This window comes from Bos mutus, chromosome X (assembly GCF_027580195.1).
Source record: "Bos mutus isolate GX-2022 chromosome X, NWIPB_WYAK_1.1, whole genome shotgun sequence".
Taxonomy (NCBI): Eukaryota; Metazoa; Chordata; class Mammalia; order Artiodactyla; family Bovidae; genus Bos; species Bos mutus.
This window is the reverse complement of record NC_091646.1, coordinates 104,179,957-104,324,135: the sequence shown is the minus strand read 5'-3', so window position 1 is coordinate 104,324,135 and position 144,179 is coordinate 104,179,957.

Sequence of the window (144,179 nt, the reverse complement as noted above, 5' to 3'; positions counted from 1 at the left end):
GTTTTGTTTGTTTGTTTGTTGTTCTTGAGACACCAAGTTATTAGAAGATAAGATGGGCACTGTTATCTCAAAGTGATACTAACTGAATTGCAGCTCATCACCCTACCTCACAATCCAGTGCCTCTTCCCACTCACTCCCTTTTCATTAGGCTGAAGTCATACTGACTCTCATTTGACCTCTTGAACACACTTTACATTCCAAGATAAGTTGCCCTTTTGAGACTTTACATTTGTTCTTCCTCCCACTGGCTATTTCTACCCAGATCTTTAATATCTCAGTCACCTGAAGGATTAACAGAGCTGAAAGGTTGGCTTCCTATGGGCTCCCTTATATGGCCACCAATTTGGTGCTAGCTATCAGCAGGGGAAGTTTCCCAGGTGGCTCAGTGGTGAAGAATCCACCTGCCAGTGTAGGAGACATGCGTTCAATTCCTGGGTGGGGAAGAGCCCCTGGAGGAGGAAATGGCAACCCAATCCAGTATTCTTGCCTGGAGGATCCCATAAACAGAGGAGCCTGTTGGGCTACAGTCCATGGGGTTGCAGAGTCAGACACAACTGAGAGACTGAGTGCGTGTGCGTGCACACACACACACACACTTATTTGCTCTTCACAGAGGCCTCTCCACAGTGCTGTGTGAGTATTCTCAAAACATGGAGACTGGCTTCTCTCAGAGTGAGCCATCCAAGAAAAGGAAAGCCACACAGAAGCTGTGTGACTTTTCATGACCTAGCCTTGAACATCACATGATATCACTTCCACTACATTCTATATTTTTGACATGATCCTTTATACCATCTTACATTAAAAGGGATTAGAGTTAGATACCACCTTTTGATGGGAACACTGTCAGAGAATTTGCATCACATTTTAAAACCACCACACTAAAACTCATGAGTTTTGTTAATCTAAACAGTTACACCTCAGTTAACATAACAGGTATGAGTGTACTGCTCATAAAATTAATATAGTAACAGTAACAGTAGTGTGAAATGAAGTATCTCTGGCCATATCAACAAACAAGGATATAACAGCCATCAGTGATTTCAAACCTCCAAATGTGAGTGAGGGCTCCCCAAAAGGGGACACAATGCCTGTGATCCAGCAGATGGCCAGCCTCCACAGTGATTGCTGAAGGGCTGGGGGGAGGAGGAGGATGCAAGAAATCCAAAAAAGGGATTTGGCCCCAGATAACTGAGGTGCACATGAAAGGAATGAATTCAGGGAGCCCAGAGGCTTGCATCTTCCCATACATAGAAGAACCCTAAATTCCTTACTTGCTATCTAGGTTTCCTTACTTAACAATAATGTTTGATATTCAGACTGCCTGCTCACATTCTTTGCAAACTTGTATATAGTCTGACTCCTTCTCCCACCTTCTTGGAGTGGTTTTGTCTGAGCTGCTGCCTTCCAGGCTGAGAGTCCTTAACATTCCCATAAAATAAAATAATTCTACTTTCAGGTTGTGACAAATTTTTAGTTGACAGTGGCAATAAGTAATAAATAATAATATTTATTTGAATATTATCAACTTTCTTTTAAATATGTGGCTTTTCTATATTCCCCTGAATTTAAAATTTAGGTTAATTGTATCTACTGTTTTAAGTCTTTTCAAGAGAAGGTTTTCTCTAATTTTATAAAGGAAGTATATAGAAAACCATAATTCACTTACAAACTGATTTATACCAGATAGTGATAGAACACAAATATTCTATTAAGTCCTATAATAATAGCTATAAAATATATATGAATTTTGATTAGTAGTGAGATGTTAAAATTTCCTTCCAAGGAGTAAGCCTTATGACCAACCTAGACAACATATTAAAAAGCAGAGACATTACTTTGCCAACAAAGGTCCGTCTAGTCAAGTCTGTGGTTTTTCCAGTGGTCATGTATGGATGTTGGAAAAGGCAATGGCACCCCACTCCAGTACTCTTGCCTGGAAAATCCCATGGATGGAGGAGCCTGGAAAGCTGCAGTCCATGGGGTCGCTGAGGATCGGACACGACTGAGAGACTTCACTTCCACTTTTCACTTTCATGCATTGTAGAGGGAAATGGCAACCCACTCCAGTGTTCTTGCCTGGAGAATCCCAGGGACGGGGGAGCCTGATGGACTGCCGTCTATGGGGTCACACAGAGTCAGACACGACAGAAGTGACTCAACAACATGTATGGATGTGACAGTTGGACTATATAGAAAGCTGAGCACCAAAGAATTGATGCTTTTGAACTGTGGTGTTGGAGAAGACTCTTGAGAGTCCCTTGGACTGCAAGGAGATCCAACCAGTCCATCCTAAAGGAGATCAGTCCTGGCTGTTCATTGGAAGGACTGATGTTGAAGCTGAAACTCCAATACTTTGGCCATCTGATGCAAAGAGCTGACTCATTTGAAAATACCCTGATGCTGGGAAAGATTGAGGGCAGGAGGAGAAGGGGACGACAGAGGATGAGATGGTTGGATAGCATCACCGACTCGATGGACATGGGTTTGGGTGGACTCAGGGAGTTGGTGATGGACAGGGAGGCCTGATCACAAAGAATCGGACACGACTGAACTGAACTGAAGATGTTAAACTGTATTACATATGATTCATGGAACTACATTTCATTTTATCCAATTAATTAAAGTAGAAATTTTATTCAGATTCTAGGACCTGCTTTAATTATCCAAAGATTTGTATAAAACAGTAAAAAGAATAGAGATGCTATAACATATAAAAGTATATATTCTTTGTGTATTTAAATGAGTTAATAATGGCAATTCAAATTAATGCCTTAATTGAATGTTTTTGCACTTACTCTAAACTTAGTCTTTCTTAAGTTTTAGTTTTATTCAGTCAACTTAGTATTATAACCTGAGAAACAGCCTCTCAGATATTCCTGAGGAACTGCTCTGAAGAGGTAGGAAAGGAGTCCATATCTATGTGAATTTTTTGGCTAGAAAATACAGGTAGTCAAGGCTATATCTAGGTTAAAGATTACTGCTAATTAAAAAGAGCAGATATCTCATCATGTTAATGATTTTAGTGCCTTTCTGTGTATGGGTAGATGGAAGAATCTGGAGTCATTGGTATTCATCCTAAGATATGCATCTTAACTATCTAGGGGCTGGTTTAAAGGAAGCACAGCATTTCCTTGGGGCACACAGGCACTGTTGGTGGCTGTGGGTGATTGCTGTGAGTTGCAATTTAACCCTTGTATAGCTGAATGACCTGTCAACAAAGGTCCCTCTAGTTAAAGCTATGGTTTTTCCAGTAGTCATGTATGGATGGGAGAGTTGGACTATAAAAAATGCTAAGCGCAGAAGAATTGATGCTTTTGAAATGTGGTGTTGGAGAAGACTCTTGAGAGTTCCTTGGACTGCAAGGAGATCAAATCAGTCCATCCTAAAGGAAATCAGTCCTGAATGTTCATTGGAAGGACTGATGCTGAAGCTGAAGCTCCAATACTTTGGCCACCTGATGCGAAGAACTGACTCATTTGAAAAGACCCTGATGCTGGGAAAGATTGAAGGCAGGAGAAGAAGGGGACGACAGAGGATGAGATGGTTGGATGGCATCACCAACTCTATGGACATGAGTTTGAGCAAGCTCTGGGAGTTGGTGATGGACAGGGAAGCCTGGCATGCTACAGTCCATGGGGTTGCAGAGAGTGGAACCCTGCTGAGTGACTGAGTTGACTGAAACTGATAGCTGAATAATGAGTGACACTCTGTTCTTTTTTCATTCACAGTGGACACAAAATATCTAACTCCATGGCAACAACTTTCAGAAGGTTCAGTTGCTTTAGAGGTTTTACAGGAACCTGCTTAGCGAAGTAACTGAACACAATTCTAGATAAACTCAGATAAACTAATTTGATATGTAATTTTTTTTAAGTAGAAGGTAAAACTCATCATAGCCTTCTTATATTCAAGTGAGACGAATGTTTACCAGTACCCCTTAATTCCTTATAATTAATCAGGTCTTAAAATAGCAGAGGCCATTTTTCAAGCAAATGTATGAAGCCATAGAGAGATTAAAGGCATTATCATCATCCACTATATTTTAAATATCCATACTATGGATAGATATATTTCCTGGAGATGTATTCAGTTATAGGCAAGAGTGAAATATTTCCTAAAATTATTTCTGTTCTTAAGCTGGAAAAAAATTCAGTAATACCACCATCTGGAATTTTAACACAATGCATGGCCTAATGTTGAGAGGAAATAGCCTCTTAAAAATCTCTTTTGATAATAGCCAGTAATTGTGACCACTTTATTAGCCAATTTTTAAAGTGTTGTTTTTATAGTAATTGTCTTCTTGTAATTTTATTTCAAAATTCTGGAAGATGTCTTCATTACGAATTTGCTTTGTAATTTGGGCAGTAGCATGATATGTTTGCAAAAAAAACAGGTTTTAGAGTCAGTTGACAACACTATGTTTGAATTCCACACTTATGCCTTTCATTTGCTGATGCCTTTGAGAAGTCACTGATCTTTTCTTGGTTTCAGTGTTCTTATCTATAAAAAGGGATTAACACCCAGTAATATGTAGTGATGTTCTGATGATTCAACTAGACACCATATATGCTTGGCATATAACAGAAGATCAATAAATGTTAGTGCTTTATGCTTTTCCAAAAGATCCTGACTTCTGGGGCCATTTCTGTTAAACAAAAAAATAAAAACAAAATCCTTGTAAATCTTTCTTGAAAATGAATTCAGTGTGGTTATAACCTGTGATCTGGTTTTGCCAAAATGAGTGGAACAACAGAAACAAACCTGTTTTGTTCTGAATCTGCTTTAGGATTGTTGTTGTTTAGTTGCTAAGTCGTGTCCAATTCTTTTGCAATCCCATAGACTGTATGTAGCCTGCTAGGCTCCTCTGTCAATGGGATTCTCCAGGCAAGAATACTGGAGTGGGTTGTCATTTCCTTCTCCAAGGGATCTTCCCAACCCCGGGATCAAATCCAAGTCTCCTGCCTTGGTTGGTGGGTTCTTTTATCACTGAACCACTTGGGAAGCCCCTACTTTAGGATACCCTCTTCCTTTCTTGCCATCACCTGGTAGGTGCCACCACTTACCTGCTGTGACCTTGAACAAGTTACTTAATATCCCTGTGCCTGCTCCTCATCTGTAAATTACAGATAATAATAGTGTTTACATCATATGGTTGTTTGGAAGATCAATTGAATTAATTCAAATAAACATTATTTTATAGTAGTGCCTATAAAATAATAAATAGTCTCTATGCATTAGCCATCAATATTATTTGGAAAGGTTTTGTAATTCTTTTTCCTAATGCTCAAGGACCACCTCCCAACCCCTGTAGCCAGGCTTGAATTTAGTTTTCAAATTTTCATATATTCCCACTACTAACAACATCCAATATAATTGTGCTAAACTCAAGTGCAGATGGTGCAGTTAATTTCAGGAGGTTCCCACAACCCTTGAAGTCCATTCTTAGGTCTCTTAACATACTTTAAGAAATTTAATTTGGGAACTATGTAAGGAATGTATAATATTTTTGAGTGCAGGAGTATAACAGAGCTCCAAATTCATAGCCTAACATTTGGAGTTTATATAAAATGATTTATATTGTATTTAAACATCTTTAATATGCATTTATTTCTACATCTTCCATGCCAAGTCTCTTAAACTTCCATGGATGCCTTTTTCTGGCTTTTCCATCCAAGTTCATAGCACATATTTTACTACAAAACTATTTTAATGTATGTGTCCACATTTTGCTGTTTCTAGCTCAGATGGAAAGTTTCCATTATGTTGAACATGGCAATTATCCTACTAGCTTTTTAAAAAAGCACTCATTTTCCTCCGTTCAAAATATGCAAAACAGAAATCTTTCATAATTCTATTTACATAATAGTGTCCTATTGTGTGAGTCAGCATAAACAAGACATAGCCCTCTGTGAATCACTATTTTTCTTCTTTAAGAAAGGTATTAAGTCCTTGACTTTTATTGATAGGTCCAAATTTCATCTCCCAAGTAATTGATTAAGGATGAATCATTGGAATTTGTAATAATTCAAATAGACAAAGAATGTAAATAATAGGTAGATCTGTGTGATGAACTCTGATAAGAAAGGAAGGAGAATGGAAATAGCATCAGAGCTGTACACCTTCTCATTGTTAAATACTTTGTTCAGTTTATTTCAGATCTGTGCTCACTGTCAGGGATGACAAGGAAGCAGAAACATCACTAAATGGGAGAGATCAGCCCTGATGATTTGTTTTACAAAAGTTTTTTTTTTTTTTAATATATAATGTTAGTCTCAATTTTGTAAATGATGATCAGGACAGTGCTTAAAACAGCAATTTCATGTAGCAGTAATAGAGGCCCCCAACCCCGCAAATACACCAATCTAGCCTTTTCCTCACTGCTGTAGAAATGGGAAGAGAAAGAGGACTGGATTGTTACTCGAAAAAGTAAGGAAATGGGTTTTGGTGAAATAAAAAAATGGTTCCATTTTCTATAATTAAAAATTAGTGGAATCCAAGGGAAAAAAATGGGTTACTCCAGGGGCATACAATTCCAAATCAGGAAATGTAGCTGTCATAATGCCCAGGACCTGAAATGCCTGAACAAAAATGTCTTTTATTGTTTGAGTAATTTCAAGAACTGATAAGGTGCTTGGCATCATATTTCATTCCTTATGCCAACTCTGACCTCAGTAGTGGTAGAAGATATATCTTCTTTATTTGAATATTTTTTGTTGTTCAGTCACTCAGTTGTGTCTGGCTCTTTGCGACCCCATGGACTGCAGCATGCCAGGCTCCCCTGTCCTTCACCATCTCCCAGGGCTTGCTCAAACTCATGTCCATCGAGTCGGTGATGCCATCCAACCATCTCATCCTCCATTGTCCCCTTTCCTGCCCTCAGTCTGTCCCAGCATCAGGGTCTTTTCCAATGAGTCAGCTCTTCGCATCAGGTAGCCAAAGTTTTGGAGCTTCAGCATCAGTCCTTCCAGTGAATATTCAGGACTGATTTCCTTTAGGATTAACTGGTTCAATCTCCTTGCAGTCCAGGGGACTCTGAAGAGTCTTCTCTAGCACCGCAGATCAAAAAAATCAATTCTTCAGTACTCAGCCTCCTTTATGGTCCAACTCTCACATCCATACATGACTACTGGAAAAACCATAGCTTTGACTAGATGGGCCTTTGTTGGCAAAGTGATGTCTCTGCTTTTTAATATGCTGTCTAGGTTGGTCATAGCTTTTCTTCCAAGAGCAAGCGTCCTTTAATTTCATGGCTGCAGTCACTGTCCACAGTGATTTTGGAGCCCAAGAAAATAAATACTTGCCTGACATATAGCAGACACTTGTTCATTTTTAAATTAAATGAGGAAGCCAGTAAATGAAATATGCTAAACAGTATGCTAAACTTCAGACTTCATTGACACTAAGTTTAATTTGAATCTATATGGTGGGGAGTGTGGGTATGAGTGAGTGAATTTGAGTTTGTATGTGAATATTTATTTATAAATATATACAGCTACATATAAGTGCATCTACATTATTTATATAAGTGAAGAGAGAAAGTTGATGTGTTTAGTTATTACATTGTTATATCCACGAAGACAGGGCTTCTACTTTCTACTTCCTATATAGGTCTATCTACATTTTCGAAAGTAATACTCTACACAGGTGAAAGCATACTTTATATAGATTGAAGAAAGTAAATTACTTATAAGATCAGTTCAGTTCAGTCTCTCAGTCATGTCCGACTCTTTGCAACCCCATGAACCGCAACACGCCAGGCCTCCCTGTCCATCACCAACTCCCGGAGTCTACCCAAACCCATGTCCATTGAGTCAGTGATGCCATAAAACCATCTCATCCTCTGTTGTCCCCTTCTCCTCCTGCCCTCAATCTTTCCCAGAATCAGGGTCTTTTCTAATGAGTCAGTTCTTCCCATCAGGTGGCCAAAGAATTGGAGTTTCAGCTTCAACATCAGTCCTTCCAGTGAACACCCAGGACTGATCTCCTTTAGGGTGGACTGGTTGGATCTCCTTGCAGTCCAAGGGACTCTCAAGAGTCTTCTCCAACACCACAGTTCAAAAGCATCAATTCTTTGGTGCTTAGCTTTCTATATACTCCAACTCTGACATCCATACATGACCACTGGAAAAACCATAGCCTTGACTAGACGAACCTTTGTTGGCAAAAGTAATGTCTCTGCTTTTGAATATGCTGTCTAGGTTGGTCATAACTTTCCTTCCAAGGAATAAGCGTCTTTTAATTTCATGGCTACAGTCACCATCTGCAGTGATTTTGGAGCCCAGAAAAATAAAGGCAGCCACTGTTTCCACTGTTTCCCCATCTATTTGCCATGAAGTGATGGGACCGGATGCCATGATCTTCATTTTCTGAATGTTGAGCTTTAAGCCAACTTTTTCACTCTCTTCTTTCACTTTCATCAAGAGGCTCTTTAGTTCTTCTTCACTTTCTGCCATAAGGGTGGTGTCATCTGCATATGTGAGGTTATTGATATTTCTCCTGGCAATCTTGATTCCAGCTTGTGCTTCCTCCAGCCCAGCGTTTCTCATGATGTACTCTGCATATAAGTTAAATAAGCAGGGTGACAATATACAGCCTTGATGTACTCCTTTTCCTATTTGGAACCAGTCTGTTGTTCCATGTCCAGTTCTAACTGTTGCTTCATGACCTGCATACAGGTTTCTCAAGAGGCAGGTCAGGTGGTCTGGTATTTCCATCTCTTTCAGAATTTTCCACAGTTTATTGTGATCCACACAGTCAAAGGCTTTGGCATAGTCAATAAAGCAGAAATAGATGTTTTTCTGGAACTCTCTTGCTTTTTGATGATCCAGCGGATGTTGGTAATTTGATCTCTGGTTCCTCTGTCTTTTCTAAAACCAGCTTGAACATCTGGAAGTTCACGGTTCATGTACTGCTGAAGCCTGGCTTGGAGAATTTTGAGCATTACTTTACTAGCATGTGAGATGAGTGCAATTGTGCGGTAGTTTGAGCATTCTTTGGCATTGCCTTTCTTTGGGGTTGGAATGAAAACTGACCTTTTCCAGTCCTGTGGCCACTGCTGAGTTTTCCAAATTTGCTGGCATATTGAGTGCAGCACTTTCACAGCATCATATTTCAGGATTTCAAATAGCTCAACTGAAATTCCATCACCTCCACTACCTTTGTTCATAGTGATGCTTTCTAAGGCCCACTTGACTTCACAGTCCAGGACATCTGGCTCTAGGTGAGTGATCACAGCATAGTGATTATCTGGGTTGTGAAGATCTTTTTTGTACAGTTCTTCTGTGTATTCTTGCCAACTCTTCTTCATATCTTCTGCTTCTGTTAGGTCCCTACCATTTCTGTCCTTTATTGAGCCCATCTTTTCATAAAATGTTCCCTTGGTCTCTCTAATTTTCTTGAAGAGATTTCTAGTCTTTCCCATTCTATTGTTTTCCTCTATTTCTTTGCACTGCTCGCTGAGGAAGGCTTTCTTATCTCTCCTTGTTATTCTTTGGAACTCTACATTCAACTGGGTTTATCTTTCCTTTGCTCCTTTGCTTTTCCATTGCCTTCTTTTTACTTATAAGATATTAACTTAAAAATTTTTTCTCCTTTATAAATAGCAATGAAATAAAAATAGAATTTGTAATATTTCCCACCATTATATATATAATTTTACTTCTTTAAAAAAAATCACTGCTTTCTTCCCATTCCTAACATTATGTGCCATATCTTTTTTTTTTTTGAAGTAAATTATATTAATTTAAATGTATTTCCACATTAACAGTTTTGGCTTCCCTTTACCTTGTATCTTCCAAGTTGACTATTTTACTTATTATAAAATGGCTTTTATCCTTTTAATATGGTTGGGAAGAAAGTAGAATAACTATATTCTTATATAGGATAACAGATAACTAGTTCAATATTTGTTGATAAAGCAAAATACACACACACTATCAATACACATACAGGATTTATGTACCATTTCCCCTTGGTTTCACACTCAATTGTTGCATTTTTGATTGGAAAAGAAAACTTTTGAGTTTAATAAAATATGAATGTATGTCCAGTATGTCCCAGGTGGTTCAGTGGGTAAAGAATCTGCCTGCAATGCAGGAGATGCAGGTTCGATCCCTGGGTCGAGAAGATCCCCTGGAGAAGGAAATGGCAACGCCCTCTAGTATTCTTGCCTGGAGAATCTCATGGACAGAGGAGCCTGGCAGGCCACAGTACATGAGGTTGCAAAGAGTCAGACACAACTGAAGTGACTGAGCATGCACACATGCACATGTCATTCATAGCTAAGAAAATTTTTGGTGCTTTTGGTGGTTAAAAAACAAATAATGTGTAAGCATTTTGATTGTGGTTTGAAGTTTAGAAACAGAAATGATTGCTCTTAAGGCCTACAATGGCTGCCAGCCTGATGCAGAAAGGGAGGTGGTAAGCACTGCTGCGTTCTGCAGGTCAACAAATTTCATGCAAGTCTCTCTATTACTGTAATCAGGGCTGCTGTCAGTTGTCATGGCCAACTGCCCACTGTTGGAGTCAATGGTTGTATTTTATCTTCCTGAGGAAAACTCATTCAGCAAGCTATAGAACATAACTGCTGGCCTGTGACTTATTTTTAAAATAAACGTGTAGTCTAAGGAGGGCATCACCATTCTGTGCCTATTATTTACTTTTGAGTCAGAGAGACATAATCTTTCAGTTGCAGTGTATTTGGAAAGAGAATATTGGGAAAGCATAATAGCAGCAGTATCTAGCTTGTATAATATTTACGGCTTTTCTTCTCTGAGATGAAAACAAGTTCTGTATTTTTTTGAGTTTTGAATTTCAAACATCAAAAGGTAGAGAATCATTGGTACTGAATTTTAAGGAGAAATTGTGCCTAAATGGGAGAAAATGTAGAAAGGACCTTCAAGGATTCTACTTCCTGATCTTCAGCATTATCCGTTATCTGTAGAGTTATGTTTCCAAGTATACATAAACTGCTGACCAGTTAAGACTATTGGACATCTCTGAAAATATGAAAGCCATACATTATTGTACATGTGGTGATAACTTGAGTGTACTTTGAAGGATGTTAAACAGTGTTTTATTCCAACTCTTAACCAGGTTATACTTGAACATATAAACTAATGATTCGCCAAGTTAAAAGTGAATATATAAAAGAAACACAACATGTTAATTGATTGCTCATGGAAGAAAAAGCCATCTGATTCAGATTCCCTTCTTAAATGGCAACCTTAAGAGCAGAGGTTTAGTCTTTCTGGCTTCGTGGCCAAACTTTAAGAGGTGATAAGCCATCCTCAGAATCTCTGTAAATCTGTATGACAGTTTCATGATACTGTACTGCCATGGTTGAAGCTGGTCCATTACTCAAATGAAGAATCCTAAATGAATTTGATATTCTTTCTTTTATCCATGTTTTCTTCATTGATTCTGGCTTATAATTCAGGACAGAAGATTTAAGGTGGTAAATGTCAAAATACTGCATCATGTTGGCATGCAAGAAAGGACAGAAGGGAAACAAATAACCTGTGACCTTTAGCCAGTAAGTGTTGTCAGCGAGGAATAACCAGACTCAAGAAACAATAATCCTCAGTGAGCTAAGTCAGACTTTCTATGACTTCATCAAAATTACCTTCATTAATTTAGGTTCTTTAGGTATTTGAGTGCAAGATATGTGCCATATGTAAGTGATTCACCATCTTGTGCAGCGTGTACTTGTTAAACTTTCCAAGAGCAGCAACAGATTTACCTAACTCAGCTGTACTCTCTTACAGACTTATAGCCAAAGGTCTGTATTGTGAGAAATTCATTAGTAGAGGCAGTGGAATATGTCAGCAAATAAGTCCGCAAAAATATTTCTAGAACATGACTTTAGATTTACCAATACTGCTTTCATGCTCTGATATCTCACTTTCTCTGTTTAACTATCTGTTTTTCTATGTTTAACTATCATCTTCTCTATATAGTCTTATGACTTTTACTGGGTCCTTCCTGTTGGCTAGTAGAAATGAGTTTTGTTTTGCTTCTTTGTGGTTGCTGAATTTACTTCCTTACCTACCATTCATATTTCAATAACTTGCCTGCCCCTACAATTTCAGTGAAATTTTCTTGATAAAGTCAATGAAAATCTTCATTTGGATAAATCCGGTGGAAATGTTTCAGTCCCCATCTTAGATTTTCTCTTGGGAGTATTAAACAATAAAACTTGCAGGATCATGGAAAATAGCCATTGGAACTATGAATGAAGGATGTGGGGACCATCAAATGTGTATAGTGAAGGAAAGTAAGAGAGATGACACAAAGATTTTAGCTTTGGTTACTCAGGGTATTGTAATGCCTTAAATAAAATTAGAATATACATGGAGAAGAGCAGGAATTGTTTAAAAGAATAATTAACTTGTTTTTAGGTATGTTGAATGAATTGGAAACATAGACTTTTCTATCAAATACAAATATCTACTTGGGAATGGGGTGTAAGGAATAAATGAAAGAGAGAACTGAGGCCAAGGGATACAATGAAAAGAAGGGTAAATGATGGGACAATGGGAGGATAATGAGGTGGAGATCAGAGGAGTAAGCAGTGAAAAAAATTGTAGTGGTGACATCAATAGGAAAATGAAGAAACAGAAGTGCTCTAAGTCAAAGAAACAGAACTTTGAATAATGAGAAAATGTGCAGATAAATACCAAGTAATTTGAAGGCTCTCTGGGGACTTTTGGGTACAGTGATTAGACCTTAACTGTAGACTTTGTAAGAGCAGTTTCTTTAGAAATTAGAGAGTAAGCCATTAAGTAAGTAAGAAAAGATATGGATGGTCCTTTTAATAATATTTAAAAGTGAAGTACATGGGAAATGGGTGGAGCCATGGGCTTAGGGGAAGTCAGAATGAAGAGAAGTTTGGTTTGTTAATGCTTTTTATTTGAGTAGTAAAATCATACAGTAAAAATTAATCAAATAATAATTCCCTACTTTTAATCTTTTAAGTATCACTCACTTAAAAGTTAAGCTGATTTTAGTATTTTTGCTCTTCTAATGAAAATCTAAATATTCAGATAATATACTTCTGTATCTGTTGTTTAATTGTGACCATAACATAAAAGAGATGTGTTTTTTAATTCATAATTCATTTATTCTACAACATTTTCTTCATTTCAGCCAAATTGCTAATGATGTTCTTTTAAAAAATATTTATTTTATATTGGAGTATAGTTGACTACAGAGAAGGCAATGGCAACTCACTCCAGTACTCTTGCCTGCAAAATCCCATGGACCGAGGAGCCTGGTAGGCTGCAGTCCATGGGGTCGCGAAGAGTCGGACACGACTGAGCGACTTCACTTTCACTTTTCACTTTCATGCACTGGAGAAGGAAATGGCAACCCACTCCAGTGTTCTTGCCTGGAGAATCCCAGGGACGGGAGAGCCTGGTGGGCTGCTGTCTATGGGGTTGCACAGAGTCGGACACGACTGAAGCGACTTAGCAGTAGCAGCAGCAGATAACTGATTGGCTGAACTCTATCCTATTCTTTGCTCTGATTGGCTGAGTCCGAGTCTTTACTTTGCATTGATCAGCTGAGTCCTAGCCTGTACATTTCTCTGGCTGAACTCTAGCGTACATTTTGCCCTGATTGGCTGACTGCTATCTTGTATTTTTCTCTGACTGGCTAACTCCCATCAGGTACTTTGCTCTGATTTGCTGTCTCCTAGCCAGTTCCTTATACTGATTGGCTGAACTCTAGCCTATACATTTCTCTGATTGGCTGACTCCTAACTTGTCCTTAGCTCTGATTGGCTGAGTTCAAACCTGTACTTTGCCATGACTGGCTGAGTCCTAACCTGAACATTTCTCTAACTGGCTGAACTCTAGCCAGTCTTTTGCCCTGACTGGCTGACTCCTAACCTGTTCTTTACTCTTAATGGCTGAGTCTGAGCCTGTACTTTGCCCTGATTGGCTGACTGCTATCTTGTATTTTTCTCTTGACTGGCTAACTCCCATCAGGTACTTTGCTCTGATTGGCTGTCTCCTAGCCAGCTCCTTATACTGATTGGCTGAACGCTAGCCTATACATTTCTCTGATTGGCTGACTCCTAACTTGTCCTTAGCTCTGATTGGCTGAGTTCAAACCTGTACTTTGCCATGATTGGCTGAGTCCTAACATGAACATTTCTGTAACTGGCTGAACTTTAGCCTGTCTTTGCCTGACTGGCTGACTCCTAACCTGTTCTTTACTCTTATTGCCTGAGACTGAGCCTGTAGTTTGCCCTGATTGGCTGAGTCCTAGCCTTTACATTTCTCTGATTGGCTAAACTCTAGCAGGTACTTTGCTCTGATTGGCTGACTCCTAGCCACTACCTTGTTCTGATTGGCTGAAGTCGAAACAACACTTATCTTTGATTGGCTGACTCCTAACCTGTCCTTGGCTCTGATTGGCGTAGCCAGAGTCTGTACTTTGCCATGATTGGCCGAGTCCTAACCTGAATATTCCTCTGATTGGCTGAACTCTAGCCTGTCTTTTACCCTGATTGGCTGGCTCCTAGCCAGTACCTTGTTCTGATTGGCTGACTGTAGGCTCTAGTTTGCCCTTATTACCTGACTCCTAACTTGTATATTGCTCTGATTGGCTGATCCTTAGCCTGTGCATTGCTCTGATTTTCTGACTCCTATTCTGTACTTTGCTCTGAGTGGCTAAGTCCTATCTGGTAGTTTTCTCTGATTGGCTGAGTCCTGGCCTTGCCTTGCACTGATTGGCTGACTTGAAATTGCTCTCTGCTCTGATTGTCTGACTTGAGCCTCTACATTGGTCTGATTTACCGACTCCTAGTCCAAACCTTGCTCTGATTGGCTGGCTCGAGCCTCTACTTTGCCCTGATTGGCTGACTCGTAGCCCCTACTTTGCTCGATTGGCTAACTCCTTGCCTGTACATTGCTCTGGTTGGCTGGCTCCTAGCCTGCACTTTGCAGTGATTGGCTGACTCAAAGCTTGCATGCTGTCCTGATTGGTTAAGCCAGGCTTTATATTGGTCTGGTTTGCTGGTTTATAACCAGTACTTTACTTTGACTGGCTGACTCCTACCCGGTTGTTTGTTCTGATTGGCTGACTCCTAGCCTTTTTCTTCACTGATTGGCTGACTCCTTGCCTTTATTTTGTCCTGATTGGCTGATTTTAGCCTGTGCATTTCTCTGATTGGCTGATTTCTAGCATGTACTTTGCTCTGATTGGCTAACTCCTTTTTGTTAATTTTCTCTGATTGGCTGACTCCTGAATTGTATTTGCTCTGATTGGCGAACTCCTAGCATGTACGTTGCTCTGATTGGCATACTCCAAGTTTGTACTTTGCACTGATTGGCTGACTTGAAACTGGTATTCCGCTCCCATTGTCTGACTCCATCCTTTGCTTTGGTCTATTTGCTGACTCCTAGACTGTACCTCAGAGAAGGCAATGACACCCCACTCCAGTAGTGTTGCCTGGAAAATCCCATGGATGGAGGAGCCTGGTAGGCTGCAGTCCATGGGGTCGCTAAGAGTCAGACACGACTGACCAACTTCACTTTTCACTTTCATGCACTGGAGAAGGAAATGGCAACCCACTCCAGTGTTCTTGCCTGGAGAATCCCAGGGACAGGGCAGCCTGGTGGGCTGCTGTCTATGGGGTCGCACAGAGTCAGACACGACTGAAGCGACTTAGCGGCAGCAGCAGACTGTACCTACTGTGATTGGCTTCCTTGAGCCTGCACTTTACGTTGGTTGGCTGACTCCTATCCCCCCCCCCCCTACTTGCTCTGATTGGCTGACTCCTGGCCTGTAATTGATCTGACTGGCTGATTTATAGCCTATAGTTTGCTCTGATTGGCTGACTCCTAGTCTGTACTTTGCTCTGACTGGCTGACTCCTAGCACCTCATTGCACTGTTTGCCTGCTTCTTAGCCTGTTCTTTGCTCTGATTGGTTGACTCCTAGCCTGTGCTTTAGTTACCGAAATATATGTGGCTTCCTGCGGCTTGCTGCTCAAAAGCCAAAAAACAAGCAAGGTTAGTGGCTAGGAAAGATTGCTTAATTTCAGACGCTGGCAGCCGTGGTGGCAAGATGAATGTCTGGCCTAAGGCCAACTCCCCACCACTGGCAACTATTGTGGTAAGAGCTTTCATAGACAGCAGTGGGCTACGAGCAGAAACAGCATATTCAGCTCTGACATTCATCTTCCCGATTGCTCATTGGTGATCTGAGCAGTCATATTGGTTGTTTTAGGTACTTAATCTTCAGTTCTAAGGTCCATTTGTTCCCATTTATTTGAGGTAAGTTCTTGGAATTGTGGCAGCATATGTCGTTCGGTACAGCCTGGTCATCATGAAGCTAACTTTTTCACCCTAGTTTTTGATATCTGTATTCGTCACAGGATGTACCTCAGAATATTATCTGTAGGACTAAAGGTCCTTGACTATGCTTAATGAGTACATTATTATTTGGTTTCCTTTACTGTTTTCCTTTGTTTTCACATTTTCTGATGTTTCTGATTAAACTTATTCTTTGACTAAAGTTTTCTACACACAAAAAGCTGACAGAGGACATGGTGGGTGCAGGAAGGCAAGGATCATAGGGTTCTACTCTGTTTCAAACCTCCCTTTTCTTGATTACTCTGCAGTCATGAATAGGGACAGGTTCAGAAGGAAAAAAGGAATATTACTTTGTCATAGTACCTGGACAAGCATTTGAAAATTATTAGACATTACAATGAGAATAATAATCAAAATGCATCTTTGTATTTTTTTCTGAATGTATTTTTCCTTAATGGTTAAAGCAGATGTACAGTGTATGTTTAATAGACCACAAACAGGCTGTGCTTGTTAGCCTAAAATTCAAGATAAATCATGTGTAGGCCAGAATTATTTCCCCATACCTCAGTATGTGAAAATTTCTTCCATCATTTGCCTCTTTTAATTGTAACTCCTTTCAAAGAAAGCATTGATCATCAATTATTTCTCTGACGCTGGCAGAGTGGCTCTTTTCCCTGCTCTGGGTCCATCCATTTCTCTGGGTGCTTGGCCTTGTTTTTGTTTATATATTTGCCTAGTTGTTCATGTTGGGGGAAAACTAATCAGATATCATGAACAGGCTCAGAGATATGTTCACAGGGAAATGCTTTCTAGGCCACACATTTTATCATTTGTATCCAGTTGTCATACAGATATTGTACATGTGCTTTAAGTCATAAACTTAAAGCCAGCAGTGCTACATATCACAAGTAGTTATACTCTGTGACCACGTTATTGGACAATATTTCCATCCTGAACACTGGGGTCAAAATATGATTAGAAACAAGACAATTACTTTCCTTTAGAAGTCTGTTACCAAATTCAGATCAATATTCCACTAGAACTTTGCTCTCTTCATAGATAGAAGGAAAAAAAAATTAGATCGAGAATCAGTTTATTATCAATAAAATTCATTTACCTAATTAAATTTAGTGTAATCTTAATCCTGCCAAGATACAAAATTCGTTTTCAAAGTTCCTTTTTTCAGAAAACTTTTTTTTATCATCTCCTAAATCCCCACAAATTTGTCCTGCATTTCCCTATGCAGAAACCAAGACCTGTAGGACAGAAGTGTTATCATCATTCTTTCTCAACAAAAATATTTCCATTCTTTATACCGTCTGCTTGCTGACAACACATATCCTACTTGCTTTACACACTGCAATGGTTTCCTTATCACTTTTTACATCACAAGTTTTAACCCTGGAAAGCATAACAAATCCAAGACACAAGTGACTGAAATGTTATAGAAACATTTTCAGATTGGCAAATAAAAGAATATATTCCATGAACTTCAAAAACATTCATTTTATCACACCACAATTTTTCTTCAGTGATACAACATGCATGTTTAGAAACCCAAACATTTTTATTTTCTTTCTTGTTTTTACAAGAAGACAAAAGTAGATATATTTAGATTTGTTTTATGTGTAAGTGCTTATATTTTTTAAGGCCAATTCAATAGAACTCCTTTAAAAGTTAACCTCAACAATATTATCCAAAGTCAAAAGCCCATATTGAGACATGCAGACCTCCAGACAAATGGATATCTCATGGTTTCATCGTTTTACATTTCATGAATTAGACTTTGCAGTTAAATGTATCCATTTATGAATAACAGAATAGCCAATTTTACACACGCAATTTTAAGCCTTCTCTTTTCTTCCCTTTGGCTTGATGTTTTACTTATTAATACAAAGATGAAGGCTCAGGCAAAGTGGACATGTTTGTAATTCAAGGACATGATGAGAATCAACTTCCAACTTTCTTCTAGGCATATTTTTGTTTTAGCGTGGTCTGAAAAAATTGTTTCTTCAAGCTAGCCTTCTCTAACTGCACATGCAAAGAGAAACGGTTTTTAGAATTGTGAGAGTTTCATCTTAACCAATTTTATTAGGAATCTAAAGAATACTTTGCTATATATTGTCCCAAAAAAAATGTTTCTTTTTTGTTAGTCATGATTCCATGGCTAAAATTTTTCTTAATGAATTGAACCTGAATTTCCCGTTTTGCATAAGGCAACACAATGCCACTGACACAAATGGAATACACACACATGCACCAAACAACAGGTCAGTCACAAACCCTCTCCGAGGGAGACTGGTACAGATTCCCAGACAAACCCCTCCCCAACATGAAGCATTCCCAGTGGTAGCTGACATCAGAACCAATTGGCAAAATGCCCAAATGACACTCATCAACGTGAGTGCCATGGTGCTCACCAACGGTCCTCAATGGTAGGTAGATGTCAGAACCAATTGTCAATGCACCAATAGCACTGTTCACAAACAATCAACATCAGACACACATTAGAACCAACTTGCAAAATGCTGAAATAGCACCTCAAGCCCCAAACAGTTCTCAACATCAGAACCAACTGGCAAGAATGCCTAAATAGCACTAGCACTCACAAATGAGAAGATCGCCCATGTGCACACTGGTGGACTAACCAAGATTTGGAGCTCGTCAGCTCATCTCAAGTCTAAGTTTCCATTCCACCAAGGAAAAGCATAAGTTGGCAGCCAGTGCCAAGCAAGGGAGAAACAGGGAGGATTCCCAAAACAGATGGTTTTGGCAGCTGCTAGGAACGTCCCCAAAATCCCCTACTCTGAGCTAGCTAGCCACAAGCAGCAAGCTCCTCATACGTTGTCATGGCCACAGGTCTCCCCTGGAAAACCCAGGAGAACCAGGTGCCATGAAAGCTCAAGAGCCAGCAGTAGGCAGCCCCAAGATGGGCACCAAAATCTGTTACCAAAAGGTGTGTGGGGTCTGGCTGCTCTCCTCTCAAAAGCCAGTAAACTGGCCAGGTTGTTGTAAAGAAAAGTTTACTTTATTTCAGAGGCCTGCAACTGAGTGGTAGGAGGGCGGATGTCTGTCCAAAGATGGACCACCCCCACCACTGGCAACCATTGAAGCAAGAACTTTTTTAGATAGAAGGAGGGTACTATATGCAGAAAAGGCACAGTCAACGTTGAATCATCTTGGTTGTCTCGAGTGCAGTTAATCTTCAGTTCCAGGGTCCATTTGTCCCCATTTCTTTGAAGCCATTTCTCAGAATTGTGGCAGCTTTTGTCATAAGAACAGTCTGGTCATCATGAAGTTAACTTCTTCACCCTAGTGTTTTAGTATCTATATGACAGCTTACAGGATGTGGCTCAGAATATTATCTATAGCCCTCGAGAAAGATTTAAAGATCCTTGACTATGCTTAATCAATACATTATTGTTATTCGGTCTCCTTTGACTGCTTTCCTTGGTTTTCACGTTTTCATTTTGCTGATTAAGCTTATTGTCTAAAGTTTTCCACAGACCAAGGGCAGGCAGAGGACATGGTGTGTGGAGGTAAGGACCTCAAGGTTCCTCTCTATATCACTTTGCTCTGATTGACTGACTCTGATTGCCTGTACTATGCCCTGATGGTCTGACTCCCAGCCTATAAATTTCTCTAGTTGGCAGACCTCTAGCCTGTACATTGCTCTTATTGGCTGTCTCATAGCCTGTACCTAACGTGGATTGGCTAATTCTAGTCTGTACTTTGCCCTGATTGGCTAACTGCTAGCCTGCACATAGCTCTTTTTGACTGATGCCTAGCCTGTACTTTGCTCTCATGGTTAACTGCTAGCCTGTACTTTGCTCTGATTGGCTGACTTCAGACCTGTACTTTGCTCTCATTGGCTGACTGCTAGCCTGTGCATTGCTCTCACTGGCTGACTGTTTGCTTGTAATTTCCCAAATGAAAGTGAAACTGTTAGTCACTCAGTCCTGTCCGACTCTTTGCCACCCCAGGGACTGTAGCCTGCCAGGCTCCTCCATCCATGGGATTATCCAGGCAAGAATACTGGAGTGGGTTGCCATTTCCATCTCCAGGGGACCTTCCTGACCCAGGAATCAAACCTGGGTTTCCCTCATTGCAGGCAGACCCTTTACCATCTGAGCCACCAGGAGGGATTAATTATAGAATCCCTGTCACAGAGTTACTGTGGGAATTAAATGAGATCATATAGTTAAAACATTTAATGGTTGCTAGCACTAGAAGGTGGAGAGGCAATGGCACCCCACTCCAGTACTCTTGCCTAGAAAATCCCATGGACGGAAGGGCCTGGTGGGCTGTAGTCGTGGGGTCGCTAAGAGTCGGACACGACTGAACGACTTCACTTTATTTTTTCACTTTCATGCATTGTAGACGGAAATGGCAACCCACTCCAGTGTTCTTGCCTGGAGAATCCCAGGGACGGGGGAGCCTGGTGGGCTGCCGTCTATGGGGTCGCACAGAGTCGGACACGACTGAAGCGACTTAGCAGCAGCAGCAGCAGCCTCACTAGAAGGCAATGGCACCCCACTCCAGTACTTTTGCCTGGAAAATCCCATGGACGGAGGAGCCTGGTGGGCTGTAGTCCATGAGGTCGCTAAGAGTCGGACAAGACTGAACGACTTCACTTTCACTTTTCACTTTCATTCATTGGAGAAGGAAATGGCAACCCACTGCAGTGTTCTTGCCTGGAGAATCCCAGGGACGGGGGAGCCTGGTGGGCTACCGTCTATGGGGTCGCACAGAGTCGGACACTACTGAAGCGACTTAGCAGCAGCAGCAGCAGATGACTGATTGGCTGAACTCTATCCTATTCTTTGCTCTGATTGGCTGAGTCTGAGTCTTTACTTTGCGTTAATCAGCTGAGTCCTAGCCTGTATATTTCTCTGATTGGCTGAACTCTAACATACATTGTGCCCTGATTGGCTGACTCCTATCTTGTACTTTTCTCTGACTGGCTAACTCCCATCAGGTAGTTTGCTCTGATTGTCTGACTACTGGCCTGTACATTGCTCTGATTGGCTGACTTCTAGCCAATACATTGTTCTGATTGGCTAAACTGTAGGATATTCTTTGCTATAATTGGCTGACTCCTAACGTGTTCTTTTCTCTTATTGGCTGAGTCCAAGCCTGTACTTTGCCCTAATTGGCTGAGCTATAGCCTTAACATTTATTTTCTGATTGGCTAAACCCCTAGCCTGTTCCTTGCTCTGATTGGCTGAGTTCAACCCTTTACTTTGCCCTTAGTGGCTGAGTCCTATCCTGTGTTTTTCTCTGATTGGCTAACTACCATGAGGTAGTTTGCTATGATTGGCTGTCTCCTAGCCAGGTCCTTATAGTGATTGGCTAAACGCTAGCCTATACATTTCTCTGATTGGCTGACTCCTAACGTCCTTAGCTCTGATTGGCTGAGTTCAAACCTGTACTTTGCCATGACTGGCTGAGTCCTAACCTGAACATTTGTCTAACTGGCTGAACTCTAGCCATTCTTTTGCCCTGACTGGCTGACTCCTAACCTGTTCTTTACTCTTATTGGATGAATCCGAGCCTGAACTTTGCACGGATTGGCTGAGTCCTAGCCTGTAATTTATCTGATTGGCTAAAGTCTAGACTGTACTTTGCTCTGATTGGCTGACTCCTAGCCACTACATTGTTCTGATTGGCTGAAGTCGAACCAACCCTTTGCTTTGATTGGCTGACTTCTAACCTGTCCTTGGCTCTGATTGGCCTAGCCGGAGACTGTACTTTGCCATGACTGGCTGAGTCCTAACCTGAACATTTCTCTCACTGGCTGAACTCTAGCCAGTCTTTTGCCCTGACTGGCTGACTCCTAACCTGTTCTTTACTCTTATTGGCTGAGTCTGAGCCTGTACTTTGCTCTGATTGGCTGAGTTCTAGCCTGAACATTTCTCTGACTGGCTAAACTGTAACCTGTACTTTGCTCTGATTGGCTGACTCCTAGCCACTACATTGTTCTGATTGGCTGAACTCTAGCCTATTCATTTCTCTGATTGGCTGACTCCTAACTTGTCCTTAGCTCTGATTGGCTGAGTTCAAACCTGTACTTTGCCATGATTGGCTGAGTCCTAACCTGACCATTTCTCTAACTGGCTGAACTCTAGCCAGTCTTTGCCTGACGGGCTGACTCCTAACCTGTTCTTTACTCTTATTGGCTGAGTCCGAGCCTGTACTTTGGCCTGATTCGCTGAGTCCTAGCCTGTACATTTCTCTGACTGGCTAAACTCTAGCCTGTACTTTGCTTTAATTGGCTGACTCCCAAACTGTCCTTGGCTCTGATTGGCCTAGCTGGAGCCTGTACTTTGCCCTGATTGGCTGAGGCCTAGCCTGTACATTTCTCTGACTGGCTAAACTCTAGCCTGTACTTTGCTCTGATTGGCTGACTCCTAGCCACTACTTTGTTCTGATTGGCTGAAGTCGAACCAAAACTTTGCTTTGATTGGCTGACTCCTAACCTGTCCTTGGCTCTGATTGGCTTAGCCGGAGCCTGTACTTTGCCATGACTGGCTGAGTCCTAACCTGAACATTTCTCTAACTGGCTGAACTCTAGCCAGTCTTTTGCCCTGACTGGCTGACTCATAATCTGTTCTTTACTCTTATTGGCTGAGTCTGAGCCTGCACTTTGCCCTGATTGGCTGAGTCCTAGCCGGTACATTTCTCTGACTGGCTAAACTGTAGCCTGTACTTTGCTTTGATTGGCTAACTCCTACCCACTACATTGTTCTGATTGGCTGAAGTCGAACCAACAGTTTGCTTTGATTGGCTGACTCCTAACCTGTCCCTGGCTCTGATTGGCCTAGCTGGAGCCTATACTTTGCCCTGATTGGCTGAGGCCTAGCCTGTACATTTCTCTGACTGGCTAAACTCTAGCCTGTACTTTGCTCTGATTAGCTGACTCCTAGCCACTACTTTGTTCTGATTGGCTGAAGTCGAACCAACACTTTGCTTTGATTGGCTGACTCCTAACCTGTCCTTGGCTCTGATTGGCCTAGCTGGAGCCTGTACTTTGCCCTGATTGGCTGAGTCCTGGCCTGTATATTTCTCTGACTGGCCAAACTCTAGCCTGTACTTTGCTCTGATTGGCTGACTCCTAGCCACTACATTGTTCTGATTGGCTGAAGTCGAAACAACACTTTGCTTTGATTGGCTGACTCCTAACCTATCCTTGGCTCTGATTGGCCTAGCTGGAGCCTGTACTTTGCCATGACTGGCTGAGTCCTAACCTGAACATTTCTCTAACTGGCTGAACTCTAGCCAGTCTTTTGCCCTGACTGGCTGACTCCTAACCTGTTCTTTACTCTTATTGGCTGAGTCTCAGCCTGTACTTTGCCCTGATTGTCTGAGTCCTAGCCTGTACATTTCTCTGATTGGCTAAACTGTAGCCTGTACTTTGCTTTGATTGGCTAAGTCCTACCCACTACATTGTTCTGATTGGCTGAAGTCGAACCAACACTTTTCTTTGATTGGCTGACTCCTAACCTGTCCTTGGCTCTGATTGGTGTAGCCGGAGTCTGTACTTTGCCATGATTGGCTGAGTCCTAACCTGACTAGTCCTCTGATTGGCTAACCTCTAGCCTGTCATTTTCCCTGATTGGCTGGCTACTGGCGTGTACATTGCTCTGATTGGCTGGCTCCTTGCCTTTTTCTTCCATGATTGTCTGACTCCTTGCCTTTATTTTGTCCTGATTGGCTGATTTTAGCCTGTGCATTTCTCTGACTGGCTGATTTCTAGCATGTACTTTGCTCTGATTGGCTAACTCTTACCTTTTAATTTTCCCTGATTGGCTGACTCCTGAATTGTATTTGCTCTGAAGTCTGTACTTTGCACTGATTGGCTGACTTGAAACTGGTATTCTGTTCCGACTGTCTGACTTGATCCTTTGCTTTGGTCTGTTTGCTGATTCCTAGACTGTACTTCGGAGAAGGCAATGACACCCCACTTCAGTATCTTGCCTGGAAAATCTCATGGATGGAGGAGCCTGGTAGGCTGCAGTCAATGGGGTCACTAAGATTCAGATAAGACTGAGTGTCGTCACTTTCACTTTTCACTTTCATGCATTGGAGAAGGAAATGGCAACCCACTCCAGTGTTCTTGCCTGGAGAATCCCAGGGACGCACGAGCCTAGTGGGCTGCCGTCTGTGGGGTCGCACAGAGTCGGACACGACTGAAGTGATTTAGCAGCAGCATAGTTGATTAACAATTTATTAGTTTCAAGTGCACAGCACAGTGATTCAGTTATATATGTATCTTTTTTTTTCAAATTCTTTTCTCATTTAGATTATTAGAGAATATTGAGCAAAGTTCTTTGTGCTATATAGTCGGTCCTTGTTGGTTACCTATTTTAAATATTAGAGTGTATATATGTCAATCTCAACCTCTCAATCTACCCCTCCCCCCAATACATCCCCCCCGTAGCCGTTAAGTTGTACTCTGTCTGTTTTATAAATAAATTCATTTTTATCATTTTTATAGATTCTGCATATAACAATATCATATGAAATTTGTCTTTTTCGTGCTTACTTCACTTATGGTAATCTCCAGGTGCATTCATGTTGCTGCAAATGGCATTAGTTCATTCTTTTTTTTAATTTATTTTTTTATTGAAGGATAATTGCTTTACAGAATTTTGTTGTTTTCTGTCAAACTATTTCATTCTTTTTTATGGCTGAGTAATATTCTACTGTATATGTATACCATATCTTCTTTATCCATTCATCTGTTGATGGACATTTAGGTTGCTTCCATCCAGTATCATGCATTGAACCTGGACTGGCAACTCATTTCCCACATGATATTTTACATGTTTCAATGCCATTCTCCCAAATCTTCCCACCCTCTCCTCTCCCACAGAGTCCATAAGACTGTTCTATACATCAGTGTCTCTTTGCTGTCTCGTATACAGGGTTATTGTTACCATCTTTCTAAATTCCATATATATGCATTAGTATACTGTATTGGTGTTTTTCCTTCTGGCTTACTTCACTCTGTATAATAGGCTCCAGTTTCATCCACCTCATTAGAACTGATTCAAATGTATTCTTTTTAATGGCTGAGTAATACTCCATTGTGTATATGTACCACAGCTTTCTTATCCATTCATCTGCTGATGGACATCTAGGTTGCTTCCATGTCCTGGCTATTATAAACAGTGCTGCAAATGAACATTGGGGTACACGTGTCTCTTTCCCTTCTGGTTTCTCAGTGTGTATGCCCAGCAGTGGGATTGCTGGATCATAAGGCAGTTCTATTTCCAGTTTTTTAAGGAATCTCCACACTGTTCTCCATAGTGGCTGTACTAGTTTGCATTCCCACCAACAGTGTAAGAGGGTTCCTTTCCACACCCTCTCCAGCATTTATTGCTTGTAGACTTTGGATCACAGCCATTCTGACTGGTGTGAAATGGTACCTCATAGTGGTTTTGATTTGCATTTCTGATAATGAGTGATGTTGAGCATCTTTTCATGTGTTTGTTAGCTATCTGTATGTAATGTCTATTTAGTTCTTTTGGCCCATTTTTTGATTGGGTCATTAATTTTTCTGGAATTGAGCTGTAGGAGTTGCTTGTTTTTTTGAGATGGTTGTTGATCTGTTGGATTTGCTATTATTTTCTCCTATTCTGAGTTGTCTGTATTATTTTTTTGAGATTAGTTGTTTGTCAAATATTCTGGGATTTGCTATTATTTTCTCCTTCAAGGAGTGTTCTGCCTACATATTCCTCGAGTTTTATAGTATCCCGTCTTACATTTAGGTCTTTAATCTATTTTTAGTTTATTTTTGTATATGGTATTAAGGAATGTTCTGACTTCATTTTTTTTTTTATGTGTAGCTGTCCAGTTTTCCAAGCACCACTTATTCAAGATACTGTCTTTTCTCCATTGTATATTCTTGCCTCCTTTGTCATAGATTAGGTGAGAACAGGTGCATGGGTTTATCTCTGGGCTTTCTTTCCTGTACCATTGATCTGTATTTCTGTTTTTGTGCCAGTGTCATACAGTCTTGATGACTGTAGCTTTGTAGTATAGTCTGAAGTCAGGAAGGTTGATTCCTCCAGCTCTATTTTCCTTTCTCAAGATTGCTTTGGCTATTCGGAGTCTTTGGTGTTTCCATACAAATTGTGAAATTTTGTATTCTGGTTCTGTGAAAAATTCCATTGGTAATTTGATAGGTATTGCATTGAATATGCAGATTGCCTTGGGAGTATAGTCATTTTGACACTAATGATTCTTCCAATCCAAGAACATGATATATCTTTCTATCTGTTCCTGTCATCTTTAATTTCTTTCATCAGGGTCTTATAGTTTTCAGAGTACAGATCTTTGGTCTTAGGTAGGTTTACTCCTAGGCACTTTATTATTTTTGATGCAATTCCAAATGGGATTGTTGCTGTAATTTCTCTTTCTGATTTTTGTTGTTAGTGTATATTAAAGCAACTGATTTCTGTTCATTTATTTCATATTCTGCAACTTTACCAAATTCATTGATGAGCTCTAGTAGTTTACTGATAGTGTCTTTATAATTTTCTATGTATAGTATCATGTCATCTGCAAACAGTGACAGTTTTACTTCTTTTCCAATCTGGATTCCTGTATTTCTTTTTCTTCTGTGATTGCCATGGTTAGAACATCAAAACTGTGTTCAATTAAAATGGTGAGAGTGGACATCCTTTTGTTGTTCCTGATTTGAGAGGAAATGCTTTCAGCTTTTTACCATTGAGTATGATATTAGCTGTAGGTCTATCGTATATGGCTCTTACTGGTTGAGATATACATGTAATTTTATTGTATGATACATAGAGAACAATAATTTGGCAGGCAAAATGATTGACTTTTCAATAAATGCTATTAGGATAATTGACTCTCCTTATGGAAACAGATAAATTTAGATGAGTACCTCACACCATTCACAGACACTTAAGAATTTAATTTCTGATGAGTTAAACCCTAAGAAAATCCTTGAGCTTCTTTGGTGCCTCAGAAATAAAGAATCTGCCTGCAGTGCAGGGACCCGGGTTTGATCCCCGGCTCAAGAGAAGGGAATGGCAACCCACTCCAGTATTCTTGCTTGGAAAATCCCATGGACAGAGGTGCCTGGCGGGCTACAGTCCCATGGGGTTGCAAGAGTCAGATATGACTGACTAATGCTTTCACTTCATATCTATTTTTAACAATATAGATAAATAGATAAATCTTAAAAACATAAAGTTGAGTGAAAGAAGTAACTTTCAAAATGTATGTACAATATGAAGCCATTTATATATACATAAAGTTGTATATATACATTATATATTACAATAAGTCCCCTACATACAAATGAGTTCTGTTCCCAGAGTGTGTTCATAAGTCCACTTTGTTTATAAGTCCAAGAAAATTATCCTAGGTACCCAACTAATATAATTGGCTATAGTACTGTACTGTAATGGGTTTATAATACTTTTCACACAAATAAGACATAAAAAACAAGCACAAAAAGAAGACATTTAAAATTTTACAGTACAGTACCTTGAAAAGTACGATAGTACAGAACAACAGCTGGCACACAGGGGCAGGCATCAAGTGAACAGGCAAGAAGAGTTACTGACTGGAGGAGGGATAAAAGGTAGGAGATAGTAGAGCTGAAGGATGGTCAGCAATAGAAGATGGAGGGCAAGCTGCGGTTTTACTGACGCCTGACATTGCTGGCACAGGTTCTTGTTCCTTGCTGAATTTAATTCTATTTACCCTCCTTGAAAAAAAGACACAGTGATGTCTGGATGGTAGCTCTTATTTTCTTATCATAGATGACACGGTAGCACTGAATTGCATTCTGAACGGCTGCTGTACCTTCATGTACCATTCTACATTCAGGTCCTGTGCCTCAAAAACTAACAGGGCCTCCTCAAATAAAGAAAATCCCCTGGCCATTTCCTGCCTCGTGAATCTCTTTGGTTCTTCAGTTTTTTCTTCTTCCTCTTGTCTCTCTTCATCCTTTTTCTGGGCATTCAGTTCCATCAGGTACTCATTAGTCATGCACATTCGCATCCTTGAAAGTTTGTAACTTAAAGACTCATATGTAGGGGACTTACTGTATATGTTTTCAAGATTAGCTTATGTAAACATTAATGCATTCGTCAACTATTTACAAAGATAAAACATACTATTAAAGTTGTAATTTCCTTTGGGAGTCTTCACCTAACAACATCCCCTTCCATCTAAAGCAACCTTGTTCCTTCCAAAGCAACCACTAATATAAATTTCATATTTATGAAATTTCATAAATTTCTTTAATATTTCAAATTTCATAAATTTCATATTTATTATCCCTCGCCTTTTTATAAAGAGTTAACATATATATTTGAATCCTCAAAATATATTATTTAATTTTACATGTTTGGGATATTTACATAGATTGAATCATAATTCTCTATGATTCCTCCTAAAACTTTTTCATTCAAAATTTTTTTTCTGAAATACAACTATGACTTGTTTTTATAGAAATCATTCTGTATATTGTTATATGATATTACATTGGACAAATATACCCAGTGTATGTATGCATTCTACTGTCTGGACAGCCAGACAGTCATTGATTGCTTTTGGTTTTGTGTTTGGTTTTGTTATTGTATTTTATAAACTCCTTTGTATACTTTTCTGGTGTACATTTGCAGTTCACGGGTATATATCTAGAGGAAGACTTACTGGATCATAGAATGTGCATATCAACTATTTGTCTAAGTAATTCCAAAATGTTCTCCAAACTAATTGTACTAATGTATACTCCTATCATCAATGTTTCTTTCTGTCTCTACAAACCACTGAAAAAATAATTGACATTGTCATATTTTTAAAATATTTTATAGTCTGGGATAAAAAAAGTACTACTCCTCTGACTTTATTTGCATTTCTCTGTTAACTACTAAGGTTGAAAATATTTTTACATGTATATTGGCCTTTTATATGTCCTCAGTGAAGAACCTGGTCATCCATGGTTTCATTTTGTTAATTGAAATGTAATAGACATATAACATTATGTTATTTTCAGAACTCTGACAACCATCTGTACCATACAAAGTTAGGAAAAGTCTTTTTTGTTTTCTCATGTTGAGAATTTTTAAGATTTACCATGTTAGCCACTTTCAAGTATACAATACAGTATTATTAACTATACTATGTGTGTATTACATCCCCATGACTTATTTTTTATAGATCGCAGTTCATACCTTTTGATCCTATTCACCCATTTTCTCCCCAGCCACTCATCTATTGTCTATGTAGGAGCTTGCAGGTTTTGTTTTTTCAGATTCTGCATGTTGTATTTGTCTTTCCCTGTATGACTTATTTCACTTAGCATTTGCCCTCAAGATCCATCCATGTTGTCAGAGATGGCAATATTCCATTCATTTTTATGGCTGAATAGTATTCTATTGTATATGTATACTACACTTTCTTTATCCATTGATTCATCAATGGAATGTTGGGTTATGTATTTCTTGGCTATTGTAAATCATGCTGCAGTGAATGTAGGAGTGCATCTTTTCAACATACCATTTCATTTTCTTTGGATAAATAAAATTTCAATTTCTTTGGAATTGCTGGATCATATAGTATTTTTTTTATGGTAGTTTTATTTTTAATTTTTTGAGGATCCACCATACTATTTTCCATAGTGGCTGCACGATATTACATTCCCACCAACAGAGCACAAGGCTTCCTTTTTCTCCACACCTTTTTTATTTTATCCACACCTTTTTTAATACATCTCCACACATGTATTATTTCTTGTCTGTTTGATGATAGCCATTCCAACAGAGGTAAGGTCATATCTCATTGTGGTTTTGACTTGCATTTCCCTAATGATTAGTAATATTGGTCATCTTTTCATGAATCTTTTGGTCATCTGTATGTATTCTTTGGAAAAATGCCTATTCAGATCCTCTGCCCATATTTTGATTGATTTTTTTTTCTTTTTTGCTATTGAGTTGTAGGAGTTCTTTATATGTTTTGAATAGTAACCCCTTATTGTAGTATGATTTGCAACTGTTTTCTTCCATTCATTAGCTTGCCTTTTCATTTGCTTGATGGTCTCCTTTGCTGTGCAGTTTTTTTAGCTTACTTTAGCTTTTGTTACCTTTGCTTTTGAAGTCGAAGCCAAAAAATGAGAACCAAGACCTGTGTTAAGGAGTTCACTGCCTATGTTTTCTTCTCAGAGTTTTATGGTTTCACTTTTATATTCAACTCTTTAAGACATTTTGAGTTAATGCATATGGTGTAAGATAGTGGTTTAGTTTCATTCTTTTGCATGTTGTGTTGATTTTTCCCAACATCTTTTATTGAACAGACTACCTTTCCCCATTGTATATGTTCTTGGCTCCTTTGTGGTAAATTAGCCATATAAGCATGGGTTTATTTCTGAATTTTCTATTTTCTTCTTTTGATTTGTATGTCTGTTTGTATGCCAATACTGTACTGTTTCAATTGTTACAGTTTGATAATATAAAGATCAAGGAGCATATTACCTTCATTTTTGTCCTTCTTTCTCAAGATTGCTTTGGTTATTCTGGGTCTTTTGTGATTCCCTACAAGTTTTAGGATTGTTTGTTTTATTTCTGTGAAAAATGTCATTGGAATTTTAATAAGGATTTCATTGAATCTGTAGATTACTTTGGGTAGTATGAGCATTTTAACAATATTAATTTTTGTAATTTGGAGCATGAAATTTCTATTTTGTTTCTATTTGTGTCTTCCTCAGATTTTTTCATCATTGTCTTAAGTTTTCAGTGTACAGGTCTTTCACTTCCTTGGTTAAATTTATTCCTATGTATCTTATTCTTTTTGATGCAATTATAAATGGAATAGTTTCTTAATTTCTCTTTCTGAGAGTTCATTGTTAGTATTTGGAAGTGCAACAGATTTTTTTTGAGATGGTTTTATATCCTACAACTTTAGTGAATTCATTTATCTTAACAGTTTTATTTGTTTTTTTTTTTTTGATGGCGTCTTTAGGGTTTTCTGTGTATAAAAATTCACTGGCAAATGGTGTTCATATAACTTCTCCCTTTACAATTTGAATACCTTTTCTTTTTTATTTTTCTTGCTTAATTTTCTGGCTAGGCATTTCAATAAATACTATGTTGAATAAAAGTGACAAGAGTGAGCAGCCTTGTCTTGTTCATGATCTTAGAGGAAGAGCTTTCAGCTTTTCCCCAGTGAATGTGATGTTAGCTGTGAGCTTGTCATATATGGCTATTATTATGTTAAGGTACATTCCTTCTGTACCCACTATGTTGAAAGTTTTAATCATAAATGGATGCTTAATTTTGTCAGATGCTTTTTCTGCATCTACTTAGATGATCGTAAGATTTTTTTCCTTTGTTTTATTAATGTGATGTGTTACATTGCTTGATTTTTAGGTTTTGAATCATCCTTGCATCCATGGACTAAATCCCACTTGATTATGGTGAATGATTCTTTTAATCTGGTTTGCTAGTATTTTGTTAAAGATTTTTACATCCATGTTCATTAGGGATATCAAATTATAATTTTCTTTTCCAGTAACGTCCTTATCTGGCTTTGGTATCAGGGTAAGGTAAGGCTCATTTCAGTTCAGTTCAGTCACTCAGTCGTGTCCAACTCTTTGTGACCCCATGAATCGCAGCACGCCAGGCCTCCCTGTCCATCACCAACTCCTGGAGTTCACCCAGACTCACATCTATCGATGCCATCCAGCCATCTCATCCTCTGTTGTCCCCTTCTCCTCCTGCCCCCAATCCCTCCCAGCATCAGAGGTAGTCACATAAAATAAGTTTGGGAGTATTTTCCCCCCTCTTCAACCTTTTTGGAAGTTTGAGGATTGGTGTCAATTTTTTTTAAATAAGATTTATTCATTTTTATTTTTGGCTGTGTTGGGTCTTTGTTGCTGTGTGTGGGCTTTCTCTAGTTGCGGTGAGCGGAGGCTACTCCCTAGTTGTGGTGCATGGGTTTCTCATTGAGGCGGCTTCTCTTGTTGCAGAGCACAGGCTCTAGACAGATGGGCTCAGTAACTGCAGCTTGCAGGCTCGGGAGCACTGGCTTAGAAGTTGTGGCACAGTGGCATAGTTTCCTAATGGGCATGTGGGATCTTTCCAGAGCAGGGATGGAACCTGTGTCACCTGCATTGGCCAGGCAGATGCTTAACCACTGGACCACCAGGGAAGCCTACTGTTCTTTTTTTTTTTTTTTAATTAATTTACTTATTTATTTTTGTCTGTGCTGGGTCTTTGTTGCTGCATATGGGTTTTCTCTGGTTGTCAGAGTCTAGAACGTGCAGGCTTCGGTAGTTGCAGCACATGGGCTCAGTAATTGTGGCTCATGGGCTCTAGAGCACAGTCTCAGTAGTTGTGGTACCCAGGCTTAGTTGCTCCATGGCATGCAGAATCTTTCTGGACTAGGGATCCAACCTGTGTCCCCTGCATTGGAAGTTGGCGTCTTAGCCACTGGACCACCAGGGAAGTCTCCTTGTGTTAATTCTTAAATGCTTGATAAAAGTCACTAATGAAGCCATCTGGTCCTTGAATTTTCTTCTTTGGGGGAGTTTTGATTACTGAGTCAGCCTCTTTACTAGTAATTGGCCTATTCACATTTTCTGTTTTGGCCTGATTCATTCTTGGAAGGTTTTATGCTTCTAAATATTTTTCTATTGCTTCTAGGCTGTCTAGTTTGTTAGTATATAATTGTTTATAACAGCTACTTATGATCCTTTGTATTTCTGTGGTATAAGTCTCAGTGTTTCCTTTTTCATTTATACTTTTGACCTGGGTTCTCTCTCTTTCTTTTTTTTTTCCATTGGCTATTGTAGCTAAACGTTTTTCAGTATTATCTTTTTAAAGAATCAATTCTTATTTAGTTTGTTTTCTGTTTTTTTTTTTCTTCCATTTCACTCATTTCTATTCTAATCTTTATTATGGCACTCTTATGGCAGAAAATCTTTATTATGGCACCCTTATGGCAGAAAATCCCATGGACGGAGGAGCCTGGTAGGCTGCAGTCCATGGGGTCGCTGAGGGTCAGACACGACTGAGTGACTTCACTTTCACTTTTCACTTTCATGCATTGGGAAGGAAATGGCAACCCACTCCAGTGTTATTGCCTGGAGAATCCCAGGGATGGGGGAGCCTGATGGGCTGCCGTCTATGGGGTCACACAGAGTCTGACACGACTGAAGTGACTTAGCAGTAGCAGCAGCAGTATGGCAGAAAGCAAAGAAGAGCTAAAGAGTCTCTTGATGAAAGTGAAAGAGGAGAGTGAAAAAGCTGGCTTAAAACTCAACATTCAGAATACTAAGATCATGGCACTGGTCCCATCACTTCATGGCATATAGATGGGGAAACAATGGAAATAGTGGGGCTCCAAAATCACTGCAGATGGTGACTGCAGCCATGAAATTAAAAGACGCTTGCTCCTTGGAAGAAAAGCTATGACCAACCTAGACAGCATATTGAAAAGCAGAGACATTACTTTGCCAACAAAGGTCCATCTAGTCAAAGCTATGGTTTTTCCAGTAGTCATGTATGGATGTGAGAGTTGGACTACAAAGAAAGCTGAGCACTGAAGAATTGATGCTTTTGAACTGTGGTGTTGGAGAAGACTCTTAAGAGTCCCTTGGACTGCAAGGAGATCCAACCACTCAATCCTAAAGGAAATCAGTCCTAAATATTCATTGCAAGGACTGATGCTGAAGCTGAAACTCCAACACTTTGGCCACCTGATGCAAAGAACTGACTCACTGGAAAAAGACCCTGATGCTGGGAAGGATTGAAGGCAGAAGGATTGAAGGGGACGACAGAGGATGAGATGGTTGGATGGCATCACCGACTCGATGGACATGAGTTTTGAGTAAGCTCCAGGAATTGGTGATGGACAGGGAAGCCTGGCATGCTGCAGTCCATGGGGTCACAAAGAGTCAGACACGTCTCAGTGACTGAACTGAATCTTTATCATTTCCTCCCTTCTACTAACTTGAGACTCAAGTTTGTTTTCTTTCTCTAATTACTTAAAGGATAGTTAAGTTGTTTATTTGAGATCTCCCTTGCTTTATAACATAGGCATTTATTGATATAAGATTCCTTCTTAAAACTGTTTCTGCTCCATCCTGTAAGTGTGACTCTTTTATCTTTTAGGCAGCATGTCATTTGATCTTTTTTTTTTTTTTAAGTCTATTTAGCCATTTAGTCTTTTGAATGAAGAATTTAATCAGTTTACATTTAAAGAAATTATTGATAGGAACTTATTTTTGCCACTTTGCTAATTGTTTTCTGGTTGTTTTGCAGATCCATTGTTTCTTATTTCTTATCCTACTGTCTTTTTTGTGTGTTTTGGTGTCTTTTAGTATCAGCATCCTTTGTTTTCTTTATAATACTGTTTTTGTTATTGCTCCAGTTTTTCCCTGTGATTCCTTGGGACTTGCAAAAAATATCTGAACACCATATTTTAAGCTGGTAACAAGTTAACTTCAATAGAATTCCTAAACTTTGCATTTCTCCTCCCTCTCACATTTTGGGTTATTGCTGTTACAATTTACATATTTTTATGTTGTGTAACTGATAACAGATTACTGTAGTTATGGTTATTTTTTTCTGTGTTCATTTTTTTAACTTTTAAGCTAGAGTTGTTATGCCCCATTATTACCATAGTATACAATCTAACTTTGACTGTATGTTTATCATTGTCAGTGAGTTTTACACTACCTTTTTGTGTTTCAGTGATATTAATTAGCATATATTTACTTCTACTCAAAGAACTCCCTTTAGAATTTCTTGTAAGCAGGTGTAGCAGCAATAAACTCACTCAGTTTTTGTTTGTTTGGGAAAGTTCTTATCCCTTCTTTATTTCTGAAGGGCAGCTTCACTGGGTTTAGAATTCTTGGTTAACAGGTTTTTTTCTTTCCGTATTTTGAATATGTTATGCCATTCTTTTTTGGCCTAAAAAATTTCTGTTGAGATATATACCCACAGTCTTTTGGGGCTATATAACTTCTCTCTTTTCTCTTGCTGATGTTTAAACTCTTTCTTTATTTTTACCTTTTGACAACCTAATTATCACGTGTCTTGGTGTAACCCTATTCATTTTAACCTATTTGGGGTCATTTGAGCCTCATGATTCTGGGATGCCCATTTCTCTCCTCATGTTCAGGAAGTTTTTATCATTATTGCTTTATGTATACTTTCAATCATTTCTCTTTCTCTTCTCTCTCTGGGATTCCAAAAATGCAAATGTTAGTTTTTTTCATTGCATTCCATTAGTCTTTTTAATTCTTTCTTTTCGCTCCTTTGAATGGAAATTTCTAATGTCCTATCCTCCAGGTGGGTGGCTGATTCTTTCTTCTTCATGATTGAATCTGCCTTTGAAACTGTTGAATTTTCCATTCATTCATTGTATTTTCCAACTCTAGGATTTCTGTTTGTTTTTGGTGACTTCTAGTTCTTTTCAAACTTCCCATGCATTGTTTTCCTAATTTCGTTCAGTTTCCTGCCTGTGGTTTCTTATAGTTCACTATCCTTTGGAGAATTATTCTGAATTCTTAGTCTGATAGTTTGAACATCTCTGTTTCTTTAGGATCATTATTGAATTTTTTTGATGATGTAATATTTACCTGATATTTTGTTGTTCCTGATTCCTTATATTGGTACCTAAGCATTTGAGTAATCATGCTCCTCTTTCAAACTTTACAGGTTTGCTTTGACAGAGAAATCTTCACCAGTCAGCTCAGTATGGGTTTCTGGGTGTATATGCTGGTGATATTCATGGGCTGGTAGGGCCTGCTCTTATGACCTGTTTTTGTCTAAGACTATTTCTTAAGCTCTGAGGGCTAGGATTGCGGATGTACCACTGACTGAGAACAGCTGAATCGGACTGCTAGCTTTGTTCCATACCCAAATGAGGCTGTAGGATGGGCTCTGCATTTGCCTGGATTCTCTGGTCAGGCTTACTAGATTGTCAGAACTGGCTACTGTATTCAGTAATAAATGAGGCTATGAATTAGATTCCCTACCCTAGAAGAACTGAAAACCGGCCCCAGAGGCTGATCAGCTGGTTGTTTGGTGACTCAAATGGGGCAAGAGCATGCACTGAATTTCCTGGTCAGATGAGGCCACTGGCTTTGCTCTGCAAATGGGGAAAGTCACAGGCAGTGCTGTCTACTCAAGTGACACTGTAAGCAAGGCTGTTGGATGGGGATGGGCTAAATAGCTTCCAGTGTACTCTGATTAGGTTCCCTGGTTGGGCAGGATAAAGGCTGTATTCGGGCTACAAATTAGTTTCCATGTCCAGACACAGCAGGAGAAGTAGCTCTAAAGCTTTGTGACTCAAGCCAACCTGTGTCCCAGCTACCCTGATAGAACAGAACCACTAGCTATGCTGTACAGACTACTGTCTCTACCTCTTCACCTCTCAGCTCAAGTGCTGCTGCTCACACAGCCGCCACTGCTCTTCAGCCCTTCCTGTCAGATGGGGCTAGGAGACACTCTCCACAGACGGTGGGCCTATGACTCAGTTCCCTTGCATGGGCGAGTTGGTGAGGGGCCACTCTAGGCCTCTGCCAATTTTCCCCAGACAGGCTTTCTGGCCTGGAGGGCCCTGGAGCTTCCCTCGGCCTAAGCTATAACTCAGCTTGCCTGGCTATAGTAGGGGAACCCTCCAAGCCTAGTACTGGCTTTGCTCTGGGGGAGATCAGTTCTACCTGCCTGTCTCAGCCCAAGCATTTCTGAGATACACAGCTGCAAATGCTCTTGCCAGCCCTTCTGGCCAGATGCGGCTGGAAGTCAGTCTTCCTAGTGGATGAGGCAATGATTTAGCTTCTTGCCTGAACATGGATACACGTGTCTCTAGGGCTGACAAGAATCTGCACCCCAACCAGTTCCCTGCTCAGAGTGCACCACTGATTTGGTTCTGCAGGTGAGTATAGCCCCTGGTTGGAACTGCCACTTGGGCACTGCAGGTAGGAACTGCTCTGCCAGGAATCATGTGCTGTTTGTTGTGAGCCCCTCCCCACTTCTCATCTCAGTCACATTCCCAGTGGTTGAACCTCACAGATTCCTCTGCAGTCCCCATGGTATAAGACCTCCTGTGAGGTGACCCACAATGTAGGAGCAGCTGGTTGCCACTCTGTTTCTCTTTTGTTTTTTTTTTTGCTGGAAGAACCAGAGGTTCAGGGGAAACCTCTCTGCATGCTGCTACACTGGTCTGGGGTGGGGGGTGCAGTTGCACTCCATTTGTAGCCACTTCCCTTACCCCCTGTGAGACAGGGGGTGCTTCAACATCACCCCTTTGCTCTAGGATTCTCTTGGTATTGTCTTGTTCCTGGACAGTTGTTGATCTTCTTGTGGGGAGCTGCTAAGTCAGGAACCACCTATGTCACCCTCTTGGCCATGTCACTCCCCTGATGTCTCTTTTTTTAATGGCATGCATCCTCCAGTGGGATGCTAAGAAAAGGAATTTTTTGCAAAGACGCTTCCAACTTTTCCTGGGACACTGTTTCTGGCCCATTTTGTGTAACTAACACCTGCTCATCCTTTACAGCTCAGATTAAATACATACTTTGTCTCTCTAGACTAAGTAAGCTTACCCTTGCTTTGTGCTTCTATAGGACTCATTATCTTTCCTGAATATTATTAGATTATATGTATATCTATTGTTTTTTTTCAGTATCTTTATTCCCCACTGGACCATAAGCTTCATGATGGCAGGGATCATTTTAGCTTTATTATTATCTACTGTGTGTAGCATATGGGCTAGTACATAGTACTCAGTAGATATTGGTCACTTGAATTAATGAGTAGTTTCTTTGGCACAGTAATGGTTCTAGAATCTTCCAAATAACAATTTTCAGATTTTAAATATCTAGTATTCTAATAGCATTTCAAATTCATTTTAAACATGTTATTATGCTCTCATAAAACCATAAATATACCTTTAGATGTTGTCATTATTAACACAGTTTATGAATATTTTATATAATAATACAGTTCCCTGAATTGACATTAGGTTTATAAAGGACATTCATATATAAATATAAAGTGATGAATTGGTATGATGCGGGCTTACGTACAGTTTCTAAATGAAGCGGATGCTGAGGCAAAGTTTGTGGGAGAGAAAATATTTATTTGGAATCAATACCTGTAAAAGGAAGAGGAAGAAGACAGGCAGAACTGGAGAGAAGGAGAAGCTTATCTGTGATGCAGCTCTGACAAAGCTTTGGACAGGTGGGGGTGGGGGGTGACTCTGGAGTGAATACAGCCCATCAGAGCAGCCCAGTCTGAGCTGAAACGTCAGAGCCTTTTCATCCCACAGGACCTTTACACCCCTGCCGTACTCAGTCAGTGGGCACATGCTGCCCCTGGGAAGAGAATAGGCTCGGACAGGGCAGCTCACAGCAGCTGAGGCTGACCCTGAGTGGGCTGTCAGCTGGAGGCTGCTTGCTGACCACACTTCTCACAGCACGTCTTTCCTATACTTGGTTGTTAAGTTGGGCATTTTGAGTGCTTAAAAGTTTTGATACTTTTGGTCCCCAAAGCAACCATAAGAACTAACAACTACTCATAAGTATTAACAGAAGAGCTGGGATTAAAATCCAGTTATTTTGGCTTCAAAGTTCATGCTCTTAACTACTCTGCCACCCTGTCTCCCTATGCTGATCAGTTCAGAAATGCATGCACAGTAGGAATAAAGTGACTATCTCCCTACTAATAACATACATAAAGAACACGCAGGTTGAGCTTATGTTATTATATGGTTAACTGTGAAACTGTGTTAATCCTTAAGAGAAATATCAAGAAGGCTCTCCATCAAGGAACATAAAAGTATCATTTTTGGCCAGATCTTTGTGTGTGTGTGTGTGTGTGTGTGTGTGTGTTTATTTTCCATGCTAGATATTATTCTCTAACTCAAGTGGTCTCCTCTGTTCCTCAGAATTTCTTGGAGTCCCAAGGAGGTGCCTTATGTGCTGTGCTCAGTCTTGTCTGACTCTTTGCAATCCCATGGACCGTAGCCCGCCAGCCTCCTCTGTTCATGGGGATTCTCCAGGCAAGACTACTAGAATGGGTTGCCACGCCCTCCTCCAGGGGATCTTCCCAACTCAGGGATCGAACCCAGGTCTCTTGCATTGCAGGCAAATTCTTTACCATCTGAGCCACCAGGTAAGTCCATGAATACTGGAGTGGGTAGCTTATCCCTTCTCTGGGGAATCTTCCTGACCCAGGAATTGAACCGGGGTCTCCTGCTTTGTAGGTGGATTCTTTACCAGCTGAGCTATCAGGGAAACCTGGAAGTGCCTTATATCTTCCCATAAAAATACTAGGTTTTCTGCAGTGCAGTGCCCACGGTGTATTTCTGCCCCCTCCCCCCAACTCCTGTCTTGTCTTCATTTACAGTGCATGGGCTTATCCACAAGATATGGCTATGGCTCACGCTGCTTCATCTCCAATAGGTTACTTCTCTCATGTTTCCCACTTCTGACGAAGAGATGGGAGAGTGAGTGATACCACAGAGTACTTAGAATTGCTTCTCTCCCCTGATACTAGTAAAGCTTTTTACTGGATCAAGCCACTTCTTGATCACCTCTCCGTATGCTGAGTTCTCTCTTGAAACCTCAGATCCTCATCCACGTAGATGTCTGTTGACCCATGGTGACCAGTTCATAAGGGCATTCCTCAATGTTAACATTGGTAGCTATCGGCCAGTTTCAAGCTTTATGCTTTAGGTTTTATTTCCTGGAAATTGGGCTTCCCTGGTGGCTCAGCTGGTAAAGAATCCGCCTGCAATGCGGGAGACCTGGGTTTGATCCCTGGGTTGGGAAGATCCCCGGGAGCAGGGAATGGCTACCCTGGACTGGAGAATTCCACGGACTGTGTCCTGGAAATTAATTCTAAGATGGAGTTTCGCTGACAAGACATTGATTGAGAAATGCCCCTATAACCAGTACCTGAAGTGGAGAGAAGGTACCCTCAAGGGGCAGAGGGAGAAGGTAATCTGCATCACAGTCACTAGAGAAAGCCCCTCACAGTTGGGGAGCTCTGGGGCTGGGATGGCCCTTTAGCATTGTTGTAATGGTCACTGAATGGCCCAGCTATAACATTAGGTAAAGTATTTCCCTTTGAGGAAAGGGAGGGTCTCCACTATAAGCTGCCATCAGGTAACTCCCAAGAGCAGAAAGAATGAGTGCTTTAGTCTTAAAGTGGGGGAGCTGAGTGGCACCTCACACCATCCAAGATCACCATCCCAATTATTTAATGACACTAACCAAAATTTGGTCTTTGAAGTTGTAAGACTGTCTCAGAAATACTCCCTTTTTCTTTGGTTGTGGAGAGATTATTTTTTTCTGTTTGCTTTCATAATACTCGTTCACACACACACAAACACAGCAGTTAACTATAATATTAGGGCTCTAACGCTCATGGCCCTTTTATTCTGCCTGCTCTTCGTGTTTTTCATCTGTTTTCAAAGGGTTACAGAATATCTTGGCTTCAGGCAAGTGAAAATACTATCTTCTGAGATGAGTGTTTTCTGGAAGATTCTCTCTGTAACTCACACATGCTTCCCTACATGCTTGGTTCCTTTCTTTCAAAAGAGCTGTTTCCCTGGGATCAGACACATATAACAAGATGCTCTCTCACTGAGGCCCCTGAATGTAAATAGCAGAACTCCCAGCAGAATGAGTTCTAAATAAGCTTTCAGGGTGATTATTTCTAATGATTCAAAAGAATTATTGCCCAGATAATAAGCAATGCACAGTGATACTACAGGTGTTGCAGAGAGACACTACGTGTCTCTAGTGTATTTACTGTATTAGACAAAGTCCATCTGTTTAATTTGCTGATAAGTGTGCCAGGATCTCTTCCTGCAGGTGTCTTAGAAATCTATAAATGGACAGTTATTTGCTTACAAGGATGTCTCCAGGGTGACATTGTAGTATACCATTTCTTTTTAACACTCTCCCATTCTCCTTTTCCCATGACCTCTACCAGCATGCCAAAACCCACTCCACATTGTCCAATTTCTGTCCCTTCGCTCTCTTTCCTTTCTCTGAGCTGTAGATCTCAGCTCTAGTGATGAGATCAAAGCCCTTGAATTGAAGGGGGAACAGTTTTCTAATCTTTCTAAATATTCACATGTGAAAACATGAAACTCTTAGTGAAATTCAAGGCTGTGAGGCAACAATGAAAGAAGTATCTCTACAAGTTTGGTTGTAAGGAGGGTACACTAAGGATTAATCATTGATCAATCCTTTCATTTGGTTAGGTATGTAAAATTTGAGTTTTAAACTATAAATCAAATTATAATGGCATATACTTCTTTTGTGAGCTGAGAGCTGATACTCAAGTACTTCAAAAGGAATTAAGTCTCATTCAGTTGTATGTTTTGCTTTCTGAAGTTTTAATTGTTGTAGAAAGCCATGAGGAAGAAGACCAAATAAATTTTTTATTGGTGACACATGAAAGGAAAAGGTACATTAGCCCTGTTTTGGTTGACTAATGATGGAGCTGTTCATCACCATGCAACTATTTTTCATATCAGTTTTAAATTATTAAGTAATTATTATTATTTACTAATTCCCTTTAGTGTAAATATATATGTTAAATGTGATACAGGAACCCTGAGAATCCTTTTTAACTTTCTGCAAATTGGAATCAACTGTAAGTTAATGCTTAATGTATTGAAGTCATACTTGTGATTACCTTAAAATTATAGGTTATGCCAGTGAATTTAACCCTATAGTTTTCAGGTTTACTTTAAAAATTATTTTCTAAATAATAATAATAGTTTTTCCACTGAGTAAAATGATGAGAAGCACTAAAGTCATCACAAATAATGACAGTGACTCAGTGCAAGGTAGGCTTTCCTTGTGAATCTAGGTCAAAGTGAAATAGTGGCTCTACTTTGTAGAATATGCTGCCATGACTGGGTAACATTTGTAGAAACTTTTTTTTTAGCTTATCAGTTGAAAGTTACACAGGTAAAATGACTGTGTGGTGTATACACACACATATATATATGGCAGGCTTCCCAGGTGGCGGTAGTAGTAAAGAGATGTGGGTTCAACCCCTGGGTGGGAAAGATTCTCTGGAGGAGGGCACAGGCGACCCACTCCAGTATTCTTGCCTGGAGAATCCCATGGACAGAGGAGCCTGGTGGCTACGGTCCATAGGGTCTCAAAGAGTCAGACATGACTGAAGTGATTTAGCACATCATTCACACATATATATGGGCCAGCAATGACAATATTATGAGAGACATAGGTGGTACAGACAGTGCTCCTGGAGGTCAACTAGTTTTGTAACTTTGGGCAGTTAGCATTAGGTACTATTTATATGTATGTGTCGGAGAAGGCACTGGCACCCCACTCCAGTACTCTTCCCTGGAAAATCCCATGGACGGAGGAGCCTGGTAGGCTGCAGTCCATGGGGTCGCGAAGAGTCGGACACAACTGAGCGACTTCACTTTCACTTTTCACTTTCATGCATTGGAGAAGGAAATGGCAACCCACTCCAGTGTTCTTGCCTGGAGAATCCCAGGGACGGGGGAGCCTGGTGGGCTGCCGTCTATGGGGTCGCACAGAGTTGGACACGACTGAAGCGACTTAGCAGCAGCAGCAGCAGCATATATATGTGTAAGTGTGTGTGTGTGTATATATATATATATATATATTTACAATTTGTATATATTATACATATATAAAATATATTTAGATATATAAATATTCATATTGTGTATTTACATAAATATATAATTTATATATTTGTATACATATTGTTTAAATATATATGACCACATGTTTATGCATATCTGCCTATATGTTTTATTTAGGTTTTAGCTAATATAACCTAAATTATATATGTAATAAAATAAAAAATAATATTTATTTCAGTTACTTAGACTATTTTATTTGGTTATATCTTAACCAATGAATGAAGTATATGAATTGCATTTGCTAATGTTGTGATATACTTCTTATGGAACAGCTTTTAGTGTTTTGATAAATGATATTATATACTTTCAACTACTTTTAATTATCCCTAATAACCCCAAAAGGTTTAAAAATGTTTTCACCCTATTCAAAGTGGCTTGCTGGCTATTAAAAGCTGAGTGCCTCTGGCTGAGTGGCCTCTTGGCTAACATGGGTAATTATGGACATTCCTAAGGCTATTAAATTCATAAGGCTATTAAAACATCTAATGTTTCTTAGCTTTGATTATAAGACATCTGAGATTGCCTGGCTGGATTAGGAGTGTTTTGTTTTAAGCTTTTAGACCATAAGATCTCTAGACCAAGTCTTATCTATATTCTGTGATATAAAACTACATTTCTGCTATTGCATAAACATTAACTAATATATACTTTTTGAAGACAATGTATCTTCCCATGCTGTACATGAACTCCTTATTTATGCAACAATCCTATAGAAAATGAAGAATTAAATCTCGTACTTTGGTTGCGTTATTTGTGAAATTCTTTATTGAGGGTAAAATTGAATACACACATACACAGGGCATTGCTGTTTGTATATCACACTGACATATGCAAATATAAATACATAAAGCTCTAGATAATTTTTTAAACTCTAAGTGATCTTAGAGATAATATTGATCAAACGTCTAATTTTTTAGTTGATAAGCTGAGGCAGAGTTCAAATGATTTATACTGTCACACACCAGGTTATTGGCAATATTGAAGGTATATAGAACGTAGCTGCCAATTTGCAGTAGAGAATAATAGCCCATTATGTTAATATAATCCACTCTTAAAACAGCAAGCTCTCTCAGTTTTATTTTCTCCTAAGTAAATTTATTACAGTGGATGATTCAGTTATTTGCATGCAAAAACCTGATGGTTGTTATTCAGATAGAATACAAATAAAATTAATAATAATTAGTTTCTGACAGTTCCATCTTGTCCTCATTTCTCCCTAAAATAATCGATATATAGATGTTTCAGGAAGAAAATAATTGGGTATAAAATAGGGAAGCATCCTCCATTACCTTAATTTGGTAAGGCCTTGAAGACAACTGGGTCCTTAGCCTAAATTGCCGATATAATTGACAAGAAGTCAGTCAAATTTTCTGTACTGGAAAATTCTAACATCAGAGCTTTTCCAAATCTTGGGTTTGTTCATTTCATCACTTGAGGATAACTACCTCACCGAATCTCAGTTTCTTCCCCAGTGAAATGGGGATAATGCTACATGAAGTTTCTATTTTATGAGTATTAAATGAAACATTAATTGTAAAGTATGTGTCACAGAAAATACCTGATACACAGAGATGGTATGGCATTTATTTATTTACCACAGGCCTCCATAAGTAGTTCTCAGATCCTGTAAGAAATTATCCTTGACTTTTAGAGACCCAGAGTTAAATGGACACCAGATACCAAGGAAGCCCTGAAATGTAGATCAGTCAAAAGTTTCTGGTAATAAAGAAGAGTTTAAATAAATTTAGTATTAATTTTTGGTCACTCAAGAGATAACAAGTGACAGTGTATATTATAATGATTGTATAACCCTATCATCAGGAACTCAGAAGAAACAGAGTAAGGAAAATTAAAAACCAGGGTGCTGTCCCTATAAGAGAAAATTATTCATTGAGCTTTACTCTAAAGAGGATTTGATTCAAAGCAAGGGCTATAATTGCTCAAATCCATGTCTTTTGTGACTGCATAGTGAAAGTGAAAGTCATTCAGTTGTGTCTGACTCTTTGCGACCTCATGAACTATACAGTCCATGGAATTCTCCAGGCCTGAATACTGGAGTAGGTAGCATTTTCCTTCTCCAGGAGATATTCCCAACCCAGAGATCAAACCCAGGTCTCCCACATTGCAGGCAGATTCTTTACCAGCTGAGCCACAAAGATTATTTCTGAAAAAACTTTAGTTGGGAAGGAAGTGGTTACATTTTCTACTGGGTTTTGTCACCTCTTGTCCTAAACACCTCTTATTGACTGGTTTTGGCATCATACTTCTCCAGTGCTTCCTAGCTTTTTTTTTTTTTTTTTTTTTTATCCTAAATCATGATGGATTCTTTACTTCATTTTTCAAGAAATTTCAAACAAGGCTGGTACTCGATTATTGGTATTAACAAAACTGTGTTGAAGAATGATGCTAGGGAATAATAAATGTTGTAGAGATAATAGGAAAAAAAACAAATAAAAAACTTCTTTTTCCAGCTAAAACTGAGTAACTGGTAGTTAGATAAAATATTCTCATACACACAGTGATGATACCAGAGAACAATAATAGTGGCCAATAATTGAAGGACAGTGATCTTTATAAGAAAAATGTGTTTAAGTGAGTCCTGCATTCTCCACTCCATTACCCCTGGAGAAGTTAGACTCTCAATGTAAACTTTGAGACAAAAAAGAAGTAGGAGCCCAGAGCTTGTGGCAGTCTTAGTGAAAATATTTGGAGCTCAGGACTTCCAGAAACTCAGAACCTGAGAGTATAAGATGCTGGAAGGAGGAAACTGCTGAGAACAGTGCTCTGTATGTTGTGTGCATTTTAGGCACTTGCTAAATTCCAAGCTGCCCAATACCCATGTAAGACATAGAGAAAAGGACGTTACATACAATATTCTTGGATTGGATAATACTCTATTACTAAGATACCAATTCTCCACCCCCCCCCCAAAAAAAAACCCCTATAAATTCAATGCAATTCCAATACCAGTTAGATTTTGTGTGTAGAAATTGAGAAAATTATTTTTAAAATGTGTATGAAAATATAAAAAGCCAAGAAGAGGCAAGCTTGAAGAAGAGCAGTGTTAAATATCTTACACTTCCAGATGAAGATAAAGCTTCAGTGATTAGAAGTGTAATATTCGTTCAGAAACAATCAAAGCTGCTGAATGGGAGCAGATATTTGTAATCCAATACAGGAGTCATATTCAGACATATAAAGAACTTTTACAAGTCAGCAAAGAAAGGATTGCCAATGCAAATGAAATTTTGATAAAATATGTAAACAAGGACTTCATAAAAAGAGACTATAGTGGATTGAATGTTTGTGTCCCCCTCAGAATTCTTATGTTGAAACTCAAACTCTCAATGTGACTATATGTGGAAGTAGGGCCTATAAGGGGATAACTGGTAACTACAGTGAATTAAAGTCATTAAGGTAGGACCCTAATCCAATAGGATTAGTATCCTCATAAGAAGAAACACCGTAGAGCTCTCTCTCTCCACCATGTGAAGACACAGTAAGAAGGCACCCATATACAAGCCATGAAGAGGACCCTCACCAGAAACTGACCATGCAGGCATTCTGATCTCAGACTTCCATCTTCTAGAATTTAAAAAAAACAAATTTCCATTGTTTAAGCCAGCCAGTCTATATTTTGTTATAACAGAACAAGCAGATAAATACAAAGGAGATCCAAATGGCCAATAAGCATATGTAGAAAGATACTAGACATCAGTAATTGTGAGTGAAATGTAAGTTAAAAACACGAGATACCACTACACACCTAACTATAGTGTGAGAAAAAAATGACATATAGAGTATTAGAAAGCATGTGAAGAAATTCACCCAACCACTTTAGAAAAGTGTTTTCCAGTGTCTGTTAAAGCTGAAAATATGTACCCAAGATAAATGAATATATATGACCATTAACCTATATGAAGCTTGAATGCAACATTTAAGGAAAAAAAGTGATTTCCTTTTAAGGTCCCCAGTGGCTCAGCAGTAAAGAAACCACCTGCAATGCAGGAGACGTGGGTTTGATCCCTGGGTTGGGAAGATCCCCTAGAGGGGGCATGGCAACCCACTCCAGTATTCTTACCTGGAGAATCCTGTGAACAGAGGAGCCTGGCGGGCTGCAGTCCATGGGGTTGCAAAGAGTCATACACGACTGAAGTGACTTAGCACACATGAAAGCAGTACATCTAGTAAGAGGCAATTTTAATTCAGCTATCGCATTCCTGGGTTTTCTTCATTTAATGCCTTAGTGTTATGGTTATCAAATGATTAGCATGAAGTACATTTTACTAACTTTTATTCATTCATCAATTTTTATTTCTAGACCTTCACAGCTGTAATCCTGATTTCTTCATCTTAAAGAACCATCTTAAACATCATCAATGTTTAATATGAGCAACACAAATAGATGGGCACAGAAGAGCTAAATATTGACACCCAGCAAAGCAAGGGGATGAAGCTGCAGGTGAGTCACTGAGAGAATTTTTAGTCTCTATAAAATGAGAAGACGCATAAGGGCACTCAGAGGTCCATTTCACCTGGTGAAATAAGCCAGGCGATGTTATAGGAGGCTGTATCTCCTTGCTAGCTCTATGATCATTACGAACCTGGTCATAGGTTAAGAAATCTAAGGGTTTTTTTGTTTGTTTGCTTTTTATGGCTGTTCTCAGTTTTCGTTGCTGCTCGTGGGCTTTTTCTAAGCAGGGGCTACTCTCTAGTTGTGGTGTGCGAGCTTCTTTTTGCAGTGGTTTCTGTTGTTGCAGAGCATGGGCTCTAGGCATGCTGGTTCTGTTGCCCTGTGGCATATGGGATCTTAGTTCCTGGACCAGGGATCGAACCCATGTCGCCTGGATTGGCAGGTGGACTCTTAACCACTGGACCACCAGGGAAGTCCAAGAAGAAATCTAAGTTTTTAAGAATAGTAGGAGAAGTTCCATAATCTGTGGTGCACATTCATATTTACAGTAGTTAATAATATTGATGTGTAAAATCAGAATTCTAATACATTAGCTTAAAATAAATTATTATCAGAGAAATGAAGTGCTCAAACATGCCAAGGGAAGCCAAATTATTGCCTAGGTTGATTGAAACCAAGCAAAGGAACTTTATACTTTATAAAGTATACTTTATACTATATATTATACAACAGCAGATATATATTTAATGGCTAAGATACCCAGATGCATACAACTTAGAACTGTAAAAACTTGTTAATGGATAGAATTCTTCATTTCAATTGGTATTTCTTTCCCCTCAGTGATGCTTGAATGTGTACTACTGACAAATTCTTCAGTATCTTTCTCACAGTTTCTTGTTCTCATTGTATACTTTCATGTCTTAACTAAATCCCCTTTGGATTGACTTTAAAAACATTAATATATATCAAATCACGTTAAAGTCAAGGTTTGTTTTGTTTTATTTTGGCTGTGCTGGATCTTCATTGCAGCATATGGCCTTCTCTTTTTGCAAGCTGGTTGTCTGTCTCTTTGAATTGACTGGCCTGACCCATTTTATATTGATATTGACAATCATACTTGTCTGTTTTTCAAAATTTTAAGGAAAACCTACCCTCGTGTACTGAGTACATTAAGTAAACACATAAACAAGGAACACTAAAATTTGAAGGTTTTTTCCCCTCTGAACAACAGACAGGTCTGTAAAATTCATCCTATAGAAGGGATCAGAGGAGGTATTTTGAAGCAGGTAGGCATTTCTTGAAGAATTAAATTCATATATGAATGAATGTATTCAAAATTTCATCAATAAATGTTCTCATGAGAGTATTATATCGTAGGCACTAGGAACATGGAAATGCATAGTTTGGGGCATGCTCCTTTCTCAGTGCTTACAGTCTATAAGAGGAATAGGAAGGTAACACATTCCAAATTTACTAAGAGATAAATTCAATTTTATGTAATAAATACTATAGATAAATGAATAGATATATACAGGAGCATAAAGAACTTAGATTCTTTACTCTAGCCCATGGTTGGAAGATGGGAAGTGTTCAAACCCATTAAAATGGAAAAATTAAAGATACAGGAAAGAGGAATGGGAAGGATATTTGATGGAGTAATTTCTCTGAGCAGACCAAGCTAAAAGTTTATTTAATAAATGACTGGGGTGGTGGTGGGGATATAGACAAGAATGGATGTCTACACAGAATTTGTAGGTTGGTGGTGAAGATATTAAGGGGTGGGGAAATTTGTCTGCCTCATGGCTTGTGTTATTTTTGTAAAACAGGGGAGATAACTTGCTGTACATGAAAGCAAGCTCTATTGGGGAATAGCAGAGAGCCCATGAGAATTTGAGGACAGGGATATGACATAATCAACATAAAGAATAGAATGTGCTTCTCCAGCCACCTTCAGAGGTCCAGGTATAGAGAGGGGAAATGTCAAGTTGTCCAGGGTTGGAATTGTACAAGCTATGTATGATGGAAGAACAAGGTGAAGGAGAGTGATTGCAATGGTGGACTATATGATAGACGATAGGAAAAAAGAATTTAATTAAAAACAAGTTAATAGATTGGAGGAAATTGTGTGTCTATGTGTGTCAAGGTGGGTAAGATGAAGAGACTAGAGGGCATAATGAGCTGGAAAGATGGTGTCTACATTTAAATGAATCTCAGCAGTTATAAATAGGAATAAAATAACTAGATCACTAGAAAATACTGACAGCATTTTGCAAGTAAAAGGTAACTTTGTAAAATTGCAGACATAGAGACGGAAGATAGTAAAAGAAAATCATTTCTGTTACATTGAAGGTGGGATCCAACATGGCCCACTAATAAGCAGCATGAGACTCAAAAGTAGATAAATGGATAATGCTTGATTGGAAATATTTAAAACAATCTCAAGAATTTCAACAATCATCTAGAGAGAAGGGTTATGAATTATGGTGCAGGGCTACAGCTAGGCTACCCTGGGATTCAGAGTCACATTGTCTATAAAACATGTAGGCCAGGAACCCTTCTCCCCGTCTCCAGCTTCTGTTTGTAATAGGCTTTGTCCATGAGGATTTCATTTTCTGGAAGAAAGGGGGAAAAGACGGACAATCTTTATACTTCTGGAAGAAGATAAAAGAACAAAGTGACTCCAATGATCATATTTAATACTTTGAAGATTTTGTAATTTTTATGAGAGGAGACAGCCCTGGGAGGGAGGAGATGGACCATTCAGTAGAACCTCAGGAAGAAACAGATAACCTTAGCAAGTCAAGAGTGGGAGTAGCTGTGTCACTTGGCCCTGACTTAATTTTACCAGATGAGTGATATCCACTGGAGACAAATCAAAGTCTTGTTGGAGAGTGAACTTTTTAAGAGGGTGGTTGTCCAGCTAAACACAAATTGGGGGTCACTGTTTTGTATTTAATTTTTAGCAGTTACCCCGTCATGGTCAATATATGTCCTTGACGTACTCCTTTCCCTATTTGGAACCAGTCTGTTGTTCCATGTCCAGTTCTAACTGTGGCTTCCTGACCTGCATACAGATTTCTCAGGAGGCAGGTCAGGTGGTCTGGTATTCCCATCTCTTGAAGAATTTTCCACAGTTTGTTGTGATCCACACAGTCAGTCTTTGGCATAGTCAGTAAAGCAGAAGTCGATATTTTTCTGGAACTCTCTTGCTTTCTCGATGATCCAATGGATGTTGGCAATTTAATCTCTGGTTCTTCTGCCTTTTCTAAATCCAACTCAAACATCTGGAAGTTCAGAGTTCATGTGCTATTGAAGCCTGGCTTGGAGAATTTTGAGCATTACTTTGCTAGTGTGTGAGATGAGTGCAATTGTGCAGTAGTTTGAACATTCTTTGGCATTCACTTTCTTTGGGATTGGAATGAAAACTGACCTTTTCCAGTCCTGTGGCCACTGCTGAGTTTTCCAAAATTGCTGGCATATTGATTGTAGCACTTTAATAGCATCATCTTTTAGGACTTGAAATAGCTCAACTGGAATTCCATCACCTCCACTAGCTTTGTTTGTAGTGATGCTTCCTAAGACCCACTTGACTTCACATTCCAGGATGTCTGGCTATAATCCAGTGATCACACCATTGTGGTTATCTGGGTCATGAAGATCTTTTTTTGTATAGTTCTTCTGTGTATTCTTGCCACCTCTTCTTAATATCATCTGCTTCTGTTAGGTCCACAGCATTTTTCTCCTTTAATGTGCCCATCTTTGCATGAAATGTTCCCTTGGTATCTCTAATTTTCTTGAAAAGATCTGTAGTCTTTCCCATTCTATTATTTTCCTCTATTTCTTTGTATTGATCTGAGGAAGGCTTTCTTATATCTCCTTGCTATTCTTTGGAACTGTGCATTCAGATGCTTATATCTTTCCTTTTCTCCTCTGCCTTTAGTTTATCTTCTTTTCTCAGCTATTTGTAAGGCCTTCTCAAGATTGTTAGCAGAAATATCAATAACCTCAGATATGCAGATGACACCACCCTTATGGCAGAAAGTGAAGAACTAAAGAGCCTCTTGATGAAAGTGAAAGAGGAGAGTGGAAGAAGTTGGCTTAAAACTCAACATTCAGGAAAACTAAGATCATGGCATCAAGTCCCATAGCTTCATGGAAAATAGATGGGGAAACAATGGAAACAGTGACAGACTTTATTTTGGGGGGCTCCAAAATCACTGCAGATGGTGACTGGAGCCATGAAATTAAAAGACTTTGCTCCTTGGAAGAAAAGCTATGACCAACCTAGACAGCATATTAAAAAGTGGAGACATTACTTTGCCAACAAAGGTCTGTCTAGTCAAAGCTATGCTTTTTCCAGTAGTCATGTATGGATTTGAAAGCTGGACTAAAAAGAAAGCTGAGTGCAGAAGAATTGATGCTTTTGAGCTGTGGTGTTGGAAAAGACTCTTGAGAGTCCCTTGGACTGCAAGGAGATCCAACCACTCAATCCTAAAGGAAATCAGTGTTGAATATTCATTGGAAGGACTGATGCTGAAGATGCAACTCCAATACTTTGGCCACCTGATGCAAAGAACTGACTCATTAGAAAAGACCCTGATGCTGGGAAAGATTGAGACAGGAGAAGAAGGGGATGACAGAGGATGAGATGGTTTCATGGTATCACTGATTCGATGGACATGAGTTTGAGCAAGCTCCAGGAGTTGGTCATGCACAGGGAAGCCTGGCATGCTGCAGTCCATAGGGTCACAAAGAGTTGAACATGAGTGAGCGACTGCACTGAGCTGAACACTGTCATGGTCATTCTCTCAGCAAGCTGAGTGTGACCAACTAATATGGTGGTACTCTCAGTTACCACTGTTGATGTAGGTGTGCTGAAGTCACATATTCAGCGCTGCCACTAGTTGAGTGGTCAGGATGGAGGGCCATGTGATTGCTGTTACTGACAGTTGCATCCTTACCAGGGGCATAAGTGGTCAAATCATTGAGTTCTTAAGTTGTCTTCTCTTGATGGCTATCATTTGATGTATGAGTGGCTGCCAAAAGGCAATTTAAAACGTTTGAAAGGATACAACACATCAAAAATGTTAATATGATTATAAGGAAAATAATAGCCAAGGTTTGAAAAATTCCCCAGAGCATATATTTGCAGGAGCCAAGATTTAAGCAACTAAGTGAATCAGATTACCAGCAACATTATTCCAGACCATAAAGATTTTTTATGAATTTTGTATATAATTTCTGAATTACCTATTTTAATGATATATATCACATATAAATATGCTCTTAGAATATTAAATATCCACCTTAACATCAAGTAAACCTAAATAAATAACATTTCTCTTTTTATAATAAAAAGACCACCTCTTTTGAAATCTCCCAGAGACCCTCTGGAAAATTCCCAAAGTTAATTAGTTCAAGGTCAGAAAGATTTGTTTAGAATTTGATTTGGAGAAGTTTATTCTAAAATATCAAAAGTTTTAAAACACTTGATCAAGTATTAACAGGATCACAGGTCACTGGGAGATAATACTTAGTTATCAAGTTAACCATGTGTGCGTCAGTTCAGTTCAGTCCAGTTCAGTTGCTCAGTCGTGTCTGACTCTTTGCAACCCCATGAATCGCAGCACACCAGGCCTCCCTGTCCATCACCAACTCCCGGAGTTCACTCAGACTCACGTCCATCGAGTCAGTGATGCCATCCAGCCATCTCATCCTCTGTCGTCCCCTTTTCCTCCTGCCCCCAATCCCTCCCAGCATCAGAGTCTTTTCCAATGAGTCAACTCTTCGCATGAGGTGGCCAAAGTACTGGAGTTTCAGCTTTAGCATCATGCCTTCCAAAGAAATCCCAGGGCTGATCCCCTTCAGAATGGACTGGTTGGATCTCCTTGCAGTCCAAGGGACTCTCAAGAGCCTTCTCCAACACCACAGTTCAAAATCATCAGTTCTTCCGCACTCTTGTGTCCGGCTCTTTGCGACTAGATGGACTGTAGCCTGCCAGTTTCTTCTGTCCATGAGGATTCTCCAGAAAAGAATACTGGAATGGGTTGCCATGCCCTCCTCATCCAGTTAACTATAGTGACAAAGGATTTCAAAAGCAAATACATAAAGTTACATAGTTCTTAAGAAAACCTTTGCTCTTTAATATTGAAAAGACTCAGTTTTCCTAAATAATAAGATATCTGATAAAGATAACATGGATCCCAGGAAATGTTTTGTAAAACACAGAATCTTTGTTTCCTAAGCAGTTTACATAAAAGGTAAAGAAAAACTTTGTATCTAAGAAATTTTGTGATTTTAACAAAGAGAAAAATAAACTCTAATTTTATATTAGTACATTATTAAGCTCATTTTAAAAACTTTTATAAATTTATTCAATTTAGTTAGCTATGATCTCATAACGTTTTTCCTCAAACCTGCAAATTTCAACATCCATTTGGGTTTTGTCTTATTCTTTTTCCTTTCTTATTCTGGAATAACCAGTCAACATTATTCTCCTTTTCCTTAACAAAACACATCCTATATTCATTACATGTTCTTCACATAAAAATACGTTCCATTTTATTCTCATACTATGTATATACAGAGTTGTTTTCCTTCACTCTTATCATTTCTAGTAGTTCTGTTTTTATATATTGATTGTAAATTTTAACTATCAGTAACCTTTTCTATCCAGTAAAAATTAGGAACCAGACAGTTGTAAACTGTCATATATTAGAATCTGTAGTAGTTGGTAACAAATTTATAAATGCATAATTATAAAGTTTATAACTTTTAGCAACTTATGTTTTTCATAACACGATTTTTAATGTGGCAAAAGACATATTTATTAACAAACCAAAGTATATGTTGTTCCTGTAAAAATAAAGAAGCCAAATGTAGATAAATTTAAACTTATGTTTAGCAATCAATGTCTCAGTATATTATTTAGAAAGGATCTAAATATGCCATAAATATCCATTATGTACTTTAACTTAGTATAAACTTTTATCTTATTTACATTTATTTAAATTACTTATTTTTATATTATGCTTAGTTTAGACATCAAATAGATAACCATCATTTAAAGTTATTTTTCTTGTTGACTAATTCTATAGCATGAAGACAACATGAGCTTATTTAATTAATAAACCCAGGAAGAAAATGTTGTCTGCGTTACATTTAATTTAGAGAGTTTAGTTAGAGAAGGAAATGGCAACCCACTACAGTATTCTTGCCTGGAGAATTCCATGGACAGAGGAGCCTGGCTGGCTATAGTCCATGGGGTCACAAAGAGTTGGACACAACTGAATGACTAAGCACAGTAGTATTTAGTAATTCAATGAAACATGAAAAAGGTACTATAAACAAATTAAACAGATTTTTTTCTTCTTCCTCAATTTAATAAATATTTTTTCCTTCTTCTTCAGGATTTTGCTGTGCTTAGTTGCTCAGTCATGTCTGACTCTTTGCGACCCCATGGACTGTAGCCCAGGCTCCTCTGTCCATGGGGATTCTCCAGGCAAGAATACTGGAGTGGGTTGCCATGCCCTTCCCCAGGGGATCTTCCCAATGCTGGAATCAAACCAGGGTCTCCTGCACTGCTGAGACCAGCTGAGCTACCAAGGAAGCCCAATCTCCAGGATTAACACGACCTAAATGTATCATTTGGCCTTCATTTTTTAAAAAATTATTTTGTATTAGAGTATAGTTGATTCAGTTCAGTTCAGTTCAGTTCAGTCACTCAGTCATGTCTGACTCTTTGCAACCCCATGAATCACAGCACACCAGGCCTCCCTGTCCATCACCAACTCCCGGAGCTCACCTAAACTCATGTTCATCAAGTCAGTGATGTCATCCAGCCATCTCATCCTCTGTCGTCCCCTTCTCCTCCTGCTCCCAATCCCTCCCAGAATCAGGGTCTTTTCCAATGAGTCAACTCTTTGCATCAGGTGGCCAAAGTATTGGAGTTTCAGCTTCAGCATCAGTCCGTCCAATGAACACCCAGGACTGTTCTCCTTTAGGATGGACTGGTTGGATCTCCTTGCAGTCCAAGGGACTCTCAAGAGTCTTCTCCAGCACCACAGTTGAAAAGCATCAATTCTTTGGCGCTCAGCTTTCTTCACAGTCCAACTCTCACATGCATACATGACTACTGGAAAAAACATAGCCTTGACTGGACGGACCTTTGTTGGCAAAGTAATGTCTCTGCTTTTTAATATGCTGTCTAGGTTGGTCATAGCTTTTCTTCCAAGGAGTAAGCATCTTTTAATTTCATGGCTGCAATCACCATCTGCAGTGATTTTGGAGCCCCCCAAAATAAAGTCTGACACTATTTCCACTGTTTCCCCATCTATTTCCCATGAGGTGATGGGACCAGATGCCATGATCTTCGTTTTCTGAATGTTGAGCTTTAAGCCAACTTTTTCACTCTCCTCTTTCACTTTCATCAAGAGGCTTTTTATTTCCTTGTCACTTTCTGCCATAAGGGTGGTGTCATCTGCATGTCTGAGGTTATTGATAGTGTGTTAATTTCATTCAAGTTCTTTTTCCATTTAGGTTATTAGAATATTGAGCAGAGTTCCCTGTGCTGTACAGTAGGCCCTTGTTGGTTATCTATTTTAAATATAGCAGTGTATACACGCAATCCCAGTCTACCAGTCTATCCCTCCTCCCCGCTCTAGCCGATCTCAACCATAAATTAGTTCTCACCCTGTTGGATGATTTACTTGAGGCACTGGAGTCCCTGGGCTACTGGATGGGCCTGGGACTTGGTGAGAAAATGGCATCCTTTTGGAGGGCTCATGTCAATACATACTCCCCAGAACTACCACTGCTGAAGTCTTTGACCCCATAGTTAGCCACAGCTGCCTCATCTCTTTAAGAGACCCTCCAATACTAGCAGGTAGGTTTGGCCCAGCTTTTTTTTCTGGGTTCTGGTACACAGGAGAACTTGAGTGTGCCCTCTATGAATGGAGTTTCTTTCCCCCATCCTGTAGAATTCCTGAGATCAAGCCTCACTGGCCTTCAAAGCCAGATTCTCTAGGGGCTTCTCCTCCCATTTCCAGACCCTTAGGCTGGGGAGCCTGACGTGGGACTCAGAGCTTTCACTCCTGTGGGAGAACTTCTATGGTATAATTATTTTCCAGTTTGTGGGTCAGCATGTATGGGATTTGATTTTCTTGAACTTGTGCCTCTACTACCATCTGATTGTAGCTTCTTCTTTGTCTCTGGATTTCAACAAACAAAATACATATATGCACAGTAAAGTCAGAGACCTCAAAAGGCGAAGAGAGCAGAGGTTGAATTCAAGAGACTTTACCTTCAAACTCTGGAGTTGGCACAAAGCAGTGAGCTCAGTGGGCTCTACATACCAGCACCTTTTGCTCGCTGACCTCGGAGTTGTTGAGGGTTTTGGGGTCCCATTTCTAATGCCAGAAATTGTCACAAATCCAGAAATAGCAAAATTTCAACCAGTAAATCAATGAGTAGTATTTAAGTATGTGTATCTTTTTTGGTAAGTTCTAGTAGAGGTTTTGGAGAAGGCAATGGCACCCCACTCCAGTATTCTTGCCTGGAAAATCCCATGGACGGATGAGCCTGGTAGGCTGCAGTCCATGGGGTTGCTAAGAGTTGGACATGACTGAGCGACTTCACTTTCACTTTTCACTTTCATGCATTGGAGAAGGAAATGGCAACCTGCTCCAGTGTTCTTGCCTAGAGAATCCCAGGGATGGGGGAGCCTGGTGGGCTGCCGTCTATGGGTTCGCACAGGGTCAGACACGACTGAAGCAACTTAGCAACAGAAGCAGCAATAGAGGTTTTTGTTTGGTTGGTTTTTTGTCGATGATGGTTCAGCAGTTAGTTGTGGCTTTGATGCTTTCATGAGAGGGGGTAAGTTCATGTCCTTCTACTCTACCATCTTGTATGCATCTCTAAGTAGAACTCTTAAAAATATCACATATACATAATATACATGCATACATACATAAACCTATAGACCTACCATCTGATTGTAGCTTCATCTTATAGCTTTCACTTATAAATTTCACCCGTGTCTTGGGTATCATAATACAAAATTAAAAAGAATAAATGGATCCAAATTGTGTTTCTGGCAGATAGACTAAGTTAAGGTTACCTGCTCAGATGGCCAAAGCTATTGCTAAAGATTTGTATTTGCTTGCCATAAACATTCTTTTAGAGAAGCTATTTTTGAAGTCATTTCCTCTTTGCAGAACTTCTGCATACCAATCAAAGAATGCATTTCATTTTCTCTGAAATTTTGAGATCCTGTCTTTTGAAAGGTGCTCCTTAAGATAGCATTAAAGTTTCCCCAAAGAGGCCCCTATTATTCCAAATTATCCAAAAGTTCACTCATTTTCCAAAAAGCCACAAGATTTGGCTTATAGTGATTATAGATATAGGAAGCAGAAATTTTTGAGAGAAGTAGACAGTTTTAGACCAGATGGAACCCATTTTTGCCTTTAGATTTCCTAAACCCCAAATAATCAATGGGGAGCCTGTTAATCCTATCACTCCCTAAAACCCAGGGGATCACAGGTTTCTCCCTTTACAGAAGCTTACCAAGAAGCTTAAACAAACAAAATACATATATGCACAGTAAAGTCAGAGACCTCAAAAGGCAAAGAGAGCAGTGGTCGAATTCAAGAGAGAATTTAACTTCAAACTCTGGAATTGGCTCAAAACAGTGAGCTCAGTGGGCTCTGCATATATCAGCACCTTTTGCTCACTGACCTTGGAGTTGTTGAGGGTTTTGGGGCCCTATTTCTAATGCCAGAAACTGTCACAAATCCAGAAATAGAAAATTTTCAACCAATTGATTTATTGATTTATGATTTACTCATTGATCTATGAGTAGTATTTAAGTTCGTGTATGTTGTGCATATAAAAACAGTTCACAAACTGGGAGCTTCCAAGTGCAAAGACTGATATGAAGCTCAGGGGCATTAAATTACAGTAGGACTTATAAGGTAGAAATGAGGAAGCTGTTAACCTTTTCAGTGATTGGTTATTACAGTAGGTGTTTCCAGATGGCAGTGGATTGGTTAAAAGTGACTTTCTCAGACCATTTTTAGGAAGATGATTTAAGATTCTTTTATGATTATCAGAAGCACTTACAAGACATAACCTAAGTTACCATGGCTTCAATGGTTTTCTTTGCTCAGGGAATTCTTAAGTCTGGTCTCAATTTTGTATTTAACACTATCCTGTAAACTTCTGGTAAAAATATACCAGTTGTACCCACATAAAATAAAAGAGCTACACCACATTTATATCTGTATGTAATCTACATTTAACCATTCATCTGAGTTTATGATTTAGCTAATTACTTAGGGCTTTATAGATATTTGATTTCTTGAATGTATTTTTAATATCAAGTTTTTGTTATTATTAAGGCTTATTATTATTATAAAGTCCTGATTAAGAGAGTTTTTTTTTTATTTTACTGAAGAATCCCAAATTGACCTCATCACCTTTATAACCAAGACCACAATGCCCACCATGAGACGGATGGTGGGCAGATATGTCTTTTTTAAAAAATATAGTTGCTTTACAATATTATGCTAGTTTTTGCTATACAACATTGTGAATCAGCCACATGTATACATATATCCCCACCTTCTTAAGCCTCCCTCCCATCCTCCATTCCACCCCTCTAGGTCATCACTGAGCACCAAGCTGAGCTTCCTGTGCTATACAGTACCTTCCTGCTAGCTATATATTTTAAACATGGTAGTGTATATATGTCAATGCTACTCTTAATTTTTACCCCACTTCTTTCCCTCACTGTGTCCACAAGTCTGTCCTCTATACCTGTGCCTATATTCTTGTCCTGCTAATAGGCTCATCAATACTATTTTTCTAGATTCCATATATATGTGTTAATATACGGTATTTTTCTTATCTGACTTTACTCTGTATGACAGGCTCTAGGTTCATCCACATTGTTTCAAATGACTCAATTTCATTATTTTATATGGCTGAGTAATATTCCATCGTATCTATGCACCACATCTTCTTTATCCATTCATTCATCAATGGATATCTAGGTTGCTCCCATGTCCTGGCTATTGTAACAGTGCTGCAGTGAACACTGGGGTACATGTGTCTTTTTCAGTTATGGTTTTCTCAGGGTATATGCCCAGCAGTGGGATTGCTGGGTCATCTGATAATTCTGTTTGGTTTTTTAAGGAACCTCCATATTGTTCTCCACAGTGGATGTACCAGTTTATATTGTCACCAACAGTGTAAGAAGGTTCCTTTTTCTCCACACCCTCTCCAGCATTCATTGTTTGTAAACTTTTTGATGATGGCCATTCTGGCCGGTGTGAGGTAATACCACATTGTAGTTTTGATTTGCATTTCTCTAATAATTAGTGATGCTGAACATCTTTTCATCTATACGGTCATCTATATGTTTTCTTTGGAGGATGTCTATTTAGGTCTTCTGCTCATTTTTTGATTGGATTGTTTGGTTTTTTGATATTGAGCTCCATAAGCTGTTTGTATATTTTGAGATCAATCCTTTGTTGCTTTATTTGCAAGTATTTTCTCTCATTCTGAGGGTTGTCTTTTTGTCTTGATTGTGGTTTCCTTTTCTGTGCAAAAAGCTTTTAAGTTTAATTAGGTCCTAGTTGTTTATTTTTGTTTTTATTTTTACTAGGAGGTGGGTCAAAAAAGATTTTGCTGTGACTTATGTCAAAGAGTGTTCTGCGTATATTTTTCTCTAAGAATTTTATAGTGTCCAGTCTTACGTTTAGGTCTTTAATTCATTTTGAGTTTATTTTTGTGTATGATGTTAGTGTTCTAATTTCATTCTTTTTACATGCAGCTGTCCAGATTTCCTAGTACCACTTTTTGAAGAGGCTATCTTTTCTCCATTGTATATTCTTGGCTTCTTTGTCATAGATTAGGTGACCATAGATGCATGGGTTTATCTCTAGGATTTCTATCCTACACCATTGGTCTATATGTTTGTTTTTGTCCCAGTACCATACTGTTTTGATTGCTATAGTTTTGTAATATGCTTTGAAGTCAAGGACCCTGATTCCTCCAACTCCATTTTTCTGTCTCAAGATTACTCGGCTATTTGGGGTGTTTCCATACAAATTGTGAGATTTTTTTCTTCTAATTCTGTGAAGAATGACTTTCGTAATTTTATGGGAATGCATTGAATCTGTAGATTGCTCTGAGTAGTACATTCATTTTCATTATATTGATTCTTCCAATCCAAGAACATGGTATATTTTTCCATCTGTTTGTGTCTTCTTTGATTTCTTTCATCAGTGTTTTATAGTTTTCTGAGTACAGGTCTTTTGCTTCCTTCAGTAGATTTATTCCCAGTTATTTTATTCTTTTTGTTGTGCTGGTAATTGGGATTGTATCCTTCATTTCCTTCTGCTCTTTCATTGTTTGTGTATAGGAATGCAGATTTCTGTGTATTAATTTTGTATCCTGCAGCTTTACCAGATTCATTGATTATGTCCAGTAGTTTTCTGGTGGAATCTTTAGGATTTTCTATGTATAGTAACATGTATTTGCAAACAGTGACAATTTTACTTCTTTTCCAATTTGTTATTTGTTTTATTTCTTCTCTGATTGCCATGGTGAGGACTTCCAAAACTATGTTGAATAAGAGTGATGATAGTGAATGTCCTTGTCTTGTTCCTGATTTTAAGGGAAATGCTTTTAGCTTTTCACCATTGAGAATGATATTTGCTGTGGGTTTGTCTTATATGGCCTTTATTAGGTTGAAGTAGGTTCTCTCTAGGGCCATTTCCTGGAGAGTTTTTATTATTATTATTATTATCATCATAAATGGGTGTTGAACTTTGTCAAAAGCTTTTTCTGCATCTATTGAGATACTCATATGATTTTTATTCTTTAATTTGTTAATATGGTATATCACATTGATTTGCATATATTGAAGAATCCTTGCATTACTGGGGTAAATCCCTGTTGATCATGGTATATGATCCATTTAATGTGTTGTTGGAATCTGTTTGCTAGTATTGTGTTGAGGATTTTTGCATCTATGTTCATCAATGATACTGGTCTATAACACAGTAGAATGCTATCTAAAAAGTGTCTTCTGTTTGGGAGCATTTTGATTTCTTCTTGCTGCTGTAATACGTTACTACAAATTTACCAGCATAACGTAATATAAATTGATTGTCTCACAGTTCTGGTGGTAAAAAGTCCTAAAATCAACATGTTCCTTCTGGAGCCTCTAGGGAGGAATACATTTTCTAGCTTTCTCAAGCTTCTAGAAGCCACTGGCATTCCTTGAGTTATGGCCCCTTCCTCTATTTTTAAATTATTTTCACATCTCTCCCTCCATCTCTTTCTCTTTCTACTGCTCTCTTGCCCCCTCTCCAACATCTGCTTCTATCCTAATATCTCCTTCTCTTGCCACTCTCTTTTTAAGGCCCTTGTGGTTATATTAAGCCTACCTGGATCATCCAAAAAAACCACGTCAAGGTCCTCAATTTAATTTCACCTGCAAAGTCCTTTTTGCCATGTAAAGTAACATGTGCATAGATTCTAGGAATTGGGACATGTACTTCTTTGGGGTGGGACATTATTCTGGCTACCATAGGGGAAGTATCTCCCAGTACCCTTATCAACAGTGAAAAATTCTTTTATTTTTTTTTCTTTCACATATATTTCCTGATCGCCTACTAGGTACCTGGCTCCTAGTGGAAGACACTAGGCAGATAACTGAAGGTACTGTCCCTGTAGTAAGGAAGCCAAATGTCCTTTAGTAAAATAAATTGAATTCTGGACTTCTGAAGATTTTTTAAAATCATTTTTGGGTTTTATGATATAAACAGTAATGCCCTCAGCCAAAGACCAGCAGGAACATAACCATAGTGGAACAAATTGAGTTAATTATTCATGGCAGTGAGGGAGAATACACACCATGGGAAATATGTGGTGTCTCAGTAAGAGGTCATTAGAAGAGATTTATTATAGGATTTGGGTCTTGGCTAGGAAATTTGGGGCAAAGTCTTAGGTAGTAGAGACTCACTGTAGATTGGGTGCTGTCAGTAAACCAGGCTAATTTTATGATTGGGTGTTTCAAACATCTCGTTTGTAGGGATAGCAGGTCAGAGTGGAACACACTGCAATAGGCGAAGAAGCAAGCAATCACTCATATTATCCAAGACGGGGATGTTTGGTATTCTGTGAATGACACAGTGACCTTGTTTATATCTCACTTACTGCTGGCCTCAGAGTAACCTAGTCTGATATTGGTATTTGAGATTATGCCCAACAAGGAACATTATGGCCTAGCAGTGGGCCTTGGACCTGCTTATAATACCTTGGAGATCTTAGTCATTCTAGTTCCCACATGCTCGACTCACGGTTTTTCCCATCTGAGCCACTTGTTAAACATGCAGAATTCTAGATCTACCCCACAATCACTCAGAATATCTGAGTATTGATTTGATGAGGTGATTCTTAGACACACTAAAGTTTCAAAATACTTTAACGAGCAAAAATAAATCAAATATTTATCAATGTTAAATGTTTGTGATTACTGTCTTTAGTAATGATTTTCTCATGTTTTAGTCTTTTATTGTCATTATTTACTCTTGTGTTGACTGAGTATCACCTGAAATCAGCTCTACAAGCTGCAGCAGAACAGAACAACTGTTTCTGTTTGGGTTCTGAATGCACACTTCACCATCATCTCTCTGCATCTCTTCCTGTTGGCAAGCTTTCCGATAGGCTTTACGCCTGATACCTCATAAACCTTACGACTTCACTCTAATGAGCATACTTTTTAAAAGCTAAGCTAATGGTGTTTCCCTAGGTCCCACATGACAATGTGAAGAATGCAGGGCCTTTGGGAAGGGAGTCTGTGCCTTCAAAATAACATTCATGACACATTCCTTGATTTCTGGGCCTTTTTATTTTCAACAGTATAAACATGTATAACAGAAAACAAAAGGAAATGTACAATCTGACATTTGATAATTATTAAATACTGGCACTCTATAATATGGCTCCAGGTTTTCAAAAAACATTTTTCTTAAACAGTAATAATTTCAGTATCATGCTTTAAGTATGTTTGTATATTTATGGGTAATTGTAGAAAAATGAATGTTCACAGAGAATATGCTGAAGTTCAACATAAACTAAGAGATGGAAGATAGATATAGAAAGTGTTCATTTACCCATAATTCGTTGTAATTTGTAATTTCAGAATTGAATAGGCATTCTGGAAGAATGTAGTGAAAGATTTCCAAACTCTGAGTGTCAATAAAATGTCCAATATTGGTGCTTTTTTAAATGTTCTAAGCAGAGGAGCAGTAGTTTTTATTTATTTGTTTGTCCACTTTTTAAACATCATTACCAGTTCTTTACAGATGGATAATTTTTCATATGGTAGTACTTAATTTATAAAAATAATCAAAAATATACATAAAAGCTACAAATCTATTCTTAAATTATTATTAGGTTCAACAAGCATAAAATTACCCTGTCAGATTGCTATAAAAATTTCTAAAGATTTAGTCTCAATTTCTGTGCTTACTTCATTGTAGACTAGTTAAAAAAAATTACAGATTACTGCACTTTGAGTGGTACTGCTGCTGCTGCTAAGTTGTGTCCGACTCTTTGTGACCCCATAGACGGCAGCCCACCAGGCTCCCCCATCCCTGGGATTCTCCAGGCAAGAACACTGGAGTGGGTTGCCGTTGCCTTCTCCAATGCATGCCTTCTCCAGTGCATGAAAGTGAAAAGTGAAAATGAAGTCGCTCAGTGGGTTGCCATTGAATGGTACTATCTGATATCATATTTAAGCACTGGATTTTTAATGTTTATAGCATCATAATTTGTTAGAGCTATGCTGTAAGGAAACCAAGAAATTTAATATTGAGAAATAATTGACATATATCACTATATAAGTTTAAGGCATACAGCATGGTGGCTTTATTTACATATATTATGAAATGAGTCAGAGTGGTGAGAGTGGATGCCCTTGTCTTGTTCCTGATCTTAAAGGAAAAGCTTTCAACTTTTTACCATTACAGTATTAGCTGAGGACTTATCATATATGGCCATTATTATGTTGAGATATTTTCCTTCTGTGCCTACATTAAGAATTTTTATCTTGAATGGATGTTAAATTTTGTCAAATGCTTTTTCAGCTATTGAGATGATCATATGATTCTTTTATTAATGTGAAGTATTACATTGATTGATGTGCATATGTTGAACTATACTTGCTTCTCATGAATTAATCCCACTTGATCATGGTGAATGATCCTTTAACGTGCTGCTGAATTTGGTTTGCTAGTATTTTATTGAGAATTTTTGCATCTATATTCATCAGGGATATTGGCCTGTAGTTTTCTTTTCTAATAGTGCCTTTTTCTGGTTTTGGTATCCAAATAATGTTGGCCCCATAAAATGACTTTGTACATGTTCCCTCCTTTGTTCTTCTTCTTTCTGTAAAAAGAATGTGAAAAGGATTGTTGTAAATTCTTCTTTAAATGCTTGGTAAAGTTCACTATTTGTGAAGCCATCTGGTCCTGGCCTTTTCTTTCTTGGGAGATTTTTGATCACTGATTCCTTCTTAAGAACATAGAAAGAGGTGAGAATGACATTCTTGGTGGGGGACTTGGCAGTTCTGAAGCAAAGATGGCCAGTTAATGAATGGAGCAACAGAGGCTAACAGACAGGAAGGAATGAATATTATTTGTTTTATTTTGCATATTTATAAAAATAAAGATGAGAGTATGGTACTATTTATAATTTTTAAATTTTAATAGGAATAAGTTAATCACAGAAAGATTAATTTGAGTTTTTTGGTATACCAAATTTAGAGGTTAGCAACACAGCTAACTAGAACCATGATCCATTTTTACTTCTTCCCAAAAAACTACTCTTGCTACTGTGACTGAACTCATCCTTCAATTGTCTTTTCCCTCCCCTCTTATTTCCATTGGGTCATTAAGTCCCACTGAGATGGCTGACTAATGATGAATGCTTCACATCTGTAATAGTCTCTGCTTTGTCCTTGGGGACCTCTAATAGTGCTTGACACATTGTAAGTTTGAGTAAATATTTTTCAGAAGATCAAATTAGTGTATGTTTACTAGTACATACCACAATACTGTGTTTTTCCATGTCTTTTTGATTTTTAACATGTCTTTCAATTTGTATATAATGTGTTCTTTTCTAAAATCCTTGAAGATTGACTCTATCCAAATGGCAGTTTCCCTTAATATCTCCCCTGTGTGTGCATGCTCAGTTGCTAAGTCATGTCCAACTCTTTGCTACCACATGAACTGTAGCCCACTAGGCTCCTTTGTCCATGGGATTTTCCAGGCAAGAATACTGGGGTGGGTTGCCATTTTCTCCTCCAGGGAATCTTCCCAACCCAGGGATCAAACCCACGTCTCCTGCATTGGCAGGCTGATTCTTTACCACATCAGGGAAGCACAGTATTTTCCCCAATTCTCCATAAAATGGTCATCTTAACTCTATTCTGATTCTAGATACATTATTTCATTCCAATTATTTGCTTATACATGTCTTCCACAGTAGGCTAAATGATCCTGAGTACAGAAGTTTTGTCATTCTCTTCCTCTGTGCCCTAGCATGGTGCCCTCAAATCCAAGGCAATCAATAAAAGTTTATTCTACAGATGAATAGTGACTTACTCAGTAAAATCAAGAGAAACTGTAAAATAGCTCTAGTTCTATTTATCATACATAGCATTTTGTATTTTGCTTCTCTACTTTGTGTAAAGCTTCTAACTCCTAAAATCTAATAGTTATAATTTTCAATTTGGTTGATAAAAAGTTTGATAATAAGATTGAGAATAACTTTTCTACCCCAATCTGTTTGTCATGTTATCATTTATGGGTTTTGTTTTGTTTGTTTTTTTTTTTTTTTGCTGTTCTGAAACAAAAATTTAATCAGTTCATGAGACCTGCTCCCTTACTATTCTAAAATATACAGCCCTCTCTCCTAGAAATAATTATTGAAGATGTATTGTCTATTTTATATTTTCTGTGGTGTTGGATACTCTTCAAAATATCAACAATTTCTTGCATCTGTACTGACCTCAATTTTATCAGAAGAAGTTTATAATTGGGGGCACACACAACTGATCCCTAAGCTATGTCAGGGTTACTTCCCTTAGGTTAATTACCCAGTACTTAACTCTTGCATTTGACCCTCATACAAGAACATATTTAAAAGGATTCTGACCTTACTAAAGTAATGGCTTGCATTTTACATAATTCTCTACTAGTTGGATAGTAAAGTACTTTGCAACAAAATTTATTCTCTTCATAACTTTGTCTCCTTCTTTGCAACATCACAAGATAAATCTTCTTTGAATATCACTTATATAATGTTGCATATTTTGTAGCAATCAATTTCACTAATTTATAGTCCTAACTCCTATTCTCACATTTTATCTTCTGCTGAGTAAATAGCAGATTAATAAAATCACAGTTCTCTCACTTACACTAGATATTTCACAGTGAAATGTAGGAGAAATTTTCCCTTTATTTTATAACACATTGCTAGGTCACCTGTATCATCAAGTCACACATTTGGAGTTGTCAGTTTAGCTTTTTCTTAGAGCACTCTTCCAAATTAATGTTGAAGGAACTCAGCCTATTTTGATATATGGCCAACACACAGAATGCAAAGTGTCAATTTAACTGTAGTTCTTATACTTGTTTATTAATGTGCCTATTTAGCAACTACTTTTTGAGGTCTTGATACAGAACAGGCTCTAGTTTTAGTCTGGGGATTCAGAGTTGAGAAAAACAAACAAGTAACCCACATTGGACTTTATATTCCAATAGTTAAAGGTAAATAACAAAAAAAAGTGAAAACCTGCAGAAACAAGATATCTTGCCATTATGTATTCTGTAGCATATACTGGGGGGTGTGATAATTTACCTCCCTGGTGGCTCAGATGATAAAGAATCTGCCTGCAATGCAGGGGACCTGAGTTTGATCCCTGGGTCAGGAAGATCCCCTGGAGAAGGAAACGGCAACCCACTCCAGTATTCTTGCCTGCAAAATCCCATGGACAGAGGAGCCTGACAGGAGTCTATAGGGTTGCAAAGAGTTGGACACAACTGAATGACTAACACTTTCTCATACTGGGGAATGTGATAATGACTGAACATTTTCTTTATCCAGGGTGTTTAAGGAAGGCATTTCTGAAGAAGTGGTCTTTGATCTGAGGCTTGAGGTCTGAAAAAAGGCAGTTACAGAAAAAGGAAATTTTTCTCAAGTAGAGGAAACTAGAAACTACAGAGGCTTTAAGGAAGGGATACCCTAGGCATATTCAAGGAACATTAAGAACGCCAGGGTGTCTAGGAGGTAGTAAACAGGGTTTTCAGGGAAAGGAGTCTATGAACTGGATTTCTAGGGTTAGAGAAAAACCAGCTCACGTAAGTTCTTAGAGTATAAAGGGAAAGCATGAGAGGATGTTAAGCAAGAAGATGACACAACTGAATTTATGTTTAAAAAATTTTGTCCCATACTGCTATAAGGAGAATGGATTTTAGGGCATGGAAGCAGAAATCCTGATAAGAGGTTGTGGCAATAGTTCAGGAGTAAGATGATGGTCACCTCGACTAGGAGAGAATTGGACTAATTTGAGATAAATCCTGGAAGTAGAATAGACAGCATTTGCAGATCTAGTGACTCTCTGGATAAATAAAACATAAGATTAAAAAATGATGGCTATTTTTTTTTACTTGAGCAATTACTTAAAGAACCGTGCCTCTTATACATGTACTTTAGGGGAATGTAGAGGGTAACTAATACCTTTTTTCCTGTTGAACTTCAACTTGGAAAAAAAAAAAAAACTCTTCAACTCCCACTTTTAAATATAGCACGCTGATATTTCACTGGTCGTTCTCCCTCCTCCTACTCAGTCATGTTGTGTGGGCCTTCCTCCATTTCCTAGCTCAGATATGGGTGATGAGGAGCACACTTGGCTAGTCAGTGTTTTCAAATTTTCCATCAAAGTCATTGACTTAGTGACCACACTTGGCCCAGTCAGATGCAATCCTGAGACTTTGGGTTAAACTAAAAGAGATAAAGTGGTCTTTTTGCAAAATGAATGGTAAATTAGAAATTCATTTGGAACAGCTAGAGGTTATCACACTGGGAGAGCATGCCAGAGAATGAGGCCAGTGCAGAGGCAAACTTGGCCAAGTGGTGAGAAACCAAGTGCTTATGATATTTTTAAGCCCCTAAAGCCCCATGCCTGAAGTGAAATTGACTCCAGGAACTGTGAGCTATCTGTTCCAAAAATTAGCTTTTGTATTCTTGAGACAATTTGATTGAGTTGCATGGGTTTCTTTTCCATGTAACCCAGAGCTCTTATTAATACATGTGAGAAATTTGATTTAGGTATATTCCCCCATGGCTCAGCAGTAAAGAACCCGCCTTCAATGCAGGAGGGTGATAGGAGTGGTGGGTTCAATACCTGGGTCTGGAAGATCCCCTGGAGAGGGAAATGGCAACCCACTCCAGTATTCTTGCCTGGGAAATCCCATGGATATAGGAGACTGGCGGGCTAGAGTTCATAGGGTCGCAAAAGAGTTGGATATGACTTAGCGACTAAACGACAACAAAGCTTGAAAAGCCTGTGTTGGTTGGCAAGATCAAAATACGAGATGACCAGTTTAATTGGAATTCCATATAAATGATGAATAATTTTTTTAGCATGCCCCACATATTGCTCATTCTCATGATCCCATACCAATTAGATATCCAAGTGGAGATGACAGGTGCATCTATAGACCTGGTGCTCAGGAGAGAGGTCAACAATTTTGATGTATATTTGGAATTTGTCACATTAGTGACAGCATTCAAAGCCATGGGTCTAAAAACTAAATCTTGGGAAACCAGGCAGATAGAGTTGAGAGAGTATCCCAGGCTAAACCTGAGGACAGCCCTTTCTTCTCAGGAAGAAATTCTAAGGTTGAGAAGAAAGTGCCAGTGAAGGTGGAAATAGGGTCAAGGAATGTTTTTACTTTTTGGAAACAAGTTTCAAGGTTGGAGTCCTCCACATCTCCAGCAAAGATTAGCAAACTTGCCTGTCAAAACAGTGGACACATTTTCCTTTGTATTATGTACCTGCTGAGCCCTTTCAACATTTCCATTGTTTGCTGTAACTATTCACATGTTCGGGCACCTTGGCCATTGTTGGAGACATCTAAAATATCCCCCTTGCCCCTTTTTTTAGTGGTGCAGAGATGTGCCTTCTCTGCTTTCTTTGATATTTTTGGACTTAAAAAATCCTTTTCTGTTTCTGTCAAGTAACTTGAGACTTTAAAGAAGAATTCGAGCCAATGTGTGCTATGACTAATCAATAGTTCAGAGTACTCCCCTCAGGCCTGAGAATAGGGCAACAAACAGCTCTAGTGAATAATTGATCATGGCCACAGTGTCACCAACATTGCAGAGCCTACTGACTTCTTTTTTTGTCCGCCTTGTGGTCTGACTTGTCTTCCATCTTCACTCTATCCAGGTGTCCTTATAGGGCCAGCAGTTACCCTCTTTATTTCTCCTTAGTTACCTTCCTTTTTTTCTTTTAATGTCTCTCTTAACTAACCGTGAAATAAAAGTGTATTGTGGGAGGAGTTTTTCTTTCTTTGCTTTGTGATTCTCTTTTTATTTTTAACCAGATTGTTTATAAAGTAATAAAACTTGCACAAAAAGAAAAGAATTAAAACAGTCCTTTAAAGGACTGTTAAGGACAGTAAAGGACTTTAAAGTCCTTTAAAGGACAAAAATTAAGAACTAAAAATTCCCCTTTCAGCACAGCCCATCTTCTTGAGATGATTGTTACCAGTTTTTGTCTAATTACTTATATTTAGTAAGTACATTACATATTGCTTACTATGCTCTAGAATCTATTATAATGCTTCAAATCCAGTCATTTAATCTTCACAAAGGTCCTTTGGCAAATAAGGAAAGTGACCTACAGAAAAGATAACTTCTCCAAAGTCACAAAAGTGAAAGTAAAGTCGCTCAGTCGTGCCCGACTCTTTGTGACCCCATGGATAGTAGCCTGCACCAAGCTCCTCCGTCCATGGGATTTTCAAGGCAAGAGTACTGGAGTGGGTTGCCAATTCCTTCTCCAGGGAATCTTCCCAGTCCAGGGATAGAACCCAGGTCTCTCACATTGTAGACAGACGCTTTACCATCTGAGCCACCAGGGAAGTAAAGTCACAAAGTAAGTATGTAATATACATTTTTAATATGCCTTAATGTAGATATTCTTTGACAAAAGTAAAATACCCAGATGTCCTCAGTGAAACCCATTTAGAAATGTGCTGCTATCGACAGACTGTTTATTGATACAGATAGTAATACAACTTCTGGGTCTGCAGAACTTTTTTAGTGGCATTGAGCTCCACATTTGTTACTGTTCTTGTCGGTGAGCTCAACTCCTGCTAAAGTTATATTCTACGGAACTTTTCTCCTTAGTGTGATATGAGTGGAAATCTTTTTTATGAGAGTAGTTTGAAACACCCAGAAATTCAATTTTTTATATTTAGGCCTGCATTTCTACATAAGGTGAACAGCACTTGTTGGGCCACAGCTCCAGCATTATCACAAACTCAAAATTCCCATCATCCAAAGAGAAATTTTTTCACACACGATATGGGGCAGGTAGCTTTCGATTGGAAAATAAGCCAGTCAGTTAAATGGCAGAAATTTGCAGGTTACCTCTCAGGAACAAGAAGTGTAGACTGGGCTTCCAGCTTCCTGCAGGGAGTTCTGTTCTGACTTCCAGCAGCACTGGGCTTGTGGCCTCTGTTTCTGTGAAGCAGGCATTAGTGTCACAGCTTCCAATGTCTGTTATCTGATACTTTGTTTATTTCCAACACTGAGAATTCTGAAATTTGCTTGTGTATTTGGAATTGGAGCAAGAAATGAATGCATGTGCTCAGGTGTCCACCTTGACTCAAAAGTTTTAGTACGACTTTTATGTTAGAGATGCCTAAATCTTATAAACGTGTAATCTGCTCACTTTCTTAATTACACTTTGATTTTTAGTATTTAATAAGTTTCAAAAATTGTTTCACAAGTCCCTTCCCTTTTTGCCATCCTCCTCCATTCACAATCTCCAAACTAAATATTTTAACTGAGGCAAAATACAGAAAGACTGACACAAAAAGGCTGATGTGTTTCACTGTGTTTTGTTTATAAGTTTAATTACAGTTTTGGTGATGTAAAAAATATTTATCTTAGTGTAAGACTGCATATATTCTCTGATTTCTTTAGGAAGAGTACTAAAACTGAACAAAGTCTCCTCACATTGAAAGAATGTAGGAAGTAACACATACTTCAAAATAAAATGGCACATAGATATTTTTGTGCCTCAACGTGAAATAAATTCCAAACACAATTTAAACATTCTTATCCACAAGGAATAGGAAATCTAATAGTTTGCTTGCGTTTGAGCAACAAGCCCCTTTTCAAGTGGGGTTTGGAAAACTTTGTAAACTTTATATTTGATTATAAGTTGGGCAGTTTGATTGCATGATACCTTTGTCAGGTTGTATTAATATATCTGATTTTAAAATAGCTTTTCCAACTATTACATTTCTCTTGATTCTGTGAAAAACTTAACTTGTTTGAAGATGCTATCAGGCAAGGTCCGAATTTGGGTCACTATCTTATTTGATATTTTAATGAAAAAGAAGAAGATATATATATATATATATATATATATATATAATATATATATAATATATATTGATATAATGCCTTCAACATTCCAAAATATTGGTTGAGCACCTACTACAGGAAACACACACTATGAATTAATTCCAATTTCTTTTCTTTTTTTTTGATTTTATTTTATTTTATTTTTTTTTTTTTTAAATTTTATTTTATTTTTAAACTTTACATAATTGTATTAGTTTTGCCAAATATCAAAATGAATCCATACAGGCATACATGTGTTCCCCATCCTGAACCCTCCTCCCTCCTCCCTCCCCACACCATCCCTCTGGGTCGTCCCAGTGCACCAGCCCCAAGCATCCAGTATCGTGCATCAAACCTGGACTGGCAACTCGTTTCTTACATGATATTCTACATGTTTCAATGTCACTCTCCCAAATCTTCCCACCCTCTTTTTTATGAGCCTTTCCCATTCTAAATTTGTCTTTGATCCAGGACTTTTTGCTTCTTAAAGATTGTGACTTTCAGTGAATGCCTGCTTGGCCACTTTCTAGATTTTGGCAAATGATTCTATTAATATAAACACTAATTTTTTATAGGTACAAACCAGGTCCCTATATGCTGTGATATCAGAAAACAATGAAAGGGAGAAAAGTCAGTGGACTATTTTTAGTCCAAAGAGAAGCCATTGAAAGGTCAACACTAATTTAAAATTATAAAAAATGTCGACCTTACCAACAGATTCTCTAGAAGTAGCCTCCTTAGTTAAAAAAAAAAGTGCCATACCTGTTTTGAGACCTAAAGTCTTAGCATTTATTGTGAGAGACATGGAAACTTCCCCTAAAGACATAGAGGTAGTCCAAAAGTCTTTTATTGACTGAAAAATTTACTCATCATGTATATTTTTGTTTAAAAACATTTAGCATCTTTCTATGCTAAAGCAAATACTGAACAACTCATATCTGTTCCAATTTTATTCTTTCATCTAAAGTTGGTAAGTCGATTACATTTTTAACTTTTGTGCATACAGTTTCAATATTTACAGTTTTTATTACATCTCAGGATTTCTGGAATGGTTATCAGGTGGTAGTTTTATAATGTTTTCCAGGGATTTGACTGCTTCTACAGTTAGCAAACAAATGTCTATTTTTGTTTGCATTGATGAGCACTGCAATATGATTTCACCTGTGATAATGGATAGTTTTTTCAATATTTGCTAGCTTCCCCTATCCTTTTCTTAGAATTATAACTTTTAGATGAATCCTTACTTATATTGTCCTCCATCCTAACATAAAACCAACTAAAGTGAAAAATAGCATACTGCATTCCAAAGTCAAAAGTGTCAGTTCTCCAAGATGACTTGGTGATCACTATTCCTAAATATTTGCATTCATTTCAGGACTCAGGAAAATTGCCATAAATAATAGCTGTAATTATTACAGTACATTTGTTCCCTAAATCAACTTTAGGGAGAAAATGTTATGCTGTTATTTTTAGCGATGATACAAACTAGGCTGTTGAATTGAGGGATCGCTTCCGAACTGACCTGGAAAGGAGACACAGCTACAGCGGCTTTGATTACATTAATATGGAGTACCTGACTATTTTAAGACCTATTTAGTCTTATATTTAGGGGCCAGGAATCACACAGTTACCATCCCTTCAGCAATTTTAATGCCCCAATAGAGAAGGAAATGTTATTTATTTATCTACTTTATATATTTATTTTTATTATTGTTATTTTAATATAACCATTTTAATTGTTTATTAATAAGCATTTAAACTTTATTTGGACTTTGGCAAATGTAATGCTAAGTGAATTCAGGATTTATGTCCATGGAGTTTTCAGGCAAGAATACCGGAGTAGGTTTCATTTGCTTCTCCAAGGGATCTTCCTGATCCAGGGATGGAACCCGTTTCCTGTATCTCCTGCATTGCAGGTGGGCTGTACCTGCTGAACCCTTGGGGAAGCCCTGTTTTAACATAATCCATTTTAATTGCTTATTAATAAACATTAACATTTTATTTGGACTTTTGTAGATGTAAAGCTAAGTGAATTCATGATTTAAGTCAGAAAATTAAGATTCTTTTATAGACTAGTTTTAGTGGTAAAATCAAATGCTTCTAAATAAAGTGAAGCTACATATATCTTTCAGTGATGTCTCAAACTGGTAGCTTCATTGTCTGTGTCAATCCTGGAAGAGTCAGTTCAACAAAAAGGGTGATAATAATTTGATTTTTAAATTGACTTAAGTTTTTCTTTAGTATAATCTTAAATTCCTGTTCCCCATTGTACTAGTGTATCTGAGTTAAAATAAGACATAAAAAGAATGGTGTTTGCATTTAAAGCATCCTTAAAATTATCTTTCAATTTTGCTCTTATCTTCCTTCAATTGTTACTACTTTTCTTTGGTGATAATTTTTTTGTTTGTTTGCTAAGCTGATCATTTGCCCCCCAAATTATTTGTATGAAACTGAATTATGTATCTTACTTGCTACAAATGTTTTTTTTCATTTTTGAAAGTAGAATATATTTTCAGAAATGTAATAATAATCTAAAAAATTGAGGAATATAACACCAAAAGGGAAGAGGAATAGTAATTTATATAGTTACTCTAATTAGTAACACTAGCAACAACAATACTAGTATTAATTAAGTAGCATTCATATAGCATTTATCATGCGCTCTATACTGTTCTAGGTGTTTTCTGTACATTAACTCACATAATCCTCACAACAGTGGGCAAAGCAAAGTCAAAAAGATGCTAAGTAATTTGCTAAACATCACAGTGGAAAAGAAACAAAGGAAAAATGCAAAAGTCAAGGTGAAGATTTATTTTTTATAATTCAAAAATGTTGTTAAGTGCAGCTACTTGAGGAATGCAGGAATGGGAATTCTACAAATATTGAGATATCAGGAAAAAAAACTTACCTAATATGCAGGGACCTGAATGCAAAAGAAAGATGATATCATAAATTCCTAGAAATAAATTAGCCTGTCAACGAATTTTATGTTGAAAGACCAGACTTTTGAGGCTCAGTTACAATCTCATATTTTCTAGTTTCATTGGGCAACTTAATGTTAAGTCTAGGCCTGGGTATTTTTCACTCTAATTAAAGGAATTTGATGAATCAAAGACCCTTCCCCCAGACCAAATAGATTACTTTTCTTTATTAATAATACTGTTCACCAGTCATGAATTTTTTGGCTAAAAGAAGTTTTAAAATGTGGGGTCACCTAAATGTAATACATTGGAAAGATATTGAAGAATTCAGAGTCATGAAGGAAAAGGCAAGACAAAGGATGAGGTGTGGTCCAGACTGGAACCTCGTAGCTTTAGAAGACCTTGATAATGTTTGTGTGGCAGTCCCACCATCCTTCACCACTAGAGCCAATAAGTCCTAAAGATTTCTTAAAACTTTGTATCAAAAACACTCTAAGAGAGTCAAATTGGCCAAGATTTTGTCCTGTGTCTAAATATTGGCGACACCAAAGCAATGAGAGAAAAAAATGTGGAAGGAGCCTTACAAAGAGTAAAGGCAGGTTTGCCCAATGGAATTTTGTCTACTATGGTGTAGTAACTGTGGATACTGTAGGACTCCTGTAATAGAATTTTTTAGTGTGAGGCTTTAATATATGAGATATATTATTTTCCCTTGAGATAATACCTAAATTGGGACAAATATATTAATAATGAAAAAGTAAGATGTTAGAAATATTCTGTATTTCTTACCTCTACAGATTTATATAGGAGGATTGTAAAACAGATGAGCGATGTCTCCTAATAATCTTCCCCTTCAGGTTTGAAGTCCAAATATATAATTATTGATGTAAACACTCAAGAATTTTTTTAATCTTAAAACTGACAAGCTGAATAGAATTACTGATTTCTTCCCAGAATTTCTACCCTTGATAAACTTTCAAAGCTTTTCTTCCCTCAATAGATAGATATCCAATTTAAAAATTACAAAAAGATAATATATTTTTAAAAACTGAAGGAAATATCTGAGTGGAAAAATGGCAAGCCTTAATTGAGAATTTTTATATTATTGCAAATTAAGTGAATGATTAACAATGCCAGGAAACAGAAGATTGTTTCATATGGCTCTGTGTTCAATGTGGATTGCCAGTGTGGGAGAAAATCCTTGTAAATCTTAGCACTGCTCCCACACAACCACCTACACAGATGATCGCTTGACTTTCATGCTAACAATAGATGTGTTAGGAGAGCTCTCACCATCTGCAAAATGAAGTGCACCTAAAAAAAAAAAATAGCTGCAGCAGACAGTAGTAACTGCTTATATATTGTGATTAGCATTTTATATTTACATTTAAAAGGTATGAATTTAAGCAGTGATGACTCCCAGTTTAAATAAGGTCAGTCAGTCCCTGTGATAGCTCCTATATTAAATACGGCCAGTCCTAGATAACAGATAAACTTATGCTATAAAACTTGATTTTGAATTAATTTTCATGTAAAATTTATCTATATACAAGAATGAATAATAAAATGTGAATTAAATGAATTCTGATATACTCACTTTTCCTCCAGTAATAATACTTAGAATCATGTACATTAGTTATAAACGTCTCTACAAAGTCTGTCACAACTGTCCTAATTTTTCTATAGAATTCCATCATAAGAATATTTATTGGGGTCTCCCTGTTCTTAAATATATTTTATTATCAGTGCAGGATGAGTATCGTGGAAAGTAAGCTTTATATCATTGGAAAATACAGTCTTTGGCCTCTTTTCCCATGTTGATGTTTTTGGTCAAGGATGGAAAGGTCCATGATTCCATTCCTGGAGCTTAGTGGAGGATTCTAAGGCAAAGTGTTAAAGAAATGAATTACCTGGTTTCTCCATAGGGAATAGAGTGTTTAAGGGCTCATGTGCAGACCCTGGTCATGCTTGGAAGACTGGATGTGACAGAGAGGAGAACAGGCATATGGCTGATGGAAGATGAGATGAGGCCCATTTTTTTCCAACCAACATAAATAGGTTCAGTACCACTCTATACTGGCAAGGCTCCTGTGTTTTTCTGACCCATGTCTCTAACATTTGGCCTGAAAAATCTTGTCCTTTCTTGCAGATGATGGACACAGTCTACATGAGATATGAGAGCTCCTTTAACCCCAAAATACCATCCTAAAATAGTGTTGCCTAAAAAACCTTGATGAAATGTTTATTTCTTCATTATAAAAAAGGCCTTTCCAAGCCTATTTTAATGGAGATTTTAGAAAGAGTGGTATAAAACAATAATAACTTAATATGATGTAGTTGTATCTATTTTTCCTCTTAAATAAATTACAGATCTAGAAAATATTAGATGGGAGTATAGGATTAGAAGGAAAATACAACATCATCTGGTCCAGACACTGCATTTTACAGATGATAAAATTGAGGCTCAGTAAAGGCTCACACACCTAGTTAAGCACAAATCCAGAACTAATCCCTAAGACTCCTGATTCCAGCCCAGTGCTTTTTTCCATTATACTATCATAAAACATTAAGAGAATAGTGGTCCCCTGGGGCAAGGATGAAGGAGTGCTAGAAAGGAATAGAAAGCAGAATAGAGAAAAGGAAATCTACTGATCACATACAATTATTTTTCTAGGGTTGATCCACATAACAGTCATTAGCAGGAATGAATTTAATTAAATCAATATTAGATATGAGGTCAATTAGCCCCACAAATTAGTGGTACCTTTTGACTAAAGTTTAGCAATAGTAAAAATCTTAAAGGTCAGGGCTGAGGAAACCTGCACTCACATCATTCCCATCCAAAAAGCTATGAACCTAGAATAAGATAGGAGCAGTTGTTCAAGTACCTTTTATATTAGTCAGTTCTGTTACAAAAGCAAATTGCTTAGGATTGGAAAGTAGATAAAAGGAAGACTGTCTTTTCTAAAGTTGGAGGGATATTATTTCTCCTCTAAGTCAGAAAATAAATGAATAAAGAGAGTTAGGTATACAATATTACCCCGAAAATCCAGTTCTTCTAAGTACATATTTATTCATTTCAAAAATACCTATATAGTAAGTTCAATGAATAAGAGTAGCCAGAAAACTGGAAACATGCAATAACTAATCTGTATCATATATTAAGCAAGTCTTAATACATTTGAAATGATAAAATATCTCTTCTTCTTTACTCATGTTTTATCATGCATGTTGTGTTATTCTGTTATTTTTATTCTAACTCATGAGGTGGACCCATGTGAAATTAATTTCATCTTCTTTGTATATGATGAAAAATAAACTCGTAAATTGAATAAAACCAATTAATGAAAACTTCGTTGCATATAGTGGGTAATTAGTAAAGATTTGTTAGGTAAAATGCTTCTCTAAAGTTGAAAAGTAAATTTCAAAAATAAATTTGAATAAATACTTTTTATAAATCAAAAGTGAAATACTTCTTTTAGTTTTTTCATTTCCTAATTGGAAATTGTATCTCTTGGTTTTCTCTGCTTAGGAAATTTACATCAAATGAGATAATGCAATCAAAATCAGAGTAGCCTAGAATAAGACAACAACTTCAAAGTCTCAGTAGCCCAATTTTAGCCAGGAAGGAGTCACTAGGGTTCAAGGGGGAAGTTAAACTTGTACAACACCCATTTCACATGAGGCATTGTAAGTGCCCCATTTTTGTCAGGGTGGTTGGTGTCAGTGGGGTCCAGTGAGAAATTGAACATATGCATTCACCCAGCCTTTATGCTGCACATCAGTGGGAGACTGTTGATCCGGGAGTTTGGGGCTGCTCCCATAGTTCGGTTCAGTTCAGTAGCTCAGTCGTGTCCAAATCTTTGCAACCCCATGGACTGCAGAATGCCAGGCTTTCCTGTCCATCACCAACTCCCAGAGCTTGCTGAAACTCATATCCATTGAGTTGGTGATGCCAATCCAACCATCTCATCTACTGTCGTCCCCTTCTCCTCCCACCTTCAGTCTTTTCCGGCATCAGGGTCTTTTCCAATCAGTCAGTTCTTCCCATCAGGTGGCCAAAGTATTGGAGCTTCAGTTTCAGCATCAGTCCTTCCAATGAATATTCAACACTGATTTCCTTTAGGATTGACCGGTTTGAACTCCTTGCAGGCCAAGGGACTCTCAAGAGACTTCAACACCACAGTTCAAAAGCATCAATTTTTCGGCGCGCATTTTTCTTTGTAGTCCAACTCTCACATCCATACATGACTACTGGAAAAAACATAGCTCTGACTGGACAGACTTTTGTTGGCAAAGTAATGTCTCTGCTTTTTAAAATGCTGTCTAAGTTAGTCATAGCTTTTCTTCCAAGGAGCAAGCAACTTTTAATTTCATGGCTGCAGTCACCATTTGCAGTGATTTTGGAGTCCAAAAAGATAAAGTCTGTCACTGTTTCCATTGTTTCTCCATCTATTTTCCATGAAGTGATGGGACTGGATGCCATAATCTTAGTTTTATGAATGTTGAGTTTTAAGCCAACTTTTTCACTCTTCTCTTTCCCTTCATCAGGAGGCTCTGCAGTTTCTCTTTTCTTTCTGCCATAAGGGTGGTGTCATCTACATATCTGAGGTTATTGATATTTCTCCTGGCAATTTTGATTGCAGCTTGTGCTTCATGCAGCCCAACATTTTGCATGATGTCCCCTGCATATAAGTTAAATAAGCAGGGTGACAATATACAGCCTTGACATGCTCCTTTCCCTATTTGGAACCAGTCTGTTGTTCCATGTCCAGTTCAAACTGTTGCTTCTTGACCTGCATACAGATTTCTCAGGAGGCAGGTCAGGTGGTCTGGTATTCCCATCTCTTGAAGAATTTTCCACAGTTTGTTGTGATCCACACAGTCAAAGGCTTGGCTTAGTCAGTAAAGCAGAAGTAGATGTTTTCTGGGAACTCTCTTGCTTTTTCTATGCTCCAATGGATGTTGGCAATTTGATCTCTGGTTCCTTTGCCTTTTCTAAATCCATCTTGAACATCTGGAAGTTCTTGGTTCATGTACTGTTGAAGCCTGGCTTGGAGAATTTTGAGTATTACTTTGATAGCATGTGAGATGAATGCAATTGTGCAGTAGTTTGAGCATTCTTTGGCATTGCCTTTCTTTGGGATTGGAATGAAAACTGACCTTTTCCCGTCCTGTGGCCACTGCTGAATTTTTCAAAATTGCTTGCATATTGAGTGCAGCACTTTAATAGCATCATCTTTTAGAACTTGAAATAGATCAGCTGGAATTCCATCACCTCCACTAGTTTTGTTCATCATGATGCTTCGTAAGGACCACCTGACTTCGCATTCCAGGATGTCTGGCTCTAGGTGAGTGATCACACCATTGTGGTTATCTGGGTCATGAAGATCTTTTTCATATAGTTCTTCTGTGTTTTCTTGCCACCTTTTATTAATATCTTCTGTTCTGTTAGGTCCATACCGTTTCTGTAATTTATCATGCCCATCTTTGCATGAAATGTTCCCTCGGTGTCTCTATTTTTCTTGAAGAGATCTCTAGTCTTTGCCCTTCTATTGTTTTCCTCTATTTCTTTGCATTGATCACTGAGGAAGGCTTTATCTCTCCTTGCTATTCTTTAGAATTCTGCATTCAGATGGTTATATCTTTCCTTTTCTCCTTTGCCTTACGCTTCTCTTCTTTTCTCAGGTATGTGTAAGGCTCCTCAGAGAACCATTTTGCCTTTTTGCATTTCTTTTTCTTGGGAATGGTCTTGATCACTGCCTCCTGTACAATGTCATGAACCTCCGTCCATAGTTAATCAGGCACTCTATCTATCAAATGTAATCCCTTGAATCTATTTCTCACTTCCATGTATAATTGTAAGGGTTTGATTTATGTCATACCTGAATGGTCTAGTGGTTTTCCCTACTTTCTTAAATTTAAGTCTGAATTTAGCAATAAGGAGCTCATGATCTGAGCCACAATGAGCTCCCAGTCTTGTTTTTGCTGACTGTGTAGAGCTTCTCCATCTTTGGCTGAAAACAATATAATCAATCTGATTTCAGCATTGACCATCTGGTGATGTCTATGTGTAGAGTTGTCTCTTGTGTTGTTGGAAGAGGGTGTTTGCTATGACTAGTGCGTTCTCTTGGGAAAACTCTATTAGCCTTTGCCCTGCTTAATTTTGTACTCCCAAGGCCAAATTAGCCTGTTACTCCACCTATCTCTTGACTTCCTGCTTTTGCATTCCAGGCCCCTATGATGAGAAGGACATCTTTATTTTGTTGATAGTTCTAGAATGCTTTTATAATTAGTATTGTAAATAATGTTGCTATGAACATTGGGTCCATGTATCTTTTTGAAGTACTGTTTTTTGTTTTTTTGGCTGTGTACCCAGCAGTGGAATTGCTAGATCATATGGCAGTTATATTTTTAGTTTTTTGAGGAAATTGCATACTGTTTTCTGTAGTGGCTGAACCAGTTTACAACCCCTCCAATACTGTGCTAGAATTTCACTTTCTCCACATTCTCACTAGCCTTTGTTTTTAAGTTTAGTTCAGTTCAGTTCAGTTCAGTCGCTCAGTCATGTCCGACTCTTTGCGACCCCATGAATCACAGCACGCCAGGCCTCCCTGTCCATCACCAACTCCCAGAGTTCACTCAAACTCACGTCCATCAAGTCAGTGATGCCATCCAGCCATCTCATCCTCTGTCATCCCCTTCTTCTCCTGTCCCCAATCCCTCCCAGCATCAGAGTCTTTTCCAATGAGTCAACTCTTCTCGTGAGGTGGTCAAAGTATTGGACTTTCAGCTTCAGCATCAGTCCTTCCAAAGAACATCCAGGACTGATCTCCTTCAGAATGGACTGGTTGGACCTCCTTGCAGTCCAAGGGACTCCCAAGAGTCTTCTCAAACACCACAGTTCAAAAGCATCAATTCTTCGGCGCTCAGCTTTCTTCACAGTCCAACTCTCACATCCATACACGACCACAGGAAAAACCATAGCCTTGACTAGACGGACCTTTGTTGGCAAAGTAATTTCTCTGCTTTTGAATATGCTATCTAGGTTGGTCATAACTTTCCTTCCAAGGAGTAAGCGTCTTTTAATTTCATGGCTGCAGTCACCATCTGCAGTGATTTTGGAGCCCCCCAAAATAAAGTCTGACACTGTTTCCACTGTTTCCCCATCTATTTCCCATGAAGTGATGGGACCAGAAGCCATGATCTTAGTTTTCTGAATGTTTGATTAGATCCTCTTTATTTTGCTTTCATTTCTCTTGCCTTATAAGCCCAACCCAAAAAAATATTGCACAATTTATGTCAAAGAGTGTTCTGCCTATGCTCTCTTCTAGGAGTTTTATGCTTTCAGGTCTTACATTTAGATCTTTAATCCATATTGAGTGTATTTTTGTTTTTGGCTTGAAGAAATGTTTCTAATCTCATTCTTTTTCCTGTATCTGTCTAGTTTTCTCAGCACCACTTATTCAAGAGGCTGTCTTTTCTCCCTTGTAATTTCTTGCCTCCTTTGTTGGAAATTAATTGATGATAATCATGTGGGCTTATTTCTGGACTCTCTGTACTGTTGCATTGGTCTATGTGTCTATTTTTGTATCAGTATCATGCTGTTATGATTACTGTGGCTTTGTCATATAATCTGAAGTCAGGGAGCATGATATCTCTGGCTTTGTTCTTTTTTCCTTTAATTTGCTTTGGCAATTTGGGGTCTTTCATGGTTCTATATAAATTTTAGGATTATTTGTTATAATTCTGTGAAAAAGGTCATGCATAGTTTGATAGGAATTGCATTAAATCTATAAATTGCTTTGGCAAGTAAGGACATTTTAATAATAATTCTTCTAATTCAAGAACATGGGATAGCTTCCCTTTTTTGTATTATTTTCAAATTTCTTCATTAATGTTTTATAGTTTTCATAGTATAGGTCTTTTACCTCCTTGTTTAAATTTATCTGTGGGTATTTTATTCCTTTTGATGTGATTGTAAATGGGATTATTTCCTTAATTTCTCTTTCTGATAGTTCATTACCAGTATATAGAAAAGCAACAGACTTGTGTATATAATCTTCTATACTGCAACTTTTCTGAATTCATTTATTCTATCATGTTATCTGTAAATAGTGATAGTTTTACTTCTTCCGTTCAAATTTTGATACCTTTTATTGCTTTTTCTTGTTAGATTGCTGCAGCTATGACTTCCAGTACTATGTTAAATAGAAGAGATGAGAGTGGGCACCTTGTCTTGTTCCTGAATTAGAGGAAAAGCTTTTAGCTTTTCACTGTTGAGTATTATGTTAGTTGTGTATTTGCCACATATGGCCTTATTTTGATGAGATAGTTCCCTGTATGCCCACTTCCTGGAAATTTTATTTTATTATTAATGTGTGTTGAATATTGTTGAAAGCTTTTTCTGCATCTACCTGCCTATGGTTTCTTTTGTTTTTTTTTAAACTTTATATAATTGTATTAGTTTTGCCAAATATCAAAATGAATCTGCCACAGATATACACGTGCTCCCCATCCTGAACCCTCCTCCCTCCTCCCTCCCCACACCATCCCTCTGGGTCGTCCCAGTGCACCAGCCCCAAGCATCCAGTATTGTGCATCTAACCTGGACTGGCATCTCGTTTCATACATGATATTTTACATGTTTCAGTGCCATTCTCCCAAATTTTCCCACCCTCTCCCTCTCCCACAGAGTCCAAAACTGCCTATGGTTTCTATTCTTCAATTTGCTGATATGGAGTATCACATTGATTGATTTGTATATATTGAACAATTCTTGTATCCCTGGGATAAATCCCACTTGATCATGGTGTTTGATTCTTTTAATGTGTTGTTGGATTCAGTTTGCTACTATATTTGTTGAGGATTTTGTGCCTATGTTCACCAGTGAAAATAGCTTTTACTTTTCTTTATTTTTTTTTGTAATGTCTTTGTTTGGGTTTGATATCAGAGTAATAATGGGCTTGTAGAATGAATTTGGCGAAGAAGGCAATGGCACCCCACTGCAGTGTTCTTGCCTGGAGAATCCCAGGGACAGAGGAGCCTGGTGGGCTGCCACCTATGGGGTCACACAGAGTTGGACACAACTGACGCGAGTTAGCAGCAACAGCAGCAGCAGAATGAATCTGGAAGTATTCCATCCTCTTCATTTTTGGGGAGAATAATTTGAGAAAGATAGGTATTAGCTATGTTTGGTATAATTCCCCACTGAAGCCATACAGTTCTGGACTTTTGTTTGATGAGAGTTTTTTAAATTACAAATCAAATTTCACTGCTAGTGATTGGTCTGTTCAGATTGTGTATTTCTTCCAGATTCAGTCTCAGAAATTTGCATTTTTCTAGAAATTTGTCCCTTTCTTCTAGATTATCCATTTTGTTGGCATGTAACTGTTCAGTTGATTAAGTGCATGTCTGTGGTATCAGTTGTTATTTTTCCTCTGTCATTTCTTATTTTCTTTATTTGAGTCCACTTTTCTTGATGAGTGTGGTTAAAGGTTTATTAATTCAGTTTATCTTTTCAAAGAAGCAGCTCCTCTTTTCATTGAATTTTTTATTGCTTTTGTTTTCCTTTGATCTCTTTTATTTCCTCTATTATCATTTTCTTCCTTCTGCTGAATTAGGGTTTCCTTTAGTCTTCTTTTTCTAATTCTTTTAGACGGAAGTTTAGATTGTTTATTTGAAATTTTTTGTGTCCTTTGTTTTCTTCTTTCTACCCTCACTTTCTTGTGATCTTTCTTTTGTCCAAAATGACTTTGTCCTTCCTCTATAACAATAAATCTCTCACAGTTTTTTTAGATAATTGTATGACTCTATAGTTCCCTTCATTTATTTTTCACTTATATGTACAGTACTCAGTGGTAAAGAATCTGCCCGCAATGCATGAGACGCAGGTTTGATCCCTGAGTCTGGAAGATCCTCTGGAGAAGGAAAAGACAACCCACTCCAATATTCTTGTCTGGGAAATCCCATGGACAGAGGAGCCTGGAGGGTTACAGTCTATGGTGTCACAAAAGATGCAGTCACAACTTAGCGACCAAACAGCAGTACTTTTCAGATCAGATCAGATCAGTCTCTCAGTTGTGTCCGACTCTTTGCGACCCCATGAATCGCAGCACGCCAGGCCTCCCTCTCCATCACCAACTCCCGGAGTTCACTCAGACTCATGTCCATCGAGTCAGTGATGCCATCCAGCCATCTCATCCTCTGTCGTCCCCTTCTCCTCTTGCCCCCAATCCCTCCCAGCATCAGAGTCTTTTCCAATGAGTCAACTCTTCGCATGAGGTGGCCAAAGTACTGGAGTTTCAGCTTTAGCATCATTCCTTCCAAAGAAATCCCAGGGCTGATCTCCTTCAGAATGGACTGGTTGGATCTCCTTGCAGTCCAAGGGACTCTCAAGAGTCTTCTCAAACGCCACAGTTCAAAAGCATAAATTCTTCGGTGCTCAGCCTTCTTCACAGTCCAACTCTCACATCCATACAAGACCACAGGAAAAACCATAGCCTTGACTAGACGAACCTTTGTTGGCCAAGTAATGTCTCTGCTTCTGAATATGCTATCTAGGTTGGTCATAACTTTCCTTCCAAGGAGTAAGCGTCTTTTAATTTCATGGCTGCAGTCACCATCTGCGGTGATTTTGGAGCCCAGAAAAATAAAGTCTGACACTGTTTCCACTGTTTCCCCATCTATTTCCCATGAAGTGATGGAGCCAGATGCCATAATCATCGTTTTCTGAATGTTGAGCTTTAAGCCAACTTTTTCACTCTCCACTTTCACTTTCATCAAGAGGCTTTTGAGTTCCTCTTCACTTTCTGCCATAAGGGTGGTGTCATCTGCATATCTGAGGTTATTGATATTTCTCCTGGCAATCTTGATTCCAGCTTGTGCTTCTTCCAGCCCAGCGTTTCTCATGATGTACTCTGCATATAAGTTAAATAAGCAGGGTGACAATATACAGCTTTGACTAACTCCTTTCCCAACTTGGAACCAGTCTGTTGTTCCATGTCCAGGTCTAACTGTTGCTTCCTGACCTGCATATAGATTTCTCAAGAGGCAGATCAGGTGGTCTGGTATTCCCATCTCTTTCAGAATTTTCCACAGTTTATTGTGGAAATGGTAACTAATGTGCACGTTTTATTTTGTGTCCAGCTTTTTTAAAAAATTGAAATATAGTTGATTTCCAATATTGTGTTAGTTTTAGGTGTACAGCAAAGTGATTCAGTTTTATATATATATATTTTTTTCTTTTAGATTATTTTCCATTATAGGTTATCATAAGGTATTAAATGGAGAAGGCAATGGCACCCCACTCCAGTACTCTTGCCTGGAAAATCCCATGGACAGAGAAGCCTGGTAGGCTGCAGTCCATGGGGTCGCTGAGGGTCGGACACGACTGAGCGACTTCACTTTCACTTTTGACTTTCATGCATTGGAGAAGGAAATGGCAACCCACTCCAGTGTTCTTGCCTGGAGAATCCCAGGGACTGGGGAGCCTGGTGGGCTGCCGTCTCTGGGGTCGCACAAAGTCGGACACGACTGAAGTGACTTAGCAGCAGCAGCAAGGTATTAAATATAGTTCCCTGTGTTATGCAGTAAATCCTGGTTGTTTATCTGTTTTATATTTAGTAGTGTATATATGTTAACCTGCTTCTAATTTATCCCTCCTCCCCCTCCCATGCCTGTGAGTCTGTTTCTGTTTTGTGTGTTGATTCATGTGCTACTTTTTAGATTCCATATATAAGTGATATCATATAATAATTATCTTTCTCTGTATGACTTCTTTTTTAAATTTTATTTTATTTTTAAACTTTACATAATTGTATTATTTTTGCCAAATATCAAAATGAATCCATCACAGGTATACATGTGCTCCCCATCCTGAACCCTCCTCCCTCCTGCCTCCCCATACCATCCCTCTGGGTCGTCCCAGTGCACTAGCCCTAAGCATCCAGTATCGTGCATTGAACCTGGACTGGCTTTTACTTAGTATAATAATCTCTAGGTCCATCCATGTTGCTGCAGTTGGCAATATTTCATTCTTCTTTATGGCTGAGTAATATTCCATTGTGTATATATGTACCACATCTTCTTTAACCTTTCCTCTGTCAATGGACACTTAATTTGCTTCTGTGCCTTGACTATTGGAAATAATATTGCTCTGAACATTGGTGTGCATGTATCTTTTCTAATTAGGGTTTTCCTGTTTTCCAGATATATGCTTAAAAGTGGGATCCTTGGAGCATATGGTAGCTCTATTTTTAGTTTTATAAGGAATCTCCATACTGTTTTCCATGGTGGATGTATCAGTTTATACTCCCACCAACAGTGTAGGAGGGTTCCTTTTTCTCCACACCCTCTCCAGCAATTGTTTGTAGATTTTTGGACAGTAGACATTTTGATCAATGTGAGGTGATACTTCATTCTAGTTATGATTTGCATCTCTCTAATAATTAATGATGTTGAGCATCTTTTCATGTGTCTCTTGGGCATCTGTATATCTTTGGAGAAATATCTATTTATTAATAGGTCTCCTGGCCATTTTTTGATTGGGTTGTTTGGTTTTTTGTTATTCAGTTGTATGTGTTGTTTGTATATTTTGGTAATTAGCTCCTAGTCAGTTGCATCATTTGCAAATACTTTCTCCTAGTCTATAGGTTGGAGTTTCATATTGTTTATGGTTTAAGGAACCTCCATACTGTTTTCCATAGTGGCTGCACCAATTTACATTCTCACCAACAGTGTAGGTGGGTTCCCTTTTCTGCACACCTTCTCTAACATTTATTATTTGTAGACTTCTGATGATAGCTACTCTGTGTCCAGCTTTTAAATTTTTTGCCTTAATATTATTTCATTTGCACATGAGCATTATCAGTATCCTCACATATGGCTCAATATTCTCTCTCATTTAATCTTATAAAATGCTTCAGAAAGAGATTACATTATCAGTCAAGTACTGTCTTTCTGTAACACATATATATTCTAGACTAAGAGGTAATTTGCCCACTGGAAATGCTAATCAAAGTAAATCATTAGGGAGATAACTGATCAGGAATGTGGTCTGCACAGATGTGGAACCCCCAGATATGGAGGACTGACTGTATTTACTGAAAAAAGCCCTGCATGTAATGGACCTGCACAGTTTAAATCCACACTGTTCAAGGGTCAACTATATATGCTTAAATAGAACAGGTCCATGAAATAAAATGACTTGATTACTTTGGGGCACTATACTGTGACTTTTAAGTGTTATTTGACTAAATTAACAATTTTTAACATAGATGTTTTTCTATTGCATAGATGCTACCTAATTTGTGTACAGAGGTAAAGCCACAATCTTTTACAATTTGAGAAGTTACATATATAGAGAGAACAGTTCTCTTTCTGCTTTCAGTTGTAGTCAATAATCTTCTTTATTCTCCAGATGGTACAATCTAGCCTTTAGCAGTACAATATTGTTTTGAGTTATTTGCTTGCTGGTTGCCCTGGGGATTAAAATTAGATCATAATTTAAAACAACCTAATCAGATTAATACTAACTTAATTTCAATTGTATACTTTGCTCCATTGTAGCTCCTTTCCCTCTTCCTCTTTCGTGCTGTTATTGTCATACAAATTACACCTTTATTAGGCATTATACTATGCATATATTGTACATTATATTTACTATACCTTATAAACTCATCAATACAATTTTATAATTATAGCTCTATGCTATAGTCTTTTAAACTATATAGGAGAAAAAAAGTTATTAGGAAAAATACAATTATACTGTCTTTTATATTTACTTATATAGTTTCCTTTACTCTTGTGCTCTTTATTTTTGTACTGAGGTATGATTGACATAAACAAAGCTTGCACATATTTAATGTGTACATCTTGATGAGTTTGATAAGTATATACCTGTGAAGCCATCCCTATATATAATACCATAAACTGAACTACCACTTGTAAAATTTTTCTCCTTTTTATTTCTTTATGAGCATAAGTAAAACTATGTACCCTTTAATCAATGTATCACATGGAATTGAGTTACTGTCTAGTGTACTTTCATTTCAACCTCAAGGACTCTCTTTAGTATTTCTTATCAGGTAGGTCTGCTAGTGATGAATTCTCTTAGTTGATGTTTATATGGGAATGTTGTAATTTCTAATTCATTTCTGAAGAATGTGTGAGTTGCTCAGTCGTGTCTAACTTTTTGCAACTGCATGGACTGTAGCCTGTCAGGCTCCCCTGCCCATGAAATTCTCCAGGCAAGAATACTGGAGTGGACAGCCATTCCCTTTTCCAGGGGATCTTCCCAACCTAGGGATCAAACCCAGGTGTCCTGCATCACAGGCAGATTCTTTGCCATCTGAGCCAAAAGGGATGCCCTTCTGAATAGTTTTGCCAAATATAGGACTCTTGGTTGACTGTCTTTCTTTTAGCACTTTGAATATGTAATCCCACTGCCTTGTGGCCTTGATGGTTTCCAGTATTTGGGGCAGTGTTTGACAATAACTCTTTTAAAGAGATAGAGCTGGAACAAAATCATTGGTTTACAGTGGCAAGCTGGTAGACTGCTGGGAAACTCATTCCAAGGGGTGATGCAGCAGTCTGCAGATGTGGCTCATGTCAACTGAAGCCTAACATCAAGTAGAGGTTTGTTCCCTCGGGTGTTCAGCTCTACCTAAACGTGTCAGACAACCTTCCCAAAGGATGAAATATTTTGAAATGAGTTGGCATTCACCAAGGAGACACTTTGTAGGTGAAAGAAAGTCAAAGTGAGGAAGTCGCATGTGCAAATCAGACTTCAGAAAGGATGTGGTCTGATTGGGAAGTTCAGCTACAATGCAGGAGGAATGCAGGGCTGGTGAAAATGGTAAAAGGTTGGTAGTGACATTTTAGTGGACCTTTTAGATGACCCCTTGGAAAGTGGACACAATACTGATATGAATGGTGGAAGATAAAATCAGATTTACTTTCCAGATGTTTGTGAAAGGAAGGGAATTAGGGACATCTTTGCAGGTTCAGTTACCAAATACTGTAGACCCAATCCCAAATCAGTCTTAAGGACAGCCTGAGGGAAAGAGTAACAGATTCATACTCAGGCCACTCAAGCACATATTTGCTCAAGAAATCAGACAGGATTAGGCCCCCTTACAGGCCAGCAGCAGAGCAATGAACCTACACAGTGAAGTAGACTTAAGTAGAGAAAAGACTTTGTTTTGTCTGATCATTGCCACTCTACAAGTTACCTGACCAGGGAAACAGAACTAAGTTAAAATTTTAAATGAGGGTCAGAAATCTACAGATTTGAGGAAGATGATCATAAAAGGAAGCTACAGAGTAATATTTCCTCCTGGGAAAGGAAGGAATAAGCTTTGAGGTCATATTGAACTAGTTTTATACCATGATCTAGCCACTTTGTCACTTTGTTAACTTCCTCATAGTTGTGAAGGTTAAATTATTGTTAAAATAGTACTTGTGTAGACCACTTATTGTTGTCTATGACATTATAGACACTCAATAAATTTTTATTGTTATTATTCTCCAATCATAGAATGTCTCTTTGGAATAAGAAATGAAGTAAAAGTTTTGCTCAAACAAATTATTTTTCTCTAGCAATTATTTCTAGAACCTATGAGGGACATTGTGCTGTGTGATTAACAGAAACTCCTGCAGGAATAAAAGTTGGTGAGTCACCACACAATTAAATTCAGAATCATGGTGGGAAAGGAAGTCAAAGGAAAACATAATATAATTATCCAATATACAAATAAAACCCTGACAAAATGCAATAGTAAGTCCAATTTTGAAGATAAAATATAAAAGTCAATAACCCACAGGAAACTAGTGTACTATTTAAAGCTGTGTTATTAAAAATTTGAGATTAATTTTCTTAAAGCAAAAAAATAGCTATTCAAAATAGCTTTCTTGACCTTCACTTCCTTCCATTACTATGTTTGATACCCTAGTTTAGGCTTTTATTACTCTTTTCACATGAACTGTGTCAATAATAACTCAATAGTTCTTTATTTCTTTAGACATCCACTCTACCGCTGCATCTTTCTATCCATCCATTCAAAATTTTTTTTCATGTGCTGTTTTTCCAGGTGCTGTGTTCATTACTGAGGATCTATTTAAAAAACAGATCTATTAACAGTAAAAACAAATGCCTCTAGAATTGTCTGTCCTCAATAAATACACAGTCTTGTGTTGTTCAGTAGCTCAGTCATGTCCAACTCTTTGCAACTCGACATACAAAAAACTAAGATCATGGCATCCGGTCCCATCACTTCATGGCATATAGATGGGGAAACAATGGAAACAGTGACAGACTTTATTTTCTTGGGCTCCAAAATCACTACAGATGGTGACTGCAGCCATAAAATTAAAAGACACTTGCTCCTTGGAAGAAAAGCTATGACCAAACTAGACAGCATATTAAAAAGCAGAGACATTACTTTGCAGACAAAGGCCCATCTAGTCAAAGAAATGGTTTTTCCAGTAGTCATGTATGGATATCAGTTAGACCATAAAGAAATCTGAGTGCTGAAGAATTGATGCTTTTGAACTGTGGTGTTGAAGACTCTTGAGAGTCCCTTGGACTGCAAGGAGATCCAACCAGTCCATCCTAAAGGAAATCAGTCCTGAATATTCATTGGAAGGACTGATGCTGAAGCTGCAACTCCAATACTTTAGCCACCTGTTGTGAAGAACTGACTCATTGGAAAAGACCCTGATGCTAGCAAAGACTGAAGGCGGGAGGAGGGGACGACAGAGGAAGAGATGGTTGGATGGCATCACCAACTCGATGGACATGAGTTTGAGTAGGCTTCGGGAGTTGGTGATGGACAGGGAAGCCTGGTGTACTGCAGTCCACTGGGTCACAAAGAGTCAGACACAACTGAGCAACTGAACTGAATTTCAAAGAAAATAGTGTTACAGGCACTATAAATTGTATTAAATTTAAGTGTTAGAACATGTAACAGATGTTCAAAAGAGAACATACTTTGTAAATTTGGTAAACATTTTTCTAGAGGCAAGAATACAATCACAAAAACGGAAGACTAGTTCATAAGACAGTGGCCTTTGGAAACTTAAGAGTCAGAAATGCTGGATCTGGCCCTTTTAGGACCAAAATATATCCAGGCAAGCACAGAATTGAACTGGATTGCCTGCAAATTTTTCTAAATAATGATAATAGTATAATAGGATATAGCTATAAGATATAGTGATAATAGGAAGGAGGGGAGGGTTGAGGCAATTGCCCTCATTCATGGATCCAAGGAAGCCAAGCATGGACGGGAAATTTCAATGATATCACATCTCCTTGAGAAACTTTTGCCTCAAGAATAAGGACCAGCTCCTTGGGTATACAGCCTATGCAGTTGCACAGGGCACTTCACTTAGAAGGGACGCTGCCGCTGCTGCTGCTGAGTCACTTCAGCTGTGTCCGACTTTGTGAGACCCCATAGACGGCAGCCTACCAGGCTCCTCTGTCCCTGGGATTCTCCAGGCAAGAATACTGGAGTGGGTTGCCGTTTCCTTCTCCTATGCATGAAAGTGAAAAGTGAAAGTGAAGTCACTCAGTCGTGTCCGACTCTTTGAGACCCCATGGACTGTAGCCCACCAGGCTCCTCCATCCATGGGATTTTCCAGGCAAGAGTACTGGAGTGAGGTGCCATTGCCTTCTCCTTAAAAGGGACCTATACTTGGTTTAAATCTCTGTTATCATGCTCTTGGACCTTTTAAATTATTTTTTAATTTTATTTTTGGCTGTACTGGGTCTTCTTTGCTGCACAGGCTTTTCTCTAGTTGCGGTGAGGGGAGGCGACTCTCTAGTTGCAGTGTGCGGGTTTCCAACTGTGGTGGCTTCTCTTGTGGAGCATGGGCTCTACAGTGTGCAGGCTTCAGTAGTTATAGTGCACAGGCTTGGTTGCTTCATGGCATGTGCGATCTTCCCAAATCAGGGATTGAACCCGTGTCTCCTGCATTGGCAGGCGGAGTCTTTACCACTGAGCCCCCAGGGATGCCCTTGAACCCTATTTTAAATAAAACTTTACACTAAATGGAACTTTTGTAAAATATTTTGCCAAGTTTTATGAAAAAATAATTTACATACATTCTAAGTTTAAGGTGTACAGGCTGATGGTTTAATTTATACATATTGTGGAATGATTACCACAATAGGTTCAGCTAATATCTACCCTCTCATATAGACAAAATGAAAAGAAAACAAAATAATTTTTCTCCTTGTGATAAAATTCTTAGGATTTATTCTCTGAACATATATCATATAGCAGTGTTAACTATAGTCATCCTGTTGTACATTACCTCCCTAGTATTTATTTATCATATAACTGGAATTTTGTACCTTTTAACCACCTTCCTCCTATTCCCCTCCTTCCCCCTCCAACCCCCACTCCATGTCTATTAATAAGTCTGATCTCTTTTTCTATGAAGTTTGGTTTTTTGTGTTTTTTTTAGATGCTACATATAAGTTGAGATCATTCAGCAGTTCTCTTTGATTTATTTCACTTAGGATAATGCCTTTGAAGTCCATCTGTGTTCATGAAAATTGTAGAATTTCCTCATTTTTATGGCTGTATAATATTCCTAGTGTGTATGTCTCTCTCTCTATATATATATATACATATACACACACACACACATATATACACACACACACACATATACACACACACACACCCCCCACAACTTCATATCCATTCATCCATTAGTGGACAGTTAGACTGCTTCTGTGTCTTGGCTATTGTAAATAATGCTGGCATGAACATGGGAACATAGGAGTACAGATATGCTTTCAAATTAATGTTTTTGTTTGCTTTGCATATAGTCCCAGAAGTGGAATTGCTGTATCATATGGTAGTTCTGTTTTTAATTTTTATCATAGTGGATAATTGAACCTGTGTATTAACCTTTTTGCTTAAGTTAATTCAGGTTGAATTTATGCACATAAAATCAAGGAATCTGATCAATGAATACTGTATCTTCAAAGTTTATAAAAATAAAATAATAAAAAGATTACTCATTAAGATGGGAGAATTTACATTTCTTCATATATTCACTATTTGGAGGAAAGGAAATAAGCTGTTTTCAGTAGAATCCATTATTAAAAAGAGTCCAGATATATCTTAATTGATTCCAGATCTCAGAAACTGAAAACACATTGTTGTAATATGAAGGAATGAATATAAGCTGTAGGCAGATGACATAATTAAACCCTTTCTCTTCTGCTTGTGGATTTGTCTTTCTATTCATTTGAGTAGTAACTATTGCACAAGTGATTATTTCTTTGATAATGTATGCAGATCTTTATCAATCCTTTTTAAAAGTAAATTTCCTTTCCATGAATGGCTTTTCACCTATGAACTAATAGAAACATATGACTTTGATATAGCAGCAGTTTTTGTGTGCTTGATATTAATACAAAAGAGATTTTGGTGTCTTGGGCATTTGATATCCTTAAATTCCTCTCTGTAAATCTCACAGACATTTTCCCTGGCTGGAGTCTAAATCACTGTGTATATCAATAAAGAAAGTCATATTGGATTAGGGGATGGGAAAACCTTGAAGAACTTGCAAAGATATCTCCTTTGGACTATATTTTTTATTTTGTCCCTTTGCTTTCAATTCCAGAGCTTTCAAATTCCTCAGGACTCTTTCCTCATTAACCACCTTCAGTCCAGTTCAAGCTCCAGTGTTAGCTGCTCAGTTGTGTCTGACTATTTGCAACCCCATGGACTATAGCCCGCCAGGCTCCTCTGTCCATGGAATTACCCAGGCAAGATTACTGGAGTGGGTTGTCATTCCCTTCTCCAGGCCCAGGGAGTTAAGCAAACATTGATAGAGAACCTATTCTTATCAGGGACTGTGATAAGTCTTATATGACTTTCAGCATCTCTCAGGCTCCTCCCACCACCCCTCCCCATTTAAAGGGTCTTTTTGTGACAAACCTTCTATACCTTTTAAAAAATGCCTAATGATGTATTTATCATACTCTTGTATATGAATATCAGCTTGGCTGGTTATATATATCTTGATGAAAGTATCTTTTCCTTCAGTACCTTAAAAACAAATAGGACCTAATTAAACTTGAAAGCTTTTGGACAATGAAGGAAACTATAAGCAAGGTGAAAAGACAGCCTTCAGAATGAGAGAAAATGATAGCAAATGAAGCAATTGACAAAGAATTAACCTAAAAAATATACAAGCAACTCCTGCAGCTCAATTCTAGAAAAATAAATGACCCAATTAAAAAATGGGCCAAATAATTAAACAGACATTTCTCCAAAGAAGACATACAGATGGCTAACAAATACATGAAAAGATGCTCAACATCACTCATTATCAGAGAAATGCAAATCAAAACCACAATAAGGTACCATCTCACTCCAGTCAGAATGGCTGCTATCCAAAAGTCTACAAACAATAAATGCTGGAGAGGGTGTGGAGAAAAGGGAACCCTCTTACACTGTTAGTGGGAATGCAAACCAGTACAGCCACTGTGGAGAAGAGTGTGGAGATTCCTTAAAAAACTGGAAATAGAACTGCCGTATGACCCAGCAATCCCACTGCTGGGCATACATACCGAGGAAACCAGAATTGAAAGAGACACATGTACCCCAATGTTCATCGCAGCACTGTTTACAATACTCAGGACATGGAAGCAACCTAGATGCCCATCAGCAGACGAATGGATAAGAAAGCTGTGGTACATATACACGATGGAGTATTACTCAGCCATTAAAAAGAATACATTTGAATCAGTTCTAATGAGGTGGATGAAACTGGAGCCTCTTATACAGAGTGAAGTAAGTCAAAGAAAAACACCAATACAGAATGCTGATGCATATATATGGAATTTAGAAATATGGTCATGATAACCCTATATACAAGACAGCAAAAGAGACACAGATATATAGCACTGTCTTTTGGACTCTGTGGGAGATGGTGAGGGTGGGATGATTTGAGAGAAGAGCCTTGAAACATGTATATTATCATATGTGAAACAGATCACCAGTCCAGCTTCAATGCATGAGACAGGGTGCCCAGGGCTGGTGCGCTGGAATGACCCAGAGGGATGGGATGGGAAGGGAGGTGGGAGGGGTGTTCAGGATTGGGAACATATGTATACCCATGGCTGATTCAAGTCAATGTATGTCAAAAACCACTACAGTATTGTAAAGTAATTAGCCTCCAATTAAAATAAATAAATTAAAAAAAAACAAACACATCATTCCCCTGTCTTCTTGCATCTGAAGATAACTAAGACATCAATATGGTTCTTGGTTCTTTGAAGTTCATCTGCACTCTCTTACTAGAATTTCTCTCTTTTTCTTTGGCCTTTTATGTGTCTTTACAATCTAGGTGTAGTATTTGTAATCAGTGAGTGATTTCACTTTTAATTTGGCAATTTCATCTCTATTATTTCCTCAAATCTCTCTCCCTTCCTACCTTCCTTCTTGCCACTTTCCTCCTCCTTCTCCGCACCTCCTTTCCTCTCTTTTATTTCTCTCTCTAATAAATTTCCTCTGCTTCTCCTAGTATGTGTTGGTACTATTCTGTATTCTGTATTTTTTAACTTTTATTTTACATATGCTATCTATTCTTTCTTTCTGTTTTCAAGAAAGCAGAAAGGTAATTCTATTTGTTGTTCTACTTCATAAATATACTCATTGTAGTCCTTATTTCATTGATCATAGATTTTATGCCCTGATAATTTTAGTGAATTCATGATTGTTGTTCTTGTTTCATATTGTCAAATATATTTACTTATTTACAAGTAATTTACAAGTGGCCTCTTTCTGTAAGCTTTTAGGATTTTCTCTTTCTCCTGGAATGCTGATCACTCCCAATGATTCAACATGATGTAGGTCCCTTTCATTTATGTTCTAGGTTCTTGGTAAGCCATTTAAATCTGGAGATTTATCATTCAGTTTTTGAAATTTCATTCATTGATAATTTACTTTCATCTGTTTTCTTTATTATCTCTTTATGGTACTGCAATTAGTCAGATGTTAGAATTAGTCAATGGCTTACCTATTTTTTTAGTATCTAATTTTCCATCTCTGTCTTATTGTTCTGTTTTTTTGTGCTATTTTTTGCAACTTTATCTTCCAGCCCCTCAGTTTAATTTTTAATTCTCAATATCTTACTGTTATTATCAGTAACTCTTTGTTATTTTCAAGTTCTCTAATTTTTTCCCTATTTTTAATAGAATTCTAGTTTTATTTTTTGGATGAAATATCTTCTCATATGCTCTGTGGATATTATATATTAAATTTTCTTTTACTGTATATCTTGTCTTTATGTCTTCCAATTTTCTTTCTTCCCCAATATTGACACTCATCAAATGCCTACTAATTTAGGGCTGATCTTTTAAATTAAGAGTGAGACACTACAAAAGCCTGTCCTTTGGCTGCCTTAACTCTCGGGCTTTCAGATATCAAGTCTAGCTTTTATTTATAGCTCTCCCAAATGTAAGTTTTAGAACTTTTTAAAAAATATATATTTTTTACATTTTATTTTATATTGGAGTATAGTTGATTAACAATGTTGTGTTAGTTTCAGGTGTATAACAGAGTGGTTAAGTTTTATATATATATATATATATATATATATATATACACACACATATATATATATATATATATACACACACACACACACATATATACCTGTTCTTTTCAAATTCTTTTCCTATTTAGATTATTACAGAATGTTGAACAGAGTTCCCTGTCCTTATTGGTTATCTGTTTTAAATATAGCAATGTGTACATGTCAATCCCAAACTCCTAATCTATCCCTCCTTCCCCTCTGGTAACCTAAATTTGTTTTCTAAGTCTGTCAGTTTCTGTTTTGTAAATAAGTTCATTTGTATCATTTTTTTAGATTCTACTTATAAGCGATATCATATGATATTTGTCTTTGTCTGATTTACTTCACTCAGTATGATAATCTCTGGGTCCATCCATGTTGCTAATAATCCAAGTGGCATTATTTCACTCTTTTTAATGCTTGGATAATATTCCATTGTATATATGTACTATACCTTCTTTATCCGTTCATCTGTTGCTGGACATTTCTATTTCTTCCATGTCTTGGCTATTGTAAACAGCAGTGCAGTGAACACTGGGGTGCATGTATCCTTTTGAACCCTGGGTTTTTCCAGATACATGCCCAGGGGTGGTATTGAAGAGTTGTATGGTAGCTCTATATTTAGTTGAAGCAACTTCCATACAGTTCTCCATAGTGGTTATACTAGTTTACATTCCCACCAGCAGTGTAAGAATGTTCCCTTTTTTTCATACCCTCTCCAGCATTTATTGTTAGTAGACTTTTTGATGATGGCCATTGCATGATGGCCATTCTGTGAGGTGATATCACACTGTTGTTTTGATTTGTATTTATACATCTACTTGATCATCTGGATGGCCCAAGAAGAAAGAAACAAACAGAAACCCAGCACTCATGAAACCAAATTACCATGAACTTAGACAAAACTTCACCAAGTACATCTCATTTCTGAATGGGAAACAGCTAACACTTTCATTTTTGTCTAATTTACTTAAAAGCAAGCAAACAACAAAATACAGGAATTTGTTTTAGTTGCCATAATAACTAAAGTGATACTATTACACTCCAAAATTATCATTCTTTACTTTTAGCGAACTTCCAAATTAATCCACGAAAGTTCCCTAGCTCCTTGAAGATAAAACTCTAATGGAATATGATAAGAAGGCAACACATGGAGGATTCCAAATATATCATACTTTATTGAATCTACAGTGCCATCAATTTCACTGATATTTAAAAGGAAAGTAAATATGGCAGTGATAAGATGGTATTTATTGGAAGATAATTTGCTAGTTCTGAAATTTTGCATTGTGGAAAAATGAGCATTTTATAAAATTAGTGAAATACAGAAAGCCCCAGTTGTCACCAAGGAGCACTGTTGTGGTCAGAGCCTTCATAATAGTGTCCCTGCTTCCTTGTCAAGTGCCGTTTAAGTTTCCAATGAAGTAACTCAAATTAAACTCAGTTGATATTCCTGTATGGAGTCATTTTTTATAAAACTACTTGAGCTGCTTTTGACCACTTTGATCTGAACTAAGAGAAACTGGAGTATAAATTTTATGTAATATAATATCAAACATCCACTAAACCATTTGGGATTTATTTACCAACAGGATGTGGATGTGGTTATAGGTGCTATTTAAGAAATACAGATAAAAAGTAAGATTAGTAGTGCTATATATTTGATACTGCCATTAAAGAAAAACCATTTGAAATGTGCCTAATGTTACATAGGAACTATTCATGACTTTGTTGATATTAGTGCATTTAGGCAACTCAGAATTAAAATAAAACCCAAGGTGCCATATTTGGAAAAAGCACTGCATGGTAAGAATACAGTGTTTGGTAGGCTGTAGTGTCATAGATGCTTTTAAAATTATTTTTATTTACTTTCTTTGTGTGTGGAATCTTTTTTTGTTTCTTGGTTTCAGTTCAGTCACTCAGTCGTGTCTGACTCTTGTGACCCCATGGACTGCAGTATGCCAGGATTCCCTGTCCATCACCAACTCCCTAAGCTTGCTCAAACTCACGTCCATTGAGTTGGTGATGTCATCCAACCACTTTATCCTTTGTTGTCCCCTTTTCCTCCCACCTTCAATCTTTCCCAGCATCAAATGTTTTCCAACGAGTCAGCTCATCCCATCAGGTGGCCAAAGTATCAGATCTTCAGCTTCAGCATCAGTCCTTCCAATGAATATTCAAGACTGATTTCCTTTAGGATGGACTGGTTTTACTTCCTTGCAGTCCATGGGACTCTCGAGTCTTCTCCAACACCACAGTTCAGAAGCATCAATTCTTTCATGCTCAGCTTTCTTTATGGTCCAACTCTCACATCCATACATGACTCCTGGAAAAAGCATAGCTTTGACAAGATGGACGTTGTTGGCAAAGTAATGTCTCTGCTTTAAATATGCTGTCTAGGTTGGTCATAGCTTTTCTTCCAAGGAGCAAGTGTCTTTTAATTTCATGACTGCAGTCACCATCTGCAGTGATTTTGGAGCCCCCAAAAATAAAGTTTGTCACTATTTCTATTGTTTCCCCTCTATTTGCCATGAAGTGATGGGACCGGATGCCATGATCTTAGTTTTCTGAATATTGAGTTTTAAGTCAACTTTTTCACTCTCCTTTTTCACTTTCATCAAGAGGCTCTTTAGTTCTTCTTCACTTTCTGCCATAAGGGTGATATCATCTGCATATCTGAGGTTATTGGTATTTCTCCCAGCAATCTTGATTCCAAGCTTGTGCTTCATCCAGCCTGGCATTTCCATTGATGTACCCTGCACATAAGTTAAATAAGCAGAGTGACAATATATAGCTTTAACGTATTCCTTTCCCAATTTGGAACCAGTTTGTAGTTCCATGTCCTGTTCTAACTGTTGCTTCTTGACCTACATACAGATTTCTCAGGAGGCAGGTAAGGTGGTCTGGTATTCCCATCTCTTGAAGAATTTTCCACATTTTGTTGTGATCCACACAGTCAAGGCTTTGGTGTAGTCAATAAAGCAGAAGTAGGTATTTTTATGGAATTCTCTTGCTTTTTCAATGATCCAATGGATGTTGACAATTTGATCTCTGGTTCCTCTGCTGTTTCTAAATCCAGCTTGAATATCTGGAAGTTCATAATTCACGAACCGTTGAAGCCTGGCTTGGAGAATTTTGAGTATTACATTGCTAGCATGTGAGATGAGTACAGTTGTGTGGTAGTTTGAACATTCTTTTGCATTTCCTTTCTTTGGGAATGGAATGAAAACTGACCTTTTCCAGTCCTGTGGCCACTGCTGAGTTTTCAATATTTGCTGGCATATTGAGTGCAGCACTTTAACAACATCATCTTTTAGGATTTGAAATAGCTCTAACTTTTGTGGTATAGTATACTAAATTTAACTCCCCCCCCCCTTTTTTCTTTACTGAGGAAAAATTTACTGATATAATTGTATATATTTAAAGTGTATCAGTTCAGTTGCTCAGTCATGTCCAACTCTTTGCAACCTCATGGACTGCAGCACACCAGGCCTCCCTAACCTTCACCAACTCCAAAACTCATGCCCAGTGAGTTGGTGACATCCAACCACCTCATCCTTTGTTGTCCCCTTCTCCTGCCTTCAATCTTTGCCAGCATCAGGGTGTTTTCCAATGAATCAGTTCTTCCCATCAGGTGGCCAAAGTATTGGAGTTGCAGCTTCAGCATCAGTCCTTCCAATGAATATTCAAGACTGATTTCCTTTAGGATGGACTGGTTGGTTCTCTTTGCAGTCCAAAGGACTCTCAAGAGTCTTCTCCAACACCACAGTTCAAAAGCATCAATTCTTCAGCACTCAGTTTTCTTTATAGTCCAACACACATCCACACATGACTACGGGAAAAACCATTTCTTTGACTAGATGGGCCTTTGTCTGCAAAGTAATGTCTCTGCTTTTTAATATGCTGTCTAGTTTGGTCATAGCTTTTCTTCCAAGGAGCAAGTGTCTTTTAATTTCATGGCTGCAGTCACCATCTGCAGTGATTTTGGAGCCCAAGAAAATAAAGTCTGTCACTGTTTCCATTGTTTCCCCATCTATTTGCCATGAAGTGATGGGACTGCATGTCATGATCTTAGCTTTTTGAATGTTGAGTTTTAAGCCAGATTTTTCACTCTGTGTGTAAGTATTATAGTGTAATGATTTGATAGACATTGTTGAATGGCTGAGGTGATGAATGTATTAATTATCTAGCTTTGCTTTTTTTTAAGTTTTCTAAAAGGTATATATTATATGTATTTATATGTAGCTATACAAAACCTTTTCAACTACACTTGATAAAGGCTTGAGAAAGAACATCAAGAAAAAAAGAGAAGAGATCGAGAAATTGGAGAACATAAAGTAAATGAATTGGGAGCATTCAATATGAAATAGAAAAATTGAAACAAACTAGATGAAAGTAAAAGATGATCATGTAATCCAGTTGTTTTTAAACATGAGTGCTCATTAGAAACATATCTCGAGCTCTAGAGGAAAAAAGCAATACCTGAGCATTTGTATTTTTCAGACATTTCAATATAATTCTGATATGCATCTGGATTTTAAAAAGTGATTACAGGTTTTTCTATTAGATACCAGTTTTGCTGATATAGAGTTGTATTATTATTCTGTTGACCAATCATGATACAATCATATTAAATGAGTAATAGTTACAGTATCACAATAGCCAGATAAAAAATATAATTAAAATTCCAAACCATAGTAGGAACATGATTAACTTAACAATATAAAATAATTACATACAATTGGGGGGCACTGGTCAAGCAGAATGATGTTGTAATTGAAAGTGCATTACATGCACATGTTTTCATCCACCTCCCCTGTCTATATCATATGTCTTTCAGTTGATGCATATAATCCATTTACATTTAAGGTCATTATTGATATGTATGATCCTATTAACATTTTCTTATTTTGGGTTTATTTTCTGTAGATCTTTTTCTTCTCTTATGTTTCCTGTCTAGAGAAGTTCCTTTAGCATTTGTTGTAAAGCTGGTTTGGTGGTGCCAAATTCCCTTAACTTTTGCTTTTCTGGAAAGCTTTTGATTTCTGCATCAGACCTGAAAGAGAGTCTTGCTGGGTAGAATATTCTTGGTTGTGGGTTCTTCCATTTCATCACTTTAAATATATCATGCCATTCCCTTCTAGCTTGTAGAGTTTCTGTCGAGAAATCAGATGATAGCCTAATGGGAGTTGCCTGGTATGTTATTTGTTGTTTTTCCCTTGTTGCTCTTAATATTTTATCTCTGTCTTTAATTTTTGTCAGTTTGATTACTATGTGTCTTGATGTGTTCCTCCTTGGGTTTAACCTTCCTGGGACTCTCTGTGCTTTCTGGACTTACCTGACTATTTCCTTTCTGATGTTCAGGAAGTTTTCAGCTATTATCTCTTCAAATATTTTCTCAGGTCCTTTCTCTCTTTCTTTTCCTTCTGCCTGTTTGTTTGTTCTTTAGTTCTCGTAGGTCTTTGGTAAACATTTCATGCATTGTCTCAATCTTTGCCTCCACTCTTTCCCAAATCCTGGATCATCTTCACTCTCATTATTCTGAATTATTTTTCTGGAAGGTTGCCTCTGCTTCATTTAGTTGTTTTTCTGGGATTTTATCTTGTCCCTCCATGTGGGACATAAATTTCTGCTTTTTCATCGTGATTAACTTTCTCTATTGACTGTGTGGATCACAATAAACTCTGGAAAATTCTGAAAGAGATGGGAATACCAGAACACCTGATCTGCCTCTTGAGAAATTTGTATGCAGGTCAGGAAGCAACAGTTAGAACTGGACATGGAACAACAGACTGGTTCCAAATAGGAAAAGGAGTTCGTCAAGGCTGTATATTGTCACCCTGTTTATTTAACTTATATGCAGAGTACATCATGAGAAACGCTGGACTGGAAGAAACACAAGCTGGAATCAAGATTGCCGGGAGAAATATCAAGAACCTCAGATATGCAGATGACACCACCCTTATGGCAGAAAGTGAAGAGGAACTCAAAAGCCTCTTGATGAAAGTGAAAGTGGAGAGTGAAAAAGTTGGCTTAAAGCTCAACATTCAGAAAACGAAGATCATGGCATCCGGTCCCACCACTTCATGGGAAATAGATGGGGAAACAGTGGAAACAGTGTCAGACTTTATTTTTGGGGGCTCCAAAATCACTGCAGATGGTGACTGCAGCCATGAAATTAAAAGACGCTTACTCCTTGGAAGGAAAGTTATGACCAACCTAGATAGCATATTGAAAAGCAGAGACATTACTTTGCCAACAAAGGTCCATCTAGTCAAGGCTATGGTTTTTCCAGTGGTCATGTATGGATGCAAGAGTTGGACTGTGAAGAAGGCTGAGCACCGAAGAATGGATGCTTTTGAAATGTGGTGTTGGAGAAGACTCTTGAGAGTCCCTTGGACTGCAAGGAGATCCAACCAGTCCATTCTGAAGGAGATCAGCCCTGGGTGTTCTTTGGAACGAATGATGCTAAAGCTGAAACTCCAGTACTTTGGCCACCTCATGCGAAGAGTTGACTCATTGGAAAAGACTCTGATGCTGGGAGGGATTGGGGGCAGGAGGAAAAGGGGACGACAGAGGATGAGATGGCTGGATGGCATCACTGACTCGATGGACGTGAGTCTGAGTGAACTCCGGGAGCTGGTGATGGACAGGGAGGCCTGGCATGCTGCGATTCATGGGGTCGCAAAGAGTCGGACATGACTGAGCGACTGATCTGATCTGATCTGAACTTTCTGTAATATGTTTTTTGTTTTAGCTTCTGTGAGACTGCTGCTTCTTGCTTCTTCTGTCTGCCCTCTGATGGGTGAGGCTAAGAGGCTTGTGTAAGCTTCTTGACGGGAGGCACTGGTGGGAAAAACTGGGTCTTGCTCTGGCCAGCAGGGCCTTGCTCAGTAAAGCTTTAATTTTCTGCTGATGGGTGGTTTTGCACTCCTTCTTTGGTGGTAGTTTGGCCTGAGGCAACTCAGCCCTGGGGTCTATGGCCTCTGTGGTAGGGTTAATGGCAAACTCCAAGAGGATTTAAGCCAAGGGGGACCTTCTAGTGTCTCCATCTCAGTGGTGAGCCCTTTTCGACCCATGCCTCCATAGGCTGCCCTCCAACACTAGCAGCTAGTTTGGGTTCAGTCTCCTGTGGGGGCACTGCTCCTCTCCTCTGGGTCTTGGTACATGCAAAATTTTGTTTGTTTGTTTTTGATCTACAAAAGATACACATGACATAAGTATATCTTATTGGCAGCTAAAGCAAATGAAACATTGAGACATGCTTAAAAGGTTAAATTCTTGATAAAATAATGAAATAAAATTTTTGAAAAGTAAACTGCAACAAAAGTTATACACATATTCAGTAACAAAATAAAATCTGCTGAGCTGTAATTATTTTAAATTAGTCACATGGAAGATAATTGGTAGCAGTGGAAATCAGAGTTGATAGATAAAATAAAAATTAAAGGAATCATGATTGTAATATGGGTGACTTCAGATATAGTATTTAAGTTAAGAACTTGAGATGTCATATGAAAAATATTTTTTAAAATTTTAAATAGGTTACTCAAATATTTAGGAGAAAGTGGGACTTATTCTTTGCCTAAGATGTAAATAAACGTAACTCTAATTGTATTTTATTGCTTCTGAGATAAATTTCTCTCCGTCTGTTCTTCCTGTTATCCTTAGGTCTTATCCTTCTGATCCCTCATCTATCTTCACTCTTCACTAAGCATTTGTTAAACTCTCTACTGTGATCTTGATTTTTAAAATATTTTTATTTTCTTTTTAGCCGTACTGAGAAATAATTGTACATCACTGTATAAGTTTAAGGTATGCAGCATTATGGTTTGATATACATATATTGTTAAATGATTATCACAACAGGTTTAGTTAATACCCATCATCTCATCCAGATACTATAAAAAGAAAAACAAAATTTTTCCTTTTGATGAAAACTCTCAGGATCTACTCTCTGAACAACTCGCCTATCATACAGCAGTATTAACTATGTTCATCAGGTTGAACGTTACATCCCCAGTACTTCTTTATCTTACAACTACAAATTTGTACTTTTTGACCACCTTCCCCCAACTCCCCCTCCTCCAACCCCCCACCACTGATAACCACAAATCTCATCTCTTTTTCTATAAGAAACAGAGAGTAGAATGGTGGTGGTGGGTGGTTATTTCCAGGGGCTGAGGGTTGGGGGAACTTGGGAAATGTTGATCAAATGGTAGAGACCTGAAACTGGAATATGAATAAGTTCTGAGGATCTAATGTACAGCATGGTGACTGTAGTTAATAGTGTATTGTATACATGAAATTTGCTCAGAGTGGATCCTAAGTGTTGTAATCACACACACAAAAAAGGGAACTGTAAGGTAATATGTGTGCTAATTTGTTTGATTGCAGTAAATAATTCACAAAGTCTGTGTTTGTCAAATCTTGTTATATATACTTTATACTATTTTTTGTTAATTATGCCTCAGTAAAACTGGAAAAAATTATTCTGTAGTGCAAATCATTTATTGTGGGGATTTTGTTGGGTTGGTTGGTTGTCATAATTTTTATTTCTCTTTTCCCCTCTTTTTCAAATTATGCTCCTGTATTTATAGTTTTTTTAAAAATTTTGTATATTTATCATATTTCATTTCACCTTACCCACAAGTAAAGTAGTGGGAAGTTCATGAATACCATCTATTTGCTCTAGTTTAATGTGTGTAAATGATCTTTGATTCTTTGTCACTATCTCTAAGAGTTACTTGTCTCAGAGTTTCTATATGAGAGCTATATACTAAGTATAATATTGACATTTTTTTTCTAATCCAATCATCTTTCAGATCTGGTGGTGGCCAGAGAAAGAGGGACAGAAGCTTCCAGGAACTGGTATAGGTCTTGAGTGTATTGTCGTTTTCTAGATGGCCTTAGCAAGTAGTGTTGGAGGTTGTGGGGAGTTTAATGTTTCAATGCATAACATTTCTGAAGAAACATATCTGATTATATTATTTTCATTATAGGTCCAAGGAATGGTAGACTTGATGTTCTAGGACTTTAATAGATTTTTTTCCCCCTTAACTTTCTTTAACTAAAAACAGAGTATGTTAATTTGTAAAATACCTTAGATGGTAAAGCATCTGCCTGCGATGCCTGGGTTCGATCCCTGGGTTGGGAAGATCCCCTGGAGAAGGAAATGGCAACCCACTCCAGTATTCATGCCTGGAAAATCCCATGGATGGAGGAGCCTGATAGGCTAGAGTCCATGGGGTCTCAAAGAGTCAGACATGACTGAGCGACTTCACTTCACTTTAAGTGTTTTAAGTAGATCAACTGATTGTTAACTCTAAGAAAAATTATTGTGTGAGGGTATTCCTCACATGCTTTAAATTGTTCATTCAAATCTAGGTGAAGCCTGGGTAACTTTGCTTTAGATGGAGACAGCTACCCTAAGTTCTCATGAAACATGCTTTATCAGCTTCTCTCCTGAAATTATATTAACTCTCTTTTCAACCACTGGAGGTAAACATAGGTGAAATCTGTCAGGAAAATTCTCTGAAATTTGGAAATGGGAAAAAGATAACCCTGGGCTTGCCTTTCTGTTGTCTGGGCTATTTTATAGTTTTGTAGGGCAGAGGTTAACTGGTAGAGATAAAAGTCATTTCTGTCTGTTGTAACAGATAATCCCTAATAGTTTATAGTCCTCTTAGACAGTAAGAAGCTTTCTAACGCAGCATCTAATTCTATCTTTTCTTTGGTAAACTATTTACCTAACTTTTCACATGATTTTATCTTAGTGAAAATTCTACCTGAACCATGTTGGAGGTTTCACTGAGATGCCCCAGCTGATGCACCTGATGGAGACAAGGAAATTAAACCTTGTGGGCTGGTTAGTTCCAGGCCTGTCTTCTCCTGGTTACTGGATTGAATTCCAAATGACAACAGAACTTCCATTTTGCTGACTCTTAGTTTTTACTCAGTTTCTTTTCTTCCACCTTTCTGTTGATTTTGTGTTTTTATATTTGTTTCTGTCTTGGACTCAAGTGATGTTACTTTCTCTTGGCAGCATCAGTGATTGGAAATTTGGTCTCACAATCTTACCATTTCATGATATATGTTGGATGAATGATAGAGATAGTGGAGAATATAGTTTGTTGATCTTTTCGGTTTTTTTTTTTGTTTGTTTGTTTGCTGTTTATGAGCTTAAGTCAGTTAGGAGTTTTATACCAATTAGAATGAAGAAAGTCTCTCTGAGATTTTAACTGGAGGGTTTAGTGTTTAATATTGTCCTGTGGCTGAAATTGTGGAACAGAAGGTATAGGTTCTGTTTGTGTCTGTGTACCTGTACTTAATAAAAGGACTTCATCTTGCCTGATGTCAGTGTGAAATGTTTTCCCACTTTGATGGAGAATTATGTTCTCTGATTATATCCCTTAAACATAAAGGAATGCTATTCTGATTTGTATACAGAGATAAAAGATCCCTTGCTGCTGCTGCTGCTGCTGCTAAGTCGCTTCAGTCGTGTCTGACTCTGTGCGACCCCAGAGACGGCAGCCCACCAGGCTCCCCTGTCCCTGGGATTCTCCAGGCAAGAACATTGGAGTGGGTTGCCATTTCCTTCTCCAATGCATGAAAGTGAAAAGTGAAAGTGAAGTCACTCAGTCATGTCCGACCCTCAGCGACCCCATGGACTGCAGCCTTCCAGGCTCCTCTGTCCATGGGATTTTCCAGGCAAGAGTACTGGAGTGGGGTGCCATTGCCTTCTCCAAAAGATCCCTTACAGAAATCTAATATTCTGCTTTAAAAGCATAGGAAAAAAAAAAAAAACAACCTGACCTAATAATTCTAAATGTAAAATATGTAAAAAAAATATAGAAATTGCTGACTTAAAAACACTTTTAATCTAAGTTTGCATAAGTAAGATGAATCTTTGGACAAATTAAACTAGTAGTTTTGGCTAAAATAATAAGTAGTAACTCTCTCTTTTCCTTGAATCTGTCAGTATGGTTTATAATCCAAGCATTTTGTTTTTGTTTTTTAGTTTTGGGGGTACTTTCTCTTGAAGTCACAAGTTGATCTGAACTTCTAGGCTTTTTATATTAGTTTACTGATGAAATCAGTTAATATGACTCCTAGGAAACATTTACAATTATGAAAGAGATTAGTTTGTTTTGGGCTAAATTGAATCATTATTCTGACACTTTTTTGTATCAACAGTGAATATGTCTTGTAGTGTTTCAGTTTAAATATAATTTACAAATTTGTAGTAATATTAAATTGAGTTATTAGATAGTGAATAGATGCCTAGATAATTTCCAAGTAAAAGTGAATTCTCAAACATTGATTCAGTTCAGTAACTCAGTTGTGCTTGACTCTTTGAGACCCCATGGACTGCAGCATGCCAGCTTCCCTGACCATCACCAACTCCTGGAACTTGCTCAAACTCATGTCCATTGAGTCAGTGATGCCATCCAACCATCTAATCCTCTGTCGTTCCCTCCTCCTCCTGCCTTCAAAGAGTAAGTTCTTTGCATCAGGTGGTCAAAGTATTGCAGCTTCAGCTTCAGCATCAATCTAACATTGATTAGTAAACATACAATTTTAAGTTTATATGCTTTTACTGATTATTCTTATATGCCTTACAGTGGCTATGTCTTTGGGTGATGTTAATAAACATGTTCACTTAAGCTAATTTGTGAAGGTATAAAAGTGCTGTATGTGGCTGCAGAGAATAAATTTTCTTAGCCTGTTAAAGTATTTGATAGGGAGTTCTCAAATAATAGACCTCTTAGTATTTTTCTGAAATGGTTCATTTTCTTTATTAAAAGTTATAATTATTGTAGTTGGTTGAGAATACATTAGGAGGAACAGTACCAAGGTAAATACACTTAGTATGTATGGTAATAAAATGTGGTTCTGTTTATCAACAGAAAAAGAGGGTCATTTTGTTCTAAAGGTTCCAGTTGTTCCAGGATGTCAAACAGTTTAGTGAGTGACTAAATTTGATATGGAAAATTGTAGAAGGTTTGAAGAAAGGTAGTTTTTACTTAGCTTAGTATGTAATAATTGAGCATGAAAAGAGACAATGAAATATATTAAAATTTTACCAAAGTTCGCTCATTTTAGATGAGGTTATTTATACAAAAAAATAATATTGAAAAAAGAATATTGAAACTTTTACTGCCAAAAATATAAATGCAAGAGTATATTGTGACTTTTTCCTTTGTTAAAATCATTAAGGTATCTTTTAAGAATCTTAACAGGAAGTTATAAAGGTTATTATTTACTTTCTGTAGGTAATCCCCATCTCACAAAAATAGTTGTTTGGCTTTATTATTTTGATTATTTAATTAACAATAAAAACAGCACGGATTCTTCAGTTGTCAAAAAGATAAAGTTCCTTACAACTGTGTTACTTTCTTAAATAATTATTTAACAATATTTTACTGTCACTTTGATTAAATAGGTAACCATATATTGTTTCTCAGGCATCCATCATCCTATCTTAAACAATTGATCAGATCTCTGACAACTTTCATTTTACTTGCCCAAGATAGGATCTAATTTGAGAAAAATAAAAGTTCAAGTCTAACATTCACATTTAAAGAGATCGTATAGAATTTCCATGAGACCCTTGGAAAATCACAAAGATTTATTATTTATCTTAGAAAAGATGCTCTAAATAGGTTTGGTATCTCCATATTAATTAACATTATTGTAAGAATTGTGTGAACAAAACTGTCAAATCAAAAGAGAGGCTTGGTTTTCCTGAGTTTAAATTTTTATAGTTAAAATATTCAGTTCAGTTCAGTTGCTCAGTCGTGTCCAACTCTTTGCGACCCCACGGACCGCAGCATGCCAGGTCTCTCTGTCCATCACCAACTCCCAGAGTTTACTCAAACTCATGCCCATTGAGTAAGTGATGGCATCTAACCATCTCATCCTCTGTCGCTCCCTTCTCCTCCCACCTTCAATCTTTCCCAGCATCAGGGTCTTTTCAAATGAGTCAGCTCTTCGCATCAGGTGGCCAAAGTATTGGCATTTCAGCTTCAACATCAGTCCTTCCAATGAACACTCAGGATTGATCTCCTTTAGGATGGACTGTTTGGATCTCCTTGCTGTCTAAGGGACTCTCAAGAGTCATCTCCAACACCACAGCTCAAAAGCATCAATTCTTCAGCACTCAGCTTTCTTTATAGTCCAACTCTCACCTCCATACATGACCACTGGAAAAACCATAGTCTTGACTAGATGGACCTTTGTTGGCAAAGTAATGTCTCTGTTTTTGAATATGCTGCCTAGGTTGGTCATAACTTTCCTTCCAAGGGTAAGCAACTTTTAATTTTATGGCTGGAATCACTATCTGCAGTGATTTTGGAGCCCAAAAAAATAAAGTCTGCCACTGTTTCCCCATCTATTTCCCATGAAGTGATGGGACCAGATGCCATGATCTTCGTTTTCTGAATGTTGAGCTTTAAGCCAACTTTTTCACTCTCCTCTTTCACTTTCATCAAGAGGCTCTTTAGTTCTCCTTCGCTTTCTGCCATAAGGGTGGGTACATCTGCATATCTGAGGTTATTGATATTTCTTCTGGCATTTTGATTCCAGCTTGTGCTTCACCCAGCCTGGCATTTCGCATGATGAATTCTGCATATGAGTTAAATAAGCAGGGTGACAATATACAACCTTGACGTACTCCTTTTCCTATCCAGTCTGTTGTTCCATGTCCAGTTCTAATTGTTGCTTCTTGACCTACATACAGATTTCACAGGAGACAGGTAAGGTGGTCTGGTATTCCTCTCTCTTTCAGAATTTTCCGAAGTTTATTGTGATCCACACAGTCCGAGTCTTTCACAGAGTCAATAAAGCAGAAATAGATATTTTTCTGAAACTCTCTTGCTTTTTTAATGATCCAGTGTATGTTGGCAATTTGATCTCTGGTTCCTCTGCCTTTTCTAAAACCAGCTTGAATATCTGGAAGTTCACAGTTCACGTATTGTTGAAGCATGGCTTGGAGAATTTTGAGCATTACTTTACTACAGTGTGAGATGAGTGCAACTGTGCGGTAGTTGGAGCATTCTTTGGCATTGCCTTTCTTTGGGATTGGAATGAAAATTGCCCTTTTCCAGTCCTGTGGCCACTGCTGAGTTTTCCAAATTTGCTGGCATATTGAGTGCAGCACTTTCACTGCATCATCTTTTATGATTTGAAATAGCTCAACTGGAATTCCATCACCTCCACTAGCTTTGTTCGTCATGAAGCTTCCTAAGGCCAACCTGACTTCGCATTCCAGGATGTCTGGCTCTAGGTGAGTGATCACACCATCGTGGTTATCTGGGTCATGAAGATCTTTTTTGTACAGTTCTTCTGTGTAGTCTTGCCACTTCTCCTTAATATCTTCTGTTTCTGTTAGGTCCATACCATTTCTGTCCTTTATCGAGCTCATCTTTCCATGAAATGTTCCCTTGGTATCTCTAATTTTCTTGAAGAGATCTCTAGTCTTTCCCATTCTATTGTTTTCCTCTATTTCTTTGCACTGATCACTGAGGAAGGCTTTCTTATCTCTCCTTGCTAATCTTTGGAACTCTACATTCAAGTTGGTATATCTTTCCTTTTATACTTTGCTTTTTGCTTCTCTTCTTTTCATAGCAATTTCTAAGGCCTCCTCAGACAGCCATTTTTCTTTTTTGCATTTCTTTTTCTTGGGTATGGTCTTGATCCCTGTCTCCTGTACAATGTCATGAACCTTTGTCCATAGTTCATCAGGCACTCTGTCTATCAGATCTAGTCCTTTAAATATATTTCTCACTTCCACTGTATAATCATAAGGATTTGTATCAGTGTAAATATTATAGAGATTTTACATTTCATGGGGAGGCTTAGTGATTTGCTAATGCCTGTGCTGCCATAATGCATTCTTATGCCTCAAGAAACTACTGATTAAATCTTTACAAAATAATTATTTACTGTACCCCAGTAGTAAACTGGAGAAGGCAATGGCAACCCACTCTAGTACTCTTGCCTGGAAAATCCCATGGACGGAGGAGCCTGGTAGGCTGCAGTCCATGGGGTCGCTAAGAGTTGGACAGGACTGAACAACTTCACTTTCACTTTTCACTTTCATGCATTGGAGAAGGAAATGGCAACCCACTCCAGCACTCTTGCCTGGAGAATCCCAGGGACGACAGAGCCCGGTGGGCTGTTGTCTATGGGGTTGCACAGAGTCGGACATGACTGAAGCGACTTAGCAGCAGCAGCAGCAGTAGTAAACTATGATACTATTAGCAAAGTGATAAATTAACCATAGCCCCTCTGTCTCATCAACTGATTTTTTGCTTCTAAATATTTGCCTCAACTCTCTGGTATAATCCAGAATCTAACATTTGTGTCTTCAACAAAGAAGGACAGTCATAGAACCTCTTGGAAAGGATTCTAACAGGTACTCTGAAATTAAAGAAATAGAAATTAAAGAATAGTTTATGTCTACAGGCTGCCCAGTCGGCATTGGTTAACAACTTTGAGATTATGGTATGGATTTCTAGTCAGGATTTCTAGAACCCTTCTTAGTGCAGAAGCAAGCATACTTTGCAAAAGCAGATTGCTGAATTGAGACCTGATGAAACAAAATTCATCATTTCGGACTGAGGAAAACAATCTTATTATAATTGTTTAAAACATTACTGGAATTTTTTTAATGTTTGATTTTTAATATTATGTAAGGCAGTCTCATGCATTTTCTTCTTAAGCTATTCCTAACACTTGGCACCCCACTCCAGTACTCTTGCCTAGAAAGTTCCATGGATGGAGGAGCCTGGTGGGCTGCAGTCCATGGGGCTGCTAAGAGTCAGACACGATTGAGCGACTTCACTTTCACCTTTCACTTTCATGCATTGGAGAAGGAAATGGCAACCCACTCCAGTGTTCTTGCCTGGAGAATCCCAGGGACAGGGGAGCCTAGTGGGCTGCCGTCTATGGGGTCGCACAGAGTCGGACACAACTGAAGCGACTTAGCAGCAGCAGCAGCAGCAACACTTAATTTAGTACAGTATGCTTCTGTAAAAGTAAAATGAAACAATTTAATGCTATTTGTCACTGGCCTCTCATAGTTCTGAAACAAACAGTAGTTTGTTGGGGGCCAGAGTGAGGTACTCCGCCTGTGACAAAGGTCATGAGGAAGGAGGCTCGACATACGCAGTTGCGGGATCGAGCCTCAGGAGTCCCCTGGAAATCCTCGAGCGTCTACCCCATAAACCAGAGCCTGCCTACTTTACTACTTTGTGCTCACCTACACCTCTGACTTTACGGGGCTGTCCCCACCACCTCTTTTGGAGAAGGAGTTAACTTAGAGCTCCAGTTTATAATAATTCCTGGGCGTGATAAGAGTGTTTTAACCTACAAACTCCTCTGAAGGTTCTCTCTGGCCTGCCTGACAGGCTTGTCCGCCACATGTGATCGCTCACAGCCTCCCAACCGTGAGAGGCATGAGATGCTTTAAACCTTCTAAAAACAGGTTCCTTAGAAAAGTTAGAAAACTATTAGTATAAGTATAATGGGCTAATTAGAAATTGTGTTGGTGAAGGGTTTTTCATTTGTTGAGCCAATGTTTGTTGCTAAGTCTCCATATCCCCTGCCCTTGTACACATTAATGAATATATAGAATTAATCTTTGATATTAATCACGTTAGACCTTAGGCTAAGTAAATTCTTTCCTTAACTAAAACCCACTACACCCTCACCCTGTAGGAATGTAACTTTATTTGGGTGGCGTCTGTTTTGAGAATAATCAGCCCTGGAGAAATAAGTGTCCTGACTGACTGACCGCTGTCACAAGGAGAGGGTCAGAATTGTCAGCAGGCCCCCTGGCCAGAAGATGATGTAACACCCTAAGACCTCTGTATACATTTGTGTGAAGCACCTGACTTTAATAAAAGTCAGGACTGCTGTCCCCATGTGACTTTTGTATAACATCTCAGTGTATAAAACAGACTCTGGAAAATAAAGAATTGGGATCAGTTTCTCAAATACTGGTCTCCCCATGTCGCTCTCTCTCTCACTCTGGCTGAGTCTCCATCTGGAGCGCGGAACCCACCATGCTTACTAATTATGCCTGGGCTTCTAAGATCCGACCGGGGAGGCCTCAGTGTCTCCTCTCCTTCGGGAGAACGGAAGGACGCCTGCGGCCTACGTAAGTGGTGCAAGCTTCTTGTCTTGAAGTTTTATTGGTCCCCCGCGTAAACCAAGCTACTCAGCCTCTTTTCTCCACTGAATTTTCCTACTGAGCTATCCTTATTCTATTACTCTTTATATCTCTAATTAATATCTAATTGAAGCTATTGTATCCTGACCCTCGCCTATGCCGTCTCTCCTTCGAATACCCTGGATCAGCCGGGCTGGTCCCGCAGGTGGCGCCGAGACAGGGATTTTCGAAGGTAAGCTCCCCAAAGCAATCAGAGCCATCAGCTCTATTGCTCCCCGTTCTTGGAACAACTGGGTCATCAGCCCTCTTGTTCCCCCACGGAGCAGTTTGGGTCACCAGCCCTACTGCTCCTCCCTCGGAACAGTTTGGGCCATCAGCCTACTGTTCCTCCCCCGGAACAATCTGGGCCATCAGCCCTATTGTTCTTCCAATGTTCGGGACGGCTAGGACCCCACTCGAGGGTGCCGCGGACCCCCCTGTAGGATAGACAGGGCGAGAGGAGTGGGAAGTGTTGAAAGTGTTAAAGAGTTAGAGTTAGAAAAAATGGTTTCTGAAGTTAAAAGGCCAAAGAAAAGCCTGATCTTTTGAAAGCTAAAAGCTTTATCTTCTATTATATTTAACTTTCTGACATGGATAACACTGAAACTAAGAATGGCAACTCTTTATACAAGTAATCTTGAAACTGTTAAAGAAGCTACTGTTAATTTAGATACTTGGGTGAAGGTGAAAAAACAACTAAACACTTATCCTATAAATATGATTAAAAATGTTCTGGATCCTCGTCATGAGGCTGTGGGTGACCTATGGGAGAGGCTATAGCGGTGGATGGTAGTGGGACTCCACCTTCTGCACAGATCATATTTTCTGCCATTGACGAGGAAGAGGAGGGACACTGTGCTCTACCTCCGGAGGAGTGAGAGGGCTTACAGGACGCTGCGGCCGGGCGCCCTGGCGAGCCCCCTCTCCCTACACAAAAACCTTTAAAATTTATCCAACAATTTCTGATTTAAGGCGACTACTCCACCTCCGCTTGCACCTCTCAGGGCCTAGGAATTCCCAGTTTACATCCAAAGCCTCCCAGAGCATTGCCTAAGGTTGAAAAAGATTAAAAGTTTTATTTTTAAAGAAAGGAGCTTTAAAAAATACACAATATACAGAGCCTGCTCTTGCAGAAAACCCCTCTGGGGGCCTCACCCAAGCAAAAAAAAAGAGAAAAAATAAAAAGAAAAAGAAAAAAGTGAAAAAGAAAAAAAAAAGAAAATAGAGAAAGATCTAAAGATAGAAAAAGAACTAAAGAGTGAAAAGGAGAGAGGAACGGAGGAGGAAGGAATCAGGGAATGCAGCAAGATAGAAAAAGGAAAAAAGGAAGTTAGAAAAAGAGATACAGAGAGAAAGAGAGGGAGGAGGAAAGAAAAAGTTAGAGAGAAAGAGGGTAAAGGAAAAGAAACGAAAGAAAGAGAAGGTAGTAAGAAGGAAGAAGGGAGAATGAAAGAGGGAAACAAGAAGGAAATGATAGAAAGTAAAAGAGAAGAGAAGAGGAAGGAAAAAAGATAGAGTGAGGGAAAGAAAACTTGAGAAAGATTTAAAGAGAAGAAGGAAGAAAAAATCAGCAGAGGAGAGAGGAGAGGACTTACAGGACACTGTGGCCAGACGCCCTGGCGAGCTACCTCCCCCTCTGCGCAAACTTTTAAAAAAAACTTATCCACCACTTTCTGATTTGGGGCGATAGCCGCCGCCTCCGTTGCGCCTTCCAGGGCCCAAGAGTTCCCCACTTTGCCCCAAAGCCTCTCAAAGTGTTGCCTAAGCCTGAAAAAAGATAAAAAGTTTTTTAAATAGTGGAGCTTTTAAAACAGACTGCATGCACAATATGCAGAGCGTGCTCCTTGGAGAAAACCCCCTCAGGGGGGTCTCACCCAGGCTAAGAGAAAAGCCAAACGGTAAGGGGATTTAGCAACAATATTAACCCTTGACGAGGTTACTCCAATTCCAACGGGAGTGGCTGGCCCCCTACCTGAGGGCATTGTAGGACTTGTGCTAGGGCGTAGCTCGCTTTCTTAAAAAAAAAAAAAAAAAAAAAGAAAAGAAAAGAAAGAAAAAGAATAAATAAATAAATAAAAAGAAAAAGAAAATTTCGGTGGTGCATGGTGTAGTAGATTCTGATTATATTGAGAAATTAAAGTTTTGACCTCACCGCCTACTAAAACTGTGCAAATTAATAAAGGTCAAAGAGTAATACAGCTATCAGACAAGAAAAAACCTTGACTTCTCAGGCTAGGAGCCACAGAACATTTGGATTTAGTGATCTAGCCTTTTGGGTGCAGAAAATTACAGCTCCAAGGCCTTTAAAAGATCTTTTAATTCAAGAAAATAAAATGTCAGGGCTATTAGACACAAGAACAGACGTCTCTTAACATTGCTGGAAAAGACTGGCCCAGTTCCTGGCCCACACATACTACTAAAAATGAGTTGGTGGGATTAGAGAAAGTGATATGGGGGTGAGAATGTTGTAAAAAAAAAAAAAAAAAAAAAAGGTGAGGGAGAGTTTAAAACCTTGAAGAGTAGTGAGTTTCCTGTTGTTGAACGTATTCAAGCAAAGATTAGATGGTTACTTGTCATCTAAAAAGCTATAGACCAGATTTGGTTTACAAAACTAACTGGAGAAGCTTATAAAGATGTTGTGCAACACCTCTTTACTTGCTTCTCATATTTAGGTGTGCCAAAAGTTTTAAAAAACTGATAATGCCCCTTTGAAGCTGTGGAGAGATTGTTTACTAACTTTAAATGATTTCCAAAAAATTATTAGGGGACATTAATTGATACGCCTCATTTAAAACTGACTACTGCAGATTTAAAGCCTTTATTTGATTGCTTAAAATTGATCCTTATTCCAGTTCTAAGAGAAAGTTGACTAATGAGACAGAGTTAGCTCTTGTTAAAGTAGATGAGACTTTAAATGATCAGTTAATTAGGATTAATATTACCAAAAATGAGATTAAATTATTCTTGCCATAAAACATACACCTACAGGGTGCTTGTGACAAAAAGGCCCATTGGTTCCATCTACCAGTGACCCCAAGAAAAATAGTTTTATCTTATCCCAGCTCAGTGGCACAATTAATTATAAAAGGAAAAAAAAAAAAAGTGTGGAATTTTTTAGAAAAGAAGTAGCAAATATAATAATTTCACTCAATAAGGATCAACTGCAAGTCTTTTACAAAGTAGTGATGATTGGCAAGTTGCCCTGATAGATTTCAGGGTCAAATTTTGTTTCATTTGCCCTCAAGCCCCACAGTAGTTAAAAGTTCAAAAATGTTAGATTGGCAGTTTGAAGATACCTGTGGAACTTTCCAACCCTACGCTCCCTTTACCCTATGGGGAGGGACATGCTGTCTCAAATAGGAGGTACTCAGAGAAGGGTTTTCTCAATTTCTTAGTGATCAACAGGCGGTACAATTAATAATACTATATATATTATTATAAATACATAATATAAATATATTTGCCTAATTGCAGTTCGCCTAATTAGGTATGGGTATAAATAAAATATAATAGAGGTATACCTAATTCTATTTATAGATCTATACTTAATTAATTTGTATATAAATTAGTATGTATACTATATATGCATATTATATATATACTGTATAATTAAATATATATTACAGTAATATAATGTGTGTGGCTGATATTAATTGGTATGGTTTGATGTGCTGTGATAATATATGTTCTATATACTGTATAATTATATGTGTGTGACATGTATTATTGCAGTACATTGGTTTGTGTTGGCTGGTATTAGCTGTGTACGTGTTGTATTGCTGTAATATATATTAATTAACATATTAATTATAAAGATTAATTCAAGTATATTATGTCAATAAGTTTATACTTGTTGAAATGTATAACTACATATATAAATACATTTTGCATTTAGATATATCTGTATACCAAAATGAGATAAGGAGGTTATGCATTTATTATTTAAATTTATACAGAGACCTAAACTAAACATTACACCTAAATTAACATATCCCAAAATTTATGCTGTTAAAATGTAAATTTAAAAATTTAAAAATTAAATTGACAACTGCTTGACAATTCCTTTGCCATAAAACCCCCATAGGTGTAATTGGGGTAGCCAGACAAAAATTGGTTTTATAGCAAAACGCCCCTAGAGTGGGTCCATCTTCCCGCTCAAGCTAAAAAGTAGTGGCTTCTTATCCAGGATTGATAGCTACGCTGATATTAAAGGAAAAAGCGGAGCATTAAATTATTTGGTAAAGAGCCATCAGAAATTGTAATTCCATATAATAAAGAACAACTTGATGCTCTTCTAATGTTTGATGAGGACTGGCAGATTGCTATAGGAAACTATTTTGGTCAAAATTTTTACATCATTTACCTTCACACGTTTTGCTGAATTTTATATCCAGACATCCAGTTATTTTCCCTGTCAGATGTAAACAATCTCCTATTCCAAATGCTCAGATAGTTTTTACTGATGGGTCAGCAAACGGTAAAGCCTCCATAGTCACTAAAAATCACCAAAAGGTTTTAGAAACACAGAAACTTCAGCTCAAAGCGCTGAAATAACAGCAGTCATAGAGGCTTTTCCTATGTTTGCAGATGAGGAATTTAACCTTTATTCTGATTCTCAGTATATTGTCAGGTTGTTTCCACACATTGAAACTGTGGTTTTTGTCTAAAAATAAAACTACCATATTTCATTTGTTAACTAAATTACAGCAACAAATTTGGAAAAGAAATAAAATATTTTTCACTGGACACATTCGGGCTCATTCCGGATTGCCCGGCCCTTTAAATGCCTTTAATGATTTGGCTGACTTAACCAGAAATACAGTGGCTACTGTGATTGAGGAGGCCAGAGCCTCTCACTCACTTACTTTATCATCAATATGCTACTGCCTTAAGATGTCAATTCCAAATTCCCAGAGAAACTGCTAGGAGATTGTGCGTTCTTGCTTATATTGCCCCACTGTTTATAATATAGTCTACCTACGGGAGTTAATCCTCATGGTCTCAAACCTAACGTACTCTGGCAGATGGATGTAACTCATGTCTCTTCATTTGGAAAACTGTCCTTTGTTCATGTAACTGTAGATACCTTTTCTCATGTCATTATCGCAACTTCTCGTACCGGAGAGGCAGTTAAAGGTGTTATACAACATCTCTTTACTTGTTTTTCATATTTGGGCCTACCAAAAGCTCTGAAAACTGACAATGCTCCTGCTTACACTTCTAAGTCTTTTCAGGAATTTTGTATAAAGTTTCAAATTAAACACAATACAGGCATCCCTTACAATCCCCGGGGACAAGCCATTGTGGAAAGAGCACATCAAACATTAAAGCTTCAAATTCAAAAATTAAAAGAAGGGGAGTTTAAGTATAGCTCTCCCCATCAAATCTTGCAACTTGCTCTTTTTGTAATAAATATTGTAAATGCCGATTCGGCCGGAACTACTGCAGTGCTTCGCCATTGGTGCCCGGAACAACAAATACAAAGCCGTTGGTAAAATGGAAGGACCTCCTCTTAGGACAATGAAAGGGTCCTGACCCATTATTAACTAGCGGTCGAGGATGTGCTTGTATTTTTCCACAGGATGCAAATTCTCCAATTTAGATCCGGGACAGGTTGATTCTCCATGTTGCAGACCCCCAGACATCCAGTTCCCCCATTGCTTCGATCACAAAAGAGGAGCCCGCCGGCAGGGGAGACAAGATAAACATCGAGATCCCAAAAAGACTGACAGGGCAGCTGCAGCGTGAACTCCAACCAGAAAATAATTCTACTTATTCTGTTTTAGCTTGTCCACCCTCGCCTTATGTTTTCCTTTTTACTAATGACTCCAACAAACTTAATGTAGGCATGAATTATTCAGGTGGACCTAACGTAGTGACTTGTGAACAATGTATGCTTTCATCTTGTTTAAACCCTCAATGTAATGTTTGCTCCTTTGTGGTGTTACAATGCCCATCCTATCTTATGGTGCCTATATGATAGCTATGGTCTTACTGTGTTACAACAACTGCAGGATTTAATGCGATCGCGACGGTTTGTGGTCTTGCTTATCCTAGGAATATCAGCTTTGATAGCAAATAATTACTTCTGTTACTATGGCAGCAATATCATTGACTCAACAAGTGCATACTGCCCAATATGTTGATACCATGTCTAAAAATGTTTCTTTAACTCTAGCAACTCAGGAAGCTATAGATAGGAAATTGGAGATGAGAGTAGACCCTTAGAAGAAGTAATTATGCATATTGTGACTGAGTTACAGGCTTTAAAGGTGAAGATGACTTTGACATGCCACACTGATTACAGGTGGATATGCATGACATCTTTGAAGGTAAACGAGACAGATTATGAATGGGAAAAGATTAAAAATCATGTCTCAGGTGTTTGGAACAGCTCTGACATTGGCCTGGACTTAGGGAAACTTCATAATCAAATACAGACCCTGGAACACTCTCAACTGGATTTTACCGCCACTGGAGCAGCTAATGACTTTTTTCACACCTTCTCTAACTTTTTCTGGAAAAAATATTCTGTCTAATATCCCTAGTCTCTAATTCTACTTCTCATAATCATCTTCCTTGTATTGTCAGGATTCTCTGGCAGAGCATTCGGAAGCTCGCGACTGAGCTGCATCTGGTTGTTTTAAGAAATAAAAAAGGGGGAGATGTTGGGGGCCAGAGTGAGGTACTCCGCCCGTGACAAAGGTCATGAGGAAGGAGGCTCGACATACGCAAAGGCGGGATCGAGCCTCAGGAGTCCCCTGAAATCCTCGGCGTCTACCCCCATAACCAGAGCCTGCCTACTTTACTACTTTGTGCTCACCTACACCTCTGACTTTACGGGGGGCTGTCCCCCACCACCTCTTTTGGAGAAGGAGTTAACTTAGAGCTCCAGTTTATAATAATTCCTGGGCGTGATAAGAGTGTTTTAACCTACAAACTCCTCTGAGGGTTCTCTGGCCTGCCTGACAGGCTTGTCCGGCCACATGTGATCGCTCACAGCCTCCCAACCGTGAGAGGCATGAGATGCTTTAAACCTTCTAAAAACAGGTTCCTTAGAAAAGTTAGAAAACTATTAGTATAAGTATAATGGGCTAATTAGAAATTGTGTTGGTGAAGGGTTTTTCATTTGTTGAGCCAATGTTTGTTGCTAAGTCTCCATATCCCCTGCCCTTGTACACATTAATGAATATATAGAATTAATCTTTGATATTAATCACGTTAGACCTTAGGCTAAGTAAATTCTTTCCTTAACTAAAACCCACTACACCCTCACCCTGTAGGAATGTAACTTTATTTGGGTGGCGTCTGTTTTGAGAATAATCAGCCCTGGAGAAATAAGTGTCCTGATTGACTGACAGCTGTCACAAGGAGAGGGTCAAATTGTCAGCAGGCCCCTGGCCAGAAGATGATGTAACACCCTAAGACCTCTGTATACATTTGTGTGAAGCACCTGACTTTAATAAAAGTCAGGACTGCTGTCCCCATGTGACTTTTGTATAACATCTCAGTGTATAAAAACAGACTCTGGAAAATAAAGAATTGGGATCAGTTTCTCGAAATACTGGTCTCCCCATGTCGCTCTCTCTCTCACTCTGGCTGAGTCTCCATCTGGGCCTTGGAACCCACCGTGCTTACTAATTATGCCTGGGCTTCTAGATCCGACCAGGAGGCCTCAGTGTCTCCTCTCCTTCGGGAGAACGGAAGGGCGCCTGCGGCCTACGTAAGTGGTGCAAACTTCTTGTCTTGAAGTTTTATTGGTCCCCCAGCGTAAACCAAGCTACTCAGCCTCTTTTCTCCACTGAATTTTCCTACTGAGCTATCCTTATTCTATTACTCTTTATATCTCTAATTAATATCTAATTGAAGCTATCGTATTCTGATCCTCGCCGACGCCGCCTCTCCTTCGAATACCTGGATCAGCCGGGCTGGTCCCGGCAGTAGTTTATACTTGAGTGCCCTTACCTTTCATGACAGTGTTATATACTTATTTGCACAGACTCAATAAGAATTTGTCCTCCTTTATTCCCAGATATATAACTCGACAGATTGCTTGTGCAGTCACAGCCATACTTACAGCATCATATTTGCAAGTGATTCTCATCAAATCAGGCATTATAATCTCACTCTTAAAGAAATAGTATTGACGTAATATGTTGACCAAATGACTACAAAGACCTCCTATGAAAACAGACTTGGTATCTGACTTATAAGTTCCCAGTCTCACAGGTAGTAAGAAGGGTCACTTTCGGACAGGCTAGGAACCTTAAAAAAATTGGGGGACCATGCCATTTTCTGGAAAATTCTATCTTTATCCATCCATGACCAGTTTTTAAAGATAATTCCATCATTTTGTATTTTGTAAATATGAGCCATAGTTTCTTGGAACTGCATTAACAGGATTTCCATCAGCCTTTCCTCAAATTGTTTCATTAATTTGGTAGATTTGAGAAATGATCATCAATATTTTATTGACTACTTTTCCTCATTTTTTTTTTTTTTGAAACACCGTGGGCTGGCAATTACTATTTGATAATTTTTAAAACTACACTATTTAGGAAACTTTTAAAAAGTAGGTTCACTGTATAAATGTTTGTTTTTATGTATAAATCAAAGCATCTTAACTGAAATTAAGAAGGTATATAGTCTGGAGGAAAGGTTTTCAGCATTGAATTTATAACCTTTGCTTGCCTAAATTATGTGTTTCACTAACTTCAGTAGTGGAGTTTGTCAAATCATTGCAGAATAAAGAATTATAATCAGAAAATTAGGAGTTTTCAAAGTCTATAGGCATTTGTTTATAAATTATCTGTGCATTAATAGTTCTGGTTTCATTTTATGCTAGGACAAATGTATTTCTGTGAATTCTTTTTTATGTTTCTTTTTTTGAATTGAAAGATAATTGCTTTACAGAATTCTGTTTTCTGTCAAACCTTAACATGAATCAGCCATAGATATACATATATATCCCCTTCCTCCTGAACATTCCTCCCATCTCCCTCCCAACCTGACCCCCTAGGCTGATGGAGTTTCCTGAGACACACAGAAAATTCCTGTTGGCTATCTATTTTCCAAATGGTAATGTAAGTTTCCATGTCATTCTTTCCATATATCTCACCCCCTTCCCTCCTCTCCCCATGTTCATAAGTCTGTTCTCTATGTCTGTTTCTCCATTGCTGCCCTGTAAATAGATTCTTCAGTACCATTCTTCTAGATTCCATATCTATGTGTTAGAATACGATATTTACCTTTCTATTTCTGACTCTCTTCACTCTGTATAATAGGTTCTAGGTTCATCCACCTCATCAGAACTGACTCAAATGCATTCCTTTTTATGGCTGAGTAATATTGCATTGTGTATATGTCCCACAATTTCTTTATCCATTCATCTGTTGATGGACATCTAGATTGCTTCCATGTTCCAGCTATTGTAAATAGTGCTGCAATGAACAGTGGGATACATGTGTCTTTTTCAATTTTGGTTTCCTCAGGGTATATGCCTAGGAGTGGGATTTCTGGGTCATATGGTAGTTTTATTCCTAGTTTTTTAAGGAATCTCCATACCATCTTCCATAGTGGCTGTATCAATTTATATTCCCACCAACAGTGCAAGAGTGTTCCCTTTTCTCCACACCCTCTCCAGCATTTACTGTTTGTAGACTTTTTGATGATGGCCATTGTGACCAGTGTGAAGTGATATCTCATTGTAGGTTTGATTTGCATTTCTCTAATAATGAGTGATGTTGAGCATTTTTTCATGTGTTTGTTAGCCATCTGTATGTCTTCTTTGGAGAAATGTCTGTTTAGGTCTTTTTTCCATTTTTTGATTGGGTTGTTTTTCTGGCATGGGATTATATGAGCTACTTGTATATTTTGGAAATTAATCCTTTATCAGTTGTTTAATTTGATTATTTTCTCCCATGGACTGTTGTCTCTTCACCTTGGCCCCCTAGTTTCATTTGCTGTGCCAAAGTTTTTAAGTTTAATCAAACCCACTTGTTTATTTTGTTTTTATTTCCATTACCAGGAACATCTATTTCTGCTTTATTGACCTGCCAAAGCCTTTGACTGCATGGATCCAATAAACTGTGGAAAATTCTGAAAGAGATGGGAATCTTTGCCACCTGACCTTCCTCTTGAGAAACCTGATGCAGGTGAGCAACAGTTAGAAATGGAATATTCAACAGACTGGTTCCAAATAGGAAAAGGAGCTCAAGGCTGTCTATTGTCACCCAAGCACATTTAACTTCTTCAAGTGCATCAGTTCAAAATGCATCCATTTTTCAGGAAGCACAAGCTGGAATCAAGTTCAACTCTCATATCAAGAACCTCAGATATGCAGATGACACCACCCTGATAGCAGAAAGTGAAGAAGAACTGTTGACAAAGTCTTGATGAAAGTGAAAGATATGACACTGAAAAAGTTGGCTTAAAGCTCAACATTTCTTCAAAGATCATGGCATCCGGTCCCATCACTTCATGGGAAATAGATGGGAAAACAGTGGCTGACATTATTTTTCTTTCTGGGCTCCAAAATCACTGCAGATGGTGATTGCAGCCATGAAATTAAAAGCACGCTGAAGGATGGAAGGAGATGCCAACCTAGGCAGCATCTTGAAAAGCAGAGACATTAATTTTGGTCCGTTTAGTCAAGGCTATTTTTCCAGTGGTCATGTATGGATGCGAGAGTTGGACTGTGAAGAAAGATGAGTGCCTTCTTGATGCTTTTGAACTGTGGTGTTGAGAAGACTCTTGAGAGTCCCTATTGATCCATTACCCATCCTAAAGGAGATCAATCCTGATTCCAGCATTGGAAGGACTGATCTTGAAGCTGAAACCAATACTTTTTCCACCTGATACTCTGCAGAAAATTAAATCAATTGAAATAGACCCTGATGCTGGAAAAGATTGAGGCAGGAGGATATTTTGGAATTAATCCTTTGTCATGGTTGGATTTGCTCATTTTCTCCTCAATGGACATGGGTTTGGGTGGACTTTCCGAGTTTGATGGACAGGTGATGGACAGGGAGGCCTGGTGTGCTGCGGTTTATGGGGTCACAAAGAGTTGGACACAACTGAGGGACTGAACTGAACTGAGGGGGTGGGTCATAGAGGATCTTGCTTTGATTTATGTTATTGAGTGTTCTGCCTCTGTTTTCCTCTAAGTTTTATAGTTTCTGGTCTTACATTTAGGTCTTTAATCCATTTTGAGTTTATCTTTGTGCATGGTGTTAGGAAGTGTCCTAATATCATTCTTGTACATGTAGCTGTCCAGTTTTCCCAGCACCATTTATTGAAGAGGCTGTCTTTGCCCCATTGTATTTTCTTCCCTCCTTTGTCAAAGATAAGGTACCCATATTTTTGTTGCATGGGTTTATTTGTGGGCTTTCTATCTTGTTTCATTGGTCTATATTTCTATTTTTGTGCCAGTACCATACTGCTGTGATGACTGTAGCTTTGTAGTATAATCTGAAGTCAGGAAGGTTGATTCCTCCGGCTCCATTCTTCTTTCTCAAGACTGCTTTGGCTATTCGGGGTCTTCTGTGTTTCCATATGAACTGTGACATTTTTTGTTCTTGTTCTGTGAAAAATGCCATTGGTAATTTGATAGGGATCACATTGAATCATAGATTGCATTTGGTAGTATAGTCATTTTCACAATATTGATTTTTCCTACCCAGGAACATGGAATATCTCTCCATCTGTTTATGTCATCTTTGATTTCTTTCATTAGTGTCTTATAATTTTCTGTGTACAGTTCTTTTGTCTCTTTAGGTAAGTTTATTCCTAGATATTTAAATCTTTTTGTTGCAGTGGTGAATGGGATTGATTCTTCATTTCTCTTTCTGATTTTTCACTGTTAGTATATAGAAATGCAAGTGATTTCTGTGTATTGACTTTGTATCCTGAAACTTTGCTAAATTAACTGATTAGTACTAGTAATTTTCTGATACTATCTTTAGGGTTTTCTATGTACAGTATCATGTCAGCTGCAAACAGTGAGAGCTTTCTTTCTTCTTTTCTGATCTGCATTCTATTTATTTCTTTTTCTTCTCTGATTGCTGTAGCTAGGACTTCCAGAACTATGTTGAATAACAGTGGTGAAAATAGACACCCTTGTCTTGTTCCTGATCTTAGGGGAATGCTTTTAGTTTTTTACCATTGAGAATAATGTTTACTGTAGGCTTATCATATATGGCCTTTACTATGTTGAGGTAGGTTCCTTCTATGCCCATTTTTGAAGAATTTTAATCATAAATGGGTGCTGAATTTTGTCAAAGGCTTTTCTGCATCTATTAAGATGATCATATGGTTTTTATCTTTCAATTTGTTAATATGGTGTATCACATTGATTGATTTGCATATATTGAAGAATCCTTGCATTCCTGGAATAAACCCAACTTGATCATGCTGTATGAGTTTTTTGATGTGTTGCTGAATCCTGTTTGCTAAAATTTTGTTGAGGATTTTTGGATCTATGTTCATCAGTGATATTGGCCTGTAGTTTTCTCTTTTTTGTGTTGTCTTTGTCTGGTTTTTGTATCAGGGTGATGGTGGCCTAGTAGAATGAGTTTGGAAGCGTTCCTCCCTCTGCAAGTTTTTGAAAGAGTTTTGGAAGGATAGGCTCTTCTCTAAATGTTTGATAGAATTCTCCTGTGAATCCATCTGCTCCTGGGCTTTTGTTTTTTGGGAGATTTTTGATCACAGCTTCAATTTCAGTGCTTGTAATGGGTTGTTCATAATTTCTATTTCTTCCTGGTTCAGCCTTTTAGATTGAACTTTTCTAAGAATCTGTCCATTTCTTCCAGGTTATCCATTTTATTGCCAAGTATAGTTGTTCATAATAGTCTCTTTATAATTCTCTTTGTATTTCTTCAATGTCTGTTGTAACCATGTCTCTTTTTCATTTCTAATTTTGTTGATGTGATTCTTCTTTCTTTTGTTTCTTTATAATCCTTTGAGTTTGGTCTAAAGGTTTGTCAATTTTGTTTATCTTCTCTCTTGAACCACATTTTAAAGTTTTATTTTGTTTATATTCTCAAATAATCAGCTTTTAGTTTTACTAATCTTTACTATTGTTTCTTTCTTTTTATTTCTGCTTTATCTTTATGATTTCTTTCCTTCTACTAATTTTGGGGGGGTTTTGTTCTTCTTTTTCCAGTTGTTTTAGGTGTAAAGTTTGGTTGTCTATTTGATGTTTTTCTTGTTTCTCGATGTAGGATTGTATTGCTATAAACTTCCCTCTTAGAACTGCTTTTGCTGCATCCCATAGGTTTTGAGTTGTCGTGTTTTCATTGTTATTTGTTTCTAGAATTTTTTTTTTTAATTTCCCTTTTGATTTCTTTAGTAACCTGTTGATTATTTAGAAACGTGTTGTTTAATCTCCATTATGTTTGTGTTTCTTACACTTTTTTTCTTGTAATTGATATCTAGTTTCATAGTATTGTAGTCAGAGAAGGTGCTTGATGTGATTTCACGTTTCTTAAATTTACTGAGGCTTGATTTGTGACCCAAAATGTGGTCTATCTGGGAGAATGTTCCATGTGCACTTGATAAGAAGGTGTATTCTGCATTTGGATGGAATGTCCTGACGATATCAGTGTGATCCATCTCATCTAATGTACCATTTAAGACTTGTGTTTCCTTATTAATTTTCTGTTTTGATGATCTGTCCATTGGTGTGAGTGGGGTGTTAAAGTCTCCTACTATTACTGTGTTACTGTCAATTTCTCCTTTTATGTCTGTTAGTGTTTGTCTTATGTACTCAGGTGTTCCTATGTTGGGTGCATAGATATTTACAACTGTTATGTCTTCCTCTTGGATTGATCCCTTGATAATTATGTAGTGTCCTTCCTTATCTCTTGTAATCTTCTTTATTTTAAGGTCTATTTTGTCTGATATGAAGATTGCTACTCCAGCTTTCTTTTGCTTCCCATTTGCATGGAATATATTTTTCCATCCTCTCACTTTCAGTCTATATGTGTTTTGAGGCCTAAAGTGGGTTTCTTGTAGACAGCATATATATGGGTCTTGTTATTGTATCCATTCAGCCAGTCTGTGTCTTTTGGTTGGAGCATTTAATCCATTTACATTTAAAGTAATTATTGATATATATGTTCCATTTTCTTAATTTTGGGGGGTTGATTTTGTAGATCTTTTTTATTCTCTTGTATTCTTGACTATATAAGCCCCTTTAACATTTGTTGTAAAGCTGGTTTGGTGGTACTGAATTCTCTTAACTTTTACTTGTCTGAAAAGTTTTTAATTTCTCCATCAATTTTGAATGCAATCCTTGCCAGGTACAGTAATCTTGATTCTAGATTTTTCCCTTTCAGTACTTTAAATATATCCTGCCATTCCCTTCTTGCCTACAGAGTTTCTGCTGAAAAATCAGCTGTTAGGCATTTGGGGTTTCCCTTGTATGTTACTTGTTGCTTCCCCCTTGCTGCTTTTAGTATTCTTTCTTTGTGTTTAGTCTCTGTTGGTTTGATTAGTATGTCTTGGCGTGTTTTTCCTTGGTTTATCCTGTATGGGACTCTTTGTGCCTCTTGGACTTGATTGACTATTTCCTTTTCCATGTTGGGGAAATTTTCAACTATAATCTCTTCAAAAATTTTCTCATACCCTTTTTCTCTTCTTCTGGGGCCCCTATAATTTGAATGTTGGTGCATTTGATATGGTCCCAAAGGTCTCTGAGACTGTCCTTGGTTCTCTTAATTCTTTATAATTTATTCTGCTCTTCAGAAGTTATTTCCACCATTTTATCTTCCAGCTCACTGATTTGTTCTGCTTCTGATATTCTGTTATTGATTCCTTCTAGAGTATTTTTAATTTCAGTAATTGTATTGTTTGTCTCTGTATGTTTATTCTTTAATTCTTCTAGGTCTTTGTTAAATGATTCTTGCATTTTCTCCATTTTGTTTTCAAGGTTTTTGGTCATCTTTACTATCATTATTCTGAATTCTTTTTCAGGTAGTTTGCCTATTTCCTCTTCATTTATTTGGACTTCTATGTTTCTAGTTTGTTCCTTCATTTGTGTAGTATTTTTCTGCCTTTTCATTATTATTTTTTTTAACTTATTGTGTTTGAGGTCCCCTTTCCCAGGCTTCAAGGTTGAAATCTTTCTTCCTTTTGGCTTCTGCCCTCCTAAGGTTGGTCCAGTGGTTTGTGTAAGCTTTGTATAGGGTGAGATATGTGCTGAGCTGAGTTTTTGTTTGTTTGTTTGTTTTTCCTCTGATGGGCAAGGCTGAGTGAGGTGGTAATCCTGTCTGCTGATGATTGGGTTTGTATTTTTGTTTTGTTTGTTGTTTAGATGAGGCATCCTGCTCAGGTGGGTGGGTGCTGCTGGGTCTTGTATTCAAGTGGTTTCCTTTGTGTGAGTTCTCACTATTTCATATTCCCTATGGTTAGTTCTCTGGTAGTCTAGGGTCTTGGAGTCAGTGCTCCCACGCCAAAGGCTCAGGGCTTGATCTCTTAGGTGGGATGGTCACTGGAGGAGGTGGTCCTTCTCAGGTGCTAGTACCATTCTGCTTTCTCAAAAGCATTGTTGCTCACTGACAAAAAGCCATGAATGAAAACTTCCGTGAGTTCTTTTTTAAATAACTCTCATTATTAGTAGGAAAGCATGTTTTGGATTTTTAAAATCTTTATTACCACACAGATTTTTTTTTTAATGTTCCCATTTCTAGAATCAAAGAATTTTTAAAGTATAAGCAACAAATTCTTGAATGTATACATTTTCAAACTAGTGAATTCTACTTATATGAAATATTTCAGTCAGTTCCTTTCATTTTGATTCAAATACATTTTCCTACCAAATTATCCTTTTATTAATTGTATTACGCTCTCTGCCTTCTAATTAAACAGTTTTAAAGTCCAAAGAGAAACTTTTTGTTTCCCCCAAAACAGTCTCATTGACTAAAATACCAGTGAGTTAAGTACTTTGCTACCAAAGAATTGTATCATTCATGCCAACATTTCTCTCAATTACCACATTTTCAAGCAACTAAAATGAATTTCCCAAATGAATTTTCCATTGTTTTGTCTTTTTGAATTAAATCATATTTGTTTCATAAAACTGCAATTTTACAACCCAGAGTTTTATAAGTTTCTAGATATTTATGGAAATCAAAAATTCCCTTTTCCTGAAACCTAATGTAATTTGGAACTGAACTGAACTGAAGATTACTGGGTTTGATCATAAAATGTAACATATCTTCTACTCAAGTAGTTTGTCCCATATTTCATGAGATTTTAGCTGAAATACATTTCAGTATATTTCAATGTTTTGTACCTATATAAAATTGTTGGTTGTAGTGCCACAGTGACTAAGCACCAATATAAATATAGCTTTCAGTAAAAGCTGCATACAGAGAAACATTTCCTGGCTCACTGTGACATTTTGGATTCAGAATTTGAGGTCAGTATATGGTCTGTGGATTTATTGTCTGGATTCAGGTCCCACCTAGGGGGTCAAACCAAAAATCTTTGCTACCACTACTGGTATAGACTAGTGGTGTGATACCAGGTGGCTGATACTCTTTATAGCTCATAGAAGCATTTTGTTTATTAAACTAATACATTCAGAGCATCTGAAACAGTGTCAGGCTTATGGTTTGTACAAATGTATTAGTTCTCGATGTTACACTTTTTACCAAAGGAATACTGTTTACTAGAAACATTTAAATCATAAATCACCGTTATCAATAATGCATATATTAGTATGATGATGTATATTTTAACCTTTGCCTAACTTATGCATTTAGGAAGATTCATTTATGCTGTGCCTATTGACTGATGCCACTTTGTCTAACACTAAAAACATCATTCCATGGTCTTTTATAATACTTCTTCCTTTAAATAACATCCAAATAGTGGTTGATTATCAAAACTTCCCTACTGAGATGATCTGTAGATACATAGATACTCTAGTATAAGCACATTTCTCATTATTTTCTCCTTAGGATGGAGTGCTAGAAGTGAAATACATAAGACATACAAGATTCTTTTTTTTCTTACCCACCACTCCCTGATTTTGGCAGCCACCAACCTGTATCTGTGAGTTTGGTGGGGTTTTCCCCTTAAATTCCACACATAAAATTTGTCTATTTCTGTCTAACTTATTTCATTTAAGCATAATCCCTTCACTGCCCATCTGTGTTGTCACAGATGGCAAGTTTCATTCTTTTTTTTATAGCTGAATAATAGTCCATTGTGTGATATAAAACATATTTTTTTTACCCATTCATCCATCAATGGTCAGTCAGATTGTTTCTACACCTTGACTATTATAAATGATACAATGAACATAAGGCTTCAGATATTTATTGGAGTTAGTGTTTTTGTTTTCTTTGGATAAATACCCAGAAGTGCAGAAGCTCTGGGTTTCAAGTTCCCTCTTGTTTGTGGGTCACCATGCTGGGGTGGGGTTTATGGTGAAATTGGGTTCCATCATCTCCTACCTACTTTGAGATGTTGTTGTTCTCATCTATCTGGTGTATAGTCATCATTCAGCTAGGCTTTGGGTTTTTTAAGGAGGAAATTGTTTCCTACGTAGCTGTAGAACCAGTTTGCCCATGGGTAGAGGTGAGTTCAGGATCTTCCTACATCATCATCTTGAGCTGGAACCTCATTCTTTATCTGGAAGATAAAAGAATTACTACACATTCATATTCAAATGGTATTAATGAAACTACATCAATATTAAATTTTTCCTGTGGTAACACTTGGAGTAAGGTTAGTGTTGCACTATAATAATCGACTGCAGTATCAACAATTATATTTTGAAATAATGGGTTTTGAGTAAAACAGAATCTAAATGAACCTGTTACTACAGATTTGAATTAGGATGTTGTAAAATAGGTTATTTTTAGAAAGAAGCAACATAAAATAATGAAAGAAAGGAAGTATTGATAGAGAGGGAAAGAAAACTTTGACAGAAATACAGTTGACACTTGAACAACATGATTTTGAACTGCATATGTGTAGATTTTTTGTTATTATTTTTAGTCAGCTCTCTATGTCCCTGCATTGAATATCCATGGATTCAACTAGCCACAGATCACAAACTTAATACACAATCTGCATTTGTTTGAATCTGTGGATGTGGAACTTTCACATGGAGGGTTGACTATGGTACTTAAACATATGTGGATTTTGGTGTCCACAGTGGGTCATGAAACCAATCCTCTGTGGATAACAGACAACTGTAGTTGTATTATAGATGGCCTTCTGGCTTGACTGCACAAAGTGTATTGTCAAATTCTAAGTGCCATATTTGCCAAGAGACATAAAAACTTGGATTACATTCAAAGGTAAGTGACTCTATATTGTACTCTTGAATTTCTGCCCTAGATTGCCTGAGAACTGTATGTAGATTTAAATCTAGCAGTGTTTTTCAATAGCTGCATTCTTGTGGATGGTGAAAAGTAAAATAATGAAATAATCTCCACACCTAAAATTTGTTTGTGAATTTCAAGAAAAGGTAAATTATCCAATTTGACTTATCAGTTGGCTTTACATTTACATGTGTGTGGCTTTACATTTCCTTTAATTAATATACCTGTCTGTGATAATTACATAAACAATAGCAGCTCAGTGTTCCCCAAGATGTAATCATATGACAGCAAGTGTTCTCACTCTGAGTATTTTGAAACTCTGCAATAAGCGAGCCCCTTCTTATTTACTGTATTATTTCTATGGGCCTTGACACTTTAAGAAGGAGGTGTGGTTTGCAGCATTTTCTATACTGATATGACAGCAGGACACTTGTTTTCTGGAGAATTTCTTGAAGCTGGTATAGAAAATTGCTTGTCTAGTCCAGTCTTGGGAATTTTTAATTTGTTCCCACTTTTTAATAGTTCAGTAACCCTTGTTTTATGTACACATTTATATTTTGCTAGTATATTCTGTTGTAGTCTAATTCCATCTCATCATGAGTTATTCTGAATTCCTTGAAGTTGAAATTGAAATCCAATTGATTTTTTTAGAATTTAAAACCTGATTTTAACTTGACTTTAAAACATAGCCTCATACCTCATTTTTCCTACCACAGTCACTGCTCTTGGTAAAAGGTAGAATACGTCCAGGATTGGTCAGAGGTGGGGTCAGGGAATCTCAGTCGAGGTCAGTAGTTTATGGAGCAGTACGTACAACCCCTAGTGCCACAAGGTTTCAGCTTATGGCCGACAATCCCTTCATAAGTCATCCCTGTGCCACTATATGTAAACACATAAGAAAGCTTAGACTGGAATATATATAAATGTGGGATGGAAGATATACCTACTGGTTCCCACTGTTCTCCAACTTCACCTCCAAAAATGAGCAGGGACAATACTTCACAGAATATCACTAACCTTGATTGTACCTAAGATGGAAAAGAGGGCCCTGAGTATGGGAGTTCTCGACAGTGAGAGGGTCTCAGCAGGTAGCTGATCAACTCACATACCTGAAAGCTTTTATCATCTCATTAGTTTCCAATTGTCTGCTCCTCAGTGCTCTCACACATCATTTAGCTAAAGCCTCAGCTGGTCTTTGTCAGCTCTCATCAGGAGATCTACATCCCAGTGATATCAAATCAATTTTATATCACAATATAAGTCAGATTGTAAGTTGCTTGCCCAGCATCTATGAACAACTTTGTAATAACTGAAATTAAGCATTTCCAAAATCTGTGTTTTGAAAATGCTGCCAGGTGAAGGCCCATAATGGACTTAGGAAGAAAAATTAATTAGGATTCTGTTTCATCTGTCAGGATTGTTTAGCAATAGCTAAGTTAACAGCCATGTTGCTTCCAGGTGTATTGCTCAATTTCCAAACTTTCTTGTTGGTATTTTTAGAAGAGTTTAAAGCATCTGTCCTCAACCTTGGCTTCACATTAGAATCACCCAGGGGGCTTCTAAATATATCCATCCTCAGGCTCCACCTCAAGAGATACTGATTTAATTTAGGGTGAGCCCCAGAATTAGTATAGTTTAAAATTCTCCCCTGTTGATTCTTGTTTGAAGCCAGCATAGAATACCATGGGTTTAAAATAACAGCAGTCGCTTTTTCTATGCTTCATAATATGCTTCTATGAGGTCAATTTTAAAAAGTGTCCCATCAAGAAAAAAAAGAAATTAATATTTAATTGAGTGTTTTAGTCTTTTTTTTCTTGACGAGTACATTTCTGTACTGCTTCTAGAAAATCCCTATTTGAATATTCTGTCATTAGCCAGGACTTTTTAATCCTTGAAATAAAAGATTCTTTGTTCACCTCAGAAGTGAAATATCCATTAAACAACTGCTGATTATTTATTGAGTACCTACTATAAGCAGGTTAAATACTGAGAAAAACTCATATATTTAAAACATGTTATAAATCTCAATATTTCTGAAGAAATATTTATCTGGAAATAATGATCCATAATACAAAAATTAAGTGATGCTTGTCCAATTAGAAATAGACACCGGTATTTACTAGCCTAGCTAGGTAACACACTGTTCAAATTCTTTCCCTTAGGCCTTGGAGGTGCACAACCTTCATAGGGATTAAGAGAAGCCCCAAGCGAAACTACTATGATGAAGTGGAAAGAGATGTGAGATGAGAATAAGGCCAAAAATTGGCCTTATTCCAAGACCAGTGATTAGGGTACAGTTACAGAGATAAGTGCCAGCAGTAGATTGCAACACCAGCCTCAATTATTTCCTCATTTTTTATCTACACAGTGGAATGCTTTTCTCCATTCATGCTTCATTTGACCGTGTGACTTGCCAGCTGTTGGTGTGTCACCACTGAGTCTTCTGTATTTTGACTTTGCTCTTAGGCCTCTGTTGTCGCTCAGGGCACTTGCCCCGGCCAGCCTGATGCAGGATGAGAAATGCGGATGAGAGCAATTGCCCCAGTGAAGAGTCAGCTGATTTCAGACGTGTGACTAAACACAGGTCCGTTCAACACTGTCATACGGCCAGCCCCCAGTTGACGGCACTTGTGAATGTTACACTCAAAAAGATGAATGATGAATGATAATCCAACAAGTAGGTTGGAGGAATGTTATGAATAAATACAGGTATCTTTTATCTCTCTGTGTTTCAAAATGTGAAAATTTTCCAGAATAAAATTGCCTTTCTAATCACTACCTACACTGATATTATTGCACAGTTTTATTTCACAAATAGTTTTAGGAATGCTGAATAGTCTATAGAAATACGTTTACCTTTCATGTTACCTCCCAGAGAATTACCTGAACTTCTTAAAAGAAAAAGCCTTGTTTTCAGACAGACTTTAAGTTTTCCTCATCACCCAGGAAAATGGGAGGGAAGATGAAGTATCTGACTCCTTCTTAGTCTAGTTGTCCTTGGAGTAAAAAGGTAATAATACCTTCTTAAACTTAATTTGCTCTTTCCTCCTCCAAGGTTTTCAAACCATGCTCAATTGCCCTTACAAACAGCTCAAAACATCCAGGTTCATTAGAGTGTTGATACTCTCAGGAATAAATCGACCCACACAGCCAATAGATTTTTGCAGAAATTAGAGGCAAAGTGATACTCAATGAACCTTATGGAATTAATAAAGGGAAAAGTATCAATAAAGAATTTGAGGTACAGAGTTAAGACAACAAACTACTTAATTCGCCCTCAGTGTTCTTTACAGTTTGCAATTGGACCTCCTTCATATTCCTCCTGCCTGTTGCTAATAGCAATGCATATGAGCTTCACACAACAAATGCTCCTCATACCACCTAACTGCAGAGGCACCAGACTAAGGATGGATCTTCATCCTTGATTTCTAACAGTTATTGTTGGCCCAGGTATGACTTTCTTTTATTATTCACTCAGTTAGATATGCATATGTTTGTACTTGTCTATTTTTTAATTTGTCTGTTTTATAATGTAATAAGAACCTGGGAAATCATTGTTCAATGTGAAAAACAGAACCTTGATGAGAATTTAAATATTCATATGTGATCTTATACAAACCATTCTCCTGCCTGCCTCTCACATAATGAAATTGCCATCTGAATCTGTGTTCATCATTTCCTTAGGTTAAATTGCATAGTTTTAAATTATATGTATTCCTAAAAAAGTATATGCAAGGATACATAGAAAGATTTTTATAAATATTTACATGTATGTTATACATATTTATGTTATAGTTTGAGATTTAACTTAAAATTTTTGAGTTTTACATATACTGTCATATCTTGATGTAATTCATTTTAATGCCTGTGCAATATTCCCTTGTGTGAAGGTAAACAGTTCATTCATCTATTTTCCTCTTGATGTATACTGGATTATTTCCAGGTTTTTGCTCTTTAAAATGGTGTCACTATGGATGTTCCTACATGACTCTGGACGTAAGTATATGAGTTTCTCTTGGGAGTGGAATTGTTGAGTCATAGATAATGTCCGTGTGTACAATTTTATGCGACAGTGTCATATGTTTTTCAAAGTAGTTGTACCAATCTATACTGTAGTAAGGGTCTATTAAAAATACTGTGCATCTTTAATAGACCCTAAGAAACGAGTTGCCAGTCCAGGTTCGATGCACGATACCGGATGCTTGGGGCTAGTGCACTGGGACGACCCAGAGGGATGGTATGGGGAGGGAGGAGGGAGGAGAGTTCAGGATGGGGAACACATGTATACCTGTGGCGGATTCATTTTGATATTTGGCAAAACTAATACAATTATGTAAAGTTTAAAAATAAAATAAAATTTAAAAAAAAAGAATTAAAAAAAAAAAGCACACAGAGAAAGAAAAAAAATACTGTGCATCTATATTCTGTCTAACATGTGGTATTGCTAGAAATTTTATTTGAATTTACACCAATCTAAATGGAAAAATATTATATATAACTTTGATCTTGATTTGTATTTCACTTATTAGAAAACATATTTTCAAATTTGTTACTGCAAAGTTGTTTATCATTAGTCAAATGCTTCTTTATTTTCCCTCATTTTTCTGTTTCTGGTTTCCTTAGCAATCTGTAGACAATTTTTACATATTCCTAATATTATTGTTTGTCATTCCTAATATTTATTGTTTGTCATTTATGTGAGGACAAATACTTCCCAGTTTATGACCTGACTATTCACTTTCTTTACAGTGTCTCTTGGTGGTTTTTTTCAAAACTAAAGTTAAAAGTAGTGCAGTGGGGGGCTGGTGCACTGGGACAACCCAGAGGGATGGTATGGGGAGGGAGGAGGGAGGAGGGTTCAGGATGGGGAACACATGTATACCTGTGGTGGATTCATGTTGATATATGGCAAAACCAATACAATATTGTAAAGTTAAAAAATAAAAAATAAAAATAAAAAAAGAGTAGTGCAGTGGATGCCAGTTGTTCACCATCGTTCAGTTGCATTCATCAGTTTCTAACTGATGCCACATTTTCTGTTAACATTTGTGTTTATGTGTGTATTATTTTGCCAAATCACTTGAAAGAAAGTCATTGACATCATACTTTATCCTTAACTGCTTCACCATGTATCTCTTAAGAATAGGGACACTGTCCAATACAATTATAATACTGTTATTACTACCTTAAAATAATAAAAATATTTCTGTGATATTATATAATATAGGGGCAATATTATGATATCCCCAGTTGTCCTCAAGATCTTTTTAAATATCCAAAGTTTACTAATTTACTTTTGTTTTTATGTCATTTTTAATCTCAGAAAGTTCTGTCTTTTTGATTTTCTAGTTGCTTACTTTTTCACATTTGTTTCTAATGGTATTACATTTTAAAATAATCTAATCTATTTATCTTTTATAACATCCTCCATTCTGCCTAGTCAATGAATTGTTGACCAGATAGCTCCACTGTAACAATAATAGTTTTCTCTTTGTATTTAATAAATAATCTGTGAGTTGTGCTTCAGTACTAAACAACCCCAGTTCTTTTGGCATCAATCAGTTCTTATAGTTATTACATTAGATGTTGCAAACTGGTGATTTCTTAATTATACTATTCCTTCAAAACTTAATAGCTAGGAACTTGTGTAAAAGAAAAAAAAAACTTCATCCCCAACCACATTTAAAAACATACTTTATTATGAGCTCATTTGTTTTCTTTAAAATCTAATGTGATATGATCAGCTATTCTCATTATTCTTTTTTACAACTTTATGTTTTACAGCAGTTTAAGTTTACAACAAAAATGAGCCCTTTGCCTCACCATGTAAACTTCGGAATCAGTTTGTTGATATCCTTAAATCAACTTAATGCAGTTTTTATTGGAATTGCATTGATTCTCTAGCTCAAGTTGGGAAGAACTAACATATTTACCATACTGTTTCTGTCCATGAACATGGAGTATATTTCCACTTATTTAGCTTTTTTTTAATTCATCAGAGTTTCACTGTTTTCTCATACAGATCCTGTGTATAGGTTTTACTTAAGTATTCATTTTTTGGGGTGCTAATGTAAATGGTATTGTTTTTAATTTCAAATTCTTCTTGTTTAGTGTTGGTATAGGAATCCAATTGATGGTAAAGGAAAGCAAATAACTTTTATATATTAACCCTGTATTCTGCAACTGTGGTATAATTGCTTGTTAGTTCTAAGAGATTTTTGTTGATTCTTTCAGATTTCTGTATGTAGGCATGTTATTTGCAAAGATGGCTTTATATCTTCCTTACCAATCTTTATACCTTTTATTTTATATTCATGTCTTATTTCTTTAGGAAGTGCTTCCAGTATGATGATGAAAAGAATTGGCAAGAGGGTCCATCCATGCCTTGTACCTCATCTTAGCAGGAAAGTGTCTTATTTCCCACTATTAAGTATGATGTTAGCTGTAGGTGTTTTGTAGATATTCTTTATCAGGTTGAGAGTTTTTGTCATGAATGAATGTTGGAATTGTTTCAGATATTTTTTCTGCATCTATTGATCATGTGATTTTTTTTTTTAGTCTGTTAGTATGATGGATTGCATTAATTGATTTTCAAATGTTGAACAAGCCTTGCATACCTAGAATAAATCCCACTTGGTTGTAGTGTATAGTTCTTTTCATACGCTTTTGGATTTGATTTCACTGAGGTTTGTTGCACCTGTGTTCATGAGAGATTGATCTGCAGTATTCTTTTAAGGTCTTTGTCTTATTTTGTTATTTGGGTAATGCTGGCCTCATGGAATGGGTAAGTATTTCCTCTGGTTAATCCTCTGAAAGAAATTGTAGACAACTGGAATAGTATGTTCCTTGAATGTTTGGTAGGATTCACCAGTGCACCCATCTGAGCCTGGTTCATTTTGTTTTGAAAAGTTATTATTTATTCAATATCTTTAATAGATATAGGCATACTCAGATTTAGTTCTTCTTGCATGCATTTTGGCAGACTGTGTCTTTCAAGAAATTGGTCCACTTCATCTAGGTTGTCAAATTTATACCCATAGTAGAGCTGTTATTAGTATTCCTTTATTATAATTGTAATGGCCATGGAATCTTTTGTGATGTTCCCTCCTTCGTTCTGATATTAGTCATTTGTACCTCTGTTTTTTCTTAGCCTGGCTAATGTCTTATTTTTATTGATCTTTTAAAAAAACAGCTTTTTTTGATTGTGTTGATTTTCTGCATTGATTTCCTGTTCTCAATTTCATTGATTTCTGCTCTAATTCTTAGTTATTCTTCTGCTTAGTTTGAATTTAATCTTTCAAATTCAACTCTTTTCTAGTTTCTTAAGGTGGAAACTTAATTATTGATTTTAGATCTTTTCTAATGAATGCATACAGTGCTATAAATTTCTAAGCACTGCTTTCACTGAATCCCACAACTTTTATTTTCATTTATTTGAAATATTTCAAAATTTGAGATTTACTCTTTGACTCATGTTATTTATACATATGTTGCTTAATTTCATGTATTTGGGGATTTTTCCAGCTATCACTTTGTTATTGATTTCTACTTTAATCTGTTGTGGTCCAAGAGCAGACATTGTATATTTTCAGTTCTTTTAAATTTGCTTAGGTTGTTTTCACCTTTCACTTTCATGCATTGGAGAAGGAAATGGCAACCCACTCCAGTGTTCTTGCCTGGAGAATCCCAGGGACGGCGGAGCCTGGCAGGCTGCCTTCTATGGGGTCGCACAGAGTGGGGCATGACTGAAGTGACTTAGCAGCAGCAGCAGCAGCAGCAGCAGGTTGTTTTATGGCCAACAGTGTTGTCTGTCTTATTGAATGTTCCTAGCTATGTTGAAAAAAATGTGAATTCTGCTTTTGTTGGATCAAATAGTCTATAGATGTCAGTCCTATCCAGTTGATTGATAGTGTTGTTGAGTGCAACTTCTTGCTTACTGGTTTTCTGCCTGCTGGATCTAAGAGAGGGGTATTGAAGTCTCCACTTGTGATCATGGATTCGCCCCTTTCTCCTTACAGTTCTATCAGTTTTTCTTTGTGTAGTTTGATGCTGTTATTAGTTCAGTATATCTTTCAATTTTCAAATTATTCCAAATTTGATTACTAGAAGCTCATCCAAGTCACTCTCTCTCTTTAGACATGAGTCCATTAGACTTTGACCATTTCTTTGTTTTTTACTAAAAAGGAATCTGAGGCTTACCCTTACATTTCTGTGCCAAGACCTATTATCACCCATTTCTCCAAAAAAGATCTGGTTCCTTTTCATGAAGGATGATATTTAGAAACCAAGATTTGGTATTAATTGTTCTCTTTACTACTTGAGGGTGTGTTGCTCATACATTTCTGGACTCTCTTTTTCATTATGTATTCGGTACTGGTACCATGCTCTTTGATGATTTAGGCTTATGTTATGCGTTATAGCTATCCCTTGTAATTGTTTTACTTTTGCATAGTTTTAACAATGTACTTTACTTTTAATATAGTCAAGTATCTAGTTAGTATATGAGTGAGTGAGTGAGTGAAGTCGCTCAGTTGTGTCCGACTCTTTGCGACCCCATGGACTGTAGCCTATCAGGCTCCTCCGTCCATGGGATTTTCCAGGCAAGAGTGCTGGAGTGGATTGCCATTTCCTTCTCCAGGGGATCTTCCGACCCAGGAATCAAACCCGGGTCTCCCGCATTGCAGGCAAGTATTTTATAGAAAACTATATTATTTTCATAAATATTTTATGTCCTTCAAGTGAAAGGATTAACATTACGATCTTGGTGAATTTACTCATTGTCATGTGATTTTAGTCACCTGGGTGCAGAAGTGACATTTGTCACTTCAGGAAGAATATTTAAGAGGCAGCATAAAATTAAACTTGTTTTCTTTTCCCTGGCCTTATAATTAAGATGAAACTTTGGTCAGCCTGAGTCCCTGAGTAATGAGCATAGCTCTTTTGCTACACTGGATATATAGTGTACTGTTTAAAGTTTAGCTTACCCTAACTGAAAAATCTTTTATTGTTGTGCATGATTGTACTGTTTACAAAGAAATCCTTTTCTTTTTCAAGGTCTAATAAATCATTCCCACTATAATTTACTAAGGGCTTTAAGTTTTATTTCGGACATTTAAGTCCTAGATTTATGGGGAGTTTTTTTTTTTTTTTAAACAGTGTATGGTAGGAATGCAATTTTACTTTTTATCATATGTGAATAAATTTTTTGGTCCATCTTTTGAGTAGTCACTCTCTTATAATCTGATTTAGTATAAGACCTCTGACACGTAAGTGAGTTCAGTTTCTGCACTGTTTGACTCCACTGGTGAACATGTCTATTTCCATGCCAGTAATACATTTAATTAATATAGGTTTATAATGACTATTAAGATATTACAGCAAGCTTTTACTTTTTCAGAAATGTCTTTCTATAAATACTATAATCAAGTTATTAAATTCTTGAAATAATTTATTTAAAATTGCTTTTGAGATCTGGTGGGAATTCCCTTGACTCTAGAGATCAAATTAAAGAACAACTATTTTTATGTATTATTGTCTTCCAACCCATGAATACAGCATATTTCTCCATTTATATAAGTCTAATTTAATGTCACCAAACAGTATTTTTATAATTATTTCCTATAAAAGTTTTACACATTTTTAGTCTTTATATATGTGATATTTGTATAATACTAATGTAAGTAATAGCACATATTTTTGAATATGTATTTTTATAAAATATATTTTTAGTTCCTTGTTTTTTATCTATGTGATTGATTTCTGTAAACTAATTTTATCTAAAACTGCTAAACTCACCTATTAATTCTAAGTCATCTGAGTATTTTTTTGAATTATTCTGTGATTAATAATATCACCTCTAAACAGCAGCAACAGTTAAAACTGGACATGGAACAACAGACTGGTTCCAAATTGGGAAAGGACTACATCAAAGCTGTATTCTGTCGCCCTGCTTATTTAACTATACGCAGAGTACATCGTGAGAAACACTGGGCTGGAAGAAGCACAAGCTGGAGTCAAGATTGCCAGGAGAAATATCAATAACCTCAGATATGCAGATGACACCACACTTATGGAAGAAAGTGAAGAACTAAAGAGCCTCTGATGAAAGTGAAAGAGGAGAGTAAAAAAGTTGGCTTAAAACTCAATATTCAGAAATCTGAGATCAAGGCATCTGGTACCATCACTTCATGGCAAATAGATGGGGAAACAATGGAAACAGTGACAGACTTATTTTGGAGGGGGGGCTCCAAAACTATTGCAGATGGTGATTGAAGCCATGAAATTAAAAGATGCTTGCTCCTTGGAAGAAAAGCTATGATCAACCTAGGCAGCATATTAAAAAGCAGAGACATTACTTTGCCAACAAAAGTCTGTCTAGTCAAAGTTATGGTTTTCCAGTAGTCATGTATGGATGTGAGAGTTGGACTATAAAGAAAGCTGAATGCCAAAGAATTGATGCTTTTGAACTGTGGTGTTGGAGAAGAGTCTTGAGAGTCCCTTGGACTGCAGGGAGATCCAACCAGTCCATCCTAAAGGAGATCAGTCCTGGGTGTTCATTGGAAGGACTGATGCTGAAGCAGAAGCTCCAATACTTTGGCCACCTGATGCGAAGAACTACTCATTTGAAAAGACCCCGATGCTGGGAAAAATTGAAGGTGTGAGGAGAAGAGGATGACAGAGGATGACATGGTTGGATGGCATCACCGACTCAATGGACATGAGTTTGAGTAGGCTTCGGGAGTTGGTGATGGACAGGGAGGCCTGGCGTGCTGCAGTCCATGGGGTTGCAAATAGTCAGACAGGACTAAGTGACTGAACTGAACTGGAACAGCAGCAGTTGTATTTCTTCCTAAGACTTTTGTCACTAATATTTCTTGACAGCTGTATTTTACTGACTACAACCTGTGCCACAATACTGAAGTGGTAACT